Source organism: Podarcis filfolensis, assembly GCF_964270895.1.
Source record: "Podarcis filfolensis genome assembly, chromosome: 17".
In the NCBI taxonomy this organism is placed as follows: domain Eukaryota; kingdom Metazoa; phylum Chordata; class Lepidosauria; order Squamata; family Lacertidae; genus Podarcis; species Podarcis filfolensis.
In genome coordinates, this window is record NC_139621.1 from 18,155,160 (window position 1) to 18,266,933 (window position 111,774).

The window sequence follows — 111,774 nt, forward strand, 5'->3', positions numbered from 1 at the left end:
CAGGTGGATGATATACAAAATTCAATAATAATAATAATAATAATAATAGGTTCATTAATTTCAGTGGGTTTACCCTGAGTAAAACCTACTTGAATATCACCCATTGTGACTGGATACTTAAAAAGAACCACCTAACATAAACCCCATTAAAAATGATATACTTAGGATTAGATGCGCATCAATTTAAATAGGGAAGAGTTAACTAAGCACCTGCTTCACTCATTTGAATAAATAAATCTCCAATGTGCTTAAATTTGGCTGGATTCTAGACTAAAGGAATTCATCTGAACTAGCCTCAACTGTTGATTCACTGAAGGTTTATCCTAGATTTGGGGAGAGGAGCCTTTAATCTCTGTTACAAAAGTCCTCATATTTAAGTGCCAACAAGTGAAATTAGGGAGAGGAAGTGGCGACATCTTTATAAAAGGGACTATGCCACCAGAAGCGTTTATTATCATATAGCAGGCAGGATATAAAGACACCCAAAGATTCCCTTTTTATAGGCACTAGCCATTAAAAGGCTTTGGAAACGACTGACTTTGACCATGTATTTCCAGAGGGATCTGTTGGAGCACATGAAGAGGCTGGAAAAAAACCAGCCAACAACCAGAGATGATAACTTGTCCTCCACAGTTTAATAACCATGCAATATTTACAGTTATACTCTCTTTGCTTCTTTCCCCCTCTGACTAGAGAGTCACTTTGATTAACTGGTATGCAGCAAAAAACCTTCTTCACAGGCTTCAGACTTTTCTTCACCTTTTATGTATCCTGTTTACATATTTTAATATTAATGGAAAGAAAGGACCATAAAACATGAGACTTGACAAAAAAAAAATTGCAGTATTTTAACATTTAAATTTGGCCATAAATAAAGTAAACATAATAAACACCTTTTTTTTTTACCCCTTCTGCACATATTGCAGATTGACTTAGCAATAAACATGAAACCTTATATTATCACGACTAAACTGCAGGGCTTAATAACTAGGTTTTAATTTGGGATCTGGACTCCTCGCGTGGCATTATTTTCCTTTCCTTTTGGGGCAAAGTCTGAACCTAATACCGCCTCTATGGCAAGTTCCACTGTGAAACTCTGCAGGTCTTAGAAGAGCATTAGTCAGGAACACTACGGGGGGCGGGGGGTCTGGCAACAGACATGGAGAATTTTGCTGAAGGAAGAAACATCCTCACATGAGTTTTCATGCATGCCCCAATTATGCCAAGAGCGGGGAGATCACGTTGGATGCACACACACCCCTCCCATAATGTGCTTTGAAGGTGAAAGGTAAAGGACCCCTGGACGGTTAAGTCCAGTCAAAGGCGACTATGGGGTTGTGGCGCTCATTTCGCTTTCAGGCCAAGGGAACTGGCGTTTTGTCCACAGACAGCTTTCAGGGTCATGTGGCCAGCAGGGCTAAACCGCTTCTGGTGCAACAGGACACTGTGACAAGTGCCAGAGCGCATGGAAACACCATTTACCTTCCCGCCACAGTGGTACCTATTTATCTGCTTACACTGGCGTGCTTTGGAACTGGTAGGTTGGCAGGAGCTGGGACAGAGCAACGGGAGTTCACCCCGTTGTGGGGATTCGAACCGCCGACCTTCTGATCAGCAAGCCCAAGAGGCTCAGTGGTTTAGACCACAGAGCCACCCATGTGCGTCCCTATGCTTTGAAGGTACTGGAGCAACCTTCATTTTATTGTTGTTGTTGTTTAGTCGTTTAGTCGTGTCCGACTCTTTGTGACCCCATGGGCCAGAGCATGCCAGGCACTCCTGTCTTCCACTGACTCCCGCAGTTTGGTCAAACTCATGTTCGTAGCTTCGAGAACACTGTCCAACCATCTTGTCCTCTGTCATCCCCTTCTCTTTGTGCCCTCAATCTTTCCCAACATTACCTTAAGTCCTCCTAGATGGACTTTAAAAGACAACTCACCTAACTGTGCCCATGACGCGTTTCTCATGTTACCCTAAGTATATAACCAACTTGAGTTAATGCTTTCAGACAAACATTTAACCAATGTAAGCAGCAATCTGCAGTCACATAAATCACATAAATCAAGAGAGCAGGTAGGGAGCGACATGTTGGAATGTCAACTTCTAAATCTATTTGCACATGGATACCAGGAAATGCAGTCTCTCCTAGTGTCTCTATTTTCCAGACCCAGTCCCAGATTTACAGCAGCCGTCCCGGTTTCTAATTTGATCCCAGAATGTTGGAAGATGCCCAGAGTGGCTGGGGCAGATGGGTGGGGTATAAATAATACCAAAGCTATGGTACTACTACCAACCTTACGGTATGCATGTAAAACATGGACCACTTATAAATGCCATCTCCACCTCCTCGAAATATTCCATCAATAGTGTCTCCGAAAATTTTTACACATCCCCTGGGAAGACAGGTGAACTAATGTCAGTGTACTGAAAGAAGCAAAGATCACCTGTGTCAAAGCGATGATTCTTCAACAACTTCGTTGGACTGGTCATGTTGTGTGGATGCCTGATTATCGTCTTCCAAAGCAACTACTCTATTCCGAACTTTAAAATGGTAAAGCATAAAAGAGGTTTAAAGACACTCTCAAAGCAAATCTTTAAAAATGTAGTATAAACACTGAAAACTGGGAAACACTGGCCTGTGAGCGCTCCAATTGGAGAATAGCCTTTACTAAAGGTGTTATGGGCTTTGAACGCTCAAACTCAGGACGAAACGAAGGAACGTGCTATGAGGAAGGCACGCTTGGCAAACCTCACTGTGATCAACTCCTGCCGGGAAACCTATGTCTCCACTATGGAAGGATGTGTGGATCCAGAATTAGCCTCCACAGTCACTTATGGACTCACTGTTAAAACCGTATTCATGGAAGACAATCTTATTTGGCTACGAGTGATAGAAGAAGAAGAAGAAGAAGAAGAAGAAGAAGAAGAAGAAGAAGAAGAAGAAGAAGAAGAAGAAGAAGAAATAATAATAGTACAATTGTAATGCTGATGCTGGAATTGGACATCCCTATTTTCATTGGAGAAATATTGGAGGGTATGGAAGTGGTCATCCCATCTTCTCCCTATATGCAGTCCTTCAACAGAAGCGTGACACAGTACAGTCCCAAAAATGCTGTATAGGTGACTTTTCTGCCTGTGGAGATCAGCTCTCCATGTGATCAGTTTTCCAACCTCATCAGATTTGTACTGTGGAAGTATTTCTCATCAGACATAAGGGAGGAAGGCCCTGAAGAGTATTTTTCTTAAGAAACTTTCACTAAGAGGCTTTGAAACTCCGTTTCAAGCTGGGCATAGTACTCTATATCACCAGCTTCACAGCTGAATAGTTTGAAACAATTGAAGGACATTGGTAGCATTTTTATTATGTTGCCTTTAGGAGACGTCATCTTTTTTATTCTTATTGCTATCTAATAACCTGCCAGCTTTGTGATCAATGCATTAATACCTCGCAGCTAATTATTTCAAACCTGAAAGATGGCAAAAATCCTAAAGATATTTAGAAGCAAATTAACCAGGCCTCTGGTTTACTAAGCAGTTTAGGCAAAACATTTCCCTGCAACTGCAGAACACTATAATAAAGGAAGGAGCTGCAAACAAACCTGAATTGTTTGGAGGAAATGCCTATAATTTGTCTTTTAAAAGTGACATTTTGAAGTCTAATTATTGTTCTCTATCAAATCACCATAAAAACAGCATTAAAGCCTCATGCCAGGAATAATTGGTACTTTTGATTCTCGGGGGAGTTGCACCTTTTTATTCAGATCATCCAACTACAGTCTTGCCAACACTGAAGCGGCAAAGAATCATTTAATGAAATTGTATTCCTTGGGAACTCAGGCGGCTTAATGAGGACTTGGAATTTTCCTGTCAACGACCAACATTTCCATGGATTTCCTGGATTGTGACAATGAACAGCTATACCCACGCCCCCTCCCTTTCTTAAGTTCTGAACTAGTTAGAAATAAGTTCAGGCAGTAGTGCCAGACACAATTACCTGGCAGGAAGTCCCATTCAGCTCAGTGGGACCTACTACTCAATGGGCGTGTGCTATATTTGCATTCTTCCCCACCCATCTCACTTCATCGTGGTACCCAAGAGGCAGATTTAGGGCAGCTCGACTGGTCCCGCCACACTGGACACCAGGCCCATGGGGCGTCACAACTATGACGTAGTGAATTGAGCAGAATGGAAGGCGAGAGGCGCCGAATTTTGGGCTCGCCGCAGATGTTTGAAAGAGCAAAGTCTACCCCTGTGGTTGATTTATTTGTGGACATCCTTATTCTGTCCTGCATACACAGCTATTACTGCTCCTAGTTCCAGCATCCGGGGCTGTGGAGACTAGGCCACTGCACTACGTCTAGTCCAGAAGATGTAGATAACCTATCATTTGAGAAAATACAAGGGTCTGGGTTGGGGAATAGTCACTTGTGTGCTACTCTGTACTGGGAAACACTGGCCTGCGAGCGCTCCAATTGGAGGACAGCCTTTACCAAGGTGTCATGGGCTTTGAAGACGCTCAAACTCAGGATGAAAGGGAGAAACGTGTTAAGAGGAAGGCACGCTTGGCAAACCCTCACCATGACCAACTCCCACCTGGAAACCTATGCCCCCACTGTGGTGGGATGTGTAGATCCAGAATTGGCCTCCACAGTCACTTACGGACTCATAGTTAAAATCGTGTTTATGGAAGACAATCTTACTCGGCTATGAGTGATCGCCAAAGAAAAAGACGGCTTTGTATTAGCCAACTTCCAGTCTTCCACAAGTGACTAGATCATGTGGTAAACAACAAGGCACCTGCATACCCTCCCAACATTTCTCCGATGAAAACAGGGCCATCCTATTCCTTTATTTAGGCTGCGGGTGGCGCTGTGGTCTAAACATTGAGCCTAGGGCTTGCCGATCAAAAGGTCAGCAGTACGAATCCCTGCGATGGGGTGAACTCCCGTTGCTTGGTCCCTGCTCCTGCCAACCTAGCAGCTCGAAAGCATGCCAGTGCAAGTAGATAAATAGGTACCATTGCAGCAGGGAGGTAAACGGCGTTTCTGTGCGCTGCTCTGGTTTTGCCAGAAGCGGCTTAGTAATGCTGGCCACATGACCCGGAAAAACTGTCTGCAGACAAAACACCGGCTCCCTCGGCCTGTAAGGCGAGATGAGCGCCGCAACCCCAGAGTCATTTGCGACTGGACTTAACTGTCAAGGGTCCCTTTACCTTTACCTTTTATTCATTTATTATTTCATTATTCCCAGCCCATTTCACTGGGTTGCCCCAGCCACTCTTGGGTGGCTTCCAACATATATTAAAACAGAAAAAAAATTACACATTTAAAAACTTCCCTATATAAGGCTGCCTTCACTTGTCTTCTAAAGGTTGTATCTCCTTGGCTTGGGGGCGGTCCGCATAACTCCATACCTGCCAACATTTCTCTGAAGCAAACAGGGACGTCCTAAGGAAAAGCAGGACATTCCGAGATCAAATCAGAAACCGGGACGGCTTCTGTAAATCCGGGACTGCCCCTGGAAAACAGAGACACTTGGAGGGGCTACATCTGTTCACACTAAGGAATGGAAGAGCAGATCAGCTTGATACAGCCATGTTGGTTTAAATTTAAGCTTCCAGGGTTGTGGTAAGTTTTATTGAATAAGGATGCGTACTAACTTGAGAGAGCTGTAACATATATACCTTATGAGCCATTGTGGCAGTGGATCTGTTCTTAGAACCAGTTGACTTTAAATGTTTCTTGAATCCCAAAGAGCAGTTTAGGATCTCGTCACCTGCCCTTTACTTATTCATTTTGTCCTCCACCTGCCTCCTATCTCGAAGCAATCCCTAGCTCTCCAAGCAACCAAGAACAAGAAGAATTACTGGAGACAAACTTAATTAGGCAGAATTCTCAGCAGCATCTAACTGGCTCACTCCATTCTTCTTTGCATTTGAACTCCGGCAAATATCCCCCAACTGCTGTGCTAAATGGAAAAATCTGGGGTCAGGGATGCCCCTTGCTGATCACCAAAAACACCCCAGATTTATTTATTTATTCACAGTTAACACAACGGTTGTGTCATTAGATTTATACCTCTATTATAACTGATGGCTGAAGGGGAGGTGTGTTTTTTTAAGTGAAATCAATTGCACTTCATTTTTAAGACATCGTAAGGAAATCCACTTGCTAAAAAACAGTGCCCAGTGGCGAATCAATACAAGGAATGCCCGGGAGATATTTTAGATACTTTATTTTTCTAGACTATTGCTTCAGAAATTCACAATGGTCAGTGAAGCTTCTACACTCAGAAATAAACCCAACACTTTACCACTCTAGTACTGACAGCTGAGATTTCTGTTAAATCACAGCTGAAGAGATAGTTTTGACAATGACTCTAATTTCATGTGAAAAATTTGAAATGTATGAGCTTAGTAAGACAGAGATGGTATCTATCACAAGAAAAAGCTTAGATGCCTTCCTTGTTCATCCCCCCCCAAGTGCTGTCAACAACCATCTACAAAATAAAACAGAGTATTAACACTTCCTTGATTATACCAAAACTCAAAGGCATTTAACTCCATTAACTTTTCTTCTAAGTTTCCCTGCATCATTTCCGAATCAGTTCCTTATCCCCCGAATTTCCTCCCTCACTTAACTGTCCCTTCGGCTCCCCAACCAAGGAGATGAAAAATCCCCATTTTTCTCATTCAAGCCAACTGTTTCCTTCCGGTCTTTAATGCACAGAACTGATGGTCCCCATTTTTCACTCAGTTCAATGCTAGGCTCAGCAAGCTCTTCCTTTCTCCAACCCAAACATTCAAGCTTAAGGAGGCAGGAGAACAAAAGAATGCAATTTAAAATGAGTATTTATTGTTCAACCAGCAGTCACTAGCCAGCCTGCCTCTGCCCTGCTATACCACACCGTGCAACCTGCTGGAACTTCCACCCATTTTTATTTTTTTTTAATTTAATCAACCTGAGCATGCACTGAAATGTATAGTCAAATGTTGAACTCCCACACTTTTTGGCTGTTTTCAAAGCAGCAGGTATTGGTGTGCCTTGCACCCTGAATAAGGAGTCATAAATTTTTATATATCTTTTTTACCCCTGCAATCAGTGCAGACTTACTTCAAAACAAAACCTCAGGATACCGACATTTTAAGTCTTAGTTGTTCTGCTTCGTAACGTACAGGATAGACACGTGTAACAACTACCCCAACTGCATATAAATATCTACTTTTGCATTGTCAAAACGTCCCATCTAGTCCTAGGAAAGGGTCTTCCTAGGCTGAGTTTACAAATCACATTTAACCATATTAAGTCTATAACTTAACATTAACAATGCACTTAAGGGATTAAAAATGAATTTGTAACATGTCCTGGAAAGCTGGATGCTACGCACATAACTACAGTCAAGCACCAGAAATTCATTTTAAAGAGTGTGTTTTAGGATGCACCCACATCATTACTTAAACTCACTAAAAATTAAGGGAGACAGTAACTGTATTATGTTTCAAACTACACAGATTAGGAATGCTCATGGGCTGGCACCAGAAGCTGCCAAGACCCATTAAGGGCTCCACAGACTGCACTACCATCTTGGCTCCCTTGGCGTAGAGCATACAATATTTTGCTCATAAACTGAACCCAACGAAAACAAGCAATCTGGGTCTCAACTGCTGGTGCAAGGGATTTCTCAATATACATGCCCGATAGGCCTCCATCTCTAAGGAGCGGTGGTCCGTTTCTTTCTCCCCAACTGAACCTCCCCAGAATGCTGACGTAAGCCCTGAGAAGGCCTTACATTGTTCCCCAATTATTCTGCAAAGCACCGGGATTTAGAAAGAGATGCATATGATCTACAACCGTTTCCCAATTCGTGTTGAGGGCGGTGGGAGGGAAGGGGGGAAATCCAACACAAAGAGAGAAAATGGCCAGTTGAGTTGAACAGCGTCAAGCCTCTCCACTTGTGCAAGAGTCACACAGTTCTGATGGCAGTGACAAACTGCTGCCAACTTCTTCAGCCATGGGTCAGGATACACAAAGGGCTTGAATGAGGAATGTCAAAACCGGTTCAAATATATTTTAGCACTGAAGGGAGCCGACATCACACCCATCAGAACAAATGCAGACATCTTGCAAATGAAACAGCCCTGGGGCTATTTTTTTACATCTCCAGCTTTCATGAGAGCCTTAATAGCCCTGGCTCGCATCTCAAGCTCCAGGAGTTCCAGCTGCTGTGCTGATGGCTGGACATCATCTGTTGGAGGAACCGCCAAAGTTGCTGCCTTTGGCTCCTTTGGGGAGGATTCTGCAAGCCCCAGGATCTCGTTCACGCTTTTCTCAATGTCCTTCTGGAGGTCGTCTATTGGACCATCTCCACTTCTGACAGTCCTTTCCAGCCCATCTGAATTATCTTCCTCATTGCATGGGCCTTCAATGTCACTGTCGTACGCATCTGCGTTGATGCTGAGAACATCGCTGTCTTCTCCTTTGCCTGTAACACAAAATTAACAGAAAGGAAGAATTCAGAAGCCCTTTAAAAATAAAATAAAATTGGCTTCTCATCTTGTGAAACATTTCCTCTGCATACAAATACTCCTTTGCATAGATTTAAGGTATAGGAAAGGTCATCTATAAATTAAAATCAACAGTTTCTCTCTTTCCTCCCCTCCCCCAGCTTTAAGACTGATCTAATTTAGACAAGTTTTAATGCATTTTTATTCCAATTTAGGAGAACATGCAGTAGACCAGAGCAGCAGCGCTTGGAAAATTTATTCCATCGTATGGAATTGCATGATCTATTTTCCTAATTAAAATGTCATAAGGTTTTATATCACAAGGACGCCTCTGCATTACAAAATGAAAGTTGATGTGGGGAGCCTTTGGGGCTGACTGCTGTTTATTATTTTAGAAGTGAATTTAATTCCTGAAGTGCAGTTTAAAAATACTCCTAAATTTCTCGTGTACATTGCAACAAAATAAAATGAGGACACGGATATCAGCGTGGCAATACACTTATTAAGAGATATCTGTGCAAATACTTTTAATGAAGTGTTTCAATTTAAGTTATCTCAAAAACAATTACAGTGTTCCTATTTGTTCAATTATGATTAAAAACATGGGCTGGGATCCAAAGAACTACTTTGGACATGACCTCAAGGTTTGAGAATTTTAAAAGGCCCTTTGAATGCCAAACCTGCGTTCTGCAGTAGTTCACTGGGCTTTTGAAATCCCAGCAGTTCCAAGGGAAAATAAATCATGGAAGATGGTGAACTAGGGTTCTAGAAACACAAGCCCCAAACTCCCTGAGGTGCACAGAACTAGGGTTCCCTTTCTCTGGACCCAGGCAATGGTCTTTAGGAAAATGTAACAGAACATGATGCAAGGAAACAAGTTTGAATCTGACATGACAAATACTCATAATAAAGCATATATTTCTTTTGACATCTTGTCCTCAGGTACTATGTACATGTGATCATTTATCTCTGGAAGTTCTCCATTAACACTACTTATATTTGTTAAATGCACAATAAGCCATTACAAAATGTAAAAAGTGTTAAACTTATTTGATATGGAGAAATGTGTCTGATAGCACCCTAAGATGAACTTTTAATAAGCTGTTTATTACAAAATGGCATGTGTATTTCCTTGAGGAACATAAAATCCGGGGTGTGACTATGAAAAAATTACTGAAAGTGAATTGTATCAAATCAGTGGAACTGATCTACCAAGGACTGGCTCACACACACACACACATTCATTGCTCAATGGCTCTAGCATCAAATTATTTACTCAATATGTGAAGATGCCATCGCAGAGCCAACAATATGGACACAGGTGCCACCACCTCACCCCATCCACACAGTGTTTTCTAATGGAGTCAGTTCACACATATTCAAATGAGGACACATCAAATTACACACATGCACCTAGAAGCAACCATATCATCAGGCTACGGTAAAGGAGAAATGGGACTTCAGAACCTCTCCGTCAGCTGAGCTGAGCCATCAGCAACATTCAGCTCCTCCTCTCTCCTTGAATGCTCTCCATTCCAGGTGGCCATTTCAAGAGTTCTACAACTAAGTACTACTCGGGTTTCCTTTTTTCCTCCTCCCTCCCAATCAGTTTCCTTTTTTAGTTGTGTCCTTTAGACTGCAAGCTTGAAGACAGGGATTTATGGGTATCTGTAAGCCGTTCAATGAGCTTTCCCCCTTCTTTTTGCTGAACAGCAGAGAAAATACTTTAAATGTATGAACCAGCCCTTGTTCAATGTATGGAGGCATAACGCATTCGCTGTGACACATCCCAACCGACAATTATAGCCTAGGCAAAATTCAGAATTCACTACCTATATTAAAAAGCTGGATTCAAAGACTACTTACCCATTGGTACCTCTTAAAGGACATATGACCTATTATGGTAAAGATCAATATGTTGCTCTTTGGCAGATTCTTTATGTGCAATGTTTTTAAAGAGACAATGAGAAAACCTTGTCAAGAATTTACACGCAGCCTGGCAACAGCAAAGTGATAAAACACACAACTGTTCATTTGCGCAATTTACTACAGGAGGCCATGGCATTACGTTCCTCTGGAATGTGCGCATTCTCTGTAATCCTTACAGTTTAAGGCCTTGATACACAGATTTGGAGTTGGTTAGGCTGAAGGTTTACACTTGCCCATTTTTATCCATTCTGCCTACAATATAAATGAAACCTCAAGAGTTTTAAATTGATGTGTGGATTAAAACACAAGATAGCTTTTCAGCTCACTCTGAAAAGTCTAAAGTAACATGGCATTCATTTGAGAGCTCCTATACGCCATTTATGATAATAAAAGGATAGCAGTAGATTAGAACACTCTGAAATAATTAACGTGTTTATCAATACTCTTCTGTCATTTTCTTCTTGGAGATTCTGGTTTTTAATTAGCCCTTCCCCACTTGGTCCCAAATATTTTCTTTTACTGGACGGCTTTTGTAGAACTTAGCAGTTTCCCCTCTTCTACCCTCTCCTTTCAAATCTCCAAGGCTTGAAGTGTTATTGATCTGGTACTATTGCTCATCAGCACCACAGTCACTGATATACAGGAAACCAATACAAAGCGGCCTCTGAATTGCGGTTCCCGAGGATCAAATAACCCCAGCCCTAGTAAAGCTCTGTTTATAAAGGGAATGCTGGTTAATCAGATAACAAAAAATTAAACATTGGTATCCTTAAAATTAGGGGTGGTTGATTGGACTCTCAAATTTTAATCAAGATGTGATATAATCAGCTGCACAGAAAGAATGGATTCTCTGGACATTTCACATGACTTTTCCTATATCGCTAACATATCTGTTAGGGAAAAGCAAAATGCCATCGCCCATCTGCTTGTTCCCCCCAGGGATCTTTCAGGAACCACATTAATTTCTTTAGCTCCCCCATCTACAAAAAGGCAATGGCAATGGCAATGGCTCCATCCAATACCTTCTGTTTTGTCACTGTGAAGATAGATGATGCCAACTTTTATTACGGGGTGGATAGTTCTGACCCCTGAGCCACTTTGTGCAGAATGAAGTAGCCCCTAAGAATCTGGAAGCAGGTTACTCCAGCCTTTTATAACCATCAGTTGCAGCAAGTACGTTGTAAGTAGCAGGTGCAGCAGGGATCCATGGCAGTTTGGGGAAGAATCAGGGGTCCTGTGGACCTTGTTCTAGGGGTATCAGGGTTCATTCTCCTTCCATCCAATGAATGAACTCCATGTATTTCCAGGCAGGGGCTCCATGCATCACAAACTGAGCCCCCCGCCACTAACGGCCTATTCCTTGGTCACCAATGGAGCAGGTGCATGGGGCTGCAATTCAGACCACAGTGTGCATCTGTGTGCTGCAAAGATGTCCCTCATTTGTAGTGCACAGAGACATTTTGTGGGATGGATCATGAGGAGGAGATGGTGAGACAAAGACGCATGGTGAGGACTGAGAGAGAGGGATCTTGGTTCAGGGAACTGAACAGCCCAATCCCATACTTTGATCTTGACCTCGGACACTTGCATGAATGGTTGGCAACCACTAAGTCATAAACAAGAACCATGATCCAGAGAAATTATGCACCAATGTCTGTCTGCCAAGACTCCCACAGCACCCAGAATGTCATAGATTTGTGATGTGTCCATACCATATTTGGCAACAGAATTGTATTGCTGATACTGCCAGGCTTTTCACAAATTGCTAATAGGCAAAGTTTCATTTTTGCAAAAGTCCCAAGAGGATTATTCACCATTCTTTGGCCTTATAATGAGAATGAAAACGAAGAACTAGAAATACATGTGCTGGCCTCTGCTTATTGTGAAAGTTTCTAGATTCTAGAGGCGTGTTGCTGTGCTGTTAAATATTTCAGCGCCTTTGGCTATAATAGTATACTGTATCACAAGGCTAGCTACATGGATGTGAGGGTTTATTTTGGAAAATGGGATGGAGTAGTAAAAACCTCTCCATACACATAAAAGGCAATATTCTCTGCTTGATCTTTATACTGGGTACTTTCCATTCTCAGCAAGTCCTCTACAAAGACTGAGCAGCAGAATACATACTACTGAAATTAATCTGTGCTGGTTCCAAAATGAGTTGAAGGAAGACTAGTTTTCCTCTCAAGACAAAAGTAGGAGGAAAAGCTTTAGAAATTCTAGTCTGGCTTTTAAATCTTTTTTAAAAGAAATATCGCAACTTTCTTTGTGTGTGTATGGGTCTTGTGTTTATGAGCAAGGAAGAAAATCTTTAGAAAAGCATATTTTCTTTGACTTTTTATGATATAACTAGTATCTGGAGGGGGAAGAAAAATCAATACCGAACACTAAGAGAAATGTATAATAAATGTTCTTCCTCTGCAAAATAGGAGGCAGCTTTCCATAAAGTAACTAGAAAGTAAACCATTCCACATGTAGCAGTTTTACAAATATTAGAAATATACATAGACAATTGTAGCCTGTAAATATATTATGAGGAAATCAGCAAAACCTATGCTTTTAAAAAACACATGCAGAATAACACAACTGATTCAAGAAAATGTGAGAACAAAGCTAAGCTAACCTTTAATCATGTACTATATTATTGCATAAGAGCCTCACCAACTTAGAGTTATTAATTACAGATAGGTAGCCGTGTTGGTCTGCCATAGTCAAAACAAAAAAAAAATTTCCTTCCAGTAGCACCTTAAAGACCAACTAAGTTAGTTCTTGGTATGAGCTTTCGTGTGCATGCACACTTATCTGAAGAAGTGTGCATGCACACGAAAGCTCATACCAAGAACTAACTTAGTTGGTCTTTAAGGTGCTACTGGAAGGGAAAAAAATTTTTGTTTTGATTAGAGTTATTAAGTATGCTGTATGTTGGCAAAATCAGATCAACTGAACACAGCATTGATCTGATGAGCTTTAAAATGCACACAACAACAAAAGGTGAAAGAAGTTAGATTACATTAGTCTAATTATGAGGCAGATGGTCAAGGCTATAAAACTCTAAGTCAAACGGCCACAGTTGGGGTTTCTTGTTCCTCTGACAAGTCTACCAAGACCTATGAAACCATAGTTTTAAAAGCAGCTGTTAGAAACTTATGCAAAATATGTCATCACCACAGTCTTCTGAGGAGCAGTTCTCAAAAACAATCAAATAGCGAACTTTGATCCGCAAGGCGTTGTTTTTACTCTTCACCACACATTGCCTACAATAAGGCAGGCATGAACTCAAAACATCTTCCGACTGCTTTTAACTTGCTAGAGAAGTGTGTGAAAGATCAAAGAAATGGGAATCAATAGGATTAAGGAATGGAAATTCTTTTGCTTTGCTGCAGGGCACTAGTCCATATTTACTTAATGCATTGTTCAAGTGAACAGAACATCTCCAAAGCGAGAATACATTTTCAACGGAATAAGGCTGGTTCAAAGTTCAGAAGTAATGTTCCACCACACTCCTCTCCTGTTGCCAAAGGCCAACGGATCCAAGTGAAAGGGCACTGACCCGAGGGAATGAGACAAAACTATTTTTTATAGAAATCATTTATCCTTCTGCTGGAGAATAAGAAGTTACCTAAACCAGGCTTAAAGGTACAATCAGCCTGGGCTCTCTACAGAGTTGAAATCTCCATGGAAGTACAATGCACAATAATCACATAGCCCTACTGCCCTAACAAATGTTTAATTAGCTGAACCGCTTCATTTCCCCCCTTTTTTTGCAGCTGTAATTTTACATAGTAATAAAAGTCTCTGATGGCATTTTTCTCATTATCTTTTTCATTTTGATAACTTGTATTTATTCTTTCAACTAGGATTGCGAAATTCATTTCCAGGCACTTAATTTCTCTTTCTTAACCACTTTTCACTCATTTCTGCTTACCCCTTGGCTCTCATACTTTTCATCTTCAGCATCACAGACTGCAGTGTGGAAGAAGAACAGTTGCTAAGTTTTACCATTTATGCCTGCACAGTCTCAAAAAAGCTCTTTAAAAGCTAACATCCTGACTAGCACTGTTGTCATTGCCCAGAGCCATCACGAAACCAGTGGCTGATAAAGTCATAAAAAGGACAAAGAAGCAATCACCTGCAACAGTCATCAATTCCCTCTGATAGCAGAGAAGGAAGAGAGGAAGTCTGCAGGAGACATGTCAATTCAGAGGTCATTCCAGAGAGTGCAACAAGCAATATTTAAAGCAGTCTTCACAAAGTCACAGCATCCTGCTAATCGCTTGGCTGCCTTATGAGACCATTTTAATCAAGTTCAATTCCCCCTATTAGCTATTTTTACCATCTTTAAGGAAGAATGGGGCACTTCTTTCTAAAGAGCTGTAAGTAATTACTGGGGATATTTCCTGTGGCAATAAGATACAGAATGATCCTTCCCCATGGCTTGCAGCATGCCTGTCATCACTAGGCAAAGAGGTGAAAACGTTGGCAGGCACAAACCCACACAATACATTAGGACTCACTATTTGGGTTCACGCTGGTGTTTCACTGATGGGTTAAACCCAGACAACCCCAAAAAAAAACTCCTTTTGTTCCCTGTGTGATCCTAAGTCCACTCTCTTCTCCTTCCAACCTTCTTCCTCCTGGGCAAACAGCAGAGATGGAGTGCGAGTTTTGCCCTCACCCCAATAGTTTCCTTAAGTACCGCACTTTTTCTTGGAGAAATGAAGAATAATCTTTCACTTACACGAAAGGAAGTAAAGGGGTATACTCAGGGGCACCAGTATGGATAGTGATTAAATCTGCCCTTGGTATGGAGCGACAGAAGCAGCTCCTTCCCATCATGTTGACAGAAGCATGGATACTTTGTGCAATGGGAGCTCCCGCTATATACTGCACCAAATAAAGAATGCTCTAAATCTGGGACCCTATTGCACTATATCTCCCAGAGTCAAAGGGGAAAGGCTTGAGCCTTCCCACATGAAACTGCCCATAAAAGACGCCCCCCCCCCCGATATTCCTCCACACACTCTTGTGCACCTCCAAAGAGGGCACAGCTATGAAAATAGGCGGCTTGATTCTGAGAGGCCGTTGTATGGTTTGGAAAAAGACACCTTACTCCCACCCCTTGCTCAGATGGTAAAACAAGATGTCAGAGATGGATGGTGTGCTAGGGAAGATGTATCAAGAAGAGGAGAAATGGGTTTGGGGGAAAGTCAGGAACTCTAGATTGGATCACTACTCCTATCAAATATGACAACAAGTACAAATAACACTCAGAGATGGATTCGATCTTTGTTACAGTCTAGAATGACTAAAAAGCATAATCCACAGCCAAAGATGTAAAGAAGAACATGCATCACAAAGTCATGTTTAGTGAAAATGTAAAAAAAAAGAAAGAAAGAAAAGGGAAGCACAGCCCAAATGCTAGCCCAAAATGCTGACAAACTCCTGGGTTTCATTTGACAACTAGCTAGAGAAGGGGCTCCTAATGTCTGAAATTCAATTATATCTTCCAAAGAAAGTTATTCTATCATGCATCATTGTTTCATTTGCAATCTATTATGTAGCATTTGCAGAGATGACCCAGAGCATTTGTTTCGAGGCAAGTAATGTTACATTATTGCTACTGCTCTATTCAGAATGCCAAACGCAGAGGCGGCAACGTTTAAAGCCTTCTGCAGTTCCTACCTTGCTTTGAGTCCAAAGCTTCCAGTTTGTGGTCTTCCTTCAAAGAAGAAGTAGAATCTATACTATTGTCTTGCCTGAGAACAAACAATAATACATTTCAGTTAGTATACCTTTTATGTTTATAAAAAGAAGCATTTCATATCCATACTCTCGTGCCCCCACATTTCATTGTTTGCTTTGTTTTGTGAAGCAGGCCATGCTTATTCAGGCAGTAGTACTGATAATTTCCTTTCTTCTCAAGTTTCATAGGGCTGCCTGGAATGTAATGCTCTTCCCCAAAGATATAGGGCTAGTTCAGTTAATGTAATTATATCACTTACAGGGTAAGCAGTGCCTGCCCAGTTGGGGACACAACTATAGGAATATGTCAATTTTTCTCAATCAGAAATCAGTTTTACCTGCACCCAAGAAGAGTAAACAGAACAGAAACTGAGTGTTACAGAAAACGTTGTTTTGAGGACAAGAAAACATCTCTGGCCAGCCCAATACACAACTCACCAGACCACCAAAGCTATACCAATATTTCCCCTACCATGTGACAAGATCTTGTTTTTATCAAAGGCAGAGCAAAATAACTCCACTAAGCCCAAGAAGAAAATTCAACTAATCCCTCCATCGTGGACTCAGGCAGTATGCATTCGTAAATAAACTATATATCCTAAAGACAAAAAAAAAAAACAAAAAAAACCTCCAAGTGTCGATTTTACTTTCCCCCCTCAATGTGGTGGAGCAATCCAAATTAGACATGTTCTAAGGCAAGGAAAGGGACGCGGGTGGCGCTGTGGGTAAAACCTCAGCACCTAGGACTTGCCGATCGCATGGTCGGCGGTTCGAATCCCCGTGGCGGGGTGAGCTCCCGTCGTTCGGTCCCAGCTCCTGCCCACCTAGCAGTTCGAAAGCACACTTAAGTGCAAGTAGATAAATAGGTACCGTTTTATAGCGGGAAGGTAAACGGCGTTTCCGTGTGCTGCGCTGGTACCGGTTCGCCAGAGCAGCTTCGTCATGCTGGCCACATGACCCGGAAGTGTCTGCGGACAGCGCTGGCTCCCGGCCTCTAGAGTGAGATGAGCGCACAACCCTAGAGTCTGGCAAGACTGGCCCGTACGGGCAGGGGTACCTTTACCTTTAAGGCAAGGAAAACATCCTCTTCTGAAATGCCAGCCTAACTCCTGCCTTCCAATGAGAAGAACCACCTAGTTGGAGTTGTCTGACCAAGCCGGTAACCTACAGAGATATGCTGAATTAAGGTGACAAGAGCTGGAGCTACAAGTTCCAGGTTCAAATCTTGGTTCAGTCAAGAACTCTGTGGTTTATTTCACACAGCTCACCCCCTAAAGATTAATAAGGGATCTGCTTTGCAGGGCAGTTGTAAGGATTACTGAGATAAAAGTTATGTTAAATGCTTTGAAAATTTGGAAAGTACACTGTATTAACAGTATTGTATCCCCAGAGCTGCCTTATACCAAGCCAGACCACTGGCTCATCCAAGGTTTCCTACAGGATTATCACCAGTAGATGTTTGGTATCAACCCAAGACCACCTTAATGCAAAGCATGTGGTTTACTGCTGAGCTACAGTGCCAAAAAGCGATGCATTCCTTGTCCATTTCTCCAGAATTGCCACCGCTGTTTTTCCAAAAGAAGAACCTCGCTGAAGAACGAGATAGAAAAAGACAGCCCCCAAACAGCCCAGAGAACATCTGTGCTTGTGAAAGATACAGAACATCACCAAAAGAGACCCTAACTGTGAAGTATCTTTGGTTGATGCCACTGCTATCAGGGGAAGAATCTGGAGAGCAAGTTCCTTGAAATACATCAATAGGAGGAAAGAGCTCCCCAGTAAGGCAACTGCAGAAACACACAGAGAAAACCTGTGGACGATAGGGGAACTGGGCACAGAAGCCCTGCCGAGGGATTACACGTAGGAATTTGCCCCACAAAACAGCAGATCCTAACTCTACTTACAGTGTTCATCAATGCTGCTGCACAGCAATGTATTTATAATTGCTGAGATTAATACTACAAACACACTACTGATCATTAATTTTAAAAGTAATCTAGTCTCTGACAGAAAAGGGGAAAAGGTATTTTCAGACATGAACCCACTGGATCATTAAGAAAGAAGAGCAAGGCAAGGATGCAACCTGCAAAACCACAAGGTGCAGCCAAACTTCAAAACAGCCTTGTGCATTACACAATCTGCACAAAAATGATAAAAAGATCACTGAACCCACATTTTGGGGTGGGGTGGCGTGATGCTGGTTTAGCTATTTCTACACGTTCTCACCAAAATTTGACACATTGCTTTCTGTTTCAAAGGATGGGGAAAATAACTCAGAAAGTGCTAAAAAGGATGACATTTCATCTGCTATCTCGCCATGATGTTCAACTGTCTTTATACAAAGCATGAAAGCAAATGAAAGATTGTAAGACACACTTGAGGAAACAGGATACAGCTCTCCACAGGATTTCAAAATCATGGAAGGCAAGTCCAATTGTTGAGTTTAATGAGCATTTTAGCCATAAAATTATTTTATATTCATCTAACCAATTTCATACCTCAGCTACTTTGTCTAAAATGTGTAATGTACGTATTATGTTAATATGCACACAATCAAAGCATCCAGCTTGCAGGGAGGAGTTAAATTTAACATTACAAGGTTAGTGTCATCCTAACTTACATTTCAGAGGTTTAGCTCTAATGGCGTTTGTCCACCTCTGTTAAGTATTGTAACTAAACTACGATTAAAGATAATTTTTAAAATGGGGGTGCATATATAAGCGATTCATTTTTAACCAGATCCCTGAAAAATAATCTATCTGTCCACAAAGAAGAAACCTTTTTCCTGCTGCCCCTGGATTTGTCTCCACAAGCCTCCTTGACTAACTTAATACAGAAGCTGCCAAATATTCCAGTGGGCTCCTCTCATCTCAATTCACTTCTGTTCAGTACCAGGTGCTGCTACAGATTCAGCCCTCAAGGCAAAGTTTTCCTATTGAACCCCCAAACCTATGAAATTATTACAGATATTAAGACATTTACTCAGAACATATAGATGCTTGTGTGTGTGCAGGGCAGCAATCATTTCATGATTATGAAGGAGAAAATTGGCACTGGGTTCAGAATGAAACATTGCCTTCCATTCAAAAAAACAACAGCAACTAAACTTCAAGCCTTTAAGGTTTCAAAGGTACCGTAAATTTCAAACCTATGAGGAGAATCAGAGTCATGAAAGAGCACCAAATGTGGGAAAATAAGTTGGATTTAGGCTACAGCAAGCATTTTGGCCAGAAGGCTATATTCACCCTTGGCCAACCCACTGGGAAAATACATGATGAGCAGAGCGAAAGAGGAAACTCTCCTCCCACAGCTGATGGGGACGCAAACTGGTCTCTCCTTGTTCATCAAATCAATCATTTGATGAATGAGGAGGAAGTGGTTTGCATCCCCACCAGGGTGCTGGGCTGGGCAGACAGGCTGAAACTTCCTTGGCACAAAATTTTATTTATCCCAATGCAGAATATCTGAAGCTGTTTGGTGCAAGGTGTGTACAACCCTGAGCATCGGTACAGACCCAGCACACTATAGGAAAAGGAACCTGGCAATCATGTCCCTGGCATTCGTACCCCTCATTCCTAACCAACCACAGGATGAAGACATCGGGTCCTAAATGAGTGATAATGCTGTTATCAAGTATTGCTCATTGGCAAACAGGGATGATCTGGCACAGTCATCTGGTTTGCAGAAGGAAAATGTATCAAAGGATATCTGCTCTAGGATAATAAAGCTCCTGCTGTCCGGAGTTGTCCTGCCAAATTTTGTTCAGGAATCAGGATTGTTCATTTGGCAAGAGCCTCAACAACAAGTTCTTGATTTCCAATTATGCAGCTTATTTTAAATACTGGTCATGGAAATGGTGATTTTCAACATATGAGCTTTACCAAGTTTTCTGATCCCTGAACAGTGCACTGCAAAACTAGCTGCAGAAACTATGTGGTACCTGCTTGAGATCAACCACTTCGGTAGAAAGGTACACATACTAATACAGACAATCTGCTGTCCAAAACACTTTGTCACTGAGCAATTCTTATGCTGTCATAAAAAGGCTTCTTGATGTAATGGCGCAACTCTTAAGTTTAATACACGTGCATTTTCTGCCATCTTGTGGCCAAATGTTGCATAGATTAGATGCTCTTTTTAAGATGCTTAGTATTAACCGAAATAACTAGCTGATATGTGAGTCACTTAGTACATCTGGTTCACACTGACAGCACAATCACATGCATTTCTACTCAAAAGTAATCCCCACTGAGCTCAATGGGATTTAATCCCAGGCAACTGTAAAAACTGCCGTTTAAATGTTGATTCCCACCAAGACGGACCCATACTCACAAGCAGCCACCGAAAAGAAGCTTGGTAACCCAAGAACCTCTGCCTTCTCCCAACCCTATTACATAACAAAATGAATCAAAATTCTCCACGCTGTTTTAACCCTAGCAATTAACAGCCAACCTAAAACAAAAAGATCCTATTTGCAGCCATGGGATGGGCAACAAGCTGATTACGGGCAACTCTCATTTTGCACACGTTCAAAACACGCATGACCCTGAACATGTGTTACATTCAGACCAGGAAGAGCATGGAACAGGCTCCATCAGCACGCACAATTACCCAAATGCAACACACACACACCCCCAAAAAATCAGGGGTTGCCTGTATGCAAACAGTCTTTGATTTGGTTGGTTTTCCTACTTTATGCCATGATTTAAGAGCAGCTGTACACATACCCTTGTACCGTAGGATCTGATGGAGGATACAGTTAGGATTCTCTGTTCAAGGCACTTTGGACTTCAGAAGATTTTGCCAATTTAACTAACATTTCAACGGGATCTCACCAAGGCTCACTGGGTTTTTACAAATGCTCAGCAAGGTTCACTAAAGTTTCACCTGAAGTTTCATTTCACTAATGTTTTGCAAATTTCCCCACAGTTTTTGCAGCGGTTCAGCCAAGATTTCACCATGGGTTTATCTGGGATTTCACCAACACTTCAAAACGAAATTGTCAGCACAAACTTTTAAATAGACTCTCAGAGGACAGTTAAATTAAATTTGCTCATTACAATTACTTACTGGCTGATAGATTCAACTGCTGTCTTCTCTTCCCCACCATTAGCCTCTTCATCACTGTCGGAGTCATTTTCATTCTCACCTTGAAATACAACGTCAATGTGAGATGCTATACAGTGTGGCAGCATTTTTCTGCCTCATTAATACATGCATCAGTAAATACTGTTATGACTGTCAAATGAAGAGACACAGCCCACCTGCCTAAGGTACTCAACAGAAACCATTTGGAGCTGTAGTCTGTGAGGGAGACAGTGGACTGAGTTTTGAAGATGGCTGGCGGTAAGGAACCATAGCACGTCCCAAGGCTATATTATTTGGAGAGCCTGGGGTGGGGGGAGATACGATGCTTCAACGAGCAGCGATAAGTGTCTGGCTGCTTCTCTGCACCTCCATGCTTAACTTGGTATCTTTGCAAGCAAACGACCATTACAAACACAGAGTAAGTCTTCAGTACTTTCACCACAAAGAAAAAGAATCCAGGTAAAAGGTTTCCCCGGGAAATTTGTGTCACTCGGGTAAGAGAAAAAAATGCCACCCAGCTCAAGAGTCTTTGCCAAAGGAATAATATAAAATTAACCCTATCTTCTCTTACAACACAGCCATTTATATTAAACTATTGTAGGAGCATTTGTACAGAAAACAGGTATTCCTTTTTCTTATGCAAACACACATACACACACATATGTAATACAGGCCACAGAGTTTGTTCAAGGACCTGTTCGCATACTAAAGCTCTGAGTAGTCTATAGATAGAACATATATTCAGCAACACATTTAAAAGTGTTGGGCAACTTCTGTAACAGAAGTTCAGCACTAAAGCTAAAAGGCTAACTAACAAGGAGGAGTTAAAACTATTTTAAAAAATTAAGCACGATCATAGGTAAATGTAAAGGGACCCCTGACCATTAGGTCTAGTCGTGACCGACTCTGGGGTTGCGGTGCTCATCTCGCTTTAGTAGCCGAGGGAGCCGGCGTACAGCTTCCGGGTCATGTGGCCAGCATGACTAAGCCACTTCTGGCGAGTCAGAGCAGCGCACGGAAATGCTGTTTACCTTCCTGCCAGAGAGGTACCTATTTATCTACTTGCACTTTGTCGTGCTTTCGAACTGCTAGGTTGACAGGAGCAGGGACTGAGCAACGGGAGCTCACCCCATGGTGGGGATTCGAACCACTGACCTTCTGATCAGCAAGTCCTAGGCTCTGTGGTTTAACCCACAGCGCCACCCGCGTCCCTAGCACAATCATACAATGCTCATTAATGTAGATAACTGATGGAAAGCTTATGGGGGCTGGTTTTCCAGTCCTCAGAGCAAAAAGGAAAGCCTAATACCACAAGTAGATCTCTTGTGAGCAGCTCCTCTGAACGGTGTAACCATTAATTTTAAGTCTCTCTATAACAGGGTTCCAAGTCATGACTACCCTCATTTGCTCAAAGCTTCTCTTCCAATCTATCTTCTAGGTAATTGCCATGCTTCTCTGCTACATCAAGCATCCATGTACAGTACTTGGTGTTCATTAGGAGCTCCAATATGATACAGTAGTGCCTACCTTCAAGAATTCTCAGTAACTTCTTCTCAGACAGGAGCTCCAACTGTTCAAGACAAAGCCTTTTGATTTCTTCTATTGAACAGCCCTACGGAAAGAGAGGGGGGACTGTTATAAACGGTGCCTGCAATTAGCCAGATGCCATGCGCATTTTGTACCTGACTATCGGACACTTGCGCCCAAGCAATCCTGGTTTAAGGTCCCATTTGGCACCTAGCTTTTATCTGTGAGTTTCTAACACTAGTTACGCACTAAGGGCCAGATTCAACTAGTTGAGCTAGCAGGAGGCAACAGGAGGAGTCCTGTCTCTGGAAGAGTTGGGAGAACTTCCAAAATGAGAGGTTGGGGAAGAGGGGAGACCACTCCGTTCAGTGGCAGGTCATCTCCTTAGTGCTTGTTTGAATTTCACCTTTCTTTTTTTTAATAAAGACAACAACAACATATCATCATCCTTTTTCTATTTGTACCCCACCCTCCCTGGCCAGGTACATACAATCTGGACACTAAACCCAAACTTAAAACATTATGATCTGAATTAGAAATTTTATTAAGACGGTTTTGCAAAAAGACAATGTTAAGGAAGTAGCAAAGTATGCCAGATCTGAACCCTGGCTTTCTTCTTAGGTTTCGCAAGGCAGGCATTGCAGCCAGTTGTGCCTCTCCTCTGACGGAAGGCATTCTAATCCAGCAGGGGCGTATGTTGGCATAAAGGGTAGCCCCCTGTGCACATACCCCAATCTGCTCAAGAGCGCTGGCGGACCCTTTGAACGGTGTGGCAAGCGCAGCAGGGGATTGCAGGAGAAAGGAAGAAACTGCAAAAATTACCTCTCCCCTCTTTTTCACCTCATGGACGTTTCTGCTGGATCAAACAGCCTTCTGTCAGTGGGGGTCATACAATTAAATACAACCCAAGGGCACTTCTCAAATTCCCTAATGCTGGCAGTTGGATATGGATTATTCCAGCCACTGTTTCTCATTAGTATTGCTTGAGTAAAAAGAAGAAGAAGAAATACAACTTTCTGAAAAATATCACTCTCACCCTAATAAGGCTTTCGGTATCTATATTTTCACTCCCGGTAGGTAACTGTGTTAAGTCTGCTACAGCAAAAGAAAAGTCTTGTGCCATAAGACTCTTAAACCTTTAATACATTCTTTTTCATAAAAATCATTCAGAAGACTTCTTGTTCGTACTTTACACTTGACAGAGAATTTTAGTGGACCAGCCCATGAAAAATTATATAGGTAGTTTAAACCTTAATTATGAGAAACGGGGCTAATACAGATATAATGTAACAAGTGTTATGAGGCACCAGCCTTGGAAACACACTTTCTTGTAACACTACCCCTTCCTGGAATTAAATTTTATCATTTGCCAGCATCAAATTAACTGTGATTAAGGCTAACCAAGGTTTCCCTTACCCTAAGATTTAAACCCACTTCAAACTCTTGTATGATTTATTAAAATGTGCTTCCCTTTTCTTTCTTTTTTTGGAAGAGTTAAGTGAAGAGAAAATAGAATTCAACCAGTAAGTTTTGTTGATGTTCCTGAGAAGATCTGAGAAGTTAGAACAATGGAGTACCAGGCTCCTTCCCCGATGCAGGCTGGCTTTTCCAAGAAGCATAGCATTGCAGATCAATGTTCTGTTTTGAATTACCTTATCCAGCTGTTAGTGGTCCCTCAAAAAAGCAGTATGTCACATTTATTAATCCCTCATTTGCCTTTGACTCCATTGATCGGCATCATCAATAAGAGGAGTAGCTAATTTTTTGCAGGCCAAGGAACATATTGACTTATGACCAACCTTCCCAGGTCTGCAGCACAAAAGTGGACACAGCCAACTGGTTGATATTTCCTACCATGAGACCCATGATATAATTTCTGCTAAAGATGCCTAAATGGACTTTGAACATGTAAAGAATTCCAAGTCTTCACTCTGGTACATTAAAATTGATTCTGATCACAAAAAGTGTTACTTTCCTGCAGGAATTAATCCCCCCCCCCATTAGACATGCATTTACCCAGTTCAGATTTTGAACTATGTACACAGAACAGCTGACCAGTAAATTATTTAATAAGCCAACATATGACCATCTTTCTGTATGTTGATCAGGCCAGATTGAAGACATTGTGTGTTGTATTTTTTATGGCCCCTATACAATCCACCTAGGAAGATTCCTCTATTCATTCAAAGTTTTCCTCTATTCCTCTATTCATTCAAAGTTTTCCTCTATTCCTCTATTCATTCAGATTATTTCAAAAACATAGGGCTGCAAGCTGATGTATACAACTTTGTAATCTAAAGGATAACATTCTCACTACCTGCACATGTAGAGCTATGGGCTATGTTACAGATCCAAAGCAGTGTTGACTCTGCCAAGGAGATTTTTAAAAATCTAAATTATCTGGGGAGTGTTATAATTTTAAGTTTCAATCATTTGCAGTTCTAAAATTTGAAATGTTTTAAACTTATCTTGAATTGTCTTTCTGTGTGTGTGTGTGTGTGTGTGTGTGTGAGAGAGAGAGAGAGAGAGAGAGAGAGAGATTGTAATAGACACTGGCTACATACAACAAAAATCTGACTGAGTTAACAGTGTTTCAGCATTTCCAGCAATTCCCATTTTCCCCAACTCCTTGCCTGATGGATTCAAGATTCTACATAATCCCATATCTATGGTAGACTTGTAAACAGCCACTTGTTTGATTACTTCCAAGTAGGCTGAGAAGTTCCTACAAATTTCTCTTCACAGGCTTTTAAGGTCATGAACATGGGAGTATGGGAACATGGGAGAACAAGGACTAACTAAAACATTTGGGAGGTAGCAACATTTCCAAGGCTGCTCTATGGAGTCTACCAGGGCCAGCCCACCCATGAGGCAAGGTGGGTCAATTGCCTCAGGTGGTAGCAAACCCTCCAAGGGTCCCTATTTTCCAGGGCCAGTCCCAGATTTAGAGAAGCCTCCCTGGTTTCTGATTTGATCTGTCCTGTTTTCCCTTGGGACATTCCTATTTTCATCGGAGAAATGTTGGAAGTTATTGGAGTTATGTGAACCCGAGCCAAGGAGATATACATACACCCTTGGAAGGCATCTATAGACAACCCTGTATAGGGAAGGTTTTTTTAATGTTTAATGTTTTATATATGTTGGAAGCCACCCAGAGTGGCTGGGCAACCCAGTCAGATGGATGGGGTAATAAATAAATTGATATTAATATTAATGGGACATCCCTGTTTTCACTTGAGAAATGTTGAGAGGGTATGTGGTAGAGGGCAGCAGATCTAGCTTCCAAGCAATGCATGGCCCGCTGCCGCAGTAACAAGCAATGGCTGTGGCACATTCCTTGGAGGCCAGATCTGCTCTCTCTGTAGCCCTGCTATGCCGCCTATACAGCAGCCTCTCTGCCCTGGAGCGGGGAGGTGCCATTTTGTAGTTTTCCTCAGGTGCCAAAATGTATTAGGCCAGACCTGGTGTCTGCTGTGGAAGAGGAGCTCAGTGTAGCTGGCAGGCAAAGTGTTGCTATGGAATCTGCTCTGCAGCCCTAGGGATGAACTACAAGAAAAACAGCATGGTTAAGGGAGCGTTTCTGTTCCCAGTCCAAATTTTACAAAATCTTTTTCTCCAGAAATGTTGAGACCAGATTAGTATATCATAAAAATGAACATACATGCTTTTCTTGCCAACTGGAGCATTCTATGATATTCTTATAAATAGCCAGAATACTTATTGTGTGGTTTTTACTTTATTTTTAAATCCTGCCTGCCCCCAACTTCAAGTTGCTTTATTTTCAAGCAAGGATGTCTTAAGTCTGTTGGGAGTAGTGTTCTTTTTTAATTATAAATTACTTATTTATAAACTGCCAGGCTGCCACACTCATCTCTGATGGTGTTATGTCCAATTAAAGAAAAATTTCAACATCCCTGTGGAAATGCTATAATTATATACTACATTATTCCATATGCCACAGTAATTAAGGTTATTTACATTTGCAGCCTGCTTCATTCCGAGGGCTCTACAACAGTATTTATTAAAACACACACATACACAAATATATAAACTCTGAAAGCCTTTGTAGCAGTCTGATCTCAGTACTTGCTGAACTAGCTTGTAAGTGCATAGGATACACACTGAATAGAGCAGCAAGTTTTAATTGGCAAGTTAATCAATTAAAGCTTAGGTTGATTAAGTGCAATACCATTTTAATAGGCAAGAGTACATTTTAATTGGTGGGGTTTTGAGGGCACATGCCCATTTTTAAGGCTATTCAAATTCTTGTGTGCTACTCAAAGAGAAAATGGACTCACATGTTTCCTTTCAACAATGTGAAGCAGCTTTTGTTTATTACAATGTTTCATAAACTAATGATAGCTGAGACACACTTTCTTAGGGAATGAAAACTTAACCCAAATGGAACACTAATAATAAGTGGCACTAACCAGTGATGGAACCCATTCTGTATGGGAGTCACTTTCTCAGTGTGCCTTCTGGTTGGGAAAATGCAGTCCCTAACTAGTGACTCATGCAGAGAATTGATGTGCTACCTCTTCTGTGGCAAGAAGGGCACTTAGGGCACACAGAAGCCTTTCTCCAATGCATTACACAGGGCAAATTAGAAGTGCTCTTGAACAACAGAATTTAGGAATTCCTGAGTTACTAAATTATAAAATTATCATACTCCACTTTCAGTTTCTTAGAAAGATACCTACATTAAATGTTGTTAAACTGCAAATTGTTTTAGCAATAATCAATTAACCAACCCGTTAAAAAAAGAAGAAGATGAATCAACTAAAAATTTTCTAGTTGATAGTCCCAACCGTGGAAAATTGTGCCATTCTGAAACACAGACCAGGTATTATGCTGGCAAAAGCCAATATTTAAACATGAAATTTGGGTATAGGTTCCCTCTTTATGGCAATGTAGTGTGACACATGTATGTATGTACGTATATGTTTGTTTGTTTGTTTGTTTGTTTGTTATTGTATATTCTACCCTTCCCTACCTGAGCTGTTTCCACACCAGCAGGTAATTATAAGAACTACTATGTGACTGTAAGAATGGGTCTGATTTTTTCTCTTCCCTCCTTATTCCCTTTCCCTTTTGTGCCATGTCTTGTAGACTGTAAGCCTGCAGGCAGGCTTGTTTCTATTGATCTTACATAAACTGTGGGAGCCTATACAGTTCAAGAGCAGGATAATAACACCTTCCATAAATATTTAAAATATAAATGCAGGCATGGCTCCTTAAAAAGTGAATCTGACTCCTTTATATTTTTAATTGAATCTATGCATGTACAGTCGTACCTTGGTTCTGAAATGCCTTGCGACTTGAACGTTTTGGCTCCCGAACACCGCAAACCCAGAAGTGAGTGTCCTGGTTTGTGAACATTTTTTGGAAGCTGAACATCCGATGCGGCTTCCGCGACTTCCAATTGAGTGCAGGGAGCTCCTGCAGCCAATTGGAAACTGCGCCTTGGTTTTCGAACGTTTTTGGAAGTTGGAGAGACTTCTGGAACGGATTCTGTTGGAGAACCAAGGCACGACTGAATAGACATCCAGTACCATAGCCATAATTAAAGAAAAAGAAAATATTATCAAGGAAATAGCCATAGCAATGTTCTAATTAAAATTAAGGATTTCAGTGCGTAACAGAAAATGTCCCATTTCCAATGAAGCACCGCACCAAAACCTTTCAGAGTTTCCTTACTATCTCAAAAGCTAGCCAATTGCACGTCAGGGTAATAAATTTATAATAAATATATACTGTTTAATTTCTACTGTACAGATGTCCACAGAAGGATAATGACTATTACACTACGTGCAGTTAAGCTACTGAAAACCCACTGAATGGAATTTAAGCAACCTCTATGGAGCCAACAGGGCAGCACACCTTTAATTTTTGAAATATTTTTTCAATCCTGATAAAAGAGTATATTCTAACTGTAGAATGAAGAAGCAGGGTTAGATGGTATCAGAGTGGTTATAAATAAATAAAATCCAGAGCATGTAGCAAGAGGCTTAACCTTTGTTAAGAGCATTCAGATCACTCCCTATTCCTGATAAATGCTGAAACGGTTCAGCTTTCTCCAAAATTTGCCAGAATAGATATATTTCAGTACCTTTAAGACATCAGGCAGCATTTTCTGCACTTTCTTCTCTCCTATGATACAAAAGCACTGGTGTAGCATTTCCTTCTTATCTGTGATGTAGAAACTAACTGGCTTCAATTGCACGCTGAGATCCAATCCACCTTCTTCTAGGTCACTGGATTCTTCTTCCACATCCTCACTTTCTGGAATTTGTGTAGTACATTTTGTTTCCTAAATGATGACACAGAAAACTGTTTCAATCATGACCCAACACAAAACACTTGCTTATGTCGTAATATCGGCAACTAAGCTTTGACTACAGAAGGAACAGTGCAAGCCATTTCATGTCTACTCAGAAGTAAGTCCCACAAGGTTAGATGGGTCTTACTCCCAGGATATAGGATTACAGCCTGAATCAATGAAGCTTCTTATATAGGCTCCTAATACTGCAGTCTAAAATACAAATGCAATGTTTAAGATGCTCCATAAAGTTGGTGTTCAGTTTTGCATTTTGAAGTTACTTGAAAGATCATATAGTCAGCAAAGAAGTTTACAGGTGAATGCTGCAAAAGGAAATCCACTGGGATAGTTATCTCTCAAAATATTATGCCACCCAGTAAAAGGAACTGAGAATACATTCGGGGGAGCGGGGGGGGGGATGAAACAACACATTCAAAGCACTTTGGTAACTATCTCTGTTCTTCTCACACCAGCCCTGTAAAGCAGGCTGGTACTGTCATCACAATTGCAGGCAAGAGGTTGAACTCAATATATAGTAGTCTGGCCTGTGGACACCTTGTGAATTCATGGCTGTGAAATTTGAGTATCTGGATCATATTTTTAAAGTTGCAAACCTACCTGGGAGTAAGCCTTAATTCAAAGTAAACATACATAGGACTGGTCAGAAAGCTGCTCCCTAACACCAGATCTTAAGAATGTTCATGTAGCATATAATTAATGTACTAATAACTTCCTTGCAAAAAATAGTGATGCCTTCTAACTTAAAAAAAAACTTGTAACAAATTCATGATGCAGGTTAGGTCTGTCAGTGGCTCTGAATCAGGACAGCTAAAAGCAGAACCATATTGAGAAGTGGACAGTCACGTTTGTGATCAGAAGTTACTGGAGTAAAAAAAAACATGGGGATGATTATGCTCCACAGTTAAGCTGTCCAGAGGGGCTGGGGAAACATGCCCAGATGGGTGGGGTATAAATAATATATTATTATTTTGTTATTATTAATAATAATAATAATAATAGTTAGTTGGAGACAAAAATGTTAACCTTGCTAGGCTGTTAGTCAAATTGATCAAAGCAATTCATAATTTTACCACCACCACTCAATTTTTCAATATAAACGTTTTTGGTAGTTCTTATTTGATTATTGTAAAGCTCCCCCCCCCATTTTGGGTTTCCACCTTGTGATGTGCTTTATACAGATTCTGTATAAAGCTGGATTACTCTAGGACAAAAACTGGGTTGCAAACAAGTAAACGGAACAGCTGTTCATAGCAAATGGACACAAGTCCAGGAATATGGGGAACGTTGCTTCAAAATCTCAAGAAGCTGAATCCAAATGTAATATAATATAAAATAAAATAAGAAGAAGAAGAAGTGCCATCCGCGGAAGATGTGCTTTACAAATACGGAAAGGTCCACTCCTAGTGCTTTTAGAAAACAACTATAAGATGCGCGGGGGGGCGTGGTCGCCAAGGCACCTTGCGCATGCGCATACCAGCCCTACCCCGCCTTCCCTCAGGGCGGCCCAGGCGGCGGTTACCTCGGCCAGGCCTTGAAGCGGCTCGATGCTCCGGCGTTTCCTCTCGCTGCCTCCGCCTTCTTCGTCCAGGCAGCCCAGGCGGGAGCGGTGCCGCTTCTTCTCCTTGGGAAACTTGCGCCCTGTCATGACGGCGACCCGAGAGAACCGGCGTCGGCCGCGCCCTCTTCCCGCGAGCCTCTCGTCACAGAGCGAGCGAGCGGGGCGTAGTTGGCGTAATATATCAGCGGCCCGACGACGCCTTCGCCCGCTCGCCGTGCGTGCGTCGCGCTTTGATGACGTCATCCGCGCCGCCCTGCCAACGTAGAGCTACTGAAGAGAGGTAAAGGCAGAGTGGCCCGTTGTGGAGAGGCCGGAGGTTCCACTTCCAGCTGGTCCAGAGAGGGAGAAATTGGGGCAGAAGTGGAGGCAGGTGGAGTTCGAATCTGCCTTTATTGCATGTGGGAAATAAAGTGATTAACGATAAATTGATAAAATAAAAATACCCGCCTTGTTTCATGTGGAAGAGATTTTATTGAAATCTAAAATAAAATATATAATGGAATATGATATAATGGAATATAAATAAAATTAAAATACCCACCTTATTTCGTGTGCAAAATAGGATCCTTTAAGATTTCAATAAAATAGAACATATAATGTAATATCAAAAAAATACCCACCTTATTTCATGTGGAAAAGAGGACCCTTTAGATCTTAATAATATAAAATATATAATATAATATTAATATAATACCATAAATAAAATAAAAAACCCATATTATTTCATGTGGAAAATTGGACACTTTAGACTTCTATAAAATAAAATGAAAATACCCATCCTACCTATATATCACATGTTCCCATGTTGCAAGCTCTTAAATACTGCTTAATGCTGCAGCCCAGGTTGGTCAGAACTTCCAGCCCAAAGTCTTCTGTAAACCCTTCAGGTTGCAGTCAAAATTCAGCCTCCGCTCAACTCAGATTTCATAGAATCAAATGGTTTAGATACCTATTAGGTTCATAAATTACCATATAGCATATGTTCAGCAGAAAAACAGCGACAATTTGTTGTTGACAAAGGACAGCTGGACATATACCGAGGGCCTTCTCGGAGGTGGCACCCACCTTGTGGAATGCCATCCCATCAGATGTCAAGGCAATAAGCAACTATCTGACTTTTAAAAAGATATCTGAAGGCAGCCCTGTTTAGGGAAGTTTTTAATATTTGGTGTTTTATCGTGTTTTTAATATTCTGTTGGGAGCCATCCAGAGTGGCTGGGGAAACCCAGCCAGATGGGCAAGTATAAACAATAAATTATTATTATCTCTTTTTTGATACAGTTTATTAGACAATGTCTAGGAACACAGGGAAAACAAGTGACCTCGTTAAACTTTGAAATGTTGCAGAGCTTTCAGCAGGTCTGTTGTCATAACCCCTATGGGAAAGGTTCATCTAGCCCAGGGTTTCTTAAAGGGGGTGGATACTTGACCCCCTTAGGGGGTCTAAGGGACTGGGCAGGGGGTGAATAAGGACCTGGGGTGGAAATGCCCGGACTCTGAGGTCCACCTCCGAAATTAAAAACTATCTGACTTTTAAAAGACATCTGAAGGCAGCCCTGTTTAGGGAAGTTTTTAATATTTTATCATGTTTTTAATATTTGGTTTGGAGCTGCCCAGAGTGGCTGGGGAAACCCAGCCAGATGGGCAGGGTATAAATAATATATTGTTGTTGTTGTTGTTGTTGTTGTTGTTGTTGTTATTTAAAGGGCCCCATTACCTTCAGTAGCTTAGGGCCTCAACAAACCTAAATCCGGCCCTGTGTGGGGCTCATGTGTTTCTCATGTGAGAAGAGCAAAGCTATAATTATGTTCTCTGGCTGTTCTCAAGACAACTCATCCGCAATGTCTCAGCCTATATGGTTCTTTTGCCAAGGAATTCTTCGCACGTTGCAGGAAAATATATCCTTCAAACCCCACCCTCCCACTTGTCTTCTTCCCCTGTCTACTCGGATGCAAGTTTTTACTTTTCAGAGACATTCTTTACACAGCTCAAAGTGCATGTTTATTTTTATCTGAGCTATTTCAGTTCCAGACACGTTTTATTTTTATTTTATTTTTAAAAAAGGAACATGCGTTGTCCACTTGGTTGAGCACACTTTAGCAGCGATGTTTGAATACGGTCAGAAACGGGTGACCTTATTCGGTGGAACAAAATGTAATTTGTCCAGACCGAAGCTTAGTATCCTTACATGTTTAGCCAAGTTCGGAAATGCATCAAAGGAGAAAGCGATAGGGGAAGTTTTACAACATTAGCAGACACCAACTTTGGTTATCGAGTGAGGTGTTGCTATCAGAAGGGGGGATTCCCCAGAATAACATTTAACATCGCTTGTTTGAATTTCCCAAAATAAAACGGTACGTTCTGATCTCAAAATACTTATTTGCATATTTAGTATTATTGCAGCTGTATTTCTAACTGGACAAGGACAAAAATAAAGGATAAACACATGAGCTGCATGTGTCTGATAAGGAACTAAGAAAAAATGCTGACATTTAGGTATAAGGGATTAGACTTTAGAATGAACATCTCATCAATATGAATGAGACAGCTCAAACTTGGCAGCAATATTATTGCACTCTGGCTGGCTGCAGATAACATTGCACTTCCTTCAGCATTGGGAAGGTTATCGCCGAATCCCAAGAAAGATAAAACCATATATATATATATATATGCCAAAAGAACATTTTACTGAGGGTCAAAAAACAAAAAAGCCCGCACCACACACCAGAAAACTCAAAGTACATGTTTCCTGGCATACTAGACATTATCAGATAAAGTGCCTCTTAAAAAAAACACAACTATGTGAAAATAGTTCCACAGAAATATTCTGTTCCACAAGAAATCAGGACCATGTTAGGCTGCGGTGCCTCACAATCTAAAAGCTAGAACAATGAGTGTAGGTACTAGAACTTAAAATGCTGTGGTTGTACACTGATGTGCTTTCTTTTAAAATATGACATGAAAAACAAAGCTAAGATAGCTCGTTCTTAAAACTGTCTCGGTCAATCGAGACTGCTTTGTTGATTTCTGTTGACCTTTGATTCCAAACACTCAAAAGCTACTGCAGACTGACTCTCATGCATTGCAGCTTTGAAGGACAACAAATTCCGTATCAGTGCAAAAAAAGATTTTATTTAGGTTTTTTTACTTAATGTCCAGATAGTTAACCCACAGTATTTCTTCTCTCCATTGTTGTAAAATATGAAAAAGTTTATCTTCAGCATAGCCATAGACTTTCAAGTGCTTTTTAAAAAAACGAAACGGTTAGAGCAAGTTAAGCACCAACCTACAGCATTCGTTTACCTTAGCCGGTTCCGACACAGAGGAATATTTCTTAATTTGAGAATCAACCCCCAGAGACTTAGCTAACTGTACAGCATCTGAATCACCACTGATCAATGTCCCAAGAGCCACAAGTAGTCTAAAGATAGCTTCGAGGTCTTGCACAATTTCCATGACTGTGCTGATCACTGATAAGCACTGAGCTTTCCCCTCAATGTTATTAATTTTATGTAAACAGACAGCGTAGTTCAGAGCCAGGGTGGCTAATGCAATGTGAATGTTCTTATTGCTGCTTATTTTCAGCTCTATTGCCTGTGACATTATCAAGTCCCCCTGTGACATCATGAGCTTCTGGCCAACTGGGTGGATAAAACAGTTGCACAAAATTCTAAGGGCCAGCATCTGGTTGGCTTGCTTTCCTCCGGGGTTCAGGAATTGGATCAGGTGGCTGCTGAACTGTAGGCCATCCTTCTCGCTGCAGAAGCTTTCGTTCACGCTGGGATGCCTGATGGATAACCGGAGGATATCGAGCGCTGGAAAGACAATGTCTAGGAACACAGGGAAAACAAGCGACCTCGTTACACTTTGAAATGTTGCAGAGCTTTCAGCAGGTCTGTTGTCATAACCCCTATGGGAAAGGTTCGTCTAGCCCAGGGTTTCTTAAAGGGGGTGGATACTTGACCCCCTTAGGGGGTCTAAGGGACTGGGCAGGGTGTGAATAAAGACCTGGGGTGGAAACGCCCAGACACTGAGGTCTGGCTCCGAGGCCCTTCTGGCGGTTCCCTCTCTGCAACAAGTGAGGTTACAGAGAACCAGGCAGAGGGCCTTTTCGGTGGTGGCGCCCACCCTGTGGAACACCCTCCCGTCAGATGTCAAAGAAATAAACAACTATCCGACTTTTAGAAAACATGTGAAAGCAGCTCTATATAGGGAAGTTCTTAATGTTTAATGTTGGAAGCTGCCCAGAGTGGCTGGGGAAACCCAGCCAGATAGGTGGCATGTTGTTGTTATTGTTATTAATGATGTATAGTAAAAATAATATTTATGAACTCTGAAATAAAGGGCATTAAGAATGTAGAGAGTGCACCTCCCTTGCCCATTGAGGAACTTCTGTGTAGGACAACTGCATCTAACATGGAGGTTCAGTTCTGAGGGTTTTACCTATACAGTGGTGCCTTGGTTTACGAACTTAATCCGTTCTGGAAGTCCGTTCATAAACCAAAGTGTTCTTAATAAGGCGTGCTTTCCCACAGCAGCGGGGGACTCAATTTACAAATGGAACACACTCAACAGGAAACAAAACCATGTTCTGCTTCCAAGGCAAAGTCCACAAACCAAAACACCTACTTGTGGGTTTGCAGTGTTCTTAATCCAAGTTGTTCATAAACCAAGCTGTTCTTAAACCAAGGTACCACTGTACATGAAAATCAGCCATACACAAAACCTTGAAACAGAGCTTAAAACTCTTGCTGCTCAGGAAATGCCAAGTGGACCAGGCGCAAAGAGTATTTAAGCTCTCCACCTTGCCTGCATTTAACTTGCGCAATTTCAAGCAGCTTTTGCATGCTTCAACCATGCAAAGTTGAAATCGCAGAAGTTAAATATGTTTAAGAGGCCATTGTAGTGTATTTTTAAAAAGACGATTCCACAATATAATGGTATTCTCAGACCGTGGTACTGTACGAACAGAGAAGCAGGCTAAACAGCGAAGAACATGGTGACTCAAGACTCACAAAACCTACAGCCCAATATTCATATGCTTGTTAAAAGCCCATTAGGCCCATCCATCTCATTAGAGAAGATTTTTTAAAAAGTCATTATTTTCACTGGTTTTTCTTTTTTATTTACATTTTATCAATTGCCATTGCCGGGAATCAAAATTAATAAATTACAGTATTACATATTGATTATTTCTTAAACTTTTTCATTTATAGTCCTAAGAATTTGGGTTGGGGCTGATGACAATTTTATGAACTCAGCAGTTTAGGAACTGATCTAGCCTGAATTACATCTCTCTATTTTAGGAAAATAATGGAATCCTTAGCATATTTATGTAACTCAGACAACTGAATTACAAATGTCATTGCTATTAAAATAAGCTGGTGTGCGGGGGCGGTAAGTAGGATAGTCTTAAGATTAAACTTCAGAACTCTAATCAGCATAAAATCTTCACCCTATGGGCAATAGAACAGTATCCCCATCAGCCACTAATATATTAAACTGACAATCACCAATACAAAGAAATAAAATTATTTGTGGTATAAAAACTGGTGTATCTAAAAAGGTAAAGGTAAAGGACCCCTGATAGTTAAGTCTAGACGCAGATGACTCTGGGGTTGTGGCGCTCATCTCGCTTTACAGGCTGAGGGAGCCGGCGTTTGTCCGCAGACAGTTTTTCCAGGTCATGTGGCCAGCAGAACTAAGCAGCTACTGGCGAAACCAGAGCAGTGCACGGAAATGCCATTTACCTTCCCGTTGGAGTGGTACCTATTTATCTACTTGCACTTTGACGTGCTTTCGAACTGCTAAGTTGGCAGGAGCTAGGACCGAACAACGGGAGCTCACCCCGTCGCGGGGATTTGAACTGCCGATGTTCTTATTGGCAAACCCAAGAGGCTCAGTGGTTTAGACCACAGCGCCACCCACGTCTGGTGTATCTAACGAGATGTGAAATAAGGTGAACTTTTCTAACTGCTACCCGCCCATCTAATTTGCTGGACCTACTAGATGTCCCCAACAACAATTCCATACCATTTGGCCAGTTAATTGCCTTCCACAAAGTTTGCAGTTGCTGGGCTGTGGGAGCTTCAGAGGAGGTGTTGCAGGTTATAGAGAGCATCTTCTCCAGAAGATCTAAATCATCTTCAGTTAACTGCTGTTCAGCAGGGGCACTTCTGTTAAGTTCTTTCAGTTTGCCTGTGAGACAAATGGGAGACAGTTTGAAATGCTCTATTTGAACCTCTTTACGTTATGAATACGAAAATGGAATTCTCAATCCAGTTCAATTCTAATCCTCCCTGTCGGCATATTTCATGTCAACCTAGTTGCCTGGCGGGCAAATCCCCACTGATAAAACAATTTTGCTTCATCTCAAATGTGCTCCAAAACCTGATTTGCGTTATGCATAAACAGTGTGCTCTCTAGGATTTGTACAGGAGATATTTCCATGGCATTGCTTCACAATTGTCTTATGTTCCTTTCACCACACAAATATTAAGATGTTTAAGTGAGAGTTTGGAAAAAGTTGTAGAATGAAAGGGAATGTATGAAACATATGATCTGTAGTCCAAAACAATTTAAGATTTAAACCTCAAATCATGAGACAGAGGCTGCAGTCCCAAGGTGTACTTACCAGGAAGAAAGCACCACTAAATTCAGTGTACTCCCAAGTAAACCTATCGAAGTTTGGTGTGGAAGATGAGAACCAGGTGTTTACAATAAATTCAAAAGCATTTGTAATTGCTTTGAGCTTCTGAAAACGAAACTACAGTGGTACCTCGGGTTAAGTACTTAATTCGTTCCGGAGGTCCATACTTAACCTGAAACTGTTCTTAACCTGAAGCACCACTTTGGTTAATGGGGCCTCCTGCTGCCGCCGCACTGCCAGAGCACAATTTCTGTTCTCATCCTGAAGCAAAGTTCTTAACCTGAAGCACTATTTCTGGGTTAGCAGAGTCTGTAACCTGAAGCATATGTAACCTGAGGTACCACTGTTATAGCCCAATGGGAGAGGGAGAGCATGTGAGCAGCATGCCGAAGTTCTCATTTTCAGACCCTCCAGGATGATGATATTTGCACAAGACACCCAGGAGAGCTGCTGCTCAGCAGAGCAGATATTGCTGGCATAGACAGTCAGCCTGACTTGGTATAAGGCTGCTTCGTGTGTACCTCATTCTTGAGACTTTTAAGTCTCTGCCCTATGGATGCTTCCTATGAGGGCTCCCAGCCTGCTCTTAATTTTGAAAGTCTTACGAACTCTGAAAATCATGAAAGGTGATAGGCTCACTAGGTAACCGGTGCCGAAGACAGTACTGCTTACCTTAAAAAAAATAAACATTAAACTAGGTTCCAGTTTTGGGGTTCCAGAACAATGACCCAACTTACATGGCAGAGGAACAGGTAAGTACCCTTTCACTACATGCCTGAAAGAACATGCAGTGTGGGGGGCAGTTGTATAAGTTGATAGGCAGTGCAGCATTGTGGCGCTGGCTGGCATCTGGGTGCCCCACGTGCCGGGTGGGGTGCGGAGGGTGAACAAAACTTACCGCGCCAGTGGAGCTGAAGTGCACCGCCTACCTGTCCACACAAGGGGGAGCCCAGCAAGATGAAACTGCCCTTGGCGGAAAACATCCCCCCCCCCCCCACGCTGGACAGGCAGCCATTCAGCGAGGGGTTGTGGGCAGCAAGGCCAGGCCAGGCTGGACTCTGGGGTCCACAGGCCCTCGGCAGCAGGGAGGTGGAATGGGGATCCCTGCATGGGAGCGCCCGGCTCGCACCCCCTTAAAATTGTGTGCCTGAGGCATCCCTGCCCCTCCCCCCTGCTATGCCCCTGAATGGCACAAATTGAATACACAGTGGAGAAGAGCGCCTGCAGAACCCATGGCAGATTGCAGCATGAGTGTGGTGTCAGCAGCAGGCTTGGGTTACACTAGCACTGGGGTCAGCAAGCTTTTTCAGCAGGGGGCCAGTCCACTGTCCTTCAGACCTTGTGGGGGTCTGGAATATATTGGGGGGGGGATGAACGAATTCCTATGCCCCACAAATAACCCAGAGATGCTGTTTAAATAAAAGCACACATTCTACTCATGTAACAACACGCTGATTCCCAGACCGCCGTGGGCAGGATTTAGACGGCGATTGGGCCGGATCCGGCCCCTGGGCCTTAGTTTGCCTACCCATGCACTAGCTTCTCAGATGATTTCAGGCGTCTATTCCAATATCCTTGTAAGACATTCATCACGTAATACAAATCAATAAGCTTGAAACTAACCTTCCTTTTTAATGCCTTAAGAACATAAAAAGGTTTGTACTGTACAGCTTTGCACAAAAGTCCATTTGCCACAAAAGCAGATCCACTGATTATGTTGCTGCTCATTGCTTGCACCCCTTGTCATCTATTCCAGCTGCATAGAAAGGGGAAAGTAGGCAGTGCTTTTAATGCTCCCAGCTATCCAGGGAGGACTGCGGTCAACTGAATACCACGGGGCAAAATGGCAAGTACATTCGATATATTTAGCAATTGCTCCAGTCCTTACGGCGTATCAAAATATTCACTTCTTCAACAGGGGGAGATAAGCAATACTGGAAAGAGCCTGACGTGCAATATTTCTAATTCACAAGAAGCAAGTGGCTGCTTTATTATATTAAAAACACACATCTTTTGAGTAATCCAACCTTCCTATGTTTTATTTCTCAGACGTAAAACTAGGCTGAAAATAGTTTCAGGGGGGTAAAATAAAACGTTTTACGGGACTGACGTGTTTTGAAGGATAATTGCTCACCCCAATCATCATTTAACAAACCGTATAAATGCACTCACCCATTATTTGTGTAGGGTTGGCCTGATCAAAAGCAACAGCTTCCTTCTTTGGGAAATAAATATTTTCATTTTTAGGTATAGTTAATTTGTAGGCACCCGTCCCTAGAAGGGAGAAATAAATTGTTAGAAAATTAGCTGTATAGCTTTGCACCCTATAGCAGGGAAAAAACATTAGCTTAATTGTCACATATTATGTAGCTATTACTAAACCATAAATTAAATTATTCCATGTCTACATGTTTTTTATAAAAATAATGCTTTGTTCACTGTGTGGCCTTGACCAAGTAATTTAATCTAAGGCTACCTCAAACACCTCTCTGCACTCCTAGGAGAAAGTGTGGGATAAAATCTAACGAATTAACTCCTACAGAAAAAAATGGTTACATAAACAGCACTTCATATCCTGAGCGTTTCAGATTTTTAATTAGCTAACACATTTCAGAGACTTAAGTGGCTTCCAAAATTTAGTTCAAAGGGAGCCCAGTATAATTAATTTTATTAACTCCATTTGTGTTTATCCATGCGCTATTACAAAAGGCAGTAGCCACATTTCACACCCTTCTGAGAACAGGAGATGGAGAATCTTTTGCAAGAAAATAAAAATAAAATTTTTTAAAGGTTTTCTTGTGTAACAGACAAATAAAGGCAAGGACACATAGTGTGTCTCTACTTTCAATTCACACAAGCTTTTTTCACAGTTCATTTGCATTTGGTATGAGACACTGTTGTCATATGTGGTTCGGGGAGGAAAGAAAGTTGATTTTATCTAGGCTCTCTTGCCTTTTTGAATAGCTTCTCTTCCTCCTTTCCTTGCCCTACCTCACCTTACTTCCACCCCAACTTTCCCTTTATCTGCATTTCTGCCATCTGAACTGCAACTAACTTATCCACAAGCATGAATAAGTGGAGAGAACGTGTGGTCAGCTATTATAACACTGTGCTTGGTTTCTCTAGTTAGAAGCAGCACAAAGCTTAGCGGGAGTGAAGTGGCAACAGGATGGAGGGGAGTGGGGATTTTGTTATTTTGGGGGAGGAGGAGGGCAGATGTAAGTGACCAGCACAGAGCTTTGGCATAAGTTTTCAAAACTGTGAAACGAATGATTTACTTACCTGTAAATGGATCAGCTCCGCTTGCAGGAGCTGCAGGTTCAGATGCTGAACCTGGGACGTAGCGACCCGTACCTAGAGAAAAACAGGAACAAAATTGCATTCACATTGCTTAAACGTCCACAGTATGAAGTGTTTGGGTTTAAATAATAATAATAAAACAGCAACAGCAAGCCCACACTCCATTTTTGTAGCTTCCATATTTGGATCCCAACATCTTTGCTCAGCACGAATGGGTTCTACATGGTTTTTACTTCTATTATTTCCAATGTGTGTATACATTGTTTTCCTAAAGAAAGCGCACGGGATTGGAGCCTTAAGTTTCCTGTGTGAGAGAGCCCAGGATTGAGTCTCGCAGGAATCATAATCATAACCCTTTGGCAATCATTACGTGAAAGTGCAATTCGTGTCTCAACTTCTATTCTGAACCTCAAACTCAAGCAGCTGGCTCCTGGAGGATGCCATGACTCATCCGCCACAGTTGCCTTAGCGCCCAGGTGTATGGTCGCCATCAAAACCAAAGCCCTCAATTTACTTGCTAAGGAAACGCCTTGCCAAGTGCGATCATCTCCCCCCGAGATGCAAAGTTTTGTGAAACTGCTCTACAACACCCATACTCATCTGAATCAATCAGTACCAAATGATAATTCTTTCAAGACACACCTGTTTAAAAAGGGTTTTTTTTAAAAAAAAGCTACGACAAGTTTCTGGTCCAAAGTTGCATTTAAATGTCATGCCTTTGCTTCTAGAAATGTGGTGCTTTTTCTGTTTAACAAGGGCTGAACATTCTAGGGCTCCCCTGGGTGAAGACTAGATTACCATTACAACTCTACAATTCTATGATTCTAAGGCACATTTTTAAAAAAGAAATAAAACGATTCTGAGCCAACATCACAGCTTTGCTCTCTGCCTCGTCCAATCAGCTCCATTTCACCACACCAACTGTAAACCCAAAACTTTACATTTATTCTCCCAGTAGGGGAAAAAAACAACTCTGCCATCACTGACACAGTACCTGTAAACGGATCTGCAGCTGGGAGCCCTTCCCTGGACTCCGAGGAAGAACCTGGAACATAGCGGCCACCGCCTATGAAAAGATAAACCGAAGAAAAGAATGTGATCCAATGCACTCTTATTATTAAAACATGGAGGGGAAACACCCCATTAGCTTCGCCCCTTAATGAAGTGCCCATACTTTTATCCGCTGCAAACAGAAAGGAAAATTATTATCATTTCTTACATTTATATGCCACCCGCAGGTCTCAGGGCAGTTCACAAGATAAAATTACAATATAAAGACACAAAATACATAATCAGTGGTCCGCAGTAGGGCCAGGGGCAAAAGAACTCTGGCACGCTATTCAGCCACATATTTAACAAGGAGCGAGGTAGCAAATTGAAGGCATCTTGGAGCTCTTCATTACCTGTGAAAGGATCTGAAAATTCCGCATTCGTGGGTCCCAGCGTTTGCCCTTTGGTGTTATCGATTATGAATTTGGCCACCTGGTCCAGGAACATTGGATTTAGATCATTCTTCTGCAAGAAGTTGTATGCCGTCAGCCAGGGATCATCACTGATGTTGTAGGGCAGCTTGTGAGAGGGCCCGCCTTCATTCACATCAATAGTAAAAACATAGTCGTATTCCTTTTTTAAGGAAAGGGAAATGGCGAGAGTGATTTATTCTTATATATACCATTCCAGCGCACACAGCCCAACAATAGGTTGGGCTGCCAGGGTTTAATTACTAAACGTTAGGGGTGAAAAATTACTTACCCTTCCTTCAAATAAAACCTTTCCAGACGTCTGCTGTGTGGCTCCTGATGAACCGACAACATCCCCAATCTTCATCCACCTCCCTTCGCCAGCACTCCACTGATAAGCTTCAACTTTCCCATTACTTTTAATAAGTCTCGTTTGTCCATCTCTTGTACCTTAAAACACAGAGAGGAGAAAATCAGCTGCGTGCCTGGAGAAAATGGTTTTAGTTCAGGGGTCAGCAAAGTTTTTGGGCCTTGGGCAGGTTCACAGTCCTGCAGATGCCATGGTGGACTGGGCACACATGCGAAAACGCTATTTCCGGCGCAGAGGAGGCGTGCGCGGAAGCCTCTGCAGCTAATCAGAAGCAGCGGAAGCCCTGTCAGACGTTCGGCTTCCAAAAGTAGTTCACAAACGGAATAGTTTACGACGTTCGGCAGCCAAAACTTTCGGGGAACTAAGCCGTTTGACTTCCAATGTATGACTGTAGTCCCTAAACAAAAGGGTGGCAATCCATTTAGGGAGCAGAGGACCATAACAACCCCCAGCCAACTCTCTGGGGCTAAAGTGTACAAGTGAACATGCCAAGAACTACATTTCTGAAGATGCTATCCAAAAGGGGACTAATGGGTAAGACAGGGTTGGTTTGTTTTACAAAAAATATAGAAAGATGACAGATCTGGGAGGCCTTGGAGACCACAAAAAACCTAAAAATGTTTGGGAGCAGAGTATAATAATAATATTACAGGCTGAGGGAGCTGTCAGTTAAAACTTAACTGAAAAAGATGGCCAGTTTGCAGAGTCTTGGCAAGAAAACCTTGGTGGGGAGGGGCAGATATAGCCTGTGGATTAGTCACTCCTGCCCTAAACCTTTTATTTACCAGGACAGAATAGATGAGGAGGGATGCATGTTTGCCGGATAAATTTAAAATTATACCTGGTTCATCCAAATGCTCTCTCCCAGGAAGCTCATCAACACTGATGTCCCCTAAATCAGCAGTTTGAGGATCAATTTTTGCTTGAGAAAGTTCGTTTTCAAAAGCCTGGATCTCCTCCAGATTTGCTGTGCGCTCCAAAGACTCAGTGAACACTCTGATAATGCCATCACTGAAAGAGGAAAAATAATAATTTCATTATCTAGGAAAGCGTTCCCCTGCCCCTGCACATCCTATTTCCTTTCTTACTGCTGTCCCCGTCCCGTCCCCCCCTCTAAGAAAGAAATCCAGATTGCTGACCAGGTTTTATATCATAAGATTGATGCCTCATCTTCAAACCGATCTTCCCCAGGAAGCAAGGTAATTAATTTTAGAATAATCCAGTGAAATGCATCAAGTTGAGGACCTACTGCAAACTTGTGTGGTCTACATTTTTTTTAACCCTAGTGTTCATTTCAGTCACTGATCAGGTACAAAACAAGAATGCACAGCCAAACTGTACTCAAGGTTAAGGCACAAATGATCTGTGTTAACTGATACCGAGTATATAGTCTTGGTCAGGGGTCAGCAAACCTTTTTCAGCAGGGGGCCGGTCCATTGTCACTCAGACCTTGTGGGGGGCCGGACTATATTTTTTTTTGGGGGGGGGGGAAATGAACGAATTCCTATGCCCCACAAATAACCCAGAGATGCATTTTGAATAAAAGGACACATTCTACTCATGTAAAAACACCAGACAGGCCCCAAAAATAACCCAGAGATGCAGTTTAAATAAGAGGACACATTCTACTCATGTAAAAACACGTTGATTCCCAGACTGTCCACAGACCAGATTTAGAAGGTGATTGGGCCGGATCCAGCCCCCAGGCCTTAGTTTGCCTACCCATGGTCTTGGTGATCATTCTACCTTCCAGTATGCACGGTTCAGTTTGGAGCTGAGGTGTTCAATAGCTATCCACCCTCCTTGACAACACAATTTGTCATGAGCCAACCTATCCCAAAAATGGAAACAAGGGCAGGATCCTGAGTCAGAGCTGCTTGTTACAACACTTGGAAGTGGTAGAAACAACTAGGCTGGGGCGGAAGAAGGAATGCAAGCTATCTATGTTTTTCTACTTTGTGGGTAGTTTTCAAGTATGTGCTTTCTTTGGGTTGGTGCACAATATTCCTGTTTGTTTTGTTTGCATACGTTACAAAAAAACAAAAACACACAATACAGATTTAACAACAACTGCTATGTACCGTCTACCAGAAATTGGCCAGGGATCCACTGGGGAACTATGTTCAAACTTCTGCCAGTTCCCAAAATGCATGATGGAACTACACAGGTGTCTTTAAAACTCTGTTTTGTTCAACAATCTCCTTTGGAGGCAATGCTGTATCATAGTTTAGCGTAACAAGAATACAGTGGTGCCCCGCAAGACGAATGCCTCGCAAGACGGAAAACCCGCTAGACGAAAGGGTTTTCCGTTTTGGAGGTGCTTCGCAAAACAAATTTCCTATGGGCTTGCTTCGCAAGACAAAAATGTATTGCGAGTTCCTGCGGGGGTTTTTTCCTTTCCCCCCCCCTTTTTCCCAAGCCGCTAAGCCGCTTATCAGCTGATCCGCTAAGCCGCTTAACAGCTGATCCGCTAAGCCGCTTAACAGCTGATCGCTAAGCCGCTTAAAGGCTGATCCACTAAGCCGCTAAGCCGCTTATCAGCTGATCCGCTAAGCCGCTTATCAGCTGATCCGCTAAGCCCGCTAATAGCGCTAATCCGCTAAGCCGCTAATGGGCTTGCTTCGCAAGACGAAAAAACCGCAAGACGAAGAGACTTGCGGAACGGATTCTTTTCGTCTTGCGAGGCACCACTGTATGTATTGGGTTCACACATTCCCCTCCTTACGCCTCTACTGCACTCCTCTAGGAGGAGTTCAGAAGCTTTACCCCTCGTTTTTCATGCTAACTTGTAATGATAACCGAACCCTCACAAACTGGATTCAATGTTAACTGGCTGGTTTCAATTAATCATAGAGTTTAGCCACAGTTTATAGTTCAGACACACTGAACTATGGTCAATCTAAAAATGGAAGCAGAATCTTCCATTTCCTCTCTGGCTCCGCTCCAGAGAAGAGCAAGGAAGTGTGTGACCATGAGGCCAAATCGTTCCTTCTTGCGGCACAAAAATATCTACTCGGCCTGCCTTCAGCATCTTGATGAACAGATGATAGGAAGCCGAAATCTGAATACCTTGCTCCAACGACAAGGTCCCCGTTGTCCAACACACAACAACACCAGATAGATTGAGCTGGAAGTCTGATTGTCTGTGTGCATTCCCCCTTTCTCCAGATCCTGAGCGATCGATCTTCGCTAGTAGTAACAAAATCTAAAATAATGCAACGTGCCATTCATTAAATTGAGAAAGATGCAAATGGAAAGTTACCCTTCCCCTAGCAGCAGCACTTGTGTCTCAAAAATACCCCTCTCATCTTAAGAGCACCTTTGGATCAAATCCATCAGTTTGAAATAGGGGTAGGAAAAAACAAGGAGTCAATGCCACTTGCCAATCAAACCACTCCATGCTTAGCTAAAACAGAGTGTTATCATTATACCGTATTTTTCGCTCTATAACACGCTCCCAACCATAACACGCACATAGTTTTTAGAGGAGGAAAACAAGAAAAAAAATATTCTAAACGAAACAGTGGATGTATGATTTTTGTGGTTCATGCTGTGGCCACAGACATGTGATCTGACGGTGAGTTTGGGGTAGCCCAATGCAAAAATCCTGAGGATCCACGTGGATCCGTACTTTGTAACCACGTTTTTGCACCACTGCGGCCCCAGGCAACAGTGGGTGCTTGATTTTTTTGGTGCATGCTGTAGCCATGGACATGCTATGTGATCTGATGGTGAATTTGGGGTGACCCAGTGCAAAAATCCTGAGGATCCATGTGGATCCGTGTTTTGTAACCACGTGAATGAAGGAACTGTCAGTAATGTATGACATCTCCAATACAGTGATGAAGGAAGAGGGGGGGGGAGCTCACACTTGTCCTAGGCAAAGCAGCCAACTCCTATAGGCCTAGGTGCCTTCACCCCCCCCATTAAAGTCATCATCCCCCCATGCTGATGGGCATTGCCATTCATATAAGGTACCAGTGTGCATGCACTTTGTCTTGAGATCATTGCAGTCTGTGACCTGCCCCCCCAATATTTTATTGAAGTTGGAAGAAGGAGGGAGGGAGGGAAGAGAGATGGAGAGCTCACATTTGTCCTAGGCAAAGCAGCCAACTCCTATGGGCCTAGATGCCTTCACCCCCCCCCCATTAAATATTTGAGGGAGTCATCCCCCATCCCCCATTGTGGTATGTGAGTGGGGCTTACCTGGCTGTCCCCCCAATATTTTTTGAAGTTGGAAGAGGGAGGGAAGGAAGAGAGAGGGGGAACTCACATTTGTGGAGCTGCCTTGCCTCGAACGGGAGCAAAAAGAGGAGGAGGAGACTCAGGGACAGGAGCCTTGTAAGCGGCTTTGTTTGAATTTACCGGTGAGGTGCTGGGGGAGGGACGGAAGGGGATGCCTCTTTGTCCCTCCTTCTGGCTCATTGTAAAGAAAGCAGAGTAAGAGCCGCTTACATTTGTGTAAGGGAGAGCCATAGAGCAGGCAGACACTGAGAAAGAGAGGCTGTCTCCCTTTCCCCACCTTGGCTTTTACACGCTGCGTGCAGCTCTTGCTGGCTTCCGAGCGCCCACCTCGCCAAAAAGCCATAGAGGAGGCAGACAGGAGAAAGAGAGGCTGTCTCCCTTTCCCCACCTTGGCTTTTACACACTGCGTGCAGCTCTTGCTGGCTTCCGAGCTGCCTCCCTTCTCCCACCTCGCCAAAAAGCCATAGAGCAGGCAGGCAGGAGGAAGAGAGGCTGTCTCCCGACACTCAGCTGTTGCTCAGCTGTTGCCGGCTTCTCAGCCAGCCAAGCGGAGGAAGAGAGGCTGCCGAACAGCCAGCAAGAGCGGTTCCTCCTGCCTGCATTCGCTCCATAACACGCACACACATTTCCCTTTACCTTTTAGACGAAAAAAACTGAGTGTAATGGTGCGAAAAGTACGGTAGTTTATCAGGTTGCAAAAAAGCTGAAGAAATATGTTATTTGTGTTTGTGCATAGCATTGGCATCCATTGACATCCTCTTCAGCCGTCCATTGCAGGAATTTTCAAAGTACGTTTAGGGAAATCTGGGGATTCCTTGGAATCCTAGGTTTCCTTAGCTGCCAGGTTTTACAAGAACTAAGCAAGCCTGGTCAGCTCTGCACATATACTGAGTGAACCCTCGATTGAAAGCCAAAACCCTAGATTGCAAGCCAAAACAGGGGTACTGTGGCAGATAAATTAATGTGGAGTCTTCTATGGAAGGGAGTTTGAAAACCATTACTCTAGTGCCAGTCAAAGAATTATAATTTACTCAGTTCTAAATCTACTTTTAATTAGAAGGCACAATCCTTTTTATAGCGTCTTTTTTTTTAAAAAAAAAAGTATGTCTTGAGGACAGTTTCTTACCTTTACTTTGCGGGAAGACCGATATGCAGTATATATAATTGGTGTGGCCATAGTAAACCTCAAGACACTCTCCCGATACCTGCCACTTTCGAATGCTGGCATCATTTGCACAAGAAAGAAACTCTGTCTCGCTTAAAATGGCTAAGCCCCTTACACAGTCTTCATGTCCTTTATGAAAGGAAAGATAGATAAAACGTAAGTCTCACTGAGAGCCTCTCCACATCTTATTGAAAGATGATATTCTCTAGCCATGAAATGCTTTATAAAACCATGTTCTCATGTGGTGTACTGAAAAGCAGATCTCACTTTAAAATTACTAGTAGCAAGCCAGGTGGTCAGGAACAGGGTCTTGCTACTCCCTGGTCAGTGAGATCGTCTCAAATATAGACCCATTGTATAAGTATCATTTGTGTAATTGTAGCCTCAGACTCATGAACACTACCTGAGTTCCCTCTTGAAGACAGGAAGCTACGGCTGGCACATAACAAGATGGCTCAGCTACTGTCCAAGCACAGGCTGCTGGGAAACATTAGACTAATGGTTCAACATGAACATTATGCAAAAAACTCAAAGGCACTGTATCCTGTTCAAAGCATAAGAGCATGAAAAGGAATCTTTAGTGACACTGCTTACAGCACAGGACTGTCCTTTCACCAAAGGCATTTTAATAGATTCCTTTCCTAAATTTGTTACATGTTAGGGCGGTCAAATATTTTTCAGAGGTTAATCATCCACTTTTTAACTGATCTGTTTACATGTCAGTGGGACTACATCTACACAGAGCTTGAATACAAGTATTGAGCTACTGAAGGGAACGAAAGGTACATTGTTAATGGAAAGGCAAACTTTATATTCCCTTTTCCTTTTCAGGGTGCACTTTCCTTGCAAAAACTCAGAAGCCACTGGCTCTGTCACTTTGCTGTTTCAGGACATCGTCACTGCTGTGCCTGGCAAATGGCACCTCCAAAGAAAAATTACTATTAACAATTTTCTGCTTATGAGCAAAAGGAACCCTCCCTCCCAAAATGGACTTGCTCATTGTGTTAGCTATGTACTCTGACTTGAGCTAAGTTTTCAGTTCCAAAAACTGCTCCAGCTAAGTGCTGTCAGCTGGCTCTGCTAAGTTTCATTTCTTTACCCCAGCCTAAGTTTCTGTTCCTTGGCCACGCATTAAGTTTCATTTTGTTTTTCAGCAAAAGTACTCTGAATAGCTCCTGGCTCCTATCATGTGAATGGCTTGGCCCAAGTGATCTACATAACGAGAGATAGCAGCTCCCATTTCCAGACCTTTTCACGGTGAAGAGGCAGTGAAAACCCATCAATGGGACTGTTAGTTCATAAATGTTTTGGAAGGCCTTGACAGGTATATCTAAAAATTCTATCCACACCCCCCAAATGTACCATATTCAAATAGCTATTATGCCAACAGCAAAAATCAGCCATAAAATAAAAACCAAAAGGTCTACAACACTTTGTAACCACAGATTTACAGTACAGTAATCCCTAAGAGCCACATAGAAAAGTGGGGGGAGGTACCATATTTTTCGCTCTATAGGATGCACTTTTTCCCCTTCAAAAAAAAGGGGAAATGTGTGTGCGTCCTATGGAGCGAAGACGCCATAGCCCCGCGACCCTCTCCCGGCTGGAGAGGTGACGCGCAGCTATGGCAGGAGCCTCTCTAGCCGCGCGTCACCTCTCCAGCCGGGAGAGCGCGCGCGGGGCTAAAGAAGCCATAGCTCAGCGACCCTCTCCCAGCTGGAGAGGTGAGTCGCGACTATGGCAGCAGCCTCTCCGCTGCTCCTTTCCGCTGCTCCCTGACCTGCTCTTTGGGGCTGGTGGTGGGTTTCCCCCCGCCAGCCCCAAGGAGCAGGTCGAAAGGAAGCTGAAGCCTGGAGAGCGAGAGGGGTCGGTGCACACCGACCCCTCTCGCTCTCCAGGCTTCCAAGGTAGCCGCCTGAACGCACCTTAAACGGCACCTTGTTTTAGAGCGGGAAAACAAGAGGGGGGAAATTCTCCCCCTCTCTGCGCAACGCCTCCTGCCGCTTCGCTGAAGGGGCGCTGGGCAGAGAGGGGGAGAATTTTTTTTTCTTGTTCTCCCCCCTCTAAAACAAGGTGCGTCCTATTGTCCTGTGCATTCTATGGTGCGAAAAATACGGTATTCCATATGCTTTTAAAGATTGCAAGCGACGAGGCCTGGCTAATTTCATAAGTGAAAGAATTCCACGACTGTGGGGCCACCACTGGCAAGGCCCACCATTTTAATTGCCTTCGATTTACTAGCCTTTATTACATAAAGTTAGTGAACTTGCCATTTTCTATTCCTCTAAGCTTTCAAGATAAAGAACCACACTAATTTCTACACATGGGGTGGGGAAGAAGAAAGAACCCTCAAAACCCAGATCCTAGAATAAAACCTCTTTAATTCTCCGGGTGTGGAGGCATATTGCTAAGTTACGTATATACACAGAAACTGTTTTAGCCAAGTACCTACCAGTAAAAGTTCTCTCACATCGACCTGCCTTCCACAGCTTAATAGTTTTGTCAGCCGAACCAGTCAACATTAATCCTTGTTCAGGTAGTATCTTCACAGCCCATACTGCTGCAGTGTGGCCCTATAAAGGTGAACAACATGAATGCTGACGGAGACAATCTACCTTTTCTGAAGTTCAAATAATCATGATCTGCTGATAATGAACTCTTGTCACCAGCAGAGTTTCTGTACCTGTAGTGTCATCATGCATTTGTCATTCAACCAGACTTTGGCTGTCGTATCCCACGAGCCACTAAGCAGGGTGCCAAACTTCCCAGAGGAGAGGCTGCAAACTAGAACAGAAGATTAAATAAACATCGCCAAAATTCACGTTTAATCTACTCCCCGATTTGCGTGAGCGTTGCGTTCCAGGACATTGTGCACTTGTGTGAAACTGGATCACCCCGTTCCTCCCTTTTAGTGACGTCTTTTATGATGTTTCCAGGTCACTTCAAAGTTCAGCGGTTTGCGCATGCGTGCCACTGTGCACATATCAGTCGCGCCTAAAACAGGGGTTGTGTGTAGCTGAGTGAGAAAAGGTGTTCTGATGTGCTAGCAAAGCAAAGCTACAGATTTTGGTCTATTTTCAGACGATACGCCATAGCAAATTTCACTAACCTAATTTTCATCCTTGGAAATACATGAGGTGATGAGAAGCTACCACAAACAACTGGAAAACAGAAGCAGCACTTTTGACTGAAAAATAGCTACACAAGTAAGGTTCTGTCTTCTCAGCTGTTAACAGATTGTGGAAAATATTTTTCTGCCTTGGCGACACTATCACCAGTCTCTCTTATGTCTTCATTAAGCCAACTCCCAAGCCGTATCTCCTACCTCCAGGCCCATTTCCCTAGAGAACCTCTAAGGTGCTAAGATTGGTGGAGTGCTAAAGACACACCTCTTTGCCCTGGCTTTTGACACTTGAGAGGTATATTTCTAGGATGCACCTTATTTCTACAATTTCAAGGTTTTTTAAACTGTTTTTAATACTGTGCAATATTTCCTTTTACTATTAATATTGTATTTTGATTATTGTAACCTGCCCTGCAACCATAGAGAGATGGGCAAGTAATAAATTGTAATGATAGTAACAATAATAACAATAACAACAATATAATGTAACATTTCTAAAGGTCATAATAGTAACGTCTGCTCATGATAAAACTTTACAAATCAAGTTATTTCTTAGAATACTTAAAACCAAGCAACTTTTGAAAATAAAATTTAAAAATCTGTGTATTCTTACCTGTGTTTTTATGACCCTTAAGGACATACAATGGTGCAGAGTTGTCCAAAGCGAAAATGCAAATGTTGTTGTCATTACTGCCGGTGGCAATTAATCCACGTGGATAAAGCTCGCTTGGAGGGATGACACACACACAAGAAACAAAATTTGAATGGCCGCTCATGCAGTGCACTTCTGTAAATCCTCTGTTGAGACTGGAGACAAAAAAGAAACCAAAGTTTTTATGTTCCTGTAGTAAGGGAATCTTACCCATTTAAAAAGGGACGCGGGTGGCGCTGTGGGTAAAACCTCAGTGCCTAGGACTTGCCGATCGTATGGTTGGCGGTTCGAATCCCCGCGGCGGGGTGAGCTCCCGTCTTTCGGTCCCAGCTCCTGCCCACCTAGTGGTTCGAAAGCACCCCTAAGTGCAAGTAGATAAATAGGTACCGCTTTATAGTGGGAAGGTAAACGGCGTTTCCGTGTGCTGCGCTGGTGCTGGCTCGCCAGAGCAGCTTCATCACGCTGGCCACGTGACCCGGAAGTGTCTCCGGACAGCGCTGGCTCCCGGCCTCTTAAGTGAGATGAGCGCACAACCCTAGAGTCAGACACAACTGGCCTGTACGGGCAGGGGTACCTTTACCTTTACCCATTTAAAAAGCCAGGGAAAATCTATCTGGTATCTAAATGCCAATGTATGTTCTAGGCATAGTGCAAATTTCAAAGGGTGAGCTCGCAATTTGCACCACTATAGCCAATTAGATTTATCATTGATCACATTAACACAAGCACTGGATTCATGCGCTCCTAACACCCCATGCATGTCTCCCCTCAGCCAGAAGGCAGAGGTTGGAAGCTTTTGTTTCCATTTCGACTAACTGGTGTGTTATGTATGAACTCATACAGAGAGGTAGTTAGCTTTTAACTGTATTAAATAATTGTTGTTGTTGTTGTTATATTATTATTACAGTGGTACCTCTAGTTGCGGACACGATCCATTCCAGGGTGCCATTCGCACCCCAAAAAGTCTGCAACTAGAGTGGTGCTTCTGCGCAAGCACAGAGCACAACAGAGCATTTCTGCACATGTGTGAATCGCACAGAATGCTTCTGCGCACGCGGCAAAACCCAGAAGTAAACACTTCCGGGTTTGCTGCGTTCACAAGCCGAAAATACGCAACATGAACCTAACACAACATGAGGTATGACTGTATTCTTATTCTTATTATTATAGCTCTTTTGAACCTGCTAACATCAAATTACTGTTATAGTGGCTGAATTTTTGAGTGCTGTCCATGAAGAAAGAATGGGCCATGATAGAGAGACTTAGTGGTTCTTAATGGTAGATGATGTTGCTGTGTTGTATTATATTATCTATGTACATCGATTTATTTTTTAGAGTTAAGAATAGGACTGGGATAAATTGTGTTCGCTGAGCCCGTATTTTATACAGTCTGTATATGATGTTTGTTTGATAATGTGTGGTGTGCTATGCCTAATAAAGGATTTTGAATTGAACCTGCTAACTTCAAATCATAGTTAATAATTCTGGCTTGTTCAGACAAACTTCAGTTAAGGTCAAGCACATTCACACGTGAACAAGAGAAATCTTCCAGTCTGCTCTTCATGCCTGCTGTACCAGAGATAGGGGGAGGGAAATCATGAGCAGGAAACTCGCAAAAGAGTGTTTTAGCATTACATCGAAATACGCCATTGTGTTTGGACTTGGCCATGCATTAGTTGGCATGTCCAACAACTACATTCCGTCAGGGAATAACTGCAGTTATTCCTCTTTCAAAACATTTGTTTTTATACACAAAATCAGTGCCACTTCAATTCAAGGTCTCCTCTAAGACATGGCAAGCAATCTAGCTTGATAAAATTGATTAAATTCTTCAGAATCTCTTTGTTTAGTCTAAAAGACTAACCTTGTTTTGACGATAATCATCACTTCTCTGGAAGATTAGTTGTCTTTGTTTTATTTCACTTTAGGCCAACTTAGGAATCTTTGTAATAAAATGGTGTTGCAATTCTGTGCATTCTCAGGGTTGCATCCAGTGGTGACTTTGATCTAGAAGAGCCACTGCTGCTTGCACCTGATTTTTGCCAATTCCTCGTATCCATTAGCTGTTCCTGAGAGCAGGAGAGTGGTACAGCATATGGCATAGAGGGTTGCATTTGGAAGGAGGAATTGGTAAAACCAATTGTGCTAGCTTAAGAAACTCCACTAATTCAAATCCACCATTATGATACAATCTATATCTTAAAAAATCCCTTCCAAGTTTAAAACAATGAGTGGTACTTTATACATAGGCTCAGACTTCATCTATCTTGATTTGTGAACTGGTCTTGACATTTTAGGGAGTTCATTCATGATTTTATGGCCCTGAAGAACATAGTTTGGCATATGTCAGAAAGAACCGTTTTCTCACAGAAAAGTCTAAGAATGGCCTTAACAGTTATGGCGCTACATAAATAGAGTAAGGGGACATTTGATGGTTTAAAACAGGCATGCCCAACTGGTAGATCACTGGCTCCCCGAAAGAAGCCCAAGAAGTTTGGGTCCCCTAAAAAAAGCTCAAAATTTTAGCCCTGCACCCCCCAAAACAGGGCTCTATTCCTTCCTTAAAAAAGTGGGGGGTAGATCACTGCCAGTCTTTAACTCTGTGAGTAGATCACAGTCTCTTGGGAGCTGGCCACCCCTGGTTTATAAAAATTTACCCTGCTATCATAATGATTAAGGTTTTAAATGATAATTTTAGGTTATATGTTAGTGACTAAGTTTTAATTTATATATTTTTAACTGTTGCTATATCTGTATTGTCCCTGTTATACCTAACTGCAAATTCAAATGTATCCCTATCGTGTTTTATGACTTCCTTGATATTGTATGTGGGCTGGAACTGGTCTGTGACCAAAATAATAAAATTCATTCATAATTTACCATAATGACAGCCACACCAGGCCTTGACTCTTTTTTGTAAGCAAAAGCACTGGGTTTGTTCAGACTAACAGCCATTGCTTTGTAGTCTGTGATGGCAATTTCTTTCAGTAGCTGTTTTAAATTCAGTGAGGACCGTCCTGTATTATAATTTTTTTTTAGAAGTTTAGGGATTGTAGCCCTCACAACACTGCTGCTTGCTGAAGTCTGTTTTTGCTCTCTCTTATGTTCCCACTTGTAACTCCAAGGTACTTCTCAAGCTGTCCATGTGTTTTGTCCTGCTGCTACTGAGTGTACAATACTTTTCCTGTCACATCCAGACCCCAGTGCTAGAATGTTCCATGACCAGAAGAACCTGATCTTGTCAGTCAAACTGTGGCCCAATAACTCTTGGCACAAGGACAGATAATAAATTACATGTATGCATGTGCATTATGCGCACACCATGATAAACACATAGATAGATATACACCTGCATATTAGGCCTACACTAAAGATGAAAATCAACAATGCGCTCAAAGTGACCTAAGATCAAAGATGTTTTTCACAAACTTATTTTTTTAACTTGGGGTTGACAACAACTGCAGTCAAACCTCGGATCCCGAACACCTCCATTTTGGAACGTTTCAGCTCCTGGACACCTAAAGCCCGAAAGTAAATGCTCCGGTTTTTTAAGGTTTTCCAGAAACCGAACGTCCGACACGGCTTTCGCTTGAGTGCAGGAAGCTCCTACAACCAATCAGAAGCTGCGCCTCGGTTGTCTAACATTTTCGGAAGCCGAACAGGCTTCCGGAACGGAGTACATTCGACAACCAAAGTTTGACTGTACTCTTAAATATTTCCTTCCAAGTTACCAGGCAAAGTGCTTGGAATGTGGAAGAGCCTATTTCTTTTATTTCATTCGTCTAGGCCACTAACCTATGACAACATGGATATGTGCTTGAAGGGAGACTAGTCTGTGGCACAGCAGGTAACTTGCGAGCACTTGAGTATTGGCCACTTGCGACCAAGTGAAGATGCCTTGGCCGGCCCCTGACATCTCCACCATCTGGAAATCCAACTAATACCACATCCTGTAGAATTCCATCCATTCTATTTTATCGGCACAATCAGAATGAATTTCAGGAAATAAAATGCTTTTTCTGAGCAGGAGCGGTTAACGTTGTAGCTCATTGCTGTCGCTTGTCTTCACTTACCCCACCCCCCTGCTCACAGTTGTGAAGAATATTCCTAGGTTATGAATGGTCTGTGTCACCATTAAGAAAGAGAGGTAGGAATAAGCCGCCAGTATATATGTGGACTCTCCCTGGATCTTAACCTAGCTCAAGGTTGTCCTCTGAACTAGCCAGATGTTTAACTAAGAATCAATCGCAGTCAGTCCATCGTTTGAAAAATAAGACTTTAGAGTCGTCTTGCCCCAAAATGGCATGTAGACATTACGTTTTGGCAACTGCAACCTGGGTTTAAGGAGCCACTTGGCCCCTAGCTTATATATCTAGGTTTCTAACGCTACAGGTCACATAAAGAAATAAAGAGCCCATCACTTTAGAAACCATTTAGATGTTTCAAATCACAAGCTGGCGACTTTCCTAATCTAAACAGTAACTTGTAAACGTGCGGCACGATTCACAACTCGGGTAACTACAGTGAGGGGGGAAAGTATTTGATCCCCCCGCTAAATTTGCCCGTTTGCCCTCTGACAAAGAAATGACCAGACCATAATTTTAATGGTAGGTTTATTGTAACTGTGAGAGACAGAATAACAACAGGAAAACCCCCAGAAACCCAGAAGACAAGTCAGAGATTGATGTGCATTATAATGAGTGAAATAAGTATTTGATCCCCTATCAACCAGCCAGATGTCGGAGAGCAAACGGGCAAATTTAGCAGGGGATCAAATACTTTCCCCCCTCACTGTAGGCAGTCCTAATCCTACTGAAATCAAATGGCCAACCCATCACACCCATCAACAGTGTGATGCAGCAGCCAAAAAGCTAATGCTATTCTAGGCTCCATCAACAGAAGTCATAGTACCACTCTATTCTGCCTTGATCAGGCCACACCTGGAATACTGTGTCCATTTATGGGCACCACGATTTAAGAAGGATGTGTGCAGAGAAGGGCAACCAAGATGATCAAGGGTCTGGCAACCAAGCCTTATGAGGAGTGCCTGAAGGAACTGGGTATGCTTAGCCTGGAAAAGAGGAGACTGAGAGGAGACAGACAGCTGTCAACTTTTCCCTTTTTTTGCGAGGAATCCTATTTGGAATAAGGGAATTTCCCTTTAAAAAAGGGAAACGCTGACAGCTATGGGAGACAGGATAGCCATCTTCAAATATCTCAAGGGCTGTCACGTGGAGGAGGGAGCAAGCTTGTTTTCTCCTGCTCTGGAGGGCAGGACTCGAACCCGTGCCCTCAAGTTACAAGGAAGGAGATTCCTGACTAAACATCAGGAAGAACTTTCTGATAGCAAGAGCTGTTTGGAACGGTCTCCCTCGGGAAGTGGTGGACTCTCCTTCCTTGGGGGTTTAGAGGTTGGATGGCCATCTGTCATGGATACTTTAGCATCTGAAGGCAGCCCTGTTTAGGGAAGTTTTTAATGACTGATGCTTTAATGCAGCGGTTCTCAACCTGTGGGTTCCCAGATGTTGTTGGACTACAACTTCCATCATCCCAGAGCTCTGGCCTTGCTAGCTAGGGGTGATGGGCGTTGTAGTCCAACAACATCTGGGGACCCACAGGCTGAGAAAAGCTGCTTTAATGTGCTTTTAATCTTTTGTTGGAAGCTGCCCAGACTGGCTGGGGAAACCCAGCCAGATGGGTGGGGTATAAATAAATCATCATCATCATTATTGAGATTCCTACCTAGCAGGGGGTTTGACTAGATGACCCTCAGGTGTCCCTTCCAACTCTACAATTCCTTGGAGGTTTTAAAGTAGAGGTTGCTTGGCGACCTGTCCTGGATGCTTGAGCTGAGATTCCTGCCTGGCAAGGGGTTGGACTAGATGACCCTCGGGGTCCCTTCCAACTCCACGATGCTAACCCACCGCCACTCCGCCATGCCTCCAAACGGAGCCAGCAACCGGGAGATCCTCCTTTCAGAGGATATCGAAACGGCCAAGGGAGGGCAAAGGCAGAGCAAAACTCCCCTCAAGGCTCCTTCCTTTCTTCCCCCCCCCCCCCGCCTTCCAAGACTGACCTGTCGGGCGCCCACAGCCGCGCCGTCCGGTCCCGGGACACGGAGACGAAGGAGCCGGCGGGGAAGGGAGAGCAGCTGAGGCCCCGCACGTCCAGCTCGTGTCCCACCAAGGAGCAGCGAAGCCGGTAGGTGCCCCCCGCGGCGGCCATCGCGAACAACCCTCGAGCCCCCTGACACAGCAGCAGTAGTAGCAGCGCCGGAGCCCGCCTCCTCCGCTTCCTCTCGCCCGCCCTCCGCCGGAAGTGCCGTCATCCCGCAGAGCGCCGGAAGAAGCGCGACGCCCAGAAGGCACCGCGGAGGGGTGGAAGGGAAGGACTACATTTCCCAGAATGCAAATGGACGCTTCAGGAGCCCTATAGGGGAGAACCTGGGCAGGAGAGAAGAGACTACATTTCCCAGAATGCAAATGGAGGTTCAGGGACCAGCCAGGGTGGCGCTGCGGGTGACGCCAAGGTTGCAGGTTCGATCCCCGGCGTAGGTCACGAAGTTTTCCCCCCGCCAACCTTTTCGAGCCCATTCTTTGGATTTAGTACCAAAAATTTTAAAAAGGTCTCAACAATTTTTGTGTAAAAAAAGAGGTCAGGAATTCTACTTTTTGAAATATAGCAACCCTACTTGAGCAGCATATATATATATATATATATATATATATATATATATGTCCTGTATTTTGCCATACTAACCGTACCCAACTCTTAACACTTCTATGATTCCAAGCACCGTCGGGGGGGGGGGGGAATGAACTGGCACGCTCGCGCACAAGGCTCGTTCCTCTGCGCATGCGCCAAAGTGGAAGGTTGTGAGGCGAAAGCCGCGCGTAAATCTCGCGATGGAATACGGGAGCGTGAGGGAAGAGGAAGAAGCCGCGCTCGGCTTGGCGCCAGAGCGACTGCGCGGAGGGAGCGGCGCCGGGGGTTGGCTGGCGCGGTTGCTAGGTTACGGCTTGCCGTCGCGCGCGCGGAGAGGAGTTCGTGGATGGGAGGGAACCGTTAAATTAACGGGTCTCGTTAGCCCACTGCGCGTGCGCGCGGGGAAGGGTCAGGTAAGAGGAGCCGCGCAGACTGGAGCGCGGATGCGGGAGTCCCGACCCTCACGACCCCCGTACGTGACATGCCTCAGCCCCTTCCCCTCCCACGATGGGCCCAAGTCCCCGCGTCACTCAGAAGGAGGCGGGGAAATGGTGCATGGAATTTAAGGCTGAGGGTGGTGGGCGTCACGTGTGAACGCTTTCCTGCGCGACACGCGTCGTCGCAAAGTGGAAAGAAACAAGCGCCCAGTAACTCAGCCGTCCTCCAGAGAGTTTTTCTTTTAAAGGGTTAAGGTTTGTTAAGGTTTCTGGGGAGTAAGGGACCGAGCTGCCCTTAGTATGTTGTTGGGCCATTTCTGGATTGATAAAAAATAAAACACAAAATCAGGTTTGGTTTACAGAGGTTTTGCAATCTCTTCATGCCTGTATTAGAGATACCCACAACATGTGAGCTGCCCCTCATCAATATAAATCAATAAAAATACGTAACAGAGGTTCTGCCCCCCCAAAAGCCTCCCCCCCAAAAAAAATCCTGGCTATACCCATGAAACGGTGACTTGTATCTTTTCAAATTGCTAGTGTTTTGTTTGACATACTGTGTTCCATGGTTTCACCCCCTATTGTAATTTCATATATGTAATCACAGAACTGCAGAGTTGGAAGGGGTCATGAGGGTCATCCAGTCCAACCCCTTGCAGTGCTAGAATCTTTGGCCCAACGTGAGGTTTGAACTCGTGACCCTGAGATTAAGGGTTTCAAGCTCTACCAACTGAGCTATCCCAGATTCATGTCTTTTATCTTCTTAATCTCAACCACATACGTCAAAGTTCTTTAGACTTCGCTCCATCATTAAATGATTCATAGATAATTTTCTCACCCAAATATTGACTAGACCACAACACCCGTAATTTTTGCAGGCTTGGTTCACCATGAGCTTACATTCCATGCCCAAGGACTGCAGGCAGATAAAATGTATTTTGATCTTCTGGCTACTGGACAGGGCAGGCTTCTAAATAATGACGGTGGTGCATATGCATTTTATTTTATTTTTAGTCCTACCTCCTCCTGAAGACCTAATTCTAAACACGCATTTGATTCCCTAGTAACTGTGTTGAAGATAGCTGTTCTAATGGGCATATTTACTCTGCATATATGGCATTATGATTCCAGTTAAAAAGCTAAAGAAAACTCTTGTTTTATTTAAAATACTTTTCTTTATCCATGACTTAAAAGTTCTCTTTTAATACAGAGTACACATTTAGAGGATTCTAGTATGTAACGTAATACAGAATACACATTTAGAGGATTCTAGTATGTAACATATGTTTGTTTCTAAAGATAAACTTGAAGAAAAGAGAAAAAATGGCAAGTAATCACAAGCCTCCTACAGCCCGCCCGTCTTCAAGAGCAGGACTAGGCCTGGGAGCCAGACCTCCCTCATCCTCACTACGGCCTCCATCCGCAGCTCTACTTGGAGGAGGAGTAAGTTAAAATTAATCTTTTTTAAAACCTACTCTGTTTGACAAGTGATACAGTTTCATTAAAGAGTTTATCTTCATTTTCTGATTCCTAAGCTAGAGCCTTTTCTCTCCAGTGCAGATTACTTTTGTTATTGTTTACACAGTGTCTCCGGACATCATAATATACACACCTTGTGGATATTGTTTAACATAAGGGATTGTGTAACACAAAGGGATGGGTGTCTGCTCCAAGGATTTTATCATCTAAAAGTAGCAGCTAAAAACCAGTCTATTCTCACAGGTTTTCGGCATTTTATTTTCCTATTTATCTCCACTGCTTTTTGTGGCTCACACTCCCGTTCCTTTTCCTTTTAGTTTATAAGCTTGTAGGCAGGGCTTCTGTGTTTGAGTGCTCGACGTGCTTATTGATAGCTTTATCTTGTTATTAATTGCTACAACAATGGCTTGGATCCTAACATGCGTGTGATAGAATCCTTATGGTTAGTGGTAGCAGAATTGCAGAGGAGCAGAAGGGTTACTCTTTCTCCATCCACTACTTCTTTGCTCCAAATTGCACCACCAGCCACTTTATCCCTTTTCAGAGTTTCAAAATCACCTTCCTGAAGCTGCCTTTACTTTACAAAAAGTTTGTGGGGTCCTATTAGGTATATGAGAGTCTTTAGGGTGAAGCTGTTAAACTAGGGCCTTTGAGACCAGGGTTCAAATCCTCAGACAGCTATGAAACTTCACTGGCTGACCTTGGGCCACTCATGCACTCTCAGTCTAACCTACCTCACAGGGTTATTGTGAGGATAAAATGGGAAGAAGGACTGTCACCACCTCAAGCTCCTAGGAGGAAAGGTGGAATATAAATGTAACAAAAAACGTGTGTGCCATGTCATTTGGTTTCATTTAAATCTCAAGACCTCGGCCTGCTTATTGATAAGTAGATAGACTAGTTTTCTGTTCCTCAGAATGACTGCATTCATTATTTTTTCTACCGATTCTGTTTTCGGTGTTAGATCCCTCCAGGAACATCAAGACCTGGTACACGTGGTGGATCCATAGGTACTGGTGTGGTTTTGTCCTCCCAGATCAAGGTTGCAGACCGTCCAGTGACGCAGCAAGGGCTGAGTGGAATGAAAACTGGAATGAAAGGTATTTTAAGATATGAAGGCATACAAACATTGAATAAGTTAGTCTTGTGCCTGTGATTATAAGGGGAAACAGAGCAATACACTTTACAGTGGTTTTGGCCTCAGAGACGTGAAATGTGTCGAAACTTAGGACAAGGCAAAGCAATTTTTTTTAATCAAAGCTCCATCCTGACGTAAGGGCAGAACTGAGCCAGCATCTGTGAAATCTCAGGTGGAACTTGGAAAGCTGGAATAGCACCAGAAGCTTTAAACCTAGACAGGTCCTATACTTTTCAGAGCATATGGCATTACATCATGGATTATTTAAGAGAATATGTACATTACATTATTTACAGAGGATTTATTTATTTAAGCCTCTCTCTGTCGCTTTATGGTGATTTTATCACCTTGCATGAAAACAACCACTGGATTCTTTATTAATACAATTGTTTCTCATTGTACTGTGGTGTTGGGTAACAGTTTGACACTTGTTATTTGTTAGGTCCACAGAGACAAATTATGGATAAATCCTATTACCTGGGAGTGCTCAGGTATGTGAAAGTTATTTGTCACCAGTGTTTGTGCTGTATTTATATGATTGTGTCAAGAACTACTGCCTTATTGGCAGTAATTAATTGGCTGTCACCTTGATCTTACCTAGCTTGCAGTGTTTGGCAGGGATGATAGAGGTTTCTTAACTCATGGCTCCTTAGCAGTAGCTCTTCCTCCTTTCATAGTCCAGCTGGCCCATTTTTCCTGCACTCAGCACATGTATAGAGGACTGGCCAACGTTTTGTTTCATGCTTGTCATATCCCACTGCTTTCCCTACTGTTTTGTCTGTACCAAATGCAGGCCTTTCCTTCCATTTCTTTCCTGTTTGCTGGAGTAGATGCTTGTGACCAGTGTCCAACTGGCTTCCTTTGCTTTACTGGGAACCTCACTGCTTCCAGTCACCCAGCTGTGCTCCACACAATCTGACTCGGAATCAGCATAGGGTTAAAAATACTTTTTGAAGTTGAGGCGAAAGTGGTTTGTGTAGAACTTGCTGCCTTCAGAAGTGCTCACCAAAGGAATGGTCAGGTCACTTAACAGATTAATACTTAATTGGCAAGTTGTCAATAGCAGGTCAAGTATAAACACAACTCTAAAATATTAGGATTGGCTTCAGCTAATGAGTCCGTCAGCAAAAGCCCACACAAGGACTTCCACTTGTGCATTGGGGTTCCCACCTCCTCCCTTGCACCCCCTTAGAAAAAATAGATCTGTTGTAGAAAACAACTATACTGATCACTATATAGCTATTTTTATATGGGATTCAGCATCTGAAGGCTCCTAAACAAACTCTACCTTGATGAGTTTTGCTGCCTTGCAACTCATTTGTCCACCTAAAGGATAAAGTAGCATATGTAGTGCACAGAACTTGCACACGTCATCTTTGGGGTGGTCCTCTTGCCCCCTCACTCTCTTCCCAGAGTGACCTTCCAAAAAAAACCACTAGATACTGACCAGGGTTTTAGCATGATGTGGGCCTTTAGAAATGTATTGTATAAATTGACTAGGCTGCACTGGGCCATAAAGATTAAACCAGACACCCTTTTTATTAATAGTTTTTGATTGGATTGAAGAAACAAAAGTCATACAATGCAAAGAAAATCGTAATTAATCAAGACATGTTCTCTGTGTACAACGGATGGGGCAGAGGGGAACATCTGGTAGTCCCAACCAACCCATTTGAGCAAATAGATTTGTATAAAGAGTCCAGATATCAAGGAATTCCCCATCTTTCTCGTGTTTATGGAAGATCGCCTTCTCATATGCTGCCAGCTGAGTCATGTTCTCTGCCCACTGTAGGATTAGGGAAGTGGGATGAACTAGACATTTATCCACCAAAGGTGCCCTTAGAAACCAGTTAAATTGTCCCTCTGTCAGGTTCCAAAGGACTGGTACATAATTCAATAAATCACCGACACGTGCAAATCTGAAGAGGTATCTAAAACCATATTTATGTGGCAGATGACCTCTGACCCAAAGACTATGGCTTTAGAACAGGACTAAATTATACTTAATATAAGAACTATTTTTTCCCCTACAGGAGCAAAATAAATGAACTCACCGCAGAAATTAACAAGCTTCAGAAAGAAATTGACATGTATAATCAGGAGAATTCTGTGTACCTATCATATGAAAAAAGGTGAGATAGATTGCACTTATTGTCATAGAATTTTAGAGTTGGAAAGGACCCTGAGGGTCTTAAAAAACTTTTGTGTTAATTAAAGTCAGTGGAATCATATACTTAAGTAAATTTGGATTGGAAACAGCAAGCTTGCAACTTACGTAGGGTTTACATTCCAAGGATCATGCCTAACGTCAAAATATCATATACAGTAGTACCTCGTTTTGAGTCTGCCTCGTCAAGCGTCCATTTTGTTGAATGTCTGTGGCAAACCCAAAAGTACAAGAACAGGTTACTTCCAGGTTTGTCGCATGCACAGAAGCACTAAATTGCACTTCGTGCATGAGCAGAAGCACAAACGGCTCCACATGCATGCACAGAGTGGCACTTTGTCGTGCGTCATTTTTGTCTAGTGTCCAGGGCTCTGGAACAGATCCCGGTCGCAAAACAAAGTACGACTGTAGTCAAAACACATTGGGTTCAGTGGCAGGTGGGATTGCCAAAGTCTTTTTTCCTGGATGTCCGCCCCCATTTATTTATTTATTTATTTGCCCAGCACATAAAGCTGCATGCATGCAAGTTAAATACATGTAAGTTGCAGGCTTACTGTATGTTAAAACTTGAGACTTGCTTTGATTACATTTTATCACATAAGCTATGTTGTATAGTAACTATTCTTTTCCTGTTCTCTTAGGGCAGAGTCTTTAGCTAGTGAAATTAAAGAGTTTCAAGGGCAACTAGCTGATTACAATATGGTATGTTATTGTTTATATTGCTAATATTTATATATATATTACACACATTGAAAATACTGGATCTAATTTTGAATTGCAGTTGCATAGATAATCACCTATAGATAATTCATTGGGAATAAAACTAGCAATTAATTGGGTTTCTGTGTTGTTTTAGCTGGTGGATAAACTTAATACCAATACCGATATGGAGGAAGTAATGAATGACTATAACCTGGTGAGTATTAACATTGTTTTGTAACAGTATTAGTTTTGCCTGAATTGGTTATTGTTCAACTTGGACTGCTGCTAACCAGTGATGCTCAGTAGCTGCTGGAAAATGTTTGAAAACAATTGTAATTGGTTCTCAGGATGAGTGTAACTGCATATACTGTTGACCCAAATACATATGCAGAGTGACATTTCAAAGTAGCATCTTAGTTAATAGAAGGAAATATAAAAAGCCACAATTCTTCCAAACATTGGATCACAAGAGAAAGGACCTACACAATTTAAATTTCCAATTAAATGGTAGTTCAAATGAAACATTAAAAAAACATTTTTTTTACCAGTGAAATGAGCAGTTGATACTAGCACATGGAAATTTTACTGATCAGCTGTTTGGGAGAGGGGAGCAAGAGCTGGTTTTAAACCGCCATTCTCACCCTCCAAAGGACCCCTTCCTGCAAAACATCTTATCAGTGAGATGCTTGCAATTTATTTGAAATTACTTGTGCTTGCAACTTCATCTGTTGCAGTCAGCATCTGTAACTTCAAATTTGCCTGTGGCATACCTTGCTGTCCTTACAGCACAGTACCTGGCAAGGATCTTTTTATTTCCCTGGGTTATTAAATCCTCTGAAAATTGCTGTTGTGGTGTTCGGTGTTTTTAATTCTGCTGACTGCTTTTAAAGCGCTCTTTTACTTTGTAGTGTTTTAATGTTATCGTTTTAAAGTTTGTTTTATTTTTTGTTGGCTGCTCTGAGAACCTGTTAAAAGGTGGGATAGAAATCAAATAAATAAAAATAAGTAAATTAATATTTGTGGAGATCTGATACTTCATTCAGCTATGCCAGGTGTGGGGAACCTTTAGCCTCCCATATGTTTCTGAACTTCAAATCCTATCATCTCTCTCTACTGACAGTCTTGCTGAGGCTAATGGGAGTTTGTAGTTCAGCAGCATCTGCAGCACCAAAGCTGCCCCTGAGCTATATACCCCTTTTACCTATAGACACAGTCCAACCATTATGCATGTAAATTAGTACAGACGCATTTGAAACTGCCCTTAATTCTGATTTATGTTCCACTTCTCAAACATATTTTTAGGATCATGTTGTATTTCTTGAAAATCATTTTAAGACTGATCTATGGTGTATAAGCTATAATAGCAAATTCAGTTGAATTAAAGACATTGGCTCTAGAAACGGGAAATTTATTTGCTGTTGATATAGCAGAGCTATTCTCATGCTGTTGGTGGCTGTGTCTTTTTAATAGTTGAAGACTCAAAATGACCGTGAAGCTCAGGGCATAGACATCATTTTTACAGAAAGACAAGCGTAAGTATATGAATTTTTAAAAACGAAACTGGAAAATAAACAAATGCATAGAAATGTTCTGTATTGTGTTATAATGCCATTCATAGACCCCTGACACTTGTCTGGTTTTTGTACTCAAGCAGTAGCAGGTGTGTGCTGACCTTTCACACTTTAGATTATTATTATTTATTGAATTTATATAGCGCCCTATACCTGGAGGTCTCGGGTCGGTTCACAGAAAAGATCAACATAAAAACCACAGTATATATAATCAAAATCAAAACAACAACCCAATAACATCCCTCCCCCCCCCAAAAAGAGCCATGTTTTAAAAGGGCATAGGATGTCAATCAGATCAAGCAAAGGCCTGATTAAAAATGAGCTTTTTTGCTTGGTGCCTAAAAGTGTATAATGAAGGCACCAGGTGAACTTCCCTGGGGAGAGTATTCCACAGATGGGGAACCACTGCAGAGAAAGCCCGTTCTTGTGTTGCCATGCTCTGGACCTCTTGAGGAGGAGGCACATGAAGAAGGGCCTCAGAAGATGATCTCAGGGTCCAGGTAGGTTCATATGGAAAGAAGATGTTTTCTACTATTTCCAATTGTAGTTACAGCAGCAAATGCCATGTAAGTTGAGGGGGGAAAGTCTTATTTCAGTATCCATCAGATTAATGATATTTTACCTTGATCCTAAGACCACTTTTTAAGGCAAATTATTTACTATGCTTTGCAGAGTAGTTGGCTGCATCCACAGCCCTGCTCAGGCTCACGGTACCCACAGTGTGTAGTCACGGTGGGTGGAGCAGTTGGACCCGATGCTGTTGTGCGACATCCAGTGAAAGCAGCATGGGTTCTAGCAGATACCTGACTGACTCAGCCCTGTCCTCCCACCCACCCTCAGAATGCGCCCTTTCAAAACTTTCCGCTGTCGCCTACCCCATAAATAAATCACAACTGTCAGACACAAACACAGGGCAAGTGATCCAGGATTTGATAACATCCAAGACATGAGGAAGTGATAACAAGTTTAACACCCTTTCTTTCAGGAATCAGGACATACTCACGGTGAAAGCACAAAGCCAGGCATGCAGTCTTCATAGCACATTTAATTTCAGGGATTTATTTATTAAATTTCTATACCACAGGGTCCAGGTAGGTTCGTATGGGGAGAGATGAACCTTGAGGTATTGTGGTCCTGAGCTGTTTGGTAATATTTATTATTATTATTATTATTATTATTATTATTATTATTATTATCAATACTACGCCCATCTGGCTTGGTTTCCGCAGCCACTCTGGGCGGCTCTCAACAGAATATTAAAAACACAATAAAACATCAAACATTAAAAACTTCCCTAAACAAGGCTGCCTTCAGATGTCTTCTAAAAATCAGATAGTTTTTCATTTTCTTGACATCTGGTGGGCAAGCGTTCCACAGGGCAGGTGCCACTACCAAGAAGGCCCTCTGCCTGGTTCCCTATAACCACTTATCTCAGTGTGGGAGCTGCCAGAAGGCCCTCGGAGGAGGACCTCAGTGTCCGGGCTGAACAATAGGGGTGGAGACGCTCCTTCAGGTGTACTGGGCCGAGGCTGTTTAGGGCTTTAAAGGTCATCACAGACATTTTGAATTGTGCTCAGAAACGTGCTGGGAGCCGGTTTAGGTCTTTCAGGACCGGTGTTATATGGTCTCAGCAGCCACTCCAAGTCACCAGTCTAGCTGCTGCTTTTAAGGCTTTAGAGGTCAAAACCAGAACTTTGAATTGGGCCCAGAAACTAATTGGCAGGTGGGCCAGGATTGGCATTGTATTCTCAAACTGTCTTGCCCCACTCAGCAACCTGACTGCCAAATTCTGCACCAGCTGAAGTTTCTCAATGTGGCCACCATGTATAATCTAAACTAGAGGCTATCAGAGAATAGACAACAGAAGTTAAGCTATCCCTGTCTAGATAGGGGCACAGCTGGGCCACCAGTTGAAGTTGATGGAAGGCACTCGATGCCACAGAGGCCACCTGAACCTCAAGCAATAGCAAAGGATCCAGGAGTACTTCCAAGCTACATATGCTCACCTTCAGAGGAAGTGTATCCCCATCAAGAGCAGGCGACGTCCCAGCCATCCAGTCTAGGGAACCCCCACTAACAGTACCTCAGTCTTATCTATATTGAGCTTCTGTTTATTAGCTCTCGTCCAGACTATTGCTGGGGCAAGACAATGGTCCAGGGCATCCACACCAGCACATGCAAAGGAGAAGTACAGCTGTGTGTCAGCAGCATATTGCTGACTTCCAGATGACCCTACTCAGTGATTTCATGTAGTTGTTAAACAGCATAGGGGGTAAAATTTACAACAAAACAAGTCAGTTTTAAATAATTAAAAACTCAGCTCACCATCACAAACCCCAGAAGTAGCATATAGGATAAAACATTTAATTTAACGTTGAACCCCGAGGAACCCCAAATTGAAGGCTCCACGGGGCCAAAGAACACACCTCAAACATCACCCTCTGGAAACAGCCATCCAAGTAGGACTAAAACCAGCGCTGAGCAGTGCCACCCACCCCTAATGCAGACAGCCACTCCAGAAGGGTACCCATGGTATCAACTTGTTTTTCTGATTTTTTGTTCATTTAAAAGTGCAAACAAGCATTTTTATTTATTTTATTTATCTTATATCGGTCATAGTTGTGTAGTGCAACAAAAGCGAAACTCAGTTTCTGTTAATTAGAATTATTTTAATTAATTACATATTTCTGGATGTTCAGACACAGAAGATGTTATTTCTTCTTCATTGACGGTCAGACTCTAAACTCCAGGGGATGCATCCTTAATGATTTGTGTAATGACTTCCTTAGCATTCCAGACCCTTGTTTTGCCTGTTTTTTAAATATACAGCCATTCTTCGGAAGTCAAACAGAATTCGTTCTGGAAGTCCATTTGACTTCTGAAACGTTTGGAAACAAAGGCACAGCTTCCAGTTGATTTCTGATTGTGCAGGTGTGCCGGAAACAATAGCAGATGCCACACCGGACATTCGGCTTCCAAAAAAATGTTCGAAAACTGGAAGACTCACTTCCGGTTTTTGATCATTCGGGAACCGGAACGTTCAAGTCCCAAGGCGTTTGGGAGCCGAGGTACGACTGTATAGGGCTATATTTCTCTTTCAGGCACCCAAACAAAATGCCGTGATTTACATACAAAAAAAACCTTTGATCCTCCAACACCATTTCACCAATAGTGGTTCTCTGCAATGATGACAAGATTAAATAGTGCATATTTTGATTAATCACAAGCAGCAACAGTTTGGCTTTTTTAGCCCATTGCTTTATAAAGCTACAGATATGACAGCCCTTAGCACATATTTCAGAATGGGGCAGAGAGATTCAGACTGCAACATTCATAGTAACTCTTCATGTATCAATATATTTGTCTTCAATAAATCCATCTTCTTCTGGAACAAATGTATGAAATTGTTCAAAAACCACAACCGATTCTTCTTCATTGGTACCTGGTGTATGTGGGAATGCGCAGTTATGAGATGTGAAAGTTTCTTCAAACATCTCTGGTTCGTCTTCCTCCAAACGACTATGATTATAGCTAATCAAATAACGGTACCATACTGGGAATTTGATGACCATTCCAATCAGCAGTGAAATGCTGATAACGACAACCAGGACACCAATCAGAAAGGTCCAACTTTTGCCAGGACGATGAACATCCACACCTTAAAATAAATCAAACATCATTTTAGTACTTTTCAGTATAAATACAACTCTTACTCCGTTTTTCCTCATAAGGTTACCTTTCAGAAGTTATCAAGTAACTCCCCTCTCTCCATAGAAAAATAAAGGGTTGGAGCTAGACTCCTTCCATTCACAGAAGTGAGTTAAATCCAGCAGAGGTTCCCACTCTGCAAATTGCCTGCTTCTGTGGGCAGAAGGCGTATAGGTGATTTTTGCAAAATCCCATCCCCACTGCAACCCCTGGTACCACCCCCTATACTGTTCCTCAGGGTTCCCTAACCTTCCATATCAGCTTTTCAGAGGTAAAAGGAGCTGCAGGGGAACAAGAATATGCAAAAGTCACTTTGCACTTCAATCCACTGGAGAATCAAGTTTGTGGTTTTGCAATTCCCACACCTGTGACGCCAACACATCATCTTTAGGATATTTGACTATTAGCCATTTAAAAGCAGTGTTTTAGTAAAGTTTGGCACTTGACTGAACATATTTCAGTAGTTGCTCTGTTAAAGAGTCCTGAAGGCATCTGTCGTTAACATAATTGCGGGAATTCAACTGGTACAGTTAAATGGACCTTGTTCTATGTGCTTGGATCCCAGGTACCTGCCTCATTCCAGGTCTAGTTATGTCTGTTTGTCTGTGACTAGTGACCCCAGGTAGGCATATTCATCCAAATCAGTGGAAGAATTCATCAAGGTTAATGAGGCCCTGGGCAAGTATCTTGAATTAGATCAGCTGAGATCTAGCTGCACCAGAAACAAGTTTAACAAAAGAATTTGAACTTTGAGCTCCCAATGACACATGACTGTCTGGGTTAATCTGACGTTTACCACTATGCATAAAAAAAATAGAAAAGGCTATATTGCAACTATATATAGTCATCATAACTTTCAGCATGTTACTTGTTTTAAAAGACAATTCAAAAGCTATTTTGGTAATGCATCTAATATTATTATCAATATATATGCTAAATATTCTAATTTATATGAGGATAGCATAGAGACTGGAGTCTATAAACCAAGCCAAGGACTGGCTCATTGTTGAATTTTGCTTAAAATACACAAGGCTGTGCAAGTTCTTCTTCCTGAGAAATGTAAAGGAAATGGTGGAGCTGCTCTTAACAATGTTTAAGGAAAAGAATGCACAGTTACAGGTTTGATATAATGGCAGAAGAGGAGGGGAGCAACCTTTACCAATTGCCCATTCACCTTGCAGACCTTTGCACTCTATGAAAATCTACTGGAGAGCGTAGGGGGATCATCGGAAGACTACAGGACGGGTGGGGATTGGGCAAAAAAATAATGTTCTTCCTTCCACCAGTGGGATCCCTCTGCTGGATCAAAAGCTATCCATGAACAGAGGGAGCCCTACTTTTAGCAGACAGCTAAATTTGGATTCAATACGCATTTGCTTTAAATTCTGTATCAGTGCACTAAATGATCTTTAGTATTGTTTCTAAAATGCATGCCTTCTATAGCCATATGGGCGCTGCCGGTAAATTAAACTGAAATATACCTGACTGTAGTGCTTTTCTATTTGTACCATTATGCAGAGATAGACTATCATTAGTTCGATTAAGAGAAGTGAAAGATAAGGTGGTTGCTTCAGTCGTCATCTCTCTTTTCTCGCAGTCAGCTATAATTGCTGTCTTGATAGGTTGTTTTCTCAGGCTGCTTGGAGACATACACACAGTACCGTTCTCATTTTCTGTAATTATAAACATTTCAAAAAGATTAAAGTTTTTGGTCTGTGCTGACCTTAAAAACAACTTCAGACAGTATAGTTTAGAACTTTAAAAATAATCCATGCGACCATCTAGTGCAGGGGTAGGCAAACTAAGCCCGGGGGCCAGATCCAGCCCAATCGCCTTCTAAATTCGGTCCTCAGACAGTCCAGGAATCAGCATGTTTTTACATGAGTAGAATGTGTCCTTTTATTTAAAACACATCTCTGGGTTATTTGTGGGGCCTGCCTAGTGTTTTTACATGAGTAGAATGTGTGCTTTTATTTAAAATGCATCTCTGGGTTATTTGTGGGGCATAGGAATTCATTTATTATTATTTTTCAAAATATAGTCTGGCCCCCCACAAGGTCTGAGGGACAGTGGACCGGCCCCCTGCTGAAAAAGTCTGCTGACCCCTGATCTAGTGTGATACGGTTGCCAGAGGCAAATATATTATTTCCAACAATTATTCATTCCATGAAAATATTCCTGGGCATCAAATATATGAATATATTCAGTATTGCCTATACTGTAATAATCTCAGGCAGGTTTGACTGTGCTATTCATCTGTTTAATAGGAGTCTTAAGGCTGGGAGTTAGTTGCATTGAACTCAGTGGGATTAATTCTTAGTAGGTGCATATAGGATTGCACCATTATTTTTTTTCTGAAACCACATTACTTAGTACATTTCTAGTTCATAGGGCAAACACCTCTTTTCCTATACAAAATCTGTTGGATGAGTAGGCAATTTTCAGACATGACCTTTTCAAATACCAACTTAACGTATGTGCTCGACATTTAGTTCATATTTTATCTTTTCGGTGTGCTTTTTATTGACAATTCCTTTTAGCGTTTTTGGCTCTCAGTCTAAAGGAATCCTTATCTCAAAAATAAAACATGTGAGGATAGCTAAATTCATACATCAACGGAGTACACATAGTCCTCCTGAAATGGAAATCGTATAGATTAAAACACCAATACATTTTTTGATACTTACCCATGGTTACTTTAGTGGTCTTCAGCCAACTCTGTAAACTAACGAGGTCACATGAACAATTCCATGGATTTCCAATTAATGTGACATTGGTTAAATTAAGGGATATTTTTGCATCAAAATATCTCATAAGGTTATTTTTTAGGTTTAAGACCACCAAGCTCTTTAGCAATACAAACACACTGGAATCTAATTGCACAATTTTGTTATTCTGTAGCTGCAAAATCTTTAGTTTATTTAAACCAGCAAATGCTGCTTGTTCAACTGTACTGATAAAATTATTGCTGACATCTAGAACTGCTAATTTTGAAAGTTTGTCAAAAGTAAAATTACGGAGAATAGAAATGGAATTGTTGCTTAGGTATAATTCTGTAATATTCTTGTACTTTTGAAGATTTGTGGTATCACTTTCATTTAAAGTGATGCTGTTGTAACTGAGAACTAGTATAGAAACATTTTTGTCTAGGCCAGGAGGAACAGAAGTATAGTTTTTTGCTGCTTCCTCGCACTTAACCTGTTAAACAAAGAGAGAGAAAATGTTACAAATACAGATTGGGGAAGATTACCAGGATAAAACAGATAATATGTTCATCAAGCTCTCATATATAGGCATATGAAAACTTTTCTAAAATATATTGATGTTATTGTTTGTTGTAAAGGAAAATTCTGCCCGGCTAATCTTCAGAAAGAAAATCAGAACAGGTGACATTGCAAAATACAATCCTATAACAACATTGAACGTGTATCAACAATATAGAAACAAAAGCAGCAGCACAAAACAATTATATAAACATAAATAAAGCTACAGCTGTTCAGATTTGTGATCCTTCATATTAGTCAGCTATATGATCAGTATGTGAAAGAAAATGACCAGAAAAAGTAATTCAGGCTATAGGAAAACAGGCCTGCTTCTTTTTTGTTGAAATCTTGGGGCTCAAATAAAAAATGTTGGAGTTAAACTCTTTTCTACAGTAGAATATTGAGCATAGAAATCTGAAATACCTGAATCATTCAGGACTGAATATAAATGCTTTGGCAGAGAGTTTTAGGGCTAAAGGGAACTTTTATAAAAAAACACACCATCTATTTCCCCACCTCGCTTAATGCAAGGCATATCCCATACCAGCCTACAATGACCAGAACAAAACTCATGGAATATTTCTTCCTGGTGCTAAGAAGGGAGTACCATGAAATAACTACCATATTTTGCAGGTGATGACAATCATAATATGATTGATTAGGCAGTGTATTCTGTGGGTTTTGGATCCTTCACATACCGTACTCTATCATATATATTATTGGCATCCATCTGTCTCGAAAGACAATGGAGTTCGCCTCCAGGGGTGAAGTCAAATCACCACGTTAGCTGCACCCAAGTGACCTCCCCAGGGCGCAAGCCTGAACAGTGTGTATGGTATTCCTGGGCTGCTCAGACGACCAGACCTTGCTGGTGTCCAAAGGAAATCATAGCAATATGTTTGTCACCAGCTTGGTGGCAGGAGTTGCTGGAAAGAAGTACCATCCAACCATCTTAGGGACCACACTCTGGATTTGTGTAGGGTTTACCCACAAGCCTTTCCTTCTGAAGATATCCCGCAAGGCAGCGGAGGTCCTATCATATACCGTATTTTTTGCTCTATAAGACTTACTTTTTCCCTCCTAAAAAGTAAGGGGAATGGATCGAATGTAGGCTGCGCAGCTATCCCAGAAGCCAGAACAGCAAGACGGATCGCTGCGCGAAAGCAGCAATCCCTCTTGCTTGTTCTGGCTTCTGGGATTGAGAATAATTTTTTTCTTGTTTTCCTCCTCCAAAAACTAAGTGTGTCTTGTGGTCTGGTGCGTCTTATAGAGCGAAAAATATGGTATATGAATGTGATAATTTCTGCCACCCCACCCCAAAAGAGGAGTTAAAATAGCCTCAGGCTGCAGTCTTAAGTACGCATAGGAGTCAACCACATTGAACACAATGTGGCTTTCTTCATAGAACACCTGTAAAGGATCGAGCTGTTAACAGCTTTATAGGAAAAGTAGCCAAGTAGTAGTAGCTTGATTTGGTTATGAAGCTTACCATTTGAGAAGCAGCAGCTGGATGTAAAAAGAGAGCTGCAACCAGTGTCGGGAGCCAAGCCAGCTTCATATTCTGAACCTGTAGGTACACGTTAGCGCTTGAATAGTATTGAAGCTCAATTTGATGATGAAAAAGAAGTTCACAAAGAGCATCATAGTTGTGATTGCAAAGCCAAGTGAATCAACAGGATTTGTAGAACTGAGTAAAATATGGAAATGTAAACTATATATCGTTTGTGCTATGAAATCAGGCCTTTGTCATCTGTCAATGTTCAAGAAATTATTTCACCTGGTGTTCTTTTTTAAAATATTTTTTAGTTAAAATTTACAATTTAATATTCAACACATTTATCATATAAAAGAAAATAGAATAAAACAAAACTCCCCCCACCCCGTGACTTCCCTCAACTTCTCCTTCTGGTTCTTTGACATTTTGCTACTTCTGCTTAAATTTTCTCTTATTTTTCATCTTTCAGGTGAATGCTCTTACATTCTTATCATTTTTATACCAAATTTTCTTCCAGTTCTTACATTTAATTAATTTCCATATTGTTTCTTAAACCTTTACCCGTTTTCTTAATTGTAAGTGTTTTACTCAAACCCTGCTGGTGAGTCCCTTTCTTTACAATATTTCTGTAAATACATCATGAACGATTCCCAGTCTTTTTTTAAAGTCTCTGTTGTCTTTGTCTAGTTCACCTAGTGTTCTGATACTTTAAAAAACGACATAGCTGTGATCTGTTGAGGTGTCCTGTAGAAATACAATAAAAAATTTCCAAGTACTGGTGCTCTTTCATCAGATGTCTTAATACTATCGCTATAGCTGTTACCAAATATTAAAGAAAGAAACTGCAACACCTATGCAGTACTTCAAATACTTAGAATCTTTCTTCCTGCCCATCCTCCCTCCAGAGCTCTGAAATGGCGCTACTGATCAGGGCTACACAAGACATGAGCCATATCTATTGCACTGGTGAGAACTGCTTGACCCTTCCCTATAGGGAAAAGTTTGCAAATCTCAAAAGATAGAGAAAACCACAGCCAGCAATACAGTGGTACCTCAGGTTACATACGCTTCAGGTTACATACGCTTCAGGTTACAGACTCCACTAACCCAGAAATAGTGCTTCAGGTTAAGAACTTTGCTTCAGGATGAGAAAAGAAATCATGCTCCGGTGGCACGGCGGCAGCAGGAGGCCCCATTAGCTAAAGTGGTGCTTCAGGTTAAGAACAGTTTCAGATTAAGAACAGACCTCCGGTATGAATTAAGTACTTAACCTGAGGTACCACTGTATCTAGAAAAATTGGAGCACCCAAACAAGTAATATCAATAACCTCGCAAAACCCACACAAAAGTTGTAGTGTCTCTTGTGAAAACTTCCTCCTTTTAGTCCATGTATATATATGTATTAAAATCAAGTTAAATTCTTCAGGGATTCACATTTTTTTCTGAAGTGTTCCATTAAAGGCCCTCCGTTATTTAAGAAGAATAAAACGGGCAGCTTCCCTGTTTAAACGGAGGGGAAACATTTGAAAAATATTTTCCAAGCTTCCAAAGATGTCCTCTTGCAAAGCCATTGAGTGAATTCATACAGCTATGAACCAATATAATATTTAAACTATAATCTTAATAGTTGGGTTGTGAAACAATGTATTTTATTATACATTTGTTAATAAAACAAACATCTATACGTTTGATAATACTAGCAGTTTACCCAATCTCTTACCTTCTTATTTTTTCTCTGGAACATCATATACATGTTTGCGTGTATCCTTGTGGATAAAAAAAAGAAGAGTACAATGTTAACTTCGCTTGGCTTCAACCTTTGTACCCTATTAGCAAGCACGTCGTTTAAAATAAGGAACTTCAGGATGCCTTTAGCAAAAGATTGACTTGGGTTCATATGTGACTTAATAGACTTGCAGCCAATAAGGAAGTTTTAGAATATGATCAGGTATCATGTTTATGACATGAAGTGAGGGCGAAAGAGCAAGTTTACTCACGGTTAGAGTTTCCAATAAAACATGGTTGTATTGGAAACAGAGAGCCATGGGTAGAAATTTATTTTTTAGTGGGGTACAGTTACCAAACATCAGACATTATAAATATACAAAGTGCAGCTAAAAGCCTTTGCAGTTGTTAACACGTTGATCAGGTTGGAGGTTAGGTATAAGTTACATTCAAAGAATTAAAAATCACCTTTAACTTTTCTATGTCACATGTATCATTAAGTCAAAACCAGTGAGAGGAGAAGGCACTAAGCATTTTGGATCAGTTCTGATTCAGCTGTGACTATAGTTGCTCTGATTCCAGTTTATGCTAACAGTAACCTGTTTGACACCCATCTGCCAGTTCAGCTCCGGTTCACATGAGAAAGTATAAATATTCATATTACGATAGTGATTTGCCTGTGTGATAGAGTGGGTATGATCATTGTGATAGTGTGCCCTAATCTAAAGTTTTATATTTCGGCAATGGCTTTGGCTAGATTAAATGAATAAATACAGTCGTACCTCAGAAATCAAACCGAATCTGTTCCAGAAGTCTGTTCGACTTCCAAAACATTCGGAAACCAAGGCACGGCATCCGATTGGCTGCAGGAAGCTCCGGAAGCCAATCAGAAGCCGCGTCAGACGTTCAGCTTCCAAAGAACATTCGCAAACTGGAACACTCACTTCTAGGTTTGCGGCGTTCGGGAGCCAAAACGTTTGAGTAGCAAGGCATTCATCAGCCAAGGTACTACTGTAATATGATACTTAATAGAGCAATTCTTTAATGTCTGCTCAGAAGTAAGGCCCATTAACGTCCATGGGGCCCAATCTCAGGTAAGCCAGTATCCTAAATGTGTTAGAGAGAGGGTGCTAATAGCTGAGAAGGAACACGGGAAATACGGCTGATAACTTAATATGGAAAGATGTAGTGTGATGGAAAAAATACGAAGAGCAGTTTTTACCAAACTGATCCTGTTGCTCACATCGCTGCTGCTGCTTGCCAGATTTTCTCTCTCTCTCTCTCTCTCTCTCTCTCTCTCTCTCTCTCGCTCTCATCTTTTAATGCTTTTAAATGCCACCCAAACTTGGATACTCAGAGCTTGCAGTTCTGTACAGTGCCATAGGCCTTACCAGCACAGGTATACAGACTGGGATTTTCCCCAGGAAGAATGTGCATGCTTCACTTAGCTCAAAGGTTAGGAAGAGGGTTTCAGTAACAGCTGTAGAGAGTAGCCAAGCTACTGCATGAGGTTCATGGCGCTCTCACCCTTCCCCTGCCAAGCTGTTTTCCCTCATAATCTTCAATAGTAAATTTCAGCCTTAAAGCTTCCTGCAGCTTCCCAACCCTTAGAGAAGGCACAGTACAAATGTTTTCCTCAAGCCCAACATGTATAACTTCCTTCAAGATAGTGTATCTGAAGAAGTGTGCGTGCACACGGAAGCTCATACTAATAACAAACTTAGTTGGTCTCTAAGGTGCTACTGGAAGGATTTTTTTTTTCCTTCAAGGTAGGAGTTCATGTGCTCAAGCTAGCCCTATTTACATAAGCACTGGCACATGACAGAGGGAGAGGTCAGACTCACACCCACAATCCCCACTCCTGCCCTCTTCAGTTCTCTCTCTTTCTGAGATCTAGTATCTTGCAAAATGCAGAGTGCAAATTAAATGGAGAAGGCTTATGCCCCTACAAAGTGTGCCTGTGGGCTCTGTTCAGAAGCTTAGTGCAGAAAAGGGTTGGAAGCAGAGATGGTGAGCATCAACCTGGATCCCCTTTGACACATTCACTGGCTCATGTGCTTCTGGCTTGCACTCTTTATAAAGATTTGGGGATTAAGGTTATTTACAAAATATTTGCTTTTGTGATGCAGCAAAGAAAATCTCATTCAAGCTGTGGAAGATGACATCCAGCAGGAAAAGCAGGCGGCGGAAAACATAGTAAAAAATATGTCTGAAGAGGATCAAGCTAAATACATGGAGATGAAAGTGGCAAATGAAAAGCTCTTGCAGGTGACGCTTTCATGTCTGAACTACATCTTGATGAGCCCCAGCACAATCGATAAAGCGTTGATAAATGAAAAAGAACTCCTTCTATAGCTGAAATCCAACAGCGGAAATCCAAAAGCGGAAATCCTTTTATGTAGGATTGCATGATCTTGACTAAGCTGTCAACTCCCCATATTTTTGGAGGGGTCCATTTTCTATGCACGTAGCCTCTGGTAGCTTTCATTAACCAAACACGCCAGTCCTGCTTTCCAAAACAGTGTGTTCCTAGGAAATTGTTCGTTAGGCAAGCTTTCGCTTAATGAGCTGGTGATTTCCAGTATTTCCTATATGAACGTTTCTGTTCCATGATTTGTCCTTTCTCTCTCCCTCCCTCTTCCACTGCCTCCCGCAGTTTGACCAAACTGGCAGTGGAAGACAGGAGTGCCTGGCGTGCTCTGGTCCATGGGGTCACAAAGAGTCGGACACGACTCTCCCTAAACAACTCTCCCTCCTTGGTTTCTGCCTGAAACAACTGCAGTCAATCAGCCAAAGAAAAGAAAAACCGAATTGTCTGATCCTTCCTGCTCCCTCATTTGTCTGATCTTTTCTGCTCCTTGATGTGCCCTATCTCTGTCCCTCACTCCATGGTTTCTGCCCAAAATGCTGCCACCACCAAGATAAACACAAGGAACTGGACAAACTCCAGCTGTTTGGATATCTGAACCAGTCTTTCGTTTAGCGAAGCTTGGGTATAACTAATTGTGTTCAGGTAACAGATTTCAGGTAATGAACATTCCAGTAGCAGGACCTGCATACTAATTTATTTTACTGTTGTAGGAATTGTGTGCTTTACAGCAAGAACTGGATGCTGTGAATATAAAAGAACAGTCTCTAGATGCTGTATGTATGACATTAAATTCTTCTATTCAATTACAAAATGATAGAAATTTGAGAGTGTTTAAAATTTTGTTAATGAGAAAACAAAAGCTGGCATAAGTTGTTGGTTTTTTTTTTTGTTTTTGCTGTACCATTAAGAAAATATGGCCAAAATCCCATGATAGCCTATTAATTTATCTGGACACTGAATATCAATTAATGCTTGTAATAGAAGCCATGGGCTTTGTTAGTGATTGTAGGCTCTTGATTTTTAGTTCTCTACTCAGTTTTATCCAGGATTTATAGTTTTGTTTTTATCAAGTTTTAAAGGGCATTTTATTGAATACTATTGTTTGTATTTATATTGGGGGGGGTTGCAAACAGTATTCAGGGATATATATATCTTTATAAACAAATCATAAATAAATTGTTACCTGGCAGTTTCAACACATGAGCACTTTTGGTCGATGTACAAAAATTCTTAACAGATCACTTACATGACTTTATTCACAAAATATTTCATCACTTTAGTAAAGAAGTTTATCTCTTCAGGAAATAGCACATTCCCAGGTTAAACAGGAGGCTCTGCAACTGTATGAAAAGCTTCATGGCCTTGAGGAACATCGGAATCAAATGATGGCAGAGGACAAAAGTATGGGCTCTCCACAAGAGGAGAGAGAGAGATTGCTAAAACAGGTATGTAGAGTGCTAAAACAGACAGAAATGAAGAGATTTTGCAAACAAAGGGCAGTTGAAAAGTGAAAACTGGGAGGTCAAGTAAGCACCTCTGTCCAAACCACCAACTATTGATAATGACGCTAGAAACAGAACTGACATACGTCATTTATTATTATTAAGTGGTCTCCATTTTTAGCATAACCGAGTAATTTTTAAAAAATCTTTATTGCATTTTTTAAAATTCCAGAGAAAATAATAAATTAAACATTACATCTGAATATACAGAAAGAAAAAGGAAAATTTTTGCAGAGACCAACCATTTTTGGTTTTCCATTGTTATTTAATGATTATATGTTTCTTTTTTTAAAGGTGAAGGAAGACAACCAAGAAATAGCAAGCATGGAGAGACAGTGAGTGCTGTTCCATATTGTTCTTTTAGACCCTGGTTCTGAATATAAATGCAATTCTCTTATCTATTTCTGCAAAGCTGCTCAACTCATATAACCAGCTTGTATAGTGCAGCAGCTTATAGGCTATATAAAGAAACAGACCTTGTGTTTTTTGAATTCCTCGCAAAACACTTCTAGATACAACGTATTTTGAACTGAGATACGATCTATTTGGGATGACTTGAACTGTTACTAAAGTGCTAAAAGCAAGTAGTATGTAAAGCCAAAGAGTGTATTTACTCAGCCAAGTTTCCCCCCATATCTACATGTTCATCTCGTGGCAATTTACCTCATTCCAAGGGAATTTTGGCAGAAAGTTGCTTAGGCAAGGTGGAAGATTTCCAGGGTTCTTAAACATGCAGAAAACCTCTGCAGGCATAGAAGAGAGGTAGACCTCATATAGTCATCCCCTTCATGTGTTTTCTGTCCCTTGTTCATAATGGCTAAAGATGGCTGTAATCAGGCATCCCCAAACTTGGCCCTCCAGATGTTTTGGGACAACAATTCCCATCATCCCTGACCACTGGTCCTGTTAGGTAGGGATGATGGGAGTTGTAGTCCCAAAACAAACAGTGAAATCTTATATATTCAGTGGGACTTACTCCCAGTAGGTGAATTAGTATAGGCTTGCAATCCAAGTCATTATTATAATGCTGATGAACCAGCAGGTGGACCCATTTGTTAAGTTAAACAAGGCGAGATCGCTCCTTTGGGATAATCAAGTTTCTGTTTAAAGTTAAATACATAGTCAGTGCTGGAATGCTAAGAACCTAAGAGATGTTAGGGAAAGAAACTAAAAGATGTTGGAGTTTTACATTTGTTAACTTCACTCACCTTGCTATTTCCCTTCCAGAAAATGCCTGCTAAATGCTGTACTTTTTCAGTTTTCATCATTAAGTTTTTGCATGGTTTTAGGCTGACAGACATAAAAGAAAAAATCAACCAACTTAACGAAGGAATACGGCAGCTTGACATGGATTTAGAGGAGCAGCAAGGTAAAATAGACAGGACCTATTAACCTGGTTTTAAAAAACATTATTAGGAGGGTATTCAACTCAGTTTTACTCAGAACAGGCTGATTGAAATGAATGGACATGAATAAGTTAGGTCTATTATTTTCAATAGGCCTACTCTAAATAAACTTTATTTCATAAAAAATTATATACTGTTTGATAGTTTTAAAAAAGCCCTGAAATCAAAATGAATAAACAATAAAAATATTAGTCAAACCAGATAAAACATTCAGAAAATTTAAACCAGCAATAAACTAAAAGCACATCAACATTCTAGGTATCTGGGTAAGCTTGTCTGAACAAAAATGTTTTTAGCAGGTGTCGAAAATGGTACAATGAAGGTGTCTGTCTGATATCAATAGGCAGAGAGTTCCAAAATGTAGATGCCATCTTGTTTAGTTTTTCTTCCATGTAGTAGATCTGATTCAGAAGTGAATTTGTGAATTTCCCCATTCATTTATGATCTCTGGATTGAGGGTACTGAAGATCCGTGCGCACAAAAATCTGCTGTTGGCAGGAAGGTTTCTTCTTGTTCTGAAGGACCTCAGGGGGTGAGAATAGTGAGCGAAGATAACATGATGAAGTTTCTCCTAGTCAGGGCAATGTGTACTCTGTACCAGAATAGGCCAGTTCCTTTACTAAGTCCAGTCCAAGTTCTGTGATACAAATCAGTTTTGCAAATGGAACAAGTACAGTGGTACCTCGGGTTAAGTACTTAATTCGTTCCAGAGGTCCGTACTTAACCTGAAACTGTTCTTAACCTGAAGCACCACTTTAGCTAATGGGGCCTCCTGCTGCTGCTGCGCCACCGGAGCACGATTTCTGTTCTCATCCTGAAGCAAAGTTCTTAACCTGAAGCACTATTTCTGCTTTAGCAGAGTCTGTAACCTGAAGCGTATGTAACCCGAGGTACCACTGTATGCACATACTTCCTTATTTTGCATAGTATTCTTTCCAAGAATGGCTGCTTACCCAGACTGGGGTGGGTGGCAGTTGTGGCCTGTTGCCATCGGCTCCGCAACCACCGGAGCAGCAGCCACCAGGTTGCTGGCTGTTAGAAAATCCCCGGGCCAGCTCCCACCTCATCACTGTCATTTGACTTTGGCCAATCCAGCTGAGCCTGTGGGGCAGGGCATGTGGGAGCAGACTAGACTGTTGCAGTCTTCACTCTGGCCTGCTACCATCCCATATATAAGCAACAGTCCAGACTTCAGCAAGAACAGCAGTATCCTGTTGGCATAGACGGGATTAGTATTTTCACTACAGAATGCAAGGTTTATGGATGATGATGATGATGATACCCCACCCATCTGGCTGGGTTTCCCCATCTACTCTGGGCAGCTTCCAGCAAAATATGAAGACATAATACAGGACCATTTGTAGAATGTGTATATATGCTTCTCTGAGTACGTATATATTATTGAGCCCTGGTATCACATATAAGATCATGAGAAAAAATATTTGAGATGTAGACGATTGTTAATTTAGCCTGAATATATCCAAAGGTTCTTATTCCTAGTTCCTGCTAATCACTACTCTGTTAAGGAACTTAAATAGTATTGTTCTTTCTTGATTGCAAACTAGGTACTCCCATCACTGCTTGTTTTGGTCTCTCCATTTTCAAATAATAGTAACAATTTTTTCATTCTGCTTTTATCCTTTTTTCTTTGCATATTGCTTTTGCATTATTTTCTTGTATCATTTGGATGACTATAGACGGTAAGAAATAGATTGCTTTGGTGGTAGCTTAGCAAAAACAGCACTCTCCGCTTTTACATGAGTCTGTTTTGTTTTTTGTGGCAAGAGTAATAAAACAAAGAAGTAGAAATATTCTCTAGATTTTTTAAAATGAGTCCAGGAGTATATTCATGGACTCTGAGAAGTGGGCTAGACTTTTTCAGGGCACTTCTGGTAAGTTTTCCTGTATCATGAAAGGGAGAGTCAGCCAGGAACAGGCTCACAGCTGCAAGGAAGTTCAAGGAAAATCATGGTCCCTTGGGGCCAGTTGCATATGTTTATAATTTGTATATGTTAGATATGAAGGAAAGCTGAAGGGATGTCGATACAATACTATTGGGGAGGAAAGAAGATGTTGGAATTCTTGACTCTAAATGTATCTATATTTAGCTTATCCTTTCAAATTTTTTGCTTATGAAACACAAGACATCCACTGAAATAATTTTTATATATTTTAAAGACTGAATTAACCCTATTAAAATACAAACAAAGTATACAAAGTACCCCGTCTATCTCAAGCACTGAATATTTGCTTTAAATCAGATTTCCATACATGGATTTTGGTCATCTCCTAAATGAACAAGATTCATTGAAACAGGGCATAGAACAAAAGGTATAGGAACGGATCGCATGCAGTGCTAATTGAAAAATGCTTGCACAAAGGGTATTTCCCATACGGGCTACTCACTGCAGCCCCTGTGCCTCCCTAAAGTCTCTTGGGATGTGATATGGGAGGTTGTAGTAAAAGGGAGAAATGGAAAATCAAACAGAGACAGTTTGGGCTGTGAGTTCCTCTGAGTTCAGTAGGGTTTATCTCCAAGTAAATGAGAAGATCGCAGTCTTAAATTATTAACTGTTTAATTTTAAAATGGCATTTTTGTAGGTGAGAAGAATCTGAAATACAAGGAGTTGAAGAAAAGAGAAGAAAGCATGGATAGTAAGTAGATTCAAATGTATGTTGACTTGCATTGTCAAAATGAAGGCATCTCTTAATCCACATTTCATGTGCATTAATAGCTTTTGGTCACCTGGCATGATCGCTGTTCTTAATTTAGCAACCTTAGCCCATGACATTTCCCCACATAGCCACTGGCTTTGCAGCATGGTCAAACTTGCCTCCAGCTGTTTTGGGACTACAACTCCCATCATCCCTAGCTAACAGGACCAGTGGTCAGGGATGATGGGAGTTGCAGTCCTGAAACATCTGGAGGGCCGAGTTTGGCCATGCCTGGTACAGAGCAATAATTGATTGCTATTTCAGGCATTCAGATTATCAGTCAAGACATTCCTCTTGGTTTGTAGGCTGCATTCAGTGTTTATAAGATCACAATTAATTGTGGAAAATTGAAAATAAAATAGGTCTGGGTGTGTCGGAAAATACTGTACAGACACATGAAAAAGATTGTGAAGATCAAATAACAGCAGTTTTTTAAGTTTCATATGGCCTTCTTAAGCTGCTTTTGTATAAGGATGCATCTGTAGATTTTGCTTTTGTCAGGAGACTATCCTCAGAGGAGAACTAGATAAGGAAGGCGCTTTGCACACCTTTACAGTGCTCAGTTGACTTAAAAGCTGCCTTCAGCATACAGGAACTCTGATGTAAGATTTGGAGCTGCCATGTATGAGTCAGAGCAGGGGCCGGCAACCTAAGGCCCATGGGCCACAAGTGGCCGACGGGGGTCGTTTAACCGGCCCACGAGCTGCCCCCGAACCGAGTTCCCGCTCGCTGCGCTAAACTGGCTTGGCGCGGGGACTTGCTTCCGCAACGCAGGAAATTGCGTCTGCGCAAACGCCAGAAATTGCAGGCATGCACGCGATCTGACCCACAGAGGGATCTCCACTGGAGTGAACCTGCCCAGGCGAGGTAAACCTTGCCAACTCCTGAGTCAGAGCTTCCCTCTTTGGACAAATGTCCACTGCACCCACACAGCCACCTTCTCCACATTGGAAAGTTTTGCTCCTGCAAGGGTGGCATACCGCATTTTTCGCTCTATAAGACACACCAGACCATAAGACGCACCTAGTTTTTGGAGGAGGAAAACAAGAAAAAAAATATTTTGAATCCCAGAAGCCAGAACAGCAAGAGGGATCTGGCTTCTGGGATGGCCTCTTGCTGTCCTGGCATATGGGATAGCCGCGCACAGCTTCTCCCGGGCAGGGGGATGAAGGCTCCCTCTACCCGGAAGTGGCTGCACGTGGCTAAGGCAGAAGGCTCCTCTAAGAGCCGTGCTCCCTTTAAAGAGCATGCGGGAAATGCCCCCAAGAGCCGCACACACGCTCCATGCGGCTCTTAAAGGGAGCGCTGAGCAGAGCCTCCCGCCTACATTTGCGCCATAAGACGCACACACATTTCCCCTTACTTTTTAGGAGGGGAAAAGTGCGTCTTATAGAGTAAAAAATACGGTATATGCACCAGAAGTAAACTATGCATCATGTTAATGGCATAGTCAGAGTTCTGCAGGGCTCTAATGGAGCGCTTCAGCAGTGGCACAAGAGGGGGACGGGCAGATTGGCAGCATTGACCTTGTGGCTTTGGGACCACTGCAGTTCCCCCCCCCCCCAGGGCACAGCATTGTCCTCCTGGCATCAGCACTGTTCCAGCTCACTGGAGCCAGGGCAGTGACAAGGTTGGAGGAGGCCCAGGCTGGCAGCACTGATGTCCCACAAGGGTACTTTTTTGCAAGTGTAAAACATTTTCTGATGCATAGAAGAGAATCAGAGGGCAGCTTTTTATGTGGCTCTTCATGTGAGCTTTGACTGTCCTGTCATTGGTTGATCACCACATTGATATTAAAAGGTGAATAAAAGGCTGCAAAAACCAGCTCACATTCTAGATATTCCTTACAGATAAAATTTCTTGGTAAAGTTCCATTTAAATTGCTTTAAGATGTTTGTTTATATATATATATTTTAATTGCTTTTAAATTCAGAATCCTTATAGCTATAAGTCACATTTCAGGACTTTTCTGCTTTTCCTTTTATAAGCAGCAGCCTCCCTTATCTTGTTTTTCAATCTTTAGACTTTCTTGAATCTTTTGAAGAGGCAAAGAACCAGGAACTAGAACGGAAAACACAGATAGAGGCCAGTATTGTGGCAATTTTAGAGCATTCAAGCAGGGTGAGTGGCTTTGGCTCCAATCATAAGTTCCGTTGACTCTGCTGTGATTTTCATTTTACTTTTATTGATTTTTATGTAAACAAATCCAAATGAAAGCAAGCTAGAACCAAACAAAATAACAAATAACCAACTTATTTTAGGCATTTCACTGGGAACACTTACCCAAAAAGTACATCATGTCAATCCAAGAGCATTAAATCACTTACTATTTACCATCTTTGCAATGATACCAAAGGAAAAGCATAATCTTCCTCACAGGTAATCCTATTTTCAAAGGAAAAGAGGATCAACAAGTAAAATTTTTTGGGTTGGTGTGTGGAGTCTGGTGGTGTTTTTCATTTTATTTGGGTAGAATTCACTAGGATTTTTCTGCTACGTAAATGTGGCTAGGATAACATTTTTAATCCTTTTTTCATAAGAATACACATTTATTCCTTACTTTAGAATAAAGATAAAGAGATACCAATCACAATTATTAGTACTTTCCAAAAAATCTAATTGTTTGGTGATAATTTAATTAGTTGCTTTTATTCTCCAGAAAGCATATCAAGTTGAAGCTTACAGGGGTTGTTTGACATATAAAAAGTTTACAAGTATGGCATTAACATGTGAGAGGGGGGAGAGAGAGAGAGAGAGAGAGAGAGAGAGAGAGAGAGAGAGAGAGAGAGACTGTAGCATACTACCTTCCTGACCCCTCTTATTCTTGGGGCCAGTGCAAAGATAACACAGACTTCCTGTTAACTGCAGTTAACAAATGAATAGTTAGCTTTGGAAATGTATGCTCCCTAACCTCATTTCAATCTTTCCCTTCTGTCTTATTTCAGACTCTGAAACCCATTAGAAATCATTGTTTCGTATCCTAGTTAAGAGAATCCTGCTTAACCATAACTTTGGTTAACATTGATACCAGCACGTCACTTAACTTGGTATAGCATGGGGGGGGGGATCTGCTTCAGAATGAAGAGGGGTTTGGTTCCCAAGGCTGGCTCCTGTTTTGTTTTTTGTTTTTAATCCCAATTTAGGGAGAGCCATTATTGCATCTTTTTCTTCCTACAAACTCCACCCTCCTTTACAAACAGAACCACCCTTGTTTCTTCTGCCGACACCTCAGTCTTTAATTGCACTAATAAACCTTTTATGGCCACGAGAAGAAGCAAAACATTTCATAGTTTACTTCTATCACATATGGCACTAAAACTAGGCAAACGTAGTTACTTATGCTCTTTCTAGCTTAAAGTACAGTACAAAATGCACCTAGAATCATTCCCTGTTAATATAACCTCATATGTTCTTATTTTGCCTAGTGTATCAAATCCCCCCCCAAAGTCAGACAATTTAAGTCGATAAAACTATTATTTTAACATTATTACACCTTTGGCTACATTAACTAAGCTTGGTTCTCATGTGGATATGTTCATTGTTCTGTTGCCTTTTTTTTTCTTTCAAGAAAATGTCATTGTAATGGCTTTTATGTGCAACTTTCATGGGTTCAGCTTTTGTCACTCAAGGCTGCTTCCTGGAGGAGCAAGCATTTTCACTTTTTAAATACTGCATGCTACAGTAAAAACAACTTAATTTACACTGTTGACTCCTTCTTATAAAACCAGGATCTGATTGTCACATTCACAATTTGGAGTTGAGTTGCCCTTAGGATATATTGGCTTTGGAAAGCAAGCTATTCCATAGCATGTGAAGGGAAAACATTTACTGGGAGCAAAGACTATCCTTACTTGAACTTCCCCAAATTGCACCAGCCTCTCACCTTTTGTTCACCCTTGGCCCTGTTTCCCCAATCATAGGTGAGACAATACAATGTTCTGTAAAACTACAACATTCTCCTTTTTATATATGAACTCCAAACAGCTAAAATGTTTTTCCTAAGAGGATTTGCTGTAGCTGACTTCAGTAGTATGGAAAAACAGCAACCATTCTCATTGTTAAGCCACCAGTTGTAGCAGTGCATTTGGGGTGTCTCATCTTCCACTACTCTTCTTTAATCACGCAGAATGTAAATCGCATGAAGCAGATATCTTCTGTAACAAACCAAGAGCTGAAAATCATGCAGGAAGATCTCACTTTCAAGTCAAGTGAAATGCAGAAATCACAGAGTACTGCGAAAAACCTGGGAACAGGTATGGCAAGCGAAGTGTACGTTGTATTTATTTACAAATTTCTCTCCCACCTTCTAGTGCAAAAAAATGGCCTTAATGCAGCTTACAATAATAAAAACCAATAAAGTAAAATTCACTGCAGAAACCAAAACATCATATCAGCAGATAAAGATATAATATAAAACCAGCAGATAAAAGTCATTGAAATATCTTGAATACCAATAAAAGTCCAAATGAACAGGACAGATGTTGTCTTGCACCTAAAGGATAATGGAGTTGGTCCCAGGCAAGCTCTGGGGAGAGGATTTTTTGCATGTCCCTACAGAAAATACCCTTTATCAAAGAGCTAGCTGCCTGACTTCAGAAAGCAGTACTGCCCAGAGCATGGCTGGTAGAGATTATATTAATTGACAGTAAGGTTAGGATTTTTGAAAACTGGTTTGCATCTGACCTTTGGTCCAGCTACTTCAGTATGATGCTGACCAGCATGGGCTCTCCAGAGTTTAAGACACGAATCTTTCCCAGCCTAGGGATGCTTGGGATTGAACTTTGGGACATTTAGCATGCAGGATGTGTGTTCTATCACAGCTACAATTCTTCCAATTCTACTTTGGAGAAGACACTTTTATAGAAAACATGGCCCTAGGCTAAAACCAGCAATGGTACTTGGTTTCCAAATTCAGTTTAAAGCCAGTAAAAATCTTGTAATACTTTGAGTGATGATCAGCAAATTTAGTCATTTTTGTCTTTTTTTAAAAAAAGAATTTTATGAGATACATGATCTGTGTCATATACATGTGCTCATATTAGTGTACGATTTATATTAAAATACCCAGATATAAACACATACAGCTACTACAGGAGGCAAACTTCATTTGACACACCCAAGAGTCCAGATCCTATCCAAACTGATTTGTTCATGCTGATAGAACTATCTACTTAGCACTATGTCGAATATATCCCTTTAGATGCATTCCAGTCCCCTGCTTATGTGCATAGAAAACAATATTTGGTGCCTCCATGCATAGAAATTATTCCCCAAAGCTCTAAATCACAAATGGACAGTTTTGACGACAACAAAAAAAGTTGAAAGATAATTCTTGCTAAACTATTGTTTATATGTTTCTCTGCCCACGAGGCCTGGCAATTTGCTTTATTCTTCTTTAACATAAAGGAAGTTGGGATCCTGAATTCCGATTTGATTCTGTGCTCCGTGCAAAAGAGCCTTGTGGACCCATGCAGTGCTGTAGAAATGCACCATGGGGCCACAACCTCACTCTTTGTATAAAGATCATTGCACAGAGCCTTCTCCTTCCCTCCCCAAAGGAAACTCCTGTGAGTAAACACATTTGCTGATGGCAGCATTTCCCAGTAACATTTCCCTGGGTCAAAGCACAAAGCAGTTTTGTCTCAGAATTTGCTACTGTGTACACATTTGCTTGCTGAAGTCTGACTTAGTGGCATATCAGAAGGAACTGGACTGCATCCTCTTCCTGTCTCTTCCCAGAGAGAAGGGTTGTTATTTTTTTTCTTTCCTTTTCCCCTTTCCTTTTTTTTTTCACTGTAGGATGGCAGTTGGATTGAAGAAAATCCTTTACTTTCTCCAGATTATTTTACAGGAGAAGCCAAACTACAGCTAGTAAGGTCATTGTTCCATCTAGCTCAGTACTGTCTGCTCAAAGCAGCAGTATCTCATTAGGGGTTCAGGAAGGAATTTTTTTGAGCCCTACCTGGAATGCTAGGGACTGAACCCAACACCTGCATTCAATGTATATGTTTTGCCACTGAGCCACAACCCATCCCTTCTACAGCGCCTCCTTCTGTAGAAAGCAGGTCATGTTTTAAATGCATGCCAGTGCCATTTGAGGCATATAAGTATGCACAAAGACATATGAAACTGTCATATACTCTCAGTCTGCCCATCCAATACTGTCCAAGGTCTCAGGCAGAAGGTATGTTAGACCCTCTTGCCTAAGACCCTTAGAAGTGGAAACACCAGAGTTGATCCAGAGACCTTGTTTGTGTAAAGCATAGGCTCTGCCACTGAACTATGGGCCATCCCTGTTGTAGCCCCATCTGAGTCCCTTTGCTGAGCAAGCAGAGTCTACGAGTCTCTGAGGAGCACTTACCTGAGGTCAGAATCCACATACAAAGTCAGACAGTCCAGATGTTAGGAAATCCAGATGATCACAGAGTCAAGGGACAAGATCACTGGCAGCAGTAAGGTAGAGGGCCGGGAACCACAGGCATTATTTCCAGCATCTGACAACAACAACAACAATTTCTTTATACATACATACATACATACATACATACCCCACCCATCTGGCTGGGTTTCCCCAGCTATTCTGGGCGGCTTCCAACAAAAGTTTAAAAATACATTAAAACTTCATTCATTAAAAACTTCCCTAAACAGGGCTGCCTTCAGATGTCTTCTAAATGTCAGATAGTTGTTTATTTCTTTGACATCTGATGGGAGGGCGTTCCGCAGGGAGGGCACCACTACCGAGAAGTCCCTCTGCCTGGTTCCCTATAACCTCACTTCTCGCAGTGAGGGAACTGCTAGAAGGCCCTCAGAGCTGGACCTCAGCGTCTGGGCAGAACGATGGGGGTGGATACGCTCCTTCAGGTGTACTGCTGTTGAGAGCTCGGTTTAAGAAGCCTTGAGCGAGCTGGTTCTCATCCGTGCCTTCTGCTCTGTGATCTTGAAGACTGAACAGGTGTGTGTGGAGTCTTTTCACCTTCTCCCCCTTCAGGCTGCTGTTCAGCAGGCAAAGCTGACTCCTGGCCCGTGACAATCCCCATAAAGATATTCTTCAGTACATATATACTGCCTCTCCCTCAGTCATTTGGGAAAAGGAAAAGTAAGAGGGGAGATGATAGAGGTGTATAAGATTATCGATGGCGTGGGAAGAGAGAAGCTGTCTTCCCTCTCTCACAGAATTTGCGGCCATCCATTGAAGCTGAATGTTGGAAAATTCGAAACAAGCAAGGAGGTGGCTCTTCACACTGTGCATAGTTAATTTGCTCCGACAAGTTGTAGTTGCGGCCACCAACTTGGAAGGCTTTAAAGAAGGATTAAACAGATTCACAGAGCTCAAGGCTGTCAATGTCTAGTAGCACTGATTGCTAGGTTTGTCATCCCCTATCAGAGGCAGTAATGCCCCTGAATAAGAGTTTCTGGGAATCACAAGTGGGAGAGTGATGTTGCAGGACTCTTGGTGGCTTCCGATAGGCATTTGGTTGGCCAGCTTGAGAACAGTATGGGCCTTTGGTCTGATCCAGCAGAGTTCTTACAGCTTGAAAATGTAGAGCCGCCCAGAGTGGCTGGGGCAACCCAGTCAGATGGGCAAGGTACAAATAATAAATTATTATTATTATTATTACTCTGATGAAAAGAAAAAGTTCACTTAGCAGAAAACCTTTAAAAATTAGTCGAAGACCACCCAAAGAAAATACAAGTTTCTTAACTCTTGTTGTAACTTATTTGCTACAATACCAGAGCAATATTATACAGTCATACCATGGTTCTTGAATGCCTTGGTACTCGTACGTTTTGGCTTACAAATGCCGAAAACCCGGAAGTAAATGTTCTGGTTTTCGAATGTTTTTTGGAAGCCGAACATCCGACGTGGCTTCCGCTCGAGTACAGGAAGCTCCTGCAGCCAATCAGAAGCCACGCCTCAGTTTTCGAACATTTCGGAAGTTGATCAGACTTCCGGAATGGATTCCGTTTGGGAACCAAGGTACGACTGTACTCATTTTATGTCAGGATGGGGTGGGGGGGAGCTACTAATAGACCAGTGGAATGACCACTGTATCCAATCTAAGCTCAACACAGGAAGAGAAGCGGGAAAGGTGCACAAATAGGGAAATGGTCAACGGTCCTGGGAATCTCTAGCAGAGCCTACCAGTCCCAATGACAGTATCAACATGCATACAACCATGGAGGGAGCCAGTGCACTCAAGACAAGGAAAGAATGCAGCACGTGTCTTTGCATCACTGTTCATGCAAGACAATGCCACAACACTCCCTCAGCCCCAGTGGCACAGCCGGCAGTGACCATCCAGTGATGAGGTTGTGCATGTGTTCTCTGTCCGGATTCCTATGTGTCAGTGCACAGCTGCAAATAACAGCACTGGGTATACAGCCATTTGCCCTTAACAGTTCCTGGATCAATATGATTTCTTGAGCTTCTTCGCTCATAAGAAAAATTCACACGTTTCCCACCCTAAAACTGCACTTTGTTTCTTGCATATTGCATCTGCCTTCATCACACTCCAATAAATCTGTTCAAAGCAGTTAGGGAATCAGATACTAGCAAATCTATTTGGGGGTAAACTGTATTCACTAGAGCACTCCTTTGAAGAGGTAGCAAGTATCAAACAACTCAAATACCTTGTAGGGAAAACAATAGAATTAAAAAAAAACAGCCAGTGAAAATAATAAACAACCCTATACCAATCATGTACCCGTAGTTTCTAAAATCTTATTACAGTGGTACCTCGGGTTAAGAACAACATTCATTCTGGAGGTCTGTTCTTAACCTGAAACTGTTCGTAACCTGAGGTACCACTTTAGCTAATGGGGCCTCCCGCTGCTGTCGCACCTCCGCTGTGCAATTTCTGTTCTCATCCTGAAGCAAAGTTCTTAACCCGAGGTACTATTTCTGGGTTAGCGGAGTCTGTAACCTGAAGCGTCTGTAACCCGAGGTACCACTGTACCCACTTCTGGGCCTATTTTTAAAGCAACATTTTTTAAAAATAAAAAAGCCTGTAATACATTTTCATCATTCCCTGCCACTCTCAGATTTTCGTTTATCACGAATATATCTGAGCTATACATAAGAAGTCAACTTCCTGAAGAGCAAGAGATGGCACCCCAGGGAGAAACTAAGTGCAGTTGTAATAGCAACTTAGCACGATAGCCACTATTGCTGGCAACAAGCAGTTCAAATAAAAGGGGACCGTGATTTTTGTTTGTTCAGCTTTTCCTAAGTGCTTAGGGCTGGTAACAAAAATCACAACGCCTAATATAAGGCACCAAATGCCCCTAAAGAAATTCCTTGGGCCATTTTTTTTTTAATTTTTGCTTAAATCTGGATTATACAAAAATTACTTAAGGAGAAGAACTGCTTGTCACTACTTCTCTATGCAGTTTTTTAGTCCAGCACATGGTGGAGAGGTTAGAATCATGCTGCCACGCACCTCTGTTTTCCAGCATGCTCACCTGATATCTGCACATTAGGCACCATAAGTGCATAGAGGCCTATGCATAAAACCTTATGACATGTACACAATTTTTCAGGCCTAGACATACCAGACTATGCCTCTAGGCCCCTTTGCAAACGCAGCCTTCAGCGTGGAAGCCACACATAAGGACCCAGTTAATGTTCTGGAAGCATTTGATCAGTCAAGAGTTTTCAGGGCTGGGCAAGTGTGGTCTATAACATGAGTGGGAAAACCACTGGGAGCTCCCATCTAAGAGCTGGACGTAAGGGTAATAAATATGACATCCAAATTGCAGATATTAAATAGACTCAAAGGCAGAGAGGGTCAGCATAACCTCAGTCTGTTACTAGACGATAAAACAAAAATATGCATGTTGAGATTGACCATGTTTATTTTAGCACATGCTTCAACTTAAGATACTATTGATGTGCTTGCTCCCCACCCCAAATTATCAACAGAACCATTGAGGGTTCTGTATATTATACCTGTCAAAACGATCCTTAGGAGCAGGTCACCTAGAGACTTTACAACACTTTTCATAGTTTAAAACTAAAAAGGGCAGCAGGATCTTTTTGCATAGTTTTATGGACAAATGTAAGCTAAGAACAACAATGCTAATTCCTCTTTGCCAGTTTTTGTTGCAAATATGTCAACACTAGTCTTAGCGATACCACTACTTCATCACATAATGGATATTTGTATGTAAAACTTAAGGACGTACTTAAGAGCTTTCCTGGACTAAGGCCAAGGTGAACAAGGCAGGCAGGAGTCAGTTGTCTCCTTGAATAAGTAAATGTACGATTCACTTCTCTCTGTGCTAGAAAATAATCTCCATTGTATGTCAGTAATGCTTCTTGGCTCTTTCTGTTTCAGACAGCCAACGTCTGCGGATGGACCTCCAGAAAATGGGCCTGCTGGAAGGCAAGATGGTTGATGAACTGACGTCTCTCAAAGAAAAAATAGAGCAAATGACCAAAGACCTGGAACTTTACAACAATCTGCCAGCTCTGAAAACAGCAGGAGAAGAAAAGAAAAAGGTAGTTCACCATCAAAACACATTAATGACATTTGCTTGAGACCGAGTTATTGAAATATTCCAGCTGCATCTTGTTAAACGTTCTGTCTTGGTGTCCTTTACATACTCGTACACTGAGGCATGGTGGAGCTGCTTCCCAAAGGTGTTAACAGCTTGTAGCTACTCACATGATCCATCCTCCAGTCAGGTAGTTATGGTAGCTGCATACCTGCCACATCTGCATGGAAGAGTGTCGTGTGGACCAGTAGCTCCTGTGTGGCTTCTCATTTCAAAACTGAGTAAAAAAAATGCTTTGCTTTGCTTTTTGCTTTTTTTAGAGAAATTAAATGGCACCACTGTTTTAGATCTAAAACTGAACCTAAATTAAAATACATCATAGAATCTACGAGTTGGAAGGGACCCTTAGGGTCATCCAGTCCAACCCCCTGCAATGCAGGAATCTCAACTAAAGCATCCAGGACAGATGGCCACCCACCCTCTGCTTAAAAGGAAGGAGAGTCCACAGCCTCCCAAAGGAGACCATTCCACTGCCAAGCAGCTCTTGCTATCAGAAAGTTCTTCCTGGTGTTTAGTCGGAATCTCCTTCCTTGTAACTTGAGGCCACAGGTTCGAGTCCTGCCTTCCAGAGCAGGAGAAAACAAGCTTGCCCCCTCTTCCATGGGACAGACCTTGAGATAAGCAACACGTAACATTTCCTGTGCAACTACAGAGATTCAGAGGCACTTGAGTTGAGTTAATTTGGCATCCTTCTGCCTCGGGAGACAGTGAAGAGAGCACCTTCAGGGGTCAGGTCAAACCGTTTGGAGCGTTGTACTGCTGTTATAGTAGAGACCAATATGGGAGAAACGTGTTTTGGGGCAGATGAGGGCATCCAGTTTTGCTGCTACAGGTGCGTCAGGGCATTTATTCTCTCTGCATTCCTCCCAGCAGTCATTCCTCCTGATCTTTCTGTGGCTACACAACCTGCTAGTCTCCAGGCACTGCGATCATCTGCAAGCGATTCCCATATGGCGGGGAATCGTTTGTCAGCCTTAATGTCACATTTGCAGGCATCTTTGTCTCTGAGTATCAGTTGCTGGGGAAAACGAGAAGAGTACTATAGTGCAAATGTCTTGCTTGTGAGCTTCCTGTTGGCTTGAGGTTGGCTACTGTGAGAAGAAGAATGCTGGACTAGATAGGCCTTTGGGCTGATACAGCAGGGCTCTACATATGTTCTTGAGCTTAGCATTTATTTTAGTTGTTCGTTATCTGCAGAAAGTGCTTTATTATCTGCATGCCTTCTATTGTCTTGAACAAAAGCTTTCAAGGAAGTAGCCAGAGTACAATATTATGCACAGAAAGAGGAAGTGTTTCACAGTTCAAAAAAAGAAAGCGTATTAAAGAGGGATGGAGAAACTGTGGCTCTCTGGTCGATGTTAGGTACCAACTTCCATTAGCCTCAGCCAGCTTGGCAAATAGTCAGGAATGGTAAGAGTTGTAAACTAAGAACTTTGGGTGGCCAAATGGTTTGTTATCAGTGATGTACAAGCCGTGGGTTTTCATTCCTAAAGAAATAGAAAGCCCTTGTCTTCTATTTTTCCATTTCAGAAAGATTAGCCAACTTGCAAACCAGTCACTACAATCAACATAACACAGTCAAACAAATCAGTCCATGCATCTTTCACATGTGAACCGACCACATACTTTTTCCATGCCGTCTGTCATATACACGATTATATGCTTTCATGGGAATGAGTGCCAGATGCTTAGATTCAAGCATAAATGCTTCCCCCCTCTCTGAATTTTAGAAATAAGCTAGAGCACTTTTAAGATGAGTGCTTTTTAATCTTCCATTTTTTATTATTTCCTTACTCTTAAGAAACTGCAAGAAGAGAAAGAAACACTAACGAAGCGCAGGAATGCTTTCAAGAAAACTATGGAGCATCTGAATAGAGAATATGAAAGCTTGAAGTTGCAGCTGCAGGAGAACGAGACACATTCACAGGTACAGTTGAAAATGCCTATTGCCTTTTGGTGTTGCCTTTTCTCCACCTTTTTGGAGTTTTGAAACTTTTGTATAATATGTCTATGCATACATAAATTGCTTTTTTACAGCCTCTTTAAATAACTTCAAAATCTTTAAAATGTGGAAAGACGTAATATCTCTTTCCAAGAATTGCTGCTTGCGGCAGGACTAAATTTGAAAAAAGAAACATAGAACTCTTCCAGTTATAAAGAGCAATAATATTAATATTACAGTAGATACATAAAATGATATTAGAGTAATTGAGATGATTTTGGAGAAACTAGTTCATACTGAAGAAAAAAGTGTGAATGTGAATATGTACCAACCATGCCAAATCTCAGGCAAGTCTAATATTTCTATAATTCCCTGATGTTTGTGCTCTTTCACTCCTGCCATTCTGTTAATGTCCCTGAGATTTTATTGTTGTGAAAAATGACAGGTTTGCTGGGGGAGGGAAACTGAGGGCAGAATTTGGCAGAATTAAGAATATTCAGCTCCCAAATAGTTGTGTTTTCTTTTTGCACATTCATGGTTGAACAGTTGAGAGTCAGTGATGCAATATATATATAATAAGTAGGACCTGCAACACCTTTTTTGCACTGTGAAATGTTCCCTGTTTAGGATTCCATCCACTTCATCCCATTCTTCCCTAACACCAACACCTCCAACCAGCTTTTCCTCCCAGAGTTACTTTTGCAAACCTCAGGTTTCCTCTGATCCTGCTGATAACTCCCTTTTTTACATGAGTGTTAACTACTTTGGCTACATAAACAACCACACTCAGAGACTGTCGACGGGAAAGTAGAGGGAACGGTGGAAACCAAATGGGATTTCACGATACAATTTGTTAATTTGAAAGGCTCAGCTGTATTTATGCTGAGTGTGGCACACAAGTCACCCTGTAAAATGTATTGAAGCTTTTCTTTGTCACCGGTTGTATCCCAAAATCTACTAGCCATCAGAGGCTCAATAAAGTGCATTGAGCTCTTTTTCTGAGCAGAAATTGTGATGGGCAATTGCTGGTTTGGAAGGTGTACCAAATAGCACTACACTCACATACTAAATGTTAGCTTCCACACAGCTATTCTGAAATATTCATTGCAAATAGCTTGCATGTCTTGATGGCACAAACTTTGAACAGTAGCACCAGCCAAGCAAATCAATGCTCTACAAATTGCATTGTTAGGAAGCAGCCATCAATATAATAGCCATATTGCCTTCCTGTTGATGCTTAAAGTGGTGTCGGAGTCCCAACATTTAGCCTGCAGTCTTACAATCTTCTCAACGCAGTCCTGCTCTTATCATAGCTTTTGGCATCAGACAGGAAATTTAGCTATGGAAATGAGGAAGTTTCTTCTGTGCAGTTCAGGGCCCAATATAGTTTCAAGATACGTTGCATGATAAGCTTTACATAGTCTGAAAACAGTTGTTAACCAAAAAGAAACGCAGATAATGAGAGTTCAGTGTCATGCATAAATCATAGTCTCCACACTGTAATTAAAGACAATATTCTCATGGCTTGCATGGATTGCAAACCATCTTTTTGATGCAGTGTAATTACAAACTGCATGTCCTTTGCTGGAATCCTTATCAGTTCTTGTAATTTCTCTACAGCTCTGCTTAAGCATATGAAAATCGGTGAGACTTAACTGATTTAGTAAGGCTACTGACATAGACATACTTACTAGAGAGTAAGCCCTAGTGAACGTAGTGGGATTTCTAAATAGCTATATATAGGTTTGTGCATGTTATCTGAATTGTTCTTGATCTTATTTATTTGGTAGAATCCTTTGGGTAGAAGGGCAGAATATACATTTAATAATCATTAAATTAAATTAAGGGGGGTTAGTTGTTACGCAAGTGCCTATTTTTTGCTATCATTTTTTTTCATTTTGTAATTGCAGCTTACGAATTTGGAAAGGAAATGGCAACACCATGAACAAAATAACTTTGTCATGAAAGAATGTATCCTTTTTTAAAAAAGAGAGAAGATGCTGAAAATAATCATGGTAAATAAGAACATAAGCAGGTGCTTAAGTCTCTTAAATCAGTTGGGCTTGCTTAACATTTTCTGAATTATGCCCATTCTCAGCATTTTACTCTGAAAGCCTGAGGTACAATGACTTATTCCTCATGCTACAGATGACCATCATATGTCTTAACGTTTACATATATAGATAATTATATGCAAAGAAAGGGACTGTTTTATTTGTTCAACAAGAGACAATGGTTATGAAGAGACTTTTGCCAGGAAATTATGGATGATATCCAACCTTAGTCATAATCTGAGTAGATCCATTAAGTTGTTTAAGTCAACTGATTTAAATGGGTTTACTCTGAGTATGACTAATGCTAGCTCTCACCCAGTATCTCTTCCGTTATAGTTTATCTGAGGCATTTGACAACCTTAAAGCAGTTTGGTTTGCTGAGATATCATGGGGGGGGGGGTAGAATTGCCTTCCTTCTGTATACTCAGAGCCCACACAGATGACCAAACTGCTTTTCTCACTCACGATCATCTGTATCATCCTGCAAAATCTCAATGTGAATGGTGCAAATGTATAGTAAAATAGCTGTTTTTCCAGGTAGGAACTATTGTACATGGAGATTTTAATACCTATAACTTACGACACAATCCACCTAACAAACTGAAATCATGCACAAGGGCTTCCACTTGCACAATGGGGTTTCCCCCTTTCTGCCCCCTCCCCAATTTTGCTTTGGGGGTTACAAGGACCCCCAGAATAGCAGGGGGGGTCATTCTGTCTGGCAAGCAGATATGCTTGTGCAGACCAAATGTTTATTTTAGCGTGACATTGAATTCTACCCTCTGGTGCACGTTGGAGAATTTTCCTTATCATTTTATCATCAGTTATAGCAACGAAAAGTCAGGAAAGTGATTACCGGCCTATAATGAAGAATGTGACAAAGCAGATTGCAGAATATAACAAAACTCTCATCGAAGCTTTACAGAGCAACAGGACCTGAGCTTAGGCACTTCCTTCACATGTCCGTGGACCAATGAGAATTATTACTTATAGTGCTACACACTTCCCCAGTACACAACAGCAATATCTATGTGCATTTTTCATTCTGGCTAGTTAACAACAACCAGGAATTTGTTTCTTCAAAATTAACTTTGCTGGATTTAGTCCTCTATTCTCAGCCAATGGTTTATTGGAAACAATGTAATTTACATCATTTTGGCCTTACTAAGTTAAGAAAATAATTCTATCCATCTTATTTTAAGAATTTTTAATAAGAGGAGAGGGGTGAATTGTAGGTATAAAATCAGATATGTAACAATAAATGATTTTATAAATTCAAGGGGGAATTATCCAGCATTTTCAAGAGAATATATTTCATAGGGATCACATGCCATAGGATACAAGTTCTCATGCCTCAGAATTCAAGAAAATGGGTTTTTGGCTATACTGTGAACATAAAATTGTTTCTAAATTTATGCATGCGTGTCAGGGAACTGTCATCGGAAGAACCGGTGGTGCAAGGGCTCCCAGAGGTTGAGAGAGACTTATCAGCGGAGGAGGGAACCAGCAGGGGGAGAGAAAGAGCTCCAAGGGAAAGCGAGTCAGAAGAATGGCTCAGAGACAATTCCAGCGAGAACAGCGGGGAGGTTTCAGGACCTCCTATAGGGACACCCACTCCTCGCCGGAAACTGTCACGCAGAGAGTCCAGAAGACGTGTTTCCGTTAAGGAGCTTTTATGCTGGAAGAAATTCCATAAACGCCCACTGTCGGATTCTGCCAGCGACTGACGGAGCCATGCTTATGGAGCTCCGTTACAGACAGTGGTTTGTGGACTTATCCAAACACTGAGGGACTAGGAACTTTACGCACAAGCAGCTCAACATCCCATCACAATGCGTAAAGGTGAAATGTGTTTATTTTACCTTTTAATGCGAACCTACCTAATTTTCAGTTCCCAAACTAATACATTAACTGAAACACAGCTATCTTTCTCCCTTACCTGAATCTTTCAATGCAGTTCTCCAGTCAAAAAATACTTCATTCTCCAGGAGAATTTATCCTTTGAGTATCAAAGATATCAGATGTCTGATCCACGTTAATTTAGAGCAGGGTTTTTAGCGTGGCTGCCCCTGTTATGTGGAAATCCATTCCTGTTGATATATGAAAGAAACCCACTATCTGCATTTTCCAGGGGGGAATTCCATTTGACTTCCAAGGTACGACTGTACAACCTATAATGCCCTCTCTGACATGTGAATGAATGAACTTTATTACGGTCACAGACCAGGATAAAAAACAAACAAACAAATAAATAAAATAGCAGTTAGGATTTTTTTAACTGATAAATGTTGGAGCAAATAAGGACAAAGAAACAAGCGTAGGATAAAACCTCTGAATAAAATACAAGATTAAACACGGATAATGGATGGATAAAAACTGATAATTAAAACAGGTAAAAACTAAAAACAAATAAAAACATGCAGCTAAAACAACTGTAAGGGCGTAAGAACTAAAAGACTCACAGTTAAAACAACTATAAGAGGCTGCAGAGTCGAAGCCTCTGAAATAGAGGACACTCACAGCATTAGAAACTGATGGGCAGATATGGTTAAAACAGACAATTAAAACAATGTGCAACAATAAATTTAGAAACAATGTGCAACAACAAACTATCCCAGGGAGTTGACTCAGAGTCACCCATGGAACCAAGTTTGGGGATTTTCATGCCGGACTATTTTGAGTTGGGCGATGGTCTGCGACTACAGATTTGTACACAGAATCTGGCGACCATCCAGGTCTTCTTCTGATCTTTGCCTAACAGCAAAAGGTCAAATTTTTGCTTTTGCGGGAGGTCAGCAAGCCTCACCAGTAGGGGATCAGTGAACTTACTACGTGCCTCTTCATAAAAGGGACATTTAAAGAACAAGTGTTCTGGGCTTCCTCTCTCTCCCAATGGACAGGTGCAAAGTCTCTGGGCACAGGGGACTTTTCTAAAGGCTCCATCCAGGACCGGCGAGGGAAGAGCCACGCTTCTGGCGAGTGTAAAGGCCCTTCTTGCATTTATAGATACGAGAAAGAAGAGATATGCTGCCGCTGCGGATATGTATCTCTCGATTTCTCCAATTCTATAATCGGGGCACTTTGCGCAGTCCTGTTGTCTCTCGGTATCTAATATTGTTTGCCTGACCGTGGCTTTTGCCTGGCCCAAGCCCAGATGTAGAAGGGCTTGAGGGGCAAAACCCAGTTTCTGGAGGGTGTTCAGAACTGCAGTCTGCCAGCCTGACTGGAATTGGTCGCAGAGGATCAGTGGGGTTATCCCTCAGGGGAGCAGATTCAATGTCAGCCATTTGTAGATTGATGGTAAGCAAATGCTAGCCTCCACTCTCATCATCCCCGTTTCCAATCTCATCCATGCGTTTGAGACACATCTGGGGACTTGGAGGAGAGCTCTAAGAACTCTAGATTGGACTCTCTCAAGGGGGGAGAAAGCAGAGGAAGGCGGACCCAAAAAGGAACCATACAGGAGTTGTGCCAAAGTTTTGGCCTTGTATAATTTTAGAGCTGTGGGAACGAAGAAGCCCCTTTGTGCTCTGAAGAATTTAAGAATACAATTTGCATTTTTTTCCGCTGAACTCCCGATGGAGTTTATGTATAGTTTGTTGGTTCCTGAGTTCCACCATTCCTAGATACTTGTAGTTTGTGACTTGTTGTAATTTATGGCCTTGGAGTTCCCAGCTTCTAAGCTTTGGTTTTTTCCCAAAAGCAAGTATCTTGGTCTTTTGATAGTTGATTTTGAGACATTCAGATTCACAGTATGCTGCGAGCTTTCTTAGTGCTCTTTTGAGTCCAATGGGGGTTCTAGATAGAATTACTGCATCATCGGCATATAGCAGGACCGAAATATGCCGATTTGCAAGCTTCGGCAGATGGAGTTTTGAGTCATTGAGTGCAGATACTAAGTTATTTAGGTAGAAATTAAATAGTAGAGGGGCCAATAGGCACCCTTGCCTGACTCCTTTGAAGGTTTTAATTGGGTCCGTTAGGTGTCCTAGGCGGCTGCACCTGACTCTAAGGGCCGTGTTTGCGTGCAGTGCCTGAATTAAGAGCATATAGTGAGGCCTGCCCTCCTGATTTGTATTTGTCAATGAGATGTTGTAGCGTTAGACAGTGATCTGTTGTGGACCTTCTGGGTCTGAAGCCCGCTTGTTCTATTGCCAGGATATCTTCATTCTCTAGCCATTCTGTAAACTTATTAAGGAGGTGCTTTGCGTAGAGTTTACTGATCACACTTAATAGGCTAATCGGCCTATAATTCGCTGGGTCGCCTCTGTTGCCCTTTTTATAGATTGGAACTATTATGGCTGTTCCCCATTCCCTTGGGATGCGGCCAGTGTCATCTATATAGGTGAAGATGGTGGCTAAGAAAGGGTCCCACCAATCCGCCTGTGCTTTTATCATTTCTGGCGTAATGCCATCTGAGCCTGGGGCTTTGGCCATTTTCAATTGGTTTATATATGATTTCACTTCAGTTACTGAAACAGCCGGCCATTTAGCCAGTTCTATATTATAATTCCGTAGTGGAGGTTCATCGTCCTTGTACAAAGATTGGAAGAATGAGACCCACAGGCTAGGGGGAATTTGTGAGGTTAAGGGGGAAATAGCTTTATGGGTGCCAGAAGCTACCAGTTTCCAGAATAGTGTCTGATCTTTTGCTTTTGCCGCACTAATTAATTCTAGCCAACATTTTCTGCTATAGGCTTTCTTTTGGCGGAGTATTAGGTCTTTATACTCTTTTTTTAGGGTACGGACAGCAAGATAGGCTTGATGTCTGAGAGAATTTTCGGCTGTCAGGGCAGCTTTGTAAGCATTTTGCAGGCCTTAATTTGCCTCAAAGCAGGTGTAATCAAACCAGGGTTTACTTGATGTTATTGGTTTAGTTGGCCTTTTCTCTATGGTATTAAAAAGATAGGGTTTTAATTGTTGGAGCAGGCTCTCATACTTGGAAACTGGGTCCTCAGGCCTAGGATTATCCCCAAAGCCAGTTAAAATTGTATGGAGTTTTTCAGAGGTTAGAATCTTCTTCAGTTTGGAGTCAAGTGCAGGGGTCCATTTGACTCAGCAACCAGGTCGCTCTAATGCGGTGATCTCTGCAGGGTATACTGTTCTCAGGAAGGGTGACTCGTTTAATGGAGACACCTGGAGGTGCAAAGGGAAATGGTCCCCCTCTACTCTGACATGTGATTTCCCCCCCTCATCCAGTGGCAGATTATTTACACAGAATTTGCCTTCCAGACCATATTGGACACCCAATAGGTTTTATTTTTTTGTAAAGTGAATTCACGTGTACCATTTGGTTAACTTGAGCAAAGTGAGAGCACTATTAAGAAGCGAAAACATACATATATTAGCCAATTTCCTGTTCAACCTGGTAAATCTGTTGCATTCTGGGTTTTCTTTCCTTCATATTACAATATATCTAGATAAGACACAACAGGATTTGTATAGGCCTGAATCTGTTATCTAGGGGAAATTCCCACTAATATCTCTTCCTTCCTTTTGGGGAGAGCTTTCAGTTATTGCAGTGAGAGTCTTTTTTTCCCTTTTTTTGCTGAGGTAAAGTTGGTGTCTAATATTCTCACAGGCATCTTCCTCAGCCGCTTGGTTTGCCCACTGAAATCCCTTCGCGTTTAAAACAACACATTTTGATGAACGATGGAAAGAACCCACCTACTGAATAAACATAAGGAATGAAATTCGCTTTTGCTCTTCTCATGGGCTCCTTACGACATGGCACTGATTTTGCAAAATAGCATGGGAAAGTTCACCGGCTTTTGTTCTGTCCTTTGCAGGACTTCTACCATAAACAAAACCCTGCCTGTAGAGTTATATGTTCCTATTTTCTTTTCCCATGAAGCTTTTCTCATTAACCTATAGGTACTTCAAGACTGACTGTCCATTTCCTCCCTCAAAACTTCCCTCTGAGAGCAACAGGTTCTGAGGCTCTAAAAATAAGCGGTTTTGTGTCAGTGTAGCCCAGAAACCCCAATTTTGGACATAGTTATCTGCATAATATTTGAGACAGGAGAGTAGGGAGGAGTTGAACCCCACAAGGCTTGCCCTACTTCTCCCCACCTAATATTTTTTTTCTCTTTCTGAAATTTAACATGTGGAACATAGTTCATCCCCTCATCAGAATATGCCCCCCTATTAACTTACCCCACTCTCCACCTGCCCTGCATATATTGCTGTACAGTACCGCATATATGTGAAAGGATGTGTGAAAATTCATATATTTTAGCTCTGGGCAGCAAGAAATAGACAAGTTTACAAATTTGTGTGTGTGACAAATTCCAGAGGGGCCATCCTGTTAGGCTGCAATGGATTGCATTGGATTGTTTTGAAAGTCCTTGCACCACGAGGTGGAAAAAAAGATGCCCTCCGTCCTGTCCTGTATTTTGCCAGAACAAAGATGCCAACCTCAAATGCTTAGGAAAGCAGTGTCTACTGCTGCAGCAAACTACTGGGAGAGGACAAGAAAGGGCACTATGGGACTCAGTAATTTTAGATGACTTAATGATCTTATTCGACAGGTGCTCGTTAGAAGGTGATGTGTAGGGATGTTTTTCCAGCCGGAACTGTTTGCTAAGCATTCGTTCTGATTTGTTTGCAAAGAGGTTAGACAATGTTGTTTCAGTCAGTTGATGTCCGACCGCTTTCCAGTGCCTTTTCCCACCTTATCACAGAAAAATCTGGGCATTGGAAAGGTAGGTTTGTGGCCGCCAAGCACCAAATCAGCTGGAATTGCACAAGCTGAATTTGCTGGTATGCAATTGAATCCCACCCCAAAATAGGAACAATCATTTGCTTCATTTAGTAGTAGTAGTAGTTAGTAGTAGTAGTAGTAGAACAATTTATTACCTACCTCGCTGTGGTCTCACCACTGAGCCTCTTGGGCTTGCCGATCGTAAGGTCGGCAGTTCGAATCCGTGCGATGGGATGAGCTCCTGTTGCTCTGCCCCTGCTCCTGCCAACCTAGCAGTTCGAAAGTACGTCAAAGTGCAAGTAGATAAATAGGTACCGCTCTGGCGGGAAGGCAAACAGCGTTTCCATGCTCTTTGACTTCCATTATGGTGTCCCGTTGCGCCAGAAATGGTTTAGTCCTGCTGGCCACATGACCCGGAAAAAGCTGTCTGCGGACAAACGCCAGCTCCCTTGGCCTGAAAGCAGAAATGGGCACCACACCCCATAGTTGAATTTGACTGGACTTAACCGTCTGGGGGTCCTTTACCTTGCCCACCCTTCATCCAAAGGTAATTTTTTTCACAAAAGAGCCGTATTTTAAAAGGGTGTGGGATGTTGATCAGGTCAACCAAAGGTCTGGTTAAAAAGGAACATTTTTGCCTGGCGCCTAAAGGTGTTTAATGAAGGTGCCAGGTGAACCTTCCTGGCGAGAGCATTCCACAGACAGGGAGCCACTGCAGAGAAGGCCCTGTTCTCGTGTTGCCACCCTCCAGACCTCTTGAGGAGGAGGCACATAAAGGAGGGCCTCAGAAGATGATCTCAGGGACCAGCTAGGTTCATATGGAAAGAGGCGGTCCTGAAGTATTGTGGTCCTGTGGGTTTCTGTGACCTTTTTCCGTGGAAGGCAGCAAAATGTGATTTCTGAAGCTGTGTAAATCTGAATGTCAGTTGCCTTCCCCACCCCTTCCCCTCGGCTTTCTAACCAAATCGCCTCAAAATGCCAACTATTAGTCAAATCTCATTCCTTCCAAATGATAGAAGAGAAGCATCTATGCAGGATTTACTGGGCTTTGGGTCGACCTTGAACTTTAATTAATGTGTGTGACTCATCAGCCACCAAATTAGTAATTCTCTTTAAAAGATCTCAGAATTTGCCCTTGTAGTTTCAGCCTTAAAATTTCCCAGAAGTGCCACATTAAGGAGGTCTATCGTTTGACCTATCCGTTTATTATATGCATGCAAATTTGATTTTTAGGTGGGGTGGGTGTACATCGGAAACCATAAAGTCAGTTTTGCAACTGGGCACATCGCAAGAACTTGATGTGCCAGTGAATTGTTGTGTACAGAGGTGGCCATTCGAACCAAGAACAATGTTGAGACATTAATCAAGGAAGTGCCAGGAGAGCATAAATGAACGGTTTCCAAACCAAACATTCCTTATTTTTGCATTAAAACGGGAGAGGGAAGAATGAGAAGGGAAGGACGACGTGTTTCGCCGTTATACAGAGCTGAGTTCAAATTCCAGCCTTGAAATGACACACAGCATATTTCCAAAGCTAAGTAGCTTCCGGCTCTTATTCACAGCCGGCTGCAGGACAACCAAAAGCAGTAGTTGGAACCACACAGTCATGAAAAAAAGTAGTATTTTGGCTAAGAAACAAAAAAGGGCAGCCTAGGTTTTCTGAGCACAGCTCTCCCCCCCCCCTTTTTTTTTGTAAAATATCCTCTCCTCCCCCAATTTACTCACCCTTTACTTGGCAAAGGCACTTAACCCTCCAACATTTCTCTGATGAAAATAAGGAAGTCCTATTCTATTATTATTATTATTATTATTATTATTATTATTATTATTATTATTATTTACTATACCTCACCCATCTGACTGGGTTGTCCCAGCCACTCTGGGCGGCTTCCAACACATATAAAAACATAAGAAAACATTAAACATTAAAAAAAAAACTTTCCCTATACAGTGGTACCTCAGGTTAAGAACTTAATTCGTTCCAGAGGTCTGTACTTAACCTGAAACTGTTCTTAACCTGAAGCACCACTTTAGCTAATGGGGCCTCCTGCTGCCGCTGCACCGCCGGAGCACAATTTCTGTTCTTATCCTGAAGCAAAGTTCTTAACCTGAAGCACTATTTCTGGGTTAGCAGAGTGTGTAACCTGAAGCGTATGTAACCCGAGGTACCACTGTACAGAGCTGCCTTCAGATGTCTTCTTAGGGTCGTATAGTTACGGTATCTCTTTGGCTCACTAGTCACATAATTCCATGACCGATTAAAATAGGGACATCCCTTCTATGCCCTCCAACATTTCTCCATTGAAAATTGGGACATCCTAAGGAAAAGCGGGACATTCTGGGATCAAATCAGAAACCGGGATTCTGTAAATCCGGGGCTGTTCCTGGGAAATAGGGGCACTTGGAGGGTCTGCAGGCAATGTGTCCTTTTCCTCCACCGTGCCACTGAAGGGTTGCCAGTACAGTGGTACCTCTGGTTGCGAACGGGATCCATTCCAGAGGCCCGTTCACAACATGAAAACAGCGCAACCCGCAGCAGCGCATCTGCGCAGGTTGCAATTTTGCGCTTCTGCACATGCGTGAGCAGCAAAAGCTGGAAGTAACCCGTTCCGGTACTTCCGGGTCGCCGCGGGACGTAACCTGAAAGAACGTAACATGAAGCAAATGTAACATGAGGTATGACTATGATGCTCACAGGTGCCACCAAAACATCCTATGGTGCCTGCAAAGGGTCTCCAGAAATTTCCAGTTCTGTATCATGCTCCCACTGGATTCATTTTGTAATATGCCACCCCCCTCCACTCCCCCACATGACAGCCATTTTGTGACTGGCACTCATAGCACTTTTTTTTTCTTTTTCCAAAATTACAAGTGTTGCCACTGATCAAAAAAGGTTGCCAAACCCTGATGCAGTGCCAGATTTACGTACAGTGGTACCTTGGGTTACAGACGCTTCAGGTTACAGACTCCGCTAACCCAGAAATAGTACCTCAGGTTAAGAACTTTGCTTCAGGATGAGAACAGAAATTGTGCGGCGGCAGCGGGAGGCCCCATTAGCTAAAGTAGTGCTTCAGGTTAAGAACAGTTTCTGGTTAAGAACAGACCTCCAGAACAAATTAAGTTCTTAACCCAAGATACCACTGTATAAGCTAAAAAAACTATAGGGCCCCACTCTCTTGGGGGCCCCCAAAAAAATTAAAGGAAAAAAACAACTGGATGTATATTTCCAAAATACAGTGGTACCTCAGTTTACGAATTTAATCCATTCCGGACGTCCGTTCTTAAACCAAAACCATTCTTAAACCAAGGCACATTTTCCCTAATGAGGCCTCCCGCCGCTGATGCCCTTCCACCATTCGGCTTCCGTTCTTAGACTGAGGTAAAATTCGCAAACCAGGACACTACTTCCAGTTTAGCGGAGACCATAAACCGAATCGTTCGTAAACAGGGCTGTTCTTAAACCAAGGTACCACTGTGTAAGATAAAAAACAAATAAAATAAAACCTGCATACAGCAACAGTGTTTTGCATTGAGTAGGCTCCTATGATGTAAGTCATAGGCCCCGCCTGCTAGCCTGCTCCCTAAAATATCACCAGTTTGCTCATTTCTATACATATAGGGTGCCCACATTCTGCATGTGCAAATGACTTTAGATACCTATGAGGTCCATAAATTGCCATATAGCATGTATTCAACACAAAAAAGCAACAAATTGTTGTTGACAAAGGACAGCTGGACATATAAAGGACCCCATTACCTTCAGTAGAATAGAATAGAATAGAATAGAATAGAATAGAATAGAATAGAATAGAATAGAATAGAATTGAATTGAATTGAATTTATTATTTATACCCTGCCCATCTGGCTGGATTTCCAACAGAGTATTAAAATACAGTGGTCTGTTAAACATTAAAAGCTTCCCTAAAGAGGGCTGCCTTCAGATGTCTTCTGGTGGGAGGGCGTTCCACAGGGTGGGTGCCACTACCGAGAAGGCCCTCTGCCAGGTTCCCTGTAACTTGGCTTTTCGCAGTGAGGGAACCACCCGAAGGCCCTCAACGCTGGACCTCAGTGTCTGGGCTGGATGATGGGGGTGGAGACGCTCCTTCAGGTATACTGGGCCAAGGCCATTTAGGGCTTTAAAGGTCAGTGCCAACACTTTGAATTGTGCTTGGAAATGTACTGGGAGCCAATGGAGCTCTTTCAAGACCGGTGTTATGTGGTCTCGGCGGCCGCTCCCAGTCACCAGTCTAGCTGCCGCATTCTGGATTAGTTGTAGTTTCCAGGTCACCTTCAAAGGTAGCCCCACGTAGAGCGCATTGCAGTAGTCCAGTAGCTTAGGGCCTCATCAAACCTAAATCCAGCCCTGCCCTGATGCAAAATATGGACCAGGCCCTCGATAACAAAACTGGCTCAATTTGACCGGGTTCCATTTTTGCTACCTGCCACCACTATGCAACCTCCCTGGCCAACAATTTCTGCAGGGCCAAAGGTTCCCCATCGGTGGTATAACCCAGTTGGCCTTATTATTCTTCCATTCTTTATCACCTTCTCCTCCTTCTTGGCTGAGAGCAAGAGTGAGCAACCACCTTGTAAACTGGCCATCTTTATTTCCTCTTAGACATACTGAGGAATACTTGCTTTTTTTTGCCCTGGGGAAACTTGGACAACTTTGTTGTACAGAAATAGGATTCTAGGGCACATGCATTTCTCCGAGCTCTCGAAAAATCTGCCTTTTGTTCTCTTGTGGCTTTTGGCATTTGTTACTGTTTCCAAAGCAGGATATGCATAACGCCGAACCAAACTTAGCTTCTTTTAACTTCTCGGAGGAGATAGTAACAGGAGGAAATGAGCTGGGGTAAACCTCTTGGGTCCTCTTGAGTTATGCCGTGCAAATGGAGCATCGCATGTGGGTGTCGATCCTGCAAATTCCACCCGCCTCGCCTCCCCGCCAAAATGCAGTTTTTAGGTTTGCAAAGCTCCATTTTACATTCAGCCAACGTTAGGTTCCCACGCAGAATAGTGCATAGTCGTGGATTCCCCAAAAGCAAAAACTTCTATTGCATAGATTGACTTGTTCACCAGACTGACTTACATTCTGGTGGCTGAAAAAAAACCCCACTCATAGGAAAGATTATCTGTTGTGAAAAAATTCTCCTCTGGAGTACTTTAAACACGAGATCAATATTCTTGAAAATAGAGATATGCTCACTGAAACTGCCCATTAATAAATTTGTATGCAAATTCAGCAGAAGGCACTCCAGACGATTTTTAACGCTCTTATTTAGCAGATCATTAGAATAATTCGGCGACTTCACAGCTCAATATTCTCGTGCTTACACAGAAAGTCCCACTGTGTTCAGTGGGGTTTCTTCGTTAGTAAGTATGTTCACAATTCCATCCTTTGGCTTCGATCCTATATGCACTTATCTGGAAGTAAGTTCCACTGGATACAGTAGGACTGACTTCAGTGTAAATGTGCATGGGATTGCACTTTTAATGTGTATTTAACCTTCCAGTGTCATTGTAGCATCAGAGAATGCTATTTGATGTTGACCTAAAAGGAAAAATGGAATTGATCTTCTGAATCTCCTCCATCACTGAGGGAGGAAGGGGTGGGTGGTGGGTGCAGTGTGCCTTGGGTGTCACCCCTGGAGGGGGTGACATCACCGCCCCACCCCCTGAGATGCTCGCCCCACCCCCAGGTGCCGGAGCAGCTACCACTGCCTCTGACCTCCATGTCCCCAAAACATTATGTTGGAGCAGTTTATAGATGCATCTGTTTGGGAGAAATATATCCGAGATTTGCTGCTCTGCCCAGCCTACAATTCAGGCAAATTGCTGCACTCCCACCCACCCCAAAGCAGACATATCCAGAGAAAATAAAACCAAACCCCGCCAAATTAACAGCTTAATTCTGCTCACCCAAAGCCAACCAGTGCTGTTTAGAAACATCTGGCAGTTCTTTGCTTATCACATGTGAGCTGAGTTCTCAGCTGGAAATGTAGCCGGGGAAGAAACTGGGGAGGCGGCGAAATGGGATGGGACATCTGTGAAAAGAGCATGACTGGCTGACCGGAACAGTGAACAAGACCCTCCATGCTGCAACATTTTGTTGCAGCTCTTTGTCTCCTTTGCTAATCTCTTCAGAGTGGGTAGGCAAACTAAGGACCGGGGACCAGTCGCCTTCTAAATCCGGCCCATGGACGGTCCGGGAATCAGCGTGTTTTTACATGAGTAGAATGTGTCCTTTTATTTAAAATGCACCTCTGGGTTATTTGTGGGGCCTGCCTGGTGTTTTTACATGAGCAGAATGTGTGCTTCTATTTAAAATGCATCTCTGGGTAATTTGTGGGGCATAGAAATTCATTCATTTTTTTTTCTTTTCCAAAATATAGTCCAACCCCCCACAAGCGCATCTTTGCTACCTTGCTTTCTAAACAGTGTGAACGCTGATCTTACTTCTAAGGTGATATTTCAGGAAGCAG

General features: G+C 42.0%; 4 protein-coding genes and 2 long non-coding RNA genes across 11 annotated transcripts; 2 read left to right on the forward strand and 4 right to left on the reverse strand.

Moving 5' to 3' along the window:
• Positions 1-6,214: 6,214 nt before the first annotated feature.
• On the reverse strand, positions 6,215-31,042 carry CAAP1 (caspase activity and apoptosis inhibitor 1). Of its 2 annotated transcripts, XM_083593854.1 has the most exons (7): positions 30,646-31,042; positions 28,896-29,096; positions 22,787-22,871; positions 21,242-21,320; positions 16,112-16,185; positions 14,355-14,392; positions 6,215-8,478 (listed from the first exon to the last, which is right to left on the reverse strand). In XM_083593854.1, the coding sequence occupies exons 1-7, from the start codon at positions 30,925-30,927 to the stop codon at positions 8,347-8,349; spliced, it is 891 nt and encodes a 296-aa protein (XP_083449980.1). In that variant the 5' UTR covers positions 30,928-31,042; the 3' UTR covers positions 6,215-8,346. The 2 variants fall into 2 exon arrangements, with proteins under 2 accessions (XP_083449980.1, XP_083449979.1); XM_083593853.1 differs by lacking the exon at positions 14,355-14,392 and having other exon boundaries at positions 30,646-31,029.
• LOC310753111 lies at positions 6,219-15,139 on the forward strand. Its single transcript, XR_014543192.1, has 2 exons — positions 6,219-13,099; positions 13,331-15,139. It is a non-coding gene; the product is annotated as an uncharacterized lncRNA (long non-coding RNA).
• A 2,754-nt stretch (positions 31,043-33,796) lies between the features above and the next one.
• On the reverse strand, positions 33,797-57,991 carry PLAA (phospholipase A2 activating protein). The gene is made up of 14 exons (XM_083593207.1): positions 57,726-57,991; positions 51,611-51,804; positions 50,557-50,657; positions 50,326-50,446; positions 47,835-48,002; positions 45,533-45,668; positions 43,305-43,474; positions 42,386-42,543; positions 42,037-42,256; positions 41,628-41,699; positions 40,616-40,687; positions 39,506-39,607; positions 36,718-36,882; positions 33,797-34,514 (listed from the first exon to the last, which is right to left on the reverse strand). Exons 1-14 carry the CDS (start codon positions 57,872-57,874, stop codon positions 33,949-33,951), a joined length of 2,394 nt encoding a protein of 797 aa, XP_083449333.1. The 5' UTR covers positions 57,875-57,991; the 3' UTR covers positions 33,797-33,948.
• Positions 57,992-58,556: 565 nt separating this feature from the next.
• IFT74 (intraflagellar transport 74) lies at positions 58,557-99,865 on the forward strand. 4 transcript variants are annotated; one of them, XM_083593352.1, is made up of 20 exons: positions 58,557-58,826; positions 60,091-60,234; positions 61,235-61,370; positions 61,851-61,899; positions 63,442-63,540; positions 64,217-64,277; positions 64,432-64,491; positions 65,748-65,809; positions 78,169-78,307; positions 79,121-79,183; positions 79,712-79,855; positions 80,207-80,247; positions 81,202-81,281; positions 83,920-83,973; positions 86,057-86,154; positions 88,160-88,286; positions 94,371-94,534; positions 96,392-96,517; positions 98,443-98,503; positions 99,411-99,865. In XM_083593352.1, the coding sequence occupies exons 2-20, from the start codon at positions 60,115-60,117 to the stop codon at positions 99,524-99,526; spliced, it is 1,800 nt and encodes a 599-aa protein (XP_083449478.1). In that variant the 5' UTR covers positions 58,557-58,826; positions 60,091-60,114; the 3' UTR covers positions 99,527-99,865. The 4 variants fall into 4 exon arrangements, with proteins under 4 accessions (XP_083449478.1, XP_083449475.1, XP_083449476.1 ...); XM_083593349.1 differs by having other exon boundaries at positions 58,557-58,767; XM_083593350.1 differs by having other exon boundaries at positions 58,639-58,767; positions 60,042-60,234.
• Positions 68,496-76,156, reverse strand: LRRC19 (leucine rich repeat containing 19). Its single transcript, XM_083593699.1, has 5 exons — positions 76,035-76,156; positions 74,309-74,386; positions 72,244-72,754; positions 71,038-71,229; positions 68,496-69,506 (listed from the first exon to the last, which is right to left on the reverse strand). The coding sequence occupies exons 1-5, from the start codon at positions 76,065-76,067 to the stop codon at positions 69,193-69,195; spliced, it is 1,128 nt and encodes a 375-aa protein (XP_083449825.1). The 5' UTR covers positions 76,068-76,156; the 3' UTR covers positions 68,496-69,192.
• Positions 89,024-101,900, reverse strand: LOC310753177. 2 transcript variants are annotated; one of them, XR_014543259.1, is made up of 2 exons: positions 100,526-101,900; positions 89,024-90,527 (listed from the first exon to the last, which is right to left on the reverse strand). It is a non-coding gene; the product is annotated as an uncharacterized lncRNA (long non-coding RNA). The 2 variants fall into 2 exon arrangements; XR_014543260.1 differs by lacking the exon at positions 100,526-101,900 and adding an exon at positions 94,219-94,364.
• Between the last annotated feature and the right edge of the window lie 9,874 nt (positions 101,901-111,774).

Coding starts and splice junctions, on each gene's coding strand:
- IFT74 (XM_083593352.1), top strand. CDS start 60,115: ATGGCAAGTAATCACAAGCCTCCTACAGCCCGCCCGTCTTCAAGAGCA. Junction 64,492..65,747: donor TAATGAATGACTATAACCTG/GTGAGTATTAAC, acceptor TCTTTTTAATAG/TTGAAGACTCAAAATGACCG. Junction 98,504..99,410: donor TAACTTTGTCATGAAAGAAT/GTATCCTTTTTT, acceptor TTTTATCATCAG/TTATAGCAACGAAAAGTCAG.
- LRRC19 (XM_083593699.1), bottom strand. CDS start 76,067: ATGTATATGATGTTCCAGAGAAAAAATAAGAAG. Junction 71,230..72,243: donor GACCACTAAAGTAACCATGG/GTAAGTATCAAA, acceptor TTATAATTACAG/AAAATGAGAACGGTACTGTG. Junction 69,507..71,037: donor TAGAAAAGCACTACAGTCAG/GTATATTTCAGT, acceptor ATTTATTTTAAG/GTGTGGATGTTCATCGTCCT.
- CAAP1 (XM_083593853.1), bottom strand. CDS start 30,927: ATGACGTCATCAAAGCGCGACGCACGCACGGCGAGCGGGCGAAGGCGT. Junction 22,872..28,895: donor TGCTGCCTGATGTCTTAAAG/GTACTGAAATAT, acceptor CTCTTTCCGTAG/GGCTGTTCAATAGAAGAAAT. Junction 8,479..16,111: donor AGCTTTGGACTCAAAGCAAG/GTAGGAACTGCA, acceptor TTTGTGTTACAG/GCAAAGGAGAAGACAGCGAT.
- PLAA (XM_083593207.1), bottom strand. CDS start 57,874: ATGGCCGCCGCGGGGGGCACCTACCGGCTTCGCTGCTCCTTGGTGGGA. Junction 50,658..51,610: donor TAAGGGTCATAAAAACACAG/GTAAGAATACAC, acceptor CTTCTGTTCTAG/TTTGCAGCCTCTCCTCTGGG. Junction 34,515..36,717: donor GGCAATTAACTGGCCAAATG/GTATGGAATTGT, acceptor CTGTGTTCCTAG/ACATTGTCTTTCCAGCGCTC.